At 39.1% G+C, this 144,179-nt stretch overlaps 2 protein-coding genes across 4 annotated transcripts; one reads left to right on the top strand and one right to left on the bottom strand.

The window, feature by feature from the left end:
• Positions 1–10,722: 10,722 nt before the first annotated feature.
• Positions 10,723–87,285, bottom strand: ZNF292 (zinc finger protein 292). 3 transcript variants are annotated; one of them, XM_079779986.1, is made up of 8 exons: positions 86,245–87,285; positions 52,309–52,463; positions 52,053–52,131; positions 49,641–49,776; positions 35,943–36,145; positions 28,237–28,373; positions 23,911–24,052; positions 10,723–20,607 (listed from the first exon to the last, which is right to left on the bottom strand). In XM_079779986.1, exons 1-8 carry the CDS (start codon positions 86,410–86,412, stop codon positions 13,468–13,470), a joined length of 8,160 nt encoding a protein of 2,719 aa, XP_079636112.1. In that variant the 5' UTR covers positions 86,413–87,285; the 3' UTR covers positions 10,723–13,467. The 3 variants fall into 3 exon arrangements, with proteins under 3 accessions (XP_079636112.1, XP_079636113.1, XP_079636114.1); XM_079779987.1 differs by lacking the exons at positions 49,641–49,776; positions 52,309–52,463; positions 86,245–87,285 and having other exon boundaries at positions 52,053–52,122; XM_079779988.1 differs by lacking the exons at positions 35,943–36,145; positions 49,641–49,776; positions 52,053–52,131; positions 52,309–52,463; positions 86,245–87,285 and adding an exon at positions 28,851–35,920.
• A 42,550-nt stretch (positions 87,286–129,835) lies between these two features.
• CGA (glycoprotein hormones, alpha polypeptide) lies at positions 129,836–140,049 on the top strand. The gene is made up of 4 exons (XM_079779677.1): positions 129,836–129,938; positions 138,024–138,130; positions 139,147–139,331; positions 139,813–140,049. Exons 2-4 carry the CDS (start codon positions 138,031–138,033, stop codon positions 139,888–139,890), a joined length of 363 nt encoding a protein of 120 aa, XP_079635803.1. The 5' UTR covers positions 129,836–129,938; positions 138,024–138,030; the 3' UTR covers positions 139,891–140,049.
• The last annotated feature ends 4,130 nt before the right edge of the window (positions 140,050–144,179 follow it).

Here is a 144,179-nt window from a genome sequence, read left to right on the forward strand (position 1 = left end):
TGGCACATAAAGGTTATTTAAAATGTCAGATATTATAATTCACAATATATGGCTTCATCATATCACTTGCCCCTATGTTACTGGCTTAAACACTTGTACCCCCCTCTAAATTATGAGCATCTTAGATGCAGGCAAGAGCCACGTCCTTCAGCATACCTTCAGAGTTCACCCACAATAAATGCACAGCAATAATTAACATCTTCATAAATCTTACAAGCAAAACCATGTTGTACAAACTAAAAAGTCATAGCATTCTGAAATTGGAAGAAAAATTTAAAATACTTACAAATCAGAAGACTACAACTTAAAATGATACAGCAACTTGCCTAATGTTACATAAAGTAACAGCAATAATTCATTTTTTTAAAAATATATATTTTATTGATTTTTTACAGAGAGGAAGGGAGAGGGGTAGAGAGTTAGAAACATCGATGAGAGAGAAACATCGATCAGCTGCCTCCTGCACACTCCCAACTGGGTATGTGCCTGCAACCAAGGTACATGCCCTTGACTGGAATCAAACCTGTGACCCTAGCCCGCAGGCCGAAGCTCTATCCACTGAGCCAAACTGGCTAGGGCAATAATTCATTTTTTTTAAACTCCAAATCAAATCTTCTAGAGATAGCCTGTACAAAATTGTTTCAAAGATATTTGAAATACTGGTACCCCATGAAATGATCAACTGTGTCACACCCATTTTTTAAAAACCATATTAGACAACTAGGTACTAACTGATCTTGTTGGAGGTGGCAATATGCCCAACTGAACAAAGGCACATTTCCAAGTCTCCTTTGCATGTAGAGGTAGTAGAGTGACTACCTTCTAGTCAAAACAAAACAAGACTTTTGACTGGTGTCCTGGAAAAAGTTAAAAATATCTATAATCCATACAAAGTGGCTCTAGCCTGTATCCATTATAAACAGCCGTCTAGTCATCTTCCGATTTTTAAAACTATACTTCAGTAACTGTTTAGCTAGCTTATTGTAAGTATTCAAAAATACAGATGACTACCACATTATTAACCCACATCTCTATAGAATAGAAATTAAAAAATGGAAAGGTAATTTTTCTTTCAATGTCCAGAACTTAGTTATACACATATTTCCAGTGTTAGCTTGCCATCTTGTGGCCTCTTATTCCTGTGCAGCTCAGTATCTAAGCACCACCTATGGTAAGGCCTATGAAATTGATGAGCTTTATACACACATCCACTTTTATTTTTATTTATTTATTAAATATATTTTTACTAGAGGCCCAATGCATGAAATTTGTGCAAGGGCCTTGGCCCCAGCCCCAGCCCTCCGCCCGCCACGGCCAGGGGCTTCTGCCGCCTCTCCCTCGGCCCCGCCCACTGTGGCTTTGTCTGGAAGGCTTTTATTATTATAGATTGATTTCAGAGAGGAAGGGAGAGGGAGAGAGAGAAACATCAATGATGAGAGAGAATCATTGATCGGCTGCCTCCTGTACCCCCCACACTGGGGATGGAGATTGCAACCCGGGTATGTGCCCTGGACTGGAATCAAACCCGGAACCCTTCAGTCCACAGGCCAATGCTCTATCCACTGAGACAAACTGGCTAGGGCCACACTTTTAAACTTACTTTATATGCAGCATGTAAGTTAATCACACCTGCAATGTCAATCAAGACCAACTTTCTTCCAGCAAAGGCTGACAAGCCTTAAGTCAGAAAGCAGCACAATTACCTTATCAAAATGGCTAGCTACATGTGAATTACCTAATTTTAAACATATGCTCAGTGAGACAAGTGCTCAAAAAACATCTGAATACTTATTAAATAGAACATTCATATGTCTCCTGAAAAGGAGTGCACTTAACTTTTTTGTTGAAGCCAATGTGATCAGAAAGCAAGGTAATAACAGGATTTGCATGTATTTTACCAAGTCTAAATAATGACATGGTCTTTCTTTCACTCTGACAACATTATGAAATCTAGAACAATGTCTGCTTTCTCTGTTGAAGATACACATGCCCACGCGCACACGCACACAAGGTATTATGACCACTATATAAAATTTCCTTCAAGCAGTATTCTAAGGATTGCTAGCTTAAGAACACATGGATTTCTTAGATGAGCCAGGCACATAAATAAAAACTGACAATAAACTCTCATGCCAGCTACTTCCCTTCTGTGGTTGATTGAATGAGTTGACATGTAAGAGCTCAAAGCAGTGTCTGACACATGGTTATTTATTATTATACTAGAGGCCCAGTGCACGAAAATTCATGCACTGGTGTGTGTGTGGGGGGGTTCCTCAGCCCAGCCTGCCCCCTCTCACAGTCTGGGAGCCCTCAGGGGATGTCCTACTGACGGCTTAGGCCTGCTCCCCATGGGCCTCAGTCTGGCCTCCCTCTGCGGGAGGCGACCAACCGGGCTGATCAGGGGAAGGCAACACCCTCATCACCCTGCTGCTGCTGCCACTGCTGGCTGCCAAGGTGTTTTCATCAACACAGAGTCCAGTCCCTTCACCACAAAATAATGACAAACTTTCTTTAGGCATTTTCAAGATGTTTCTTTCATAGGATATGACATTTCTTTCTTTCTTTATCCTCACCTGAGGATATTTTTCCATTGATTTTTAGAGAGCGTGGAAAATAGAGGGAAAGACAGAGAGAAATTCAATGTGAGAGGGACACTTCTATTGGTTTCCTCCTGCATGAGCCCTGACCTGGGCCCCGGCCAGGGAGGAGCCTGCAACCTAGGTACATGCCCTTGGCCAGAATCAAACCCCGACCCTGCAGTCTGCAGGCCAAAGCTCTATCCACTGAGCCAAACTGGCTAGGGCAGTACCTTCAGCAGCGGACCTTCGTTTTTTCCTCCAGGAGTGAGGTGGAAAAACCCTAGATCACCTTCTTGGATTCTTATTACCCAAGTTACCAAGAACACTGCAAGTGGCGTACCGGGAGCTTAGCCAATGAGCGGTCAGAAAAGGTGTTTCCTCTGCAGCTCACGTGCAGAGGCGGGACTGCTGGTGCGCCGCGGCTGGCAGGCCGTTCTCTCTGGGCCCGCGCCATCTGTGGCTTGTCTCACCGTGCACGGAGTCCCCTCCCGCCCACCTGCGTGCGCAGCCTCCTCCTGGTCATGACGTTATGACATCCGGACAGCCAGAATTCAGTATTGAGCTTCCTATGACCTGTCCCAGGATCTTGGAGTTCAGCACTTTGTAACCACTGCTCCACTAAGCACACAATTCAATGTACATACCAGGCTTGAAGGCTCTGCAGGATCATGTCTGCCCTTCACTTCAATGTGCACTTCTGAGAAAAGCTGCCTGAGATACTATAGCTTAGTCAGTGAAAGCAAAACAGAAAAACAAACAAAAAAACATAGCCAGGCCACTCGGAATGCTGGGTTCCAGCCATAGATTTAAAATAAAAATTTAGATTTTTTTCTCATTGTCAGGTTCATACACAGGAGTCATACAGTTAAAAGGTAAATGATTACACACAACCATAACTTTGTGTTGGAAAGACCCAGACCATTATCAGATAGAATATTCTGAATATTTCACTCCTGGCTAAGCAGCTGTTTTTTGCCTTTCATACATCTAACTCATCTACTTTGGCTGGAAGCTGGTGTGGGATCAACTAGAATTATTGAACAAACTAGAATTGTTTCATTGAGTTTCTCATTTTATACTGATAGACTACATTTAAAAAACTAAAGTGTAAGACATCTGTGTATGCTTGAGATGCGACAGAACTTACAATTTTAACTTACTGAAATAACTATATTGCAATGCTTCTCATACTTGCAATGAATATTTCCCCATATAATCCTGACACTCCCCACCTTCATCCTTCTTTGAAATGGTAATACCTTCAACAAGCTGGACAGCAGAGAAAGCATTTTGAACCAGGGACCAGAACTGCTTTGTTAATTTCCCCATGTCAGTATTCATCTATAAAATGGGGTTCCTAATTCTCCTGTTCTCATGGGGCAGGGCTTGAGAATTATATTTTACACTACAGCAATAACACCCAACTTCTATCATGGGATTCAAAATTTCCTTTGAGGGCATATATACTTCAGTGAAAACTTCGTAATGCTCCAGTTTTAAGTAGCCATAAGTAGATTTACTAAAAGCATTAAGCCGATTTTGAAGTTTTCAAGTAAATGTGATAAGTTTATCTAAGTAGGTTTTAAAGAATGACCAAAATGACCTACTTATTTGAACATTTGGACTGTATTGACTTCAAGTTTACCAGAAATAGGTAAGAAATTGATTCTTGGTATATTCCACCCGACCCCCCTTACCATCCTGTGTCTAGGTGTTGATTATCATCTTGAAGCCTCCATATAAAAGGGGCTACTTTGGCTTGGCAAAGTGGGGTGGGGGGCACTCCTCTTATGACTCCTAGGTGCCTGTTTCCAATTAAGAGTTTCCTGGTATGATCTGCTCCTGAATAGTTTAAACCCACCAATACCCTGTTCTCCAACTAGCCTGCAGTGGGGAGGGAAAGTGGGGGTATTTAAAGGATCCAGGTGTTGTAACGCTGAAGCCTGTGTAAGTGCAGCTTCACAGTGAATTCTTTTGCCATGCCTGCAGCTATTTGGGGGAACACAGGAACCTGGTAGCTAAGTTGGCAGTAAACAACCCTCTGATTACAAGTTTCAATTATAGTGCTCCCAACACACAATTGACTAGAGTGCCTAGAGTGCTGGTCAGAACCCATGCAATCTTTCCACAAGTGTGTCTCACTCCCTTTTTTCTTAGCGTCTGTGGTTTAAGAGTACACAACTCTAGTGAAGATCTCTAGAGTTAAGCCCTTTGTTATTGCGTGTTCTCTACCTTCATCAATAGTCACCTCTTTCACGGCTCCAGGTCATTTTTTTCCTTTTGTAAACAATATTAATTAAACGGAAAACAAAAAATATAAGTGGGTCTTAAAAGTCATCTACAGCCCTGGTTGGTTTTGCTCAGTGGTTAGAGTGTCAGCCTGCTGACGAAGGGTCTTGGGTTAGATTCCCGATCAAGGACATGTACCTCATTTGCAGGCTCAATCACTAACCCAGGTCAGGGTACTTGTGGGAGGTAACCAATCGATGTGTCTCTCTCACATCGATGTTTCTGTCTCCCTCCCTTCCACTCTCTCTAAAAATCCTCGGGTGAGGATTAACAACAACAAAGTCACTTACAGAATATCTCCTAATATTGTTTTCTAATCAGCTGGGGAGAATTTTCTTCAGCTACCAGAACAATTTTTACAGCATCATTCCAGCTAAAGACACTTGAGCCATCCGTTATCTCATTTGGCTGCCGGTGCTCTCCAAATCAAGGCATGCACAAGCTCTGATAGGTTTATCTGGTTTCAACTCTCAGCTCTGTCACATAATAGCTGTGTAAATCCCTTAGGGACGACACCTAGCCTTTCCTCATCTTCCTCAATTTCATCTTAAAATGAGGTAAGAGCACCTAACTCTTAGGGTTAGTCTAAGAATAAATAGAAATACAAGGAAAGTTCTTATCACAGTGCCCAGCACATAGTAGCAGCCAGTAACTGTAAAGTGTTCCTATCATTAGCAGATTGAAGCATGGGACCTAGGCCAGGAAAAGCTAGATGCAGATTTGTTAGCTTTCAAAGCTTACCTTTCCTCTTGGCCACTAAAGATGGCCTTCTACTACCTATACTTACATTTTTACTATTCTAATTCCTCTCCCTTTCTCCATGTAAGCTTTCCAATCCTGTTCATTATGCTCTTTAAAAGGGGTCCTTCTAGAACTGTTCTTTGCTGCTTCACAAATTTATATTCTGCAACTTTAACTTGTATCTCCCAAGACTTTTGGGACAAGTGGAATACTCTGAAAATTTCCCAAACTCCTCACATGTGCCACATAGCCTAGAGGGACTCTCTTAAAGAATCGATCTTCATAAACCAATTTTTACTGAACACATCTTCTGTGTACAGTCCACTATATTAGACTAAAAGTTCTCTAAATTTATCTCCTTCTTTGGCCATTTCCAGACACTGCAAGCTGCATTACTCCTAAAATCTTAAATTTCAATGCCCTACCAGACTTTCATACCTATTTCTTGGCCTTATTCTCACTAAACCCTCCCTTTAATAGCGCAAGACCTCCAGTCCCTTCACCACTCCCTTTTCTCCTTGGCTGTTTCCTAAACCCAGTCAATTCATGATGCATTATCCATACCAGGACTATGCAACCTTTTCCCTCTTCCTCCTCCATTCAAACCAAGGAAAACTCCTGGATATATTATCTAATCACACAGTGCCATAAGATTATGCTCTCATAGCTCAGCTGAGGCTTAAATACTGATCAGTAATTCCTGTGTATCTCCTACGTAGCTCCTTCTCCCATTCTCATCTCATGCCTTCACTGTTTATACTTTGATTTCCTACTCTTCCAAGGCTTGCTGTCAGGCAGGAATGTGCCCCACCTCCCCTTCACAAGGAGCTTAACATTTCTACTTAACAGACTCAGTGTAAGAGATATCCTTCCTATTTTGTAATGCTAATACTTCCACCTAACTACGTTCTTAGGGCCAGGTTCTATCTACTACTCTTAACTAATGGGTACCTATTTAGAATCCACCAATATCCAAGATTAATCTTAAAAGCCTTCAAATAAGGTCAGGTACTAACCATGTTCCTTTTCTTTAGAGCAAGACACTTAATAATCTATTGCCTTCACTTCTTTAATTACCTCATTCACCATACAACTGCACATAATTGGGAAATAAACATTATTTAGCATCCACTAAAACTTCTCTAAAGGTCAGTGGCCACCAATGGTTAATTCTAGTAGCCTCTTTATTCTCACTCTTATTTGCTCTCCCAGTGGCATTTGGTATGACTACCCTTCATCATTCTCTCTGGCTTCCATAATGCTCTATTCCCTTATTTCCTGGTTCTCACCTATCTCTTCCTTCCCAAGTTGTCTTTGCTAATTTTTTTTTCTGCCCACTAAGTGTTGGTGTTCTTCAGGGTTCTCTCCTTGAGATCTGTCTTTTCCTACACGCTTGGTGCTTCTTTCAATTTCCAGCAAAATGTATTAAGAGCTTACTGTATCTCAGGAGATATGAGAAAAAGAATGCTTGTCCTCAAAGGGTTTAAATTCCAGAACTATGGTTTCAGACCCCTATAAAGAATTGATCACTATACCTCTGAGCCTTGATGACCTACAAGAACCTCAAACTCAACATTAACCATCCCGTCAATCCTATTCTTTCTGTACTACCTTGGTAAACAGCATCACCATTTACAATTATCCAAGCCAGAAACTTAAGTTTCTATAAAATGTTATTTCTCTCATCTTAACCCCTTTACCAAGTCCTTCTCATTGACACTGGAGTTATGTTCTATTGTCTATATTTTAAGAAATGGTTATGATACCCTCCAGAATCTACTCTCCTTCACAACCAAATATTCCAAAAACAGGTTTTTACACTTGGGCTCCACACTCCCCAAACTGGCTTCCATTCAAACTAAGTAACTGCAAGGGTCACTGATCACTTTCTTACCACTAAATCCAACAGGTATTTTACAATCCTTATCTCACCTTAGAATGTGACAGAATTGAACACACCTCCTTAAAATCCTTCCATCAAGCTAGTCTCATAATGTTTTCCTATTTCTTTTTACCTACTTTTAAATAATGAGTTACTCAGGAGTTAAGCGCTAGGCCTTTTCTATACTCTATCCCTAGGTAACCATCCCTGTACAATACTGCTCCTCTAAAGAGCTGGGCTGGTTTGAGAGAGTCAAAAGAAACCAACATTGCTAGAACACAATGAACAAAGGAGAGTTAACACAAAGTGCTGAGAGAGAGAGAGAGAGAGAGAGAGAGAGAGAGGCGCACAGAAGTCACAGTAAAAACAAACAAACCATATTTTATTCAAAGGGCAGTGTGAAGGCAATGAATGAGTTCCCCGAACCTGCACCCTCACCCAAAAATACTTCTTAAAAAGAAACCACCTATCTGCCTGGTGGGGAATATTCTGGAATAAAGCCTATAAGGAGAACATTATAGTGGTCTAGGCAAGAAATAATGGTGGCTTGGGTGAGACAAGAAGAGAAGCAAGTGGGTTCTTCACTTAGTAAGTAGAAATAACTGCAATTGTGACCAAACATAGGGAAAGCACATGAATTGGTTACTATGACAACATTAAAGAACCTAGCTTGAGAAACTCAGTGACTTCACTTATCCAGATAAAGAATACTGAGAAACAGAATGATTTGGATGTGGTTTGCTTAACTATGAGATGGATGAGTACAAGCCTGACCTAAGAAAAGTTTGGTCTTAGAAGTACAAATCTGGGCAGCAGATATATTATAACACTCAACTCCATAGAACTGACTAAATCATCTAGAGGGAGAGTACAGAGACACACACAATGAGCCAAAGGTCAGGTACTGGTAGAGGAACTAGGGTTGGAGTCAGTGATGGGGCAGCCAGAAAGGGTAGGAAGAAAAACCAAGAGAAAAATGTCAAGAAAACTAAGGGAATATTTCAAAGGGGAAGTCATCAAAACTACTGAATGCTCCTCAGGCAGTGATTGAGAGCCAGAAAAAGAAGCCCAATAGATATGGCACCATGGAAGAGACTGGTGACCCTGACGAGAGCAACTTCAGAACTGTAGGGGCATATAACGTGGGAGTAAATCCGAAGAGAAGAAATGGGTGTCTGAGTAGGCAACTTAGCTATGGCAGGAACCGAATAAATGACAGCCCCTTCTTCGAAGAAGAGTAGCTACTATGGTATATTTATAATCTGTTATAAATGATTTAATCAAGGAAGGTTGATGAGTAATTAAAAGTTTAGGAAGTGAGGGGGGATGAAATCCAGACTACATGGGGGGTTGGTTTTTAGTAAGTATAAGACAGTGCAGATATAGATGGGTTTGTTAATTTGGTGGCAAAAATGGTGGTTAAAAGATATTCAGATGAAGGGAGTGGGAATATTGAGTGAAAGCATATATAAATCATTGAAGTTTGTGGTAGTTAGTTACAATAAAACCGTAAAAAATCCTGTCAGGCAGATTTTAGATAAACCTTCCTGGTATAATTATTTTCTCCCATTCAACTGCTCAGAAGTAGACAGAAGGTTCTGAGACTTTTCTAGATCATGACAGAGAGCGGCATGGTCCCAGGATATTTACAAGGGAGTGTGTTTAACAGTGGGATCTAGTCTCTAAGATGAATAAGCCAATGACACAAGTGAACTGACCAACAGTAAGAAAGTAGTGGTGGTAGAATTAGTTATGATATGGTAGAATTTTTTAGTGGAGGTAATTTGAGGTGAACTGGAAAAAAAATTGTGGTTGGAGAAAGGGAATGCTGAATCCAAGACGTGGAAGTAAGAGGTTTTGAATATAACATCTAGGCAAGAAATAATGGTGGCTTTGGTATAGAGCTCCCATTTATAGGAAGCTGATTATTGAAACGAGAGCACCTTGAGTAAGACCATTGGAAAAATAAATGATTTGTGAGGCACAGTAAATATAAAAATTAAAAACAGAGAATGGGCATGTGACACTTTATTATTATTAATTCTCTGATGAGAATTCATGGATGAGTCAGCCATACAAATATAGGAATAAGCATTCCAGACAGATGAGACGATATGAGTAAAGGCCTTGAGATGGGGGAAGACGCTTAGGGTGTGTTCAGAGAGATGGAAACATCAGGAAAATGATAGGTAGCTAAGTATTTGGAGAAATTGTCAGCGACTTTGAGTAATAAGATTAGATTTTAATAAAAGTGCATTTAGTTGGCATTCAATACATACTTAAATGCAGGATGATATTCAAAACATTAATACATTCAATCAACTAGAATGGATAAATTGACCAGTCAGAATAACAACCATTAGTAAACAGCTAATCAAGCCACCTTGGTGCTCACCTGCTGATGATCAGTCCTGGCTAAATAAATGCCATTTTAGATCATTTCCCCAAAGTGTGTTCCTTACTACACTAATTTAGTGATATATACCTCAATATTAAAAAATATTGAATAGACCTAACCTTCGAACCCTCTGGTATCTCACTACAATAAACATTTTGAAAAAGGCTACTTTACTGCTCTACATTTTAACACCTCTCATCCACTAGTTTCTCACCTCCATTAACATTCTTTTAGCTGGCTCCCATCATTTTTTGCCTGGAATATTTCAAGCCTCCCTGCTTTTTTATTTTGTTTTGTTGTTGTTAATCCCGACTTGAGGATATTTTTTCCATTGATTTTTATTATATTTTTTAAAATATATTTTTTATTGACTTCAGGGAGGAAGGAATGGGAAGGACAGATAGGAACACCAATGATGAGAATCATTGCTTGGCTGCCTCCTGCACGCCCCCTACTGGGGATTGAGCCCACAACCTGGGCATGTGCCCTTGACTAGAATCAAACCCAAGACCCTTCAGTCCACAGGCTGATGCTCTATCCACTGAGCCAAACCAGCTTTTAATCTCCAACTTACCCAATGTATTCTCTCTATATGCCAATTATTTAAAATTGGTACCTGATCAAATTGTTCAATTTAAATGCATTAAGTAACCACTTAAACAATCAAGCAAAAAACAAGATAAAGATCAATATGGCATACAAGAACCTTCATGATCTCACCCATCTGCCTCTTTAGTTTCTCCAACTTCCTTTTCGCACGGACCACTTACAATACTGCAAATGCACTATGCCCCTTTATACCTCCATGCCTAGAATTCCTTTCCCCGCCCCCTCTTACCATCTGATGTCTACTCATTCATCTTTCAAGACTCATCTTTTCTGTAAGACTTTTATAATTGCCAACCTTCTTTCCCCTTACAAAATAAGAGCATTCTTCCTTTGATGTCTCTAGCTGTAGTATTTACATACTTTTATTTTAATAGCTATAGCAACTGTATTTGCTAGCTTAATAATCAAAATTTATCTTGTTAAAACTCTACCTCTGTCTAGCCCTTTCAAATAATTTAACATTGCTGAAAATTTCCCAAACTGTTACATTTCACTTAACACAACAATGTATTTTTAATAAATAACATGTTCTGATCTGTAAGATTCAAATTCTTTGGGCTTAGAAGAGAAAAAAAAAACCCAAAATAATTTTATAATGATGAAATCTTAGGCAAATTGAGGCTGCAGGAAAAATATATCTCAAGACAAATGACTGAGGAAAAGTATACCATGAAAAATATATTCTTTATGATTCTTTTTTTAATACTTAGGCATTACATTCCATATCAAATTTTACCAACATGCTATTCTATAAATTCATATTTATTTTATACCATAATTTGATTATTTCTGTTCCATGCTAAAAAGCCCACTCTTCCATTTAACTTTGAGCATACAGAACCTGGAATATAAAAAATTTAACTCAATGTTGTCAAACTCTTCTAACATATACGAGAACCATTACAGAAATGTCTAGTGGTCAATGTTCTTAAGTTAATGAGCAAAAGAAAAGCCCCAATACATTCACATTTTCACTTAACAGTGGCTCATCACTAAATTCATCAGAAATAAACCTACTTGCCTCTGCACAATATAGGGAAATTTTGCCAAATGCCTACTTAAGAGCTAGATCAACTTTGAAGAAAATTGTACGAAAACGTAAGTTGTTAACAAAAATTTAATATTAAAATTACTCAGTTATTGTTAATATAGGAAAGAAAACATGTCTTAAAACACCCACAAGAACTTTTATTTTAATAAATAACAGTGGACTTACCAAAGGGTAGGGATTTTAATGTGTCAAGTTTTATGGATATTGGTAATAAACCTTAAGGAGGTGAAACCAACTATTCAATATAACCCATTAGGCCCTAAAAATAAAACTATAATACTTGTTCATTTATTCAGAGTACCAGCAATTTCAGTTCATGTTAAGTGCTTCATTTTCCTGCAAATCTGATGTTGCACAGGGAATATACACATTTTCATCATCACAATCTTATTAATATCGCAGGCTAATAATATTGTGAATGCAACTGGTTTATAACAAACACAAAGTCAAAAATCAATGCTACTATTTATGGCAAACAGAAACAAAAGTCAATTTGAAAGAATGTTTTTCTTTTGTTTCCCGTGCTGACTTTAGTTGGACTTCAACTAAACTCTCCTGAAATTAACTTCTATCTCTAGCTGTAAATCCACAGTATAAATATGGTAAATAAAGCCAAACTATAAGAGCTAACTATATACTGAATAACCAAAATAATCAATAATAATAACTAATACTGCTCTGGAGGACCAATCTAATGAAAAAAGTATCATTAGATATGGTGGGAAATACAGACAAATCTGTACAATCTAACACCTATAAACAGTAAAACCGAAACATCCAACTTCCTTATAGAAAGTGTTTCAAAGGACTCTTGCATTTTTTAAACACAAGATGGGCTCACTTTGATGATACCAATTTTAAGATTTATAAAAATGTTTAAAAAAATTTTCCACAAAAGTTTATACAGTTTAAAGCTATACACCAATCTATAAATCTCAGAAAATGGGGGAAAAAAAAAAACCCTTTATAAGATCACATGTATAAAACAAGAAATGAAATGTGATTTTATTTAAGGCAATACTGGGCTACTTCACAAATCACCACCTCAAATATTTACACTGCTCCACACTACTAGTTTCTATCACATTCACAAAGGATTTTTTTTATAATACCAAATGTTTAAAATCTTTGATGTAAATTCTTTATTCACATTTCCATTATATATCATGGAATCATATTATCTATATCCAATTAGAAGCACAGGGAGTGGGGGGGACTGTAGCTATAGGAAACTGCTAAAGAATCTGCTTTAATTTCACATAAATACCACCCCAAAATCCTAGGTGGCAAATTTACAAAGCAGAGCAAGGTGTTGATATAATGTGCCTGCTTTGTGAAAAGTGATTTTGAGATCACCTTGTAAATAAATGCTTCATGTAAAAATTAATGAACTATGGCAGTTTCTAGTTTTAGTTTAAAAAATTCTTAATTTAAAACAATAAGTTTTAAAAACTTGCTTAGTTAAAAATTAAAATTCCAAATATAAATGTGTCATTTAATAGTTTAGACTTACATACTGCTGGTGGCAGCAAATGATTTACAATAATAAATATATACAAAAAAGATATCTACAAACAAAGAGTACTGTTATACATGAGCAGTGATTGGTGAAACAAATCAATCTCACAGATAATTCATTTTAGTTCATGAAAAGGACAATTGGTTGATAGAAATTTGAGTTTTAGCTCAATATTTACAATAACTTAAGTTTTGATTCTGTTCTTCAAGTCCCATAGGGATAAAGAAAGTTTTACATGACAAATGTCATGTGTGTTTTTTTGTTTTTCCCCTCCATTTTTTGGCCAGGTTAATTCATGTCAATAACAACAAAAAATAATGAAAAAGTTTTACAATTCTAGCATGCTTGCTGGCTATTTAAAATAAAATTCTAAGTGACATATTTATAGCACATTAGTTATCAGTACTGTCCTCTCCCTGTGGCTTTGCCCATACCGATTTCTTTCATAACAGACACAGATCGATCATTTGAATGTACTTCAAGTTTTTTCAGACTGACAGTAGGTTTCATTTCCTGAAGTTGCTTTAAGACAAGCTCGGTGCAGTCTTTCAGAGTCTTGTCTAAAACAATTTTTACATTATCACTGCACTGAAGCTGTGATGGATTGGCAAACTGTACAAAGGTTTCACTTTCTTTATGAGAACATATATGATTTCCACTATTCACAGCAGTCTTGTCAATATTTTTTCTTGAATTTGAATGGGATCCTTTTTTATTTCCACTATTTGAATGCTCTTTGTCAGTATTTTTCTTCTGCTTCACTGCAGACTCCTCAAGAAACTTCAGAAATGATACTTCAAATCCCATCGGTTTAAATGAGCTCCAGTCAAAAGATGCAGGATGCTCCTCAGTGGTTTGAATTGCAACAGCAGTTTCTTCTTCTTTATGCGTATTACTTAACTCAACGGCTGGTGCTGGTTCAGCCTTTTCAACTTTCCTCTTTTTATTTTGGGAGACATTTTTTTCTTTATTACCTCTCTTCAAATTACTTCCTTTTTGTTTTTCTTGTTGGCAGGGTTTATTTTCCTGAAAATCATTATTTACGTTTGAAGAGGTATGAGCTTGGGTCTCCACACTTGTGTTATCTTCATTTATTAATTTTGTAATAAATAATTCTGTTAGTTCATCCATTTCATCTTTTTCATTTTTTTCAACTTCCTTCTGTGGAACTGTAGTTGTTCTTACGTTATCACTGCTCTCTGATACACACGTATCAGATTCTTTCACATCATTCTTATCAACTTCTTGCTGAGAAGTTTCCTTTAATTGTGAATTGCAACACTGTTTGAAGACAATAAGAAGATTGCGGTGCTGTGATGTAAATGCTTTAGATAATTTATGACATTTATAATGTCGAATTATATTGCTTTCACTTGTAACAACTGATGTACACCCCTTTATCATACATGGATATTGGGTTACAAATTTACTTGTACATTCAGATAAGGCATCATTTCTTGCCTTTATAGAATATACATGCTTTCCACGTTTCAGAGAATAAGGCTTATTTTCTTCAATCTGTACAATCTTTGTATTCTTGTTTTCTAAATTATTTTTTTTCCTTCGTTTGATCTTAGGCATTTTGGTTCCTTCCTTTCCAGATCTGTGTTTTGTTCCCCGATATTTAGACTTTGTCTTGTCTTGGTTTGCTTTGCTTGATATATTTTCCTGACCAGATGTTAACCTTCTTGGCCGAATCAAATGAGCTTTATGTTTATCATTATGCTTATTAAAAATGTGTCGAAGGAGATTAGACCGAGTTGCATATATACGGTCACAGCCCTCACAATCACACTTGTATATGCCATCTTCTTCAGTTTTACTCCCCCTTATTCCAATTCCATGGTCTGCCTCAAGATGAACAACATAGTTCAAATATGTGGTAAAGGAAGATTTACACTCTAACTGGTCACACGGAAATTTCCCAACATCCACGGAAGCAGTCATACTTTCAATTTCCTCAGGAGTCATTTCGTGAAGTTTCATATAGTGTTGTATTAAGCCAGTAATAGCTTGGAAAATTCTAGAACAGTCACTCACCTGACATCGAAATTCTTTCACCGTTTGTTTAGTTTCAATTTCTTCACTTTCTTTACCAGTTTCGCTTTCCTCTTCAACCTCTGCAGAAAATGCAGGTAGATCTGATTTGTGTACAGCCTGGTAATGCAGAATTAAGTTTTGCTGTATTGTAAAGGCAGCAAAGCAACCCTGATGAACACATCGGTAAGGTCTGTAAGGACTGTATCTTGTTGGAAACTCAAGGGATTGGGAAACAGGCTTCTTGCGTTTTTTCTCCTCCTTTTCTTTTTTATGTCTCCTGATTTTCCGTCCTTTGGTTTGTATGTTTGTGAGGGAATTTGTATTACACTGTTCTGAAATAACTGTGCTCACTTGTGGAGAACTCTCTGTTTTTTCAGAACTTTTTTTTTCTAGTTGATTTTCTGGAATCACTGCTATATTACTGAAGGCATTTTCCTTCATTGCTCCCAATTCCATAGCAGATTGAAATTCCCTTTTATTTTCCTCTATCATAGCTAGCTGTCTTTTTACTTGTGTTATTCGTGAGACTGACAAACTTTCATTCTGAGATTTTCTCCCATAAGGTCTTTTTATTTTTAACTTTACCATTTCCTCTGTTGTAAAATGATGTACCAACTGACAGTGCGCCCGGAGGTTAGAATTTCTTGTAAATGTTTTTGTGCAGGTAGGTACTACACATTTAAATGGAGCAAATTTCAACTGATTCTTCTTAATTTCAAGTATCATCTCTGGAGTGTACTGATGAATTTTACCATAGTGCTTAAATAGTGCATCCTTTGTCATAGCACTGTAATTACAGCCTTGGTTTTGACACACAAAGGGTTTATTAACTTTGTCAATAAACTGAATATTTATCATTTCAGAAACTGGCTGAACAACTGTAACATTTGGAATTGCTTTAACAGGAACAGGAGTCAGTGTCACTGATGTATTTGTTAGTACACATTGGGATGCTGGAGTGGATAGGTCATTTTCTAATTTTAATTTCTGTAAGCCTTCTAAAATTTCCTGTATTTGATCCTCCTTATGGAATACTTCAGACTGAGGAATGTTACTTTTTGTCGGCACACCACCTACGAAGGAGGAAAACTGAGAAGAGTCAGGTAATTTGTTATTTTGTACAGTGTTTACTGAAGGAAGTTGAATGTTATAATTTATTTGAGCATTCTGTGATGTTTCACCAACACCCTGAGATCCACTTTTTACCTCAAGTATTTGAGAATTCATAGCACTTTTAATAATTTCAAGAGTCTTTTCAAAGTTTTGTATAACATTGTCTTCAGTAATCTGCAAATCAGAACTTATTGAAGTTGTGCATGAATTCAAAGCCATCATTTGGGAATCACCATTTTCAGTTTTTAATGGTAAAGGGGCTAACACTGTATGAGACTCAAGATTGGTTTTAAAGTTTTCTTTCACATCAGTCAGAAATAACTGATTGTCCACATTACTTAATTTCTGTGTTAGATTTTCCACCAAAGCCTGAGGTTCACAATTTGGAATTACATTTGAATGAAGGTTAGCTGGTATCTCAATACTCTTTGCTATAAGTCCCATTGCTGTTAAGTCACTAGTTACCAAGTTTTGGGAAGCATTAGGTGCAATTAGTGGAGGAGTAACTTTCTTTCTTCTCTTAGAAGCACTGTTTCCCTTTTTATTTAAATGACTGGACCTTGTGTTCTGAGGACCACTTATAACTGAAACACGTGAACTGTTACTGGTAAAATTTTGAGATGGCCCACTAGAATTAGGGAATGTACTAGAGCACAAACCATTTTCAACAGTCTTCAGTAGTAAGTCATTTGTTGGAAAAATGGGCAAACTGCTGCATTCCTCAATGGAGGGAGTTTTGGAGTTTGGTGTCCTATTCTGGCTTGTCAGCAGGGAGTTTGGGTGGCACACAGTCTGCAACAGGGTTGGCGGCACTGCTGGATTTGGTATCACTGTAGCATTTACTTGTGCTGCATCTGAGACACAACCTGCTGGAGCTTGAGAAAGCATTTCAGCACCCTCAAATGTACTGGGAATCCCAGCAGTTTCCAAAGCCTGTTTAATAATTTCACTTCCTTCTTGGCTAACACTTGTATTAAAGTTAGTCACACCAGTCCTAGGAAATGTATTTGGTAAAAATGTTGAAGAGCGATTTTCAGCAGCAAGAAGTTGCAGGAATGATGGATCTTTAAAACATGTTTCTGGATTGAAGGTAGACTGTTGTGGCTGCTGCAAATTTATTGCATTTGTGGAGAGAATCATGCTGGCAAGAAGAGAAGGCTGTCCATTACTCTGCAGAAGTTCTTGAGCAATTTCTGCTCCATCCAGAGGTTTACAATAAGATCGCTTAGACAAGTGTCCACCCAGCGATCTGGGATTGGTAAAAGCCCTGTAACACCTGCTACAGATAAATTTCCCATCTCTGATAATTGCAGGCCACTTAGCCCTTTTGTTGTGCTTGGGTTTTCTTTCCTTCCCATTTGGGCCTCGCCCACGGTCTTTTTTAACTTTCTCAGGAGCAGACTGTTGCGTACTGGTGCTGCTGAAGTCATTTCCAACATTTACTTGTGAGGGGAAAACTGCATTTTCAACATTACCTCCTTTTAGAAAGGAGGAATTAGTGTTTCCTTCAATCTGTGAGGAAAAATGACTTGTATTGTTTTCCAGTTGGGAAAAAACGGAATTAGTTCCACTATCTGCTGGTGAAGGGAAGAGAGACATTGAACTACTTTCTGCAGGTAAAGGAAGGAAAGGATCTGAGCCACTGTCAATATTCAAAGGCAAAACTGTTTTGGTTAGATCTTCCATTTGTGCTGGTAAGGTAGTATTAGACAAATTTTCCATCTGGGAACATAACATACTACCACCCTGTTCATTTTTATCCTGAGAAGGTAAATTTGGATTTATGACACTTTCTACTGAGGGTAACAATGGAGTTGATACACTGGCCAACTGAGCTGGAAAAATGGAAGATGAGACGTGCTGCAACTGATCTGAACAAGTAGAATTTCCATTGGCTTTGGTTTGTGGTGTAAAAAATGCATTGTTAGAGCTGCTCACCTGTGATGGCAAAAAATAAACAAACTTTCCATTATTTGGTACATTTAAGTTGTTAGATTTCTGGCCTTTTTTACTTTTGCATTGCATTTTAAATGCAGCATACTGGTCAGGGTGTGCTGTCTTCATGTGCTTCCCAATACTCTGTGAAGAATTATAGGTTCGAGTACATCCCTCAACCTGGCAACTGAACTTCTGAACTGGCGCTTTTGGAGGCACTGATGGAGTTCCTAAAGAACTACTTAGATTGGGCTGTGGTGGAACAAATGTGATACTTTCTAATGTCTTAAGGGGTAAATTATAAAGATTGGCTGATGTTTTAACATTACCTCCACATTCAAACTTGGATGTTGGCAAACTGTTTTGAAATCCTGTCTGATTTTGTACAGAAAAGGTCATCAAGTTGTTCACTTGTCTTTCTAAGTTTTGTGGGGTAAGGTCACCTATTTTGAGGGTTTCTGAGTTTACTAAAGAATTCTGAGTAATCTGGGCTTCATTAAAGCAATCCTGCTCTTTTCTCTCCTGGAAACTTGGATGACACAAATCATTACAAGTATCTTCAACTACTGTGTGTATGTTTGTGACCAGTGATTCTCCAGTATCTTCCACAGTTGAGTTTTCTTGCTTTCCAAAGTTATCCTCAATTCCCTGATTGAGGGATACCTTAATGGACACAGCCACTTCACTGGCCTGTAGCAGAGGAGTAGCAGCAGGATTTTCCAAACCATTTGACAATGGTTCATCAGCTTGCCTGAGCTCAGAAGCAGAAATATGGTCTTGTTTGGCCACAGCTGATTCTGCATTGCTTTTATCCCAAGCATCACTTCTATCTGTTGATAACGTACTTTCAACGTTATCTTGTGAAGAAAGCATAGAGCTTTCTTTCTCAGTGGTCCCTTCTGAGTTCTGATTCATTTTGGAAAGCTGAACAGAAGCTCCAGAAGAATTAAGTTGGTCTTCTGGAGGCAGTGCTTTTTCAGGAGTGCTATGATCATCCAGATGCTTTTCTAGCTCACTCTGAGAACGATATACTTTACCACAACCTGTGAACTTACAAGTATAGGTATTATAATGCTGTGCTTCATGATCATATAGTAAATAAGCTTCTGAGAAAATTCTGCCACATTTAGGAAACATACACTTCGCTCTAAAAACTTGATGTTCCTTTCGGTGGGTTAAGAGCTCTGCATAACTATTAAAACCAGCCTTACATTTCATCTGTATACAGATATATGGTTTACTGCCACAGTGCATTTGTAAGTGATCATTGAGATGAGTAACACTTACAAAATGACGTCTACAGTACTGGCAAATAACTTTTTTGCTTTGCATTTCGAGAAAGCGCTTGGCATCTTCATTATCCTTATGCCCCTTTACATGAGCAATTAGATTTTTAAAGTACTTAAAGCCCTTTTTACAAAAAGTTACAGGGCAATTAAATTCATTGACAGGTACTGGTTTCTGGACTGGGATGACTTCTGGCTCATAAGACTTGTCTTTGTCATCATTTTCATCATCTGATCCATCATTGTCATTAAATACTATAAAGTCTGTTGAATAAAGACTATTCTTTTTTATAGGCCGCTGTTCCTGCTTGGTCACAGCATTAATCTTCTGATTATCATTGGTAGTTGTGATCTTAGGCGGCCTTCCCAATCTTCTTAATGGTTTCATAGCTGCTAGTCTCTCTTTACTAGATTGTTTAACATGCAATGTGACATGAGGGACAAAAGTTTCTTTAGAATTAAAGTTCTTTGCACATATAGGACAACTGTAAATCCCATCTTTGTAATGTTTTTGAGCATGTCGTACTATTCTATGACCAAGAAATTCTTTGTCACATAGCACACAATACTGCATGTAGGCTTGCCAATTCCGAAACCGAGCAGATATAAATCCTCTCTCTCTTAATTGCTTTATCTCTCTCTTCTTCTGCTTTTCATCACAAAGAAGGCCAGAATTAGCACCAACTCCACCAGAAAGTCCATTCACAGAAGTTTCTTTTGCCTCTTCCTGGTAGTCTACTACTTTCTCATAAACTTCACTGTCATTTAGTTCATCAATTGAAGACACAATGGATGCTTCTTCCCCCATTAATGCAAGACATTGTCGTTTTAAGGTTTTCCAGTCCCAGAATTCTGGATCAAAGGGCCACTGAGTTTTTAACACAAGTAAGAGCTCACAGCGTAGAGAATTTGGTATTGGAAGATTCTCTTCATCATATTTCTGGTCTGGCTGGTTATATAACATTTCCACAGCATAATATGCATCTACTGTAGGCTCAATAAGAAATTCGCTCAGTTGACAAGCACGTTTAACTTCCAGATCATCAGGCAACAAACAAGAAATGGTCTTGCAAATAGATATTTTCACTTCAGTATTTTCTGTAGATTCCAAGCGAAGAGCTTTTACACATAGTTCTATACAGGTAGCAAGTCCAGCACCTTCAGTCTGTGAAAAAACAAATAGGAAATATTAACTTAATCTACACTAATCAACACAGATTTGTGAATTTAGTAATTTAAAATCGAGGTTTGCTTTTCTCAAATTTTGCAATAGCCAATGCAGGAAAAGATGCTCCTTATAAAGCACTGCACCATAGCCTGGATTGGTGATGGTGTGTGTGTGTAAAATGAACTGCACAAAATAGCAGAAAAAGCATAAGCATTGACAGCCTAGATTATCTAATAGCTAGGCAAACTGGAAAGTTATTTAACTTCTCAATTTAACTTCTCTGACCTTTCATATCCCACTTATAAAATAGAGATAAAAAAAGCAGAAACTTTGTAAAATTGCTGTGAGCATTAATGGATATTATGTATCTAAAGCAGTTGATATAGTTTGGTATAATGCCTGGCACATAGTGATTAATAACTGCCATTAATTTTATCAAAAATCTCATTTCCTAACTTTGCATTTGCAACCCTTCTGAAACAAAACCCTCTTAAGTCAATTACAAAATGATAATGTCCTCATATTTCCTGAGTAATAAAACAAGGTTTTCACTTTTAACAGAATAAAGTTATCTGATCCTTAATAGTGGAGATTCTAGTTCTATCACAAAATTGAATGTCAAATTACCTACCTCATGGCCAGATCAGCTTAAGAATTAGGAGTACAAGGAGACATAACAAACTTTTCCCCTTTTAAATTAGCATCTTGCACTATTATAAGACTAGGACTAGAGGCCTGGTGCATGGATTCATGCACAGGTGGGGTCCCTCGGCCTGGCTTGTGGGGATTGGGCCAAAATTGGCTCTCTGACATCCCCTGAGGGGTCCCGGATTGCGAAGGGCAGTTCTTGGGTGATACACCCTGGAATTGGGCTCCCTCCTCTCTGGTTCCAGGGTGCATCACCCAAGAACCGCAGCTGCCAAGTCACCGCAGCTCTGCAGCTCCTGCATTGAGTGTCTGCTCCCTGGTGGTCAATGTGCGTCATAGCTATCGGTCGGAATGTCTGCCCCCTGGTGGTCACTGCGTGTCAAAGCTACCATTCGGATGTTCAGACAGTTGCTTAGGCTTTTATATATATAGATAGCAGTAATGAATGTAAGAGTCATTTGAAAGATACATGAAGATAAAATGGGTTTAAAAGGTAATATATATATGAAAAACAAGCCAGCCAAAATATGTGGCCACATTTATGAGAATGAAATATGTGTTGTATCAGATGAAAAGGCAAGAAAGAAAATAAGTCAAAATAGCTGACAGGGTCTGTATTTTCACAGATTAAGAAGAAAATTAAGTATTTTAATAAACAGAAGCTTAGATTTGTGAGACAAAAATAAGAGTGAGGGAAGGAGGCTGGTATACTGAACTGGACTTAATTTCAAGAAAAGGAAGGGCACAAAGACAAAGAAGAAAACCAAGGAAAAAAAACGGACAATACAAGAACATAAAACCCATTTTTATAAGTGACAGTGAAGAAAGGACAATTGGGAAAGAGGTGGAACCATATGACTGTCTCTGGCTTTCACATAAAATTGAATCATTATTTTATAATATTTTGAGATAGATTTGAGCCAGAAAATTTTTGCATAATTGTTACCTTAGGGGCTACTCATAATAGTAGACAATTAGGCCACTCCTATGTTATTATATAGGGTGGGTGGGGGGAGATGAGGTCAGTTTGCCTGGAATTGTAGGCTCTTTGGGTAGAGGGAAAGGTAAAAAGATGAAGCTAGATGAGATGACACATAGGTTAGATTGTGAAAGCCCTTTTGTATTCCATGCTTAATTATTTTTAATTTTAAAATGCATAGGTAACCATTTAAGAATTTTGAAGCAGGATAAGACATAATGCGGCGGAAGGCTAGGGAAGGATTACAGGGATGTACGTGGGGAACTGATATCAGCATGTAAGCCTTGGGTAGCTTTGAGTCAAGGAGACTAGCCAGCAAGAGGAAAGGAACAGAAAAGAGTGGGAGTACAAATATAAAACCTTGTATTTTGTTTTAGAAGCTTGCCTGCTGCTATACCAGTGCCAGGAAGAGCCATTTGTCTCTATTCCTCCTTTGAATTGGTATCACTTAGCTTTCTGTTCTATAAGTCATAATTAAGCTGGTGCTATCATTACTTTTATCAAATGAGGTTATTAAGTACATTTTTATGGATGAATTATTTAATTACAGGTACTTATGGGAAACTGTGATTTCAAACTCAACTTTAAAAATACTTCTTATATAATCAGTTTATGATATGAATATTACTTATAAACTTAATTTTTAATTACACACAGAAAGTTGAATATGCAGAAGAATAAAAATTTTGGTAGTTTATTGTTTTGTTGGTGTTAAGATTTCAATTTTATAACGAAGTTGTTTTGTGTGTATATGTGTTGTTTTTTTGTTAATCTTCACCCGAGGGTATTTTTCCCATTGATTTTTAAAAAATATGTATTTTTTATTCTTGGACCCCAAATCTGTGTGGGGGCAGACTAATGGTTATAACTTCTTAGAGGAAACATTTTGTCCTCTGCCTCACAGCACAGTTGGACATGCATAAGGTTCCCTATCATCCATCTGTGTTAGTAATATTTTTCTAATTTACTTTTCAATTAATTTTTAGTACTTCACAGGTTGGCAGAGGAGGAGAGGGAGACATAGAGCTTAGCTCTAACTCTCCAACGTGACAAAGCCAAGATCTTATCTCCTATCCCCATATTGCTCTTCTGTCCCCATGTAAATATTAAAACTCAAACCCCTTATCTCAATATCCACCAGGAAGGAGAGATCCACCATCAGCTCAAGCTCTCTGCTCCACTTTACAGGTTCCTCTTCATTTTGAGCCTGGGGAATCTCCCTAATCCTTGCAATCTCAGCTATTATACATTAAAAAAAAAAAAATTGTTTTACTTTAGCAAGTATTTCTGGGTGTTCTGTAGAAGTATTTTTTGTAGAAGATCGTGTGATCTGCCAGATGGCTGGCAAAGCCAACCGTATATTTCTCTTTATATTATCTACATTTCTATAGTGGTAAATTATCAAAATAGAATGATACCTACGAGTGAAAATTATAGAATGGTAAACTACAAATATTAAGTATATTACTTTTATACAGGCTAAGAGCAAACTCCTGGCTCTCGCTTGCATTTTTAAGTTTCTCTGCATCAAATGTTTTAAAGGACTATAAAAAAATCAATGTTCAAAAGCATTAAATTAAATAAAAATCAGTGGAAAATGTGCCAAACTAAGACTCTTATTAAAGACAATTTATGTATTTTGAATTAAGAAAAGATACCTTGATTATTCTTACCTCTGAATTAATAACTTTAATCAGGAAGAAAATGTGATATACTGTCTTGGTTAACAAAGAAAGTTGACGACATCTTTCCAGGTACACGTGTACAGATGGTTCTACTCTCTGCTGTAATTTACTCCAAAAGAGAGTGAGTTCCCTAAAAATGTATAAAAATAAGTTGGAGCAGTAAGGTAATAAACATGGACTATGACAGTGCAGTCATTACATTTGAAATTAAAACTGATTTTATATTTGAATTCTACAGGTATAATTAAGCTTAAAAGCAACAACAACAAAAAAATCCTCAGTTTTCTAAGACTAAATAAAATTAGGATATAATTTACCATTTTATTACTATTTTTCAATCTCAGAGAGAAAAGCACTGCCTTTTACTAGGAAAGTACCTGACATTTAAATAATTTAAATAAATGGTAACTTTGAGGTACATCTGAATTTTAATAAGAAACACAAAATGTGTGTGTACATATCCATCCATCCATCCATCCATCCATCCATCCATCCATCCATCCATCCATCCATGTACACACACATTTTGTGTGTGCACCCTAATAGGGAAATAATCCTATCTAATAAGAATAATATGCAAATTAACCATCACTCTGCTATACCCACAAGCCACGCCCACCAGCCAATCAGGAGCAGGTATTCAAATTAACCCAACCAAGATGGCTGCGGCCACGGAGTGAGCAGGAGGCTTGGGTTTCCCCAGCAATGGAGGAAGCCAAGCTTTCCGCACACCCTGGCCTGCCTTGGCCTCCGCTGAAGGCTACAAAGTTTCAATTATAGAAGATAAATAAATCCCAACAAAAATGGCTGCGGCCATGGAGCAAGCAGGAGGCTTGGCTCCACTCAAGGCTACAAAGTTTCAATTACAGAAGATAAATAAATCCCAGATACCAGGGCTTCCACTTGGGTCCCCGGGGGGGGGGGGGGGGGGCGGGCATGGCCAGCCTGCAAACCACCACAGGCCCCTCGCTCAGGCCACCCCACACCCCAAGGGAACCCCCAACCTGATCTCGAGCATCCTTCAGGGTAAACCAGCTGGCCCCCACCCATACACCAGGCCTCTATCCTATCTAATAAAAGAGTAATGTGCAAATTAACCATCACTCTAACACACAAGATGACTGCCCCCATGTGGTCAAAGATGGTTGCCCCCATGTGGTCAAAAATGGCTGCCCCCATGTGGACACAAGATGGCCACCACAAGATGGCCAGCAGGGAGGGCAATTGTGAGGGACCAGGCCTGCAAGGGAGGGCAGTTGTGGGCGATCAGGCCAGCAGGGGAGGGCAGTTAGGGGTGACCAGGCCAGCAGAGGAGGGAAGTTGGGGGTGACCCGCCCTGCAGGGAAGGGCAGTTGGGGGGACCAAGCCTGCAGGGGAGGGCAGTTAGGGGTGACCAGGCCTGCAGGGGAGGGCAGTTAGGCGCAAACAGGCTGGCAGGGGAGCAGTTAGGCATCAATCAGGCTGGCAGGGGAATGGTTAGGGCGTAATCAGGCTGGTAGGCAGAAGCGGTTAGGGGCAATCAGGAAGGCAGGCAGGTGAGCAGTTGGGAGCCAGCAGTCCTGGATCGTGAGAGGGATGTCCGACTGCCCGTTTAGGCCCGATCCCGGTACGATCGGGCCTAAACGGGCAGTCGGACATCCCTTGAGGGGTCCCAGATTGGAGAGGGTGCAGGCTGGGCTGAGGGACACCCCGCCCCTTGCACGAATTTCGTGCACCGGGCCTCTAGTATATAATAAAACCCTAATATGCAAATCGACTGAAGGGCAGAACAACTGGTCGCTATGACACGCAATGACCACCAGGGGGCAGACGCTCAATGCAGGAGCTTCCCCCTGGTGGTCAGTGTGCTCCCACAGGGAGAGCGCCACTCAGCCAGAAGCCGGGCTCATAGCTGGAGAGCGCAGCCTAAGCCGTCAGTTGGACATCCCCCAAGGGCTCCCAGACTGCGAGAGGGCACAGGCCAGGCTGAGAGACTCCCACCCCCGAGTGCATGATTTTCATGCACTGGGCCTCTAGTGTGTGTGTGTGTGTGTGTGTGTGTGTGTGTATGTGTGTGTGTGTAAGGCACCGATGGTATAATGGTTTTTAAAAGGCATTTAATTTTTATCTTTTACCTTAAATTTAAAATTGACCCATTTAATAGGTCAATTAAATTTCAAATTTCAAATAAATTATCATTAGATAAATGTTAAGAATCTAGCCATGACTGGTTTGGCTCAGTGGATAGAGCATCGGCCTGCGGACTGATAGGTCCCAGGTTCGATTCTAGTCAAGGGCATGTACCTTGGTTGCGGGCACATCCCCAGTAGGGGGTATGCAGGAGGCAGCTGATCTATGTTTCTCTCTCATCGATGTTTCTGACTCTCTATCCCTCTCCCTTCCTCTCTGTAAAAAAATCAATAAAAATATATATTTAAAAAAAAAAAAAAGAATCTATGACACAGAACCTGGAAGCAATTAACTACCCTGTGTCACAGCAGTGAAAAAATAATAGAAATTTTAAAAAATGAACTTTGAAATATATTCAAATGCAGTAACAATGTATTTTTCATACAAAATAATCTTACTGAAGTTGTGAATTTTTCTCCCTTTTACCTATCATCCTATTTCTCTTCTCTTCTCCATGGTTAACTTCCACAAAAATCTTCTTTCACCAAGTATTTGCCTCAATACAGGCCTTCCTATTAGCATTTCCTCAGTTTCCACTCCTAGGAACTATGATCTTTTACCACCCACTTGAATAACTTGCTCATTTCTGGATTTTAAACTATATATTGAGGACTTCAAAATCTGTCTCTCCAGTCTTTAACACTTTCACCTATTTCTTTATAAGACTTCTCCACTTTGATCTCTTCTGAAACCTGAAACTTAATATATGAAAAAGATGATTAACATTCTTTACAGTTCACCATCTTTCTAACTTAATGCATCATTATCACTGACCCTATCAGCCTCTGCTTTTTACTATCCCCAAGACTGTTACCTTATGTTTCTTTCACTATATCCTACATCTATAAGGAAGCCTTCATAGCCTCCCAGCTGGACTATTATGCTGCTATTCATTCTCCCCAACTCTGCCCTCACTGTTCAGCTTCCAAGCCGCTCTCAACTGCTTGTCTTAAAAAGTGTTTCTAAACAAAAACTTCTGTATTGTCCTACTTCTACATTAGGTCTTATAATAAGACTGCTTTCGCTTTTCATATATAACCTTAGACAATTTAGAAAACCAATATAATACATTAATTTATTAGTCATCACTGATACTTGTTATATAGAAAATCTACTTGTCTTCAATAAATACGTTATTTATTCTCTTCAGAATCTTTCTACCTGACTTTTAATTTTCTCTATATTGCATATATAATTTTCCCTTCATAACAAAGCTCAACTGCTCAGAAAACCTTTATAATTATGCATTATGAATCTTTGATTACACAACCATTTATTTTTAGCTTGCCTGCTCTATACTTATTTGTATGCCATGTGTCGCTTGGTACACATTCGTAAATGTCAGAATTCTATAAAATTAAATTTTATTTTTTATTCCCGTAATACCAAAACAATAATAAAGATTATCAATGCTGTTAACTGACCAGATAAATGGTCAATTTTAGCACTATTTTATGATAGCTGATCATAAAAGTTTTTTTGAGTTAACTGAAGTTAAACTTTCTGTTAGCTATTATCTTTCCCTCCCCCACTCCCAAGGACTAAATATAACAGCCTTTGCCCACTTGAAAATGTACCATATATAAAGAAATGTGCATTGAAGAAGTCAGTGATGTAAAAGGATCTCTCATAGGAAAAAAAAAAGAACTGTTAGTCATTTATGTATTCCATACATAAATGATTAGTCATTTATGTATTAGTCATTTATGTATTCCGTATGTATTATTCCATACATAAATGACTAACAGTTTCAAAGAGTTAAAAGTGTGCAATATGCAGAAGAAAAAATAGACACATTCAATCATAGGTTGTATAAATATGTGAGGAATTATTGTGACATTAGACAAAATAAACCTTTCTTTCATTTTTCAACATTAAAAATTTTCTCATCAATATGAATCATTATGTGATCATTACTGGCATATTAAGGAGTTGTGAGGTCCTTAATACAAAAAGTTTTTGAAGTTATAGTATGAACTACTTGATAATCAGTTTAAACAGCATATAATATCTGAAAATACGCTTTTTGTCTTGATAAGACTTAAAAAGATTTAAAAAAATATGCTCGTAAGTTATCTGAATTTTCACAACCTATCTTATATTCTTACTTAACAAACTTTTCTTTACAAAAGAAAAGCAACTCACCAAGCACAATACATTTCTCCTTGTTGGAGCTGACGTGACAAAAATGCAGTACATAAAACAAGAGCATTTTTTTCATCACCCTCAGATTCTAAGTTACAGATCATTTCTAGTGCATCTTTGCAATCAACTTCTGAAATCTATAGAAAAAGGATATAGAAATATGCCATAAGATGGTATTATATTAAGATATATAGTAATATACTTGCAAATTTTCATTAAATATTTACAGATCATTTTCATCAGTAAAACCACATTAACTCAACCAGTATCAATTCATAATTTGTCATAATTAGGCTAGAGTTTACAGAAATAATCTTTCTTCAAGCCAGAAAACCAACTATTTTCAAGAACTTTACAAGCATGCATTTATATATAAATAACTAATGCTAATTATAAGCACCCTCTCTACCCATTAAATCACATTTATGATACTGAAAAAGCTGCAGTATTTGTATTTTCCCCCTTTTATCCAATAATTTAAAAAGCATTAGAATTAGCAAAAATATTCAGAAAAGTCTACTGGATATAGACTAATAAAAAAAAGTGTCTATTCACCTGAGGGAATAAAGTATAAAACATTTTATATAGATGTAACAATTTTAAATTAAGCTCACCTCAGTTTTCTATAAATCTCCAGTATTTTTCTTTTCATATACAATTGTTCCATCTCAAAGCTTGCCAACAGTCATGCATGCAAAGGTATAATACCTAGATGATGGCAACTTGCTTCATTTAATTATGCACTTACATCTATTGCTTCTTAAAAAATTAAAATTTACTACCTCATTATAATGATTTACTACATAAAACAAACAAAATTTACCTATAATTTCCACAAGCATTTGCTCTAAGACAAGGATGTAACAAATAGCAAACAATGACAAATCACTGGTGGTCCACAGAAGAGAAAGACTAATTCCAACATGCACAACTTAACTGAAGATAAATACAGACCATTAGCACCTATGTACCACAGAGGTAACCATGTCCCTCCTTAGTAGATCTTCTCTCTCTCCCATTCAACTTTTAAATATACACGTGTGTGTGTGTGTGTGTGTGTGTGTGTGTGTGTGTGTGTGTAAGTGTAAAATGTAATGCATTTAGGATTGAAAAAGTGTCTAATTGGAGATGAGGGTATCTTGAAGTTGACCTTTGATAATGAGGATAAAGGTTACCTGGAGATAGATTCAGAGGTTCCACTTTATATATTAAATTGGGCTAGAAAACACTAAGACAAGAAAAAACCCAGTTCCTTGTCTGTGTTTAACAATAATTTCTTAAAGTAAGTATGAAGTTAATGGCAGAGTTAAGACTGAAGCCTAAGTGTTGGAACTCCTAGATGCAGTGTTCTTTCCATTGCTCCTCTGTCTGCCTCTTTCTTACAAAGTTACCCCACTTAAACAAACAAACAAAAAGGGCTGAACAATATATACATATACATATACATATACACACATGTATATATTTATACAATGAATATTTTCAAATACCTACAATATTAAATGCATTGTCAGATATTATATACATTACTTTTAATCACAACTTTCCCACTAGGTTGATATTAACATTTTATGTATAATGAATGTGAGGTTCAAATAAATTATGTAATTTACCCAAGTTACCACAGTTAGTTAAGTGGTAAAAGCACAAATCAAATTATGTATGTCTTACTGACATCAAAGATCTACTCTCTTTTTATCTATCACAGTATGTCTGACTGACATCAAAGATCTACTCTCTTTTTATCTATCACAGTATCTTTTTATTAAAAGCTGTATTAACTTTAAACAATTACCCTGGCAAACACATGCAGACAAATAGGAAATCAACCCATGAGCTGTTGTGTGTGTGTGTGTGTGTTTACTTTTTTCATAAGATGGTAATAACAACAATAACAGACACTATTCATTTATTAATGCCAGCTTCTTAAACAGCATTGCTAGTCAGCACAGTAGTTTGCCTGACAGATACTACAACTTCATTTTAGAGATAAGGTTCAGAGAGGTAAAGTTACTTGCTCAAAGGTACATGCTTAATTAGTGGCAGAATCAAGATTTCAACCCAGGTCTAGTTTCAAAGTCTCTGCACTTGCCAGAATTCCACAGGCACAAGCAAACTGAGGCTCTTTATTGTTAAACTAGAAGCCTGATGCACGAAGATTCATGCAACAATGGGCATTTCTTCCCCTGGCTGCCGGCACCGCCTTTGCTCCGGCCTGGAGCCACCTTTCCACCTTCCCATGCTGCCCAGAGGCCTGGAGCGGCACGGAACACCTGCGTATGCAAACTAACCCGCCATCTTTGTTGGATTAATTTGCATACTCACTCCTGATTGGCTGGTGGGCATCATGAAGATACAGTCAATTTGCATCTTACTCTTTTATTAGTGTAGATATTGATTTTTTACATTTTCAGGTTTAACAACAATTCTTTTATCTTAAAACTCTGATTTACTTTAATTCTGATTATTTCTTTTTAATCTTCTAAAACCTAAGACATTTTTTTTTTAATATATATTTTATTGATTTTTTACAGAGAGGAAGAGAGAGGGATAGAGAGTTAGAAACATCGGTGAGAGAGAAACATCGATCAGCTGCCTCTTGCACACCCCCCACTGGGGATGTGCCTGCAACCAAGGTACATGCCCTTGACCGGAATCGAACCTGGAACCCTTGAGTCTGCAGGCCGATGCTCTATCCACTGAGCCAAACCGGTTTCGACACCTAAGCCATTCTTGCTAAATGTTCAAATGATGTAAAATGTGTACATTATATATAAAAAAATAAATTTATTTTCCTAATGATATTACCTGCATTAGCTTACACTTAATAATTTAAAAAATATATTTGTATATATTTAAGATAGCCTCTACATATTTATTCTCATATATACAATATACCAACTGAAACATTTGCTATCCCATCTAAAAAAAAAAAAGAAAAAAAGTAATATGCAAATTGACCATCACTCCAACACACAAGATGGCCACCACAAGATGGCCGGCAGGGGAGGGCAGTTAGGGGTGACCAGGCTGGCAAGGAAGGGAAGTTAGGGGTGACTGTGCCAGCAGGGGAGGACAGTTGGGGGTGACCAGGCCTGCAGGGGAGGGCAGTTAGGGGTAACCAGGCCTGCAGGGGAGGGCAGTTAGGGGTGACCACGCCTGCAGGGGAGGGCAGTTAGGGGTGACCAGGCCTGCAGGGGAGGGCAGTTAGGGGCAAACAGGCCGGCAGGGGAGCAGTTAGGCATCAATCAGGCTGGCAGGGGAGTTATTAGGGGGTGATCAGGCTGGCAGGCAGAAGCAGTTAGGGGCAATCAGGCAGCAGGCAGGCGAGCAGTTGAGAGCCAGCAGTCCTGGATTGTGAGAGGGAAGTCAGACATCCCTTGAGGGGTCCCAGATTGGAGAGGGTGCAGGCTGGGCTGAGGGAACACCCCCGAGCCTCTACTAGAGGCCCCGAATTTCATGCACCGGGTCTCTAGTATTCAATAATATAGAAAAACATCACTTTTTATAGGTATACTAAGAAAACAATTGGTACTGTGCACTTGATAGCCTTTATTAAATCCCTGATTTGCCACTACATAGCCCTATTTTAAAAATGTGACACTAAAGAGAATGGCAGGGGAAATGAAACCATATTTAAATTAATGAATGGTTGAGTTAAAATTGTGAAAGTGAAATACATGTCAAATATAGCCATCAATGTCTAAGAATTATTTTTTAAATCCAAGGTAGAGATTACCAACTCTTCTATACTGCTTTAAAAAATGAGCAAAGATTTGCTGGCCAGGTGTGGCTCAGTGATTGAGCATTAACCCAGGAACCAAGAGGTCACTGGTTCAATTCCTGGTAAGGGCATATGCCCAGGTTGCAGGTCTGATCCCCAGTAGGGGGCATGCAGGAGGCAGCCAATCAATGATTCTCCCTCATCTCTGATGTTTCTCACTCTCTCTCCCTCTTTCTTCCTCTCTGAAATCAGTAAAAATATATTTTTTAAAGTGAGCAAAAATTTAAATACCAGGAAATTTAGAACTCTGAATAAAATACTTCAAGCCAATTAGATTGAAGTTTGTTAAAGACATACTATGCTAAATCTGTTTATATAGCAAAAAAAAAAAAAATCATTTAAAAATGTGAACAATTTTTATGTTTTAATATGGCTCTTTATGCCAGGTATTCAAAAAATACAGAACACTTCATCAATACTTTATTATCTACTTTTACCAAGTGTACTTCTAAAATGTATTTGCTCTAATTACATTTCAAAAATAGTCTTTTGCTTATCAAAATAAAATTGTTTTCTATCCATAAAGGAAGTTAAACGGTAAACCTGTCATATATAAAATCAAATAATGAGCTCCTATTTTTTTAAACTCTCAGGCTAGCAAAGATTTAAAAGATGGATAACCTTCTAGTATTAGAAAAGAAGAAATTTCATATATTACTTATGGGAGAATAAAGTGGCATAATTTTTTTTGGATGACAGTATGGCTGTGTATTAATTTAAAATGTGTAGATGCTTTGATCCAGCAATTTATCACTTCTAGAAATTTACCCTACCATTACACCCCCGACAAGAATGAAAGGTTGTATGTACAAGTCAACAATTTAAATGTTCCCTAGTGGCTTAAAGATATTACAAATCCATAATATGAAATTATGCAGCCATGAGAAAAAATTAGATGAATCTATATGGAATAACATGGAAAAATGTCCATAATAAGAGGTGAAAAGTGACTAGCATCCAGGGTGTGTATATGTATGTTTTAATATATAAAGTATATAATATGTATACATATACACAAAGAAAAATGTCACAAAGTTTATATATCAAATTTCAAACTTAGTGATTACTTTGGGGAGTATTAACTGAGGAAATGTTGGCTAGAAAGACACAGATAGAGGATTTTACTATTCAAATTTCTATGTTAATTTTAACAAGAAAAAATAATAAAATACTGGATTTAAAATGAACACTGCTAACTTTGTTTTTATACCTAAACCAAGAATCCAGGCCAAAACTCATTCCTTCCAGAGATGCCAGATAGACACTAATTTCCCTCAGCAGCAACTCCTCTGCCAGGGCTAGCTGCTATTTTTATCACATTGAAAGGGTCTGGAAAATAGCCAATCCCTTGCCTACTGGCTCACTTCGATAAGGATTTCTTCAAAAGGATCACAGATCCAAGGTATAGTTGACTCTTTCCAATATCTATTTCCACCATACTCTAAGGAATGGGTAAAAAACTCAAATGCTTACAAAAACCAGACAGGTAAAGTAAATGAATGAAGTAGGTCATGTGAGAGAGCAAGCATACCTATTCTGATGGGAACAACTGTTCCAAAGTGATTACCTTTACTTGGGGCAGAAATAATAAGAAAATTTACTTCATAAAACAATGAAGAAAAAGTTTCTATGTTTGTAACAGAAATATAAAAGAATAATCAAACAATCTCTAAGCAAAAAGGGACTTTTAACAAGAAAATGTGTAGACTTACACATAAATTCTGTCCTGTATTAGGTGATCTAGTTTTGTTTCTGGGGTAGGGTACAGAAACTTTAGTGAATTCTGTTCAAGAACATGGAATGGCCCGGCCGGCGTGGCTCAGTGGTTGAGCGTCGACCTATGAACCAGGAGGTCATGGTTCGACTCCCAGTCAGGGCACGTGCATGGGCTGTGGGCTCGAGCCCCAGTGTGGGGTGTGCAGGAGGCAGCCGATCAATGATTCTCTCTCATCATTGATGTTTCTATTTCTCTCTCCCTCTCCCCCCCTCTATGAAATCAATAAAAAAATATATTTTTAAAAAAGAATATGGAATGTCTTAATTCTTCCTGCTTAACAGGAGAAGGAAAAATAAAATCATTTCATATGACATCAGAACGAGAGTCCACACAGAGAATTTTCTTTAGGGTCTCCTAGAGTAGGTTGAGCTGCTGCTACTCAACTCAGGATAATTAAACCAAAAGGGAATTTAATTTAGGTTCAGTATTGCATACTTTTTTTTTAATTTAAAACAGCTAAAAATACAAAAATTTTTCCTGGAGATTACAAATTCATAGTCTTCAACTTCAAATAGGACTTCAAAGCTAACCCAACAGCCCTATGTTTAGATAGCTTTCTACTAGAAGGGATGGGATGCTCTTTAGGGCAGAGCCTATGCCTTACTCACCTTTAACTCTCCCCTCCCCGTTTCCCCTCACCCCCGTGCTTAGCACACATCATTCACTAAATAAAAATTGCTACAGGAAAGAAGGACCAATAGACAGACTGACTTAGGGCAGGGACTGAACAGATGAAGGCTTTATGTAGCAGCATAAGAACTAATTTAAGAATTAAAAAAAAAAGTTACACACATATCAAAGACTTTCTCAAGAAACTTTATACATCAGCCTATTAACTTGTCTACACAGTTATTCTGAACCAATAAGAAAACTTCAATCTTCTATTTTGCTCTGCTATACAGTGATTAAAAAGCCAATTACCTGAGATAAAAATAGCAAAGAAAAAAATCTATAGATGAGCCAATGTTCAAATTAATGATATAATTTCCTAAGCTAGAACCCTTTGCTCTACTCCATCCAGCTTAGAAATTGCCTGATATCACTCTTCTCAGTATCCTCATTATCCTTGCTATACACAACAGGCTTATATCTAATCTTGGTCCATTACAAATACAACCTCTAACTGCATATGGGCATTCAGCTTTCTGTCTGAGGCTATTCTCTTTCTGGACTCTGATTACAATCTCTGTCTACTCAGCTGATCATGCATACTCTGTTAAATGTCCTCTCTGTCTTGAATCTCAACTTTTCCATTTATAGATCTTTAAGTTTGTCCCACAATCCCTTTGTTCTCCTCTCTTTTGTTCTGGAGCTAAAGGATACTTATATTAGAGATACAAGATACTTGTACACATTATATTCTCACACAATACTGTCTAACATATTAGTTTTCATTATCTAAATACATATCCTTTTAATACATATCCCCTATTTCTTGAACAACATTTAGTTCTCCTACAACTGCCTTCAACTTCACTTTGGAATTATGAGTCACCCAAAATGCAAAATTTCCATTTGGACCATGATTCTACTCTCAGAATTCTGTAATATAAAACATAAAAATACATGAATACTATGCTTTACGTGAAACGGGGGGGAGGGGGAGTCATGTGTCACAAAGAAAATAGTTTTACATTAATATGCAAATATAAAATTTATCTTTACATATAATTAGGAAGAGATATAGACATCTAGCTCTCATGAGAGATACGATATTAAATGAAATGTTTTTTATACACATTAAAAACAGAGAAAGAACTTCTGGAGGAAGTCATATAAATTCTATAAAGTTATTTAAATTAGTCAATTAAAAAAATCTGCAAATATCTGGAAGTCAGGTAAAACTAAGTTAAGGCCCAAATGCTAACAAATAATAAACATTCTACTAAACTGTTAAGTCACCACTACCTTTCCCATAATTCAGCCAAAGCAGTTATAAGATTCAAATTATTTAAAACAGAAGCTAGATAAAATTATTTTACTTTATAATTCTTAAAGTTGTTTAGAATCACTATCCAAGAGCATACCAAAAATAAGATTAACAATGGTCTCTCACTAAGAGAAAGAGAAGTCAAAGCATTCTAATCTAACTTAAAAGTTTCTTCAGTTTAAAAAAGAATTACTAACAAAAGAAAACATACTCACCTCTTCGATTAACTTTTCATTTGGTGATGATGTGCAAAGACAGACAAGGTAAGTTTGCTTAAAACTACCTTTTGTACCAATCTCTGGATGGTCAGAACACAGCTTTGCTAGAGCAGTTGCTTGACTTAACTGATTTGTTTTGATTAGATGTTTAATTCTCATATCCAACAAGATGGGACCCTCAAAAGCTAAAAATTCATTCACTTTAAAAAACAAGACATAATATATTATTAGTATTTAGTAATAATTCATTTGCGATAAAATACTTATAAGGAGTATTTTTTTAAAAGCATAGGACTACCCATTAACATTTGGTAATAATTCATTTGCAATATAATACTTAAGAGGAGTATTTTTTTAAAGCACAGGAACTACCCCAACCCTTCTTTGCAATTAACTATTACTGTTACACGGTTATCACAAAATACTTGACCTTATAAGTAAAATGATATTATATAGCTAACATTTAAAAATTGCATTAAATACCTTTTGCCCCTGAGAGTACCATTTAGAATGAGGTGAATTAACTTCTTGATAAAATAATTTCACATTAAATTCTAATAGTCAATGTTATTAAAATTATACTAATCCCCCCCCTCCCCCCCGCATTTATTCTTAAATACCAGGGGTTAGCATCATTAGAAATCTGCAGTACTAGGGCATCACATACTTATATAGACAACCACAAAAGGATGTTTGGATATTCTAGAAAATAAGATTCAACTAAAATTGTGTTTCAGTACTAATGATTAAAGTCTATCTTGCTTTAACAAGTGTTTTAGAACAAATTAAGACATAAAAAATAAATTAAAAGGTGGGGGAGTCTGCTAGAACTTCTGTGAACTTGTGCTGGTTTTTTTTAAAACATCAATCAATAAACCTCAACATTTGCTTAAGTACTACTTAAGCATCATACATTTTATTCTTTTCAAATCTTTTAATTTCCTAGTGCTCATTTGATCCACTTAAAATTAGAATTTCATTTTTTTCCTATTTGTGAAGAATTTAAGTTTTAACAAATGCAAGTTTAAATTTTTCCCTAAAGTTTTCTTTACCAGGATGAAAATCACATTGAAAAATTTATTTGGTGATGGCCAACTTGAAACATTTGGAAAGCTTTTAGTAATAAAACTTTAAATGCCCTTTAAATAAAACACACAATTTCACTACCTATGAACATCCTGGAAGATATGTCTAGTATGTAATGTGCACATTAGAAGATGAAAAATGAGAGATGCTCTTCCCTTCTTTAAATATTCTTTGCTACCCTCCAGTGTCTATAAGACAGAATGATCAATGCTCCTCAGTATTAAACCATGACCATATAAGCTACTGAACACAGGATGCCAAATTTCATCTGTTTCTTGATAACTAGACCTTTGTACCGGCTACTCTATAATCTTCACATTAAACTAAACCAAAAAGTATAAAGACTGAAGACAAAGTTTATAAACGCCTCTCTGGTACCTCTGACTATATATCTTACATATATATGGCATTACTTTTCTTTCTTTAATATCACATGATCCTATTAGGTCAATTGTATCTTATCATAGCTCAGTTCACTATATCAAAGCAAAATGTGTAAAGGTTTTAAATAAAAACTTTAAGTAAAGTTAAAATAAAGCTATGCTAGCTATAAATAAATCACAGACTTGAAAAAACAGCTTTAGTTTCCTAATACAATAGTTCTCTCAAAAGGAAACTCTGATACAAAGTCTGGGAATTATTTCAAATACTCCCACAAAAGTTCATAATCAATGAACTCTGAAGATCATGCAAAAAATTATTTACAGGTGCCAAGTATTAAAAAAAAAACTGATGACAATCTTAACAGAAGAACTGCAAACAGTCCCTAAAATCTCAAATAGCAGCAAGTTAGAATGACAGATTATGCAAAAATAATTTCTGTGCTAACTTGATATTTAGGAGAATATACGTTAATATAAATTTCAAAAGCATAGTTGTGTTTGTTTTTTAACATGGGAAACCACTACCATACTTAGGGCAAAACTGATTTAAAAGAAATACAGAATATTTCCATATAGGTCATTTTGTCCAGCTCCAAGATTTGGCAGATGAGTAAACTGAGGCTCACAGAAGGCAAGTGACTTCCTAGGTTCATAAAGCCAGTTAACAACAGAACCAGGACCAGAATAATGGGATCTTCTGATTTCCAGCTTTATATAGTGGTGAGAGAAGAAAAAACAAAATCTCATTTGACTACTATATCTAATTAGAACAAGTTTATAGCAGTGAAGAACTGTAAAGAAGTATTAGCTTTAAAAGGAAAAAAATATGTATTCTGAAGCTCATGATTCAAATAGATCCCAAGTAGATTACATTCTAATACTCAATTGAGAACCTACTGAAAACTCACTTCCCCTCCCATCCCTTGTCCATTTCTTATCAACTGCTTTCTTTCTCCTCCCCTTTCTTCCATATCTTTCTCTACTTCGCTCCAATCCAGAACATGTTTTTCTTTATAGACTTATACCACATCAAAGACTATCTCTTTCAGAGCTTGCCAGATTTATTTTAAAAGTTTTTTGATTTTTATCCTTCAGTAGCTAGTCAATAAACAATCTGAAAAGAAAATTAAGAAAAAAATTTCATTTACAATAACAGCAGAGAATAAAATACTTAGGAATAAACTTTAACCAAGAAGATGAAAAATTTATACACTGGATCCTATAAAATACTGTTAAAAGAATTAAAGACACAATACATAGAAAGATCCCAAGCTCATGGATTAGAAGACTTAATCATGTTAAGATTTACAACTACCAAAAGCAAACTACAGATTCAATATAATCCCTATAAAAGTCACAATGGCATTTTTTGCAGAGAGAGAAAAACTCATCCCACAATTATAATCTCAAAGGACCTCAAATAGCCAAAACAATTTCAAAAAAGAACAAAGTTGGAGGTCTCACACTTAAAGTAATCAAAACAGTATGGTACTGGCATAAAGATAGACATATAGGTAATGCAACAGAATAGAAAGCTCAGAAATAAACCCTCACATGTATGGTCAAATGATGTTCAACAAGGGTGCCAAGACCACACAATAGAAAAAGAACAGTCTTTATAACAAATGGTGCTGGGAAAACGATATCCGCATGCAAAAGAATAGAGTTGCACTCTTATCTTACCTACACCATATAAAACATTCCAAATGGATTAAAGACCTAAATGTAAGACCTAAAAATATAAACTCCTAGAAGAAAACAAAGGGGAAAAGTTTCAAGACACTGGATTTGGCAATGATTCATTGGATATAACATCAAAGTATAAGCAACAAAAACAGACAAATGGGATTACATCAAACTTAACTTTGTTGTATCAAAACAGAAGTGAGACAGAATCAACAGAGTGAAAAGGCAATGTACAGAATAGGAGAAAATATTTACAAATTATACATCTGGTAAGGGGTTAATATCCAGAATATATAGGGACTCCTACAACTGAACAAAAATAAAATAAAATACTATTAAAAAGTGGGCAAAAGACTTGAATAGATATTTTTCCAATGATACACAAATGACTAATAAGCATATAAAAAGATGCTCAACACCACGAACCATCAGAGAAATGTAAATCAAAACAATAAGATATTAGCTCACACCCATCATCATGGCTACTAGAAAAAAAACAAAAGTGTCTTTGAGGATGTGACAAAATTGGAACATTTCTGCACTATTGATGGGACTATAAAATGCTGCAACCTCTATGGAAGAACCTGGAAGTTCCTCAAAAAATTAAAAAAGAAGTACCAAATGATCTAACTATCCCACTTCTGGGAATTGAAAGGAGGCAATTGAAGAGATATTTGCATGCCCATGTTTACAGCAGCACTACTCACAACAGCCAAGAGGTGGAAGCAATTCAAATGTCCATCAACACATGGATGAATAAACAAAATGTGCTACACACACACACACACACACACACTAAACTATTATTTACCCCAAAGAAAGGAAGGAAATCCTGTCATATTCTACAATATGGAGGACATTTGGCTAAGTTAAATAAGCCAGCCACACAAAAAAGTAAATATGGTATGATTCCACTTATATGAGGTATAAAGTAGACAAAGTCATAAAAACAAAAAATAGAATGCTGGTTATCTAGGGTCTGGAAGTGGAGGGTGGGGGAAAAGAGGAGTTGTTTTGTTATACAGTTTTACTTTTGCAATATAAAAAAGTTCTGGAGATCTGTGTACTTCACATCAATATGAACAGACTTAACACTATTAAACTGTACATTTAAAATGATTAAACTATACACTTGATGTTATGGGCTTTTTATGCATTAAAAAAAATCAATTCAGCAATGTTAGTCAAAAAAATCCAGCCCTGGCCAGTGTGGCTCAGTTTGTTGGAGCTTTATCCCATATACTAAAGGTCATAGGTTCAATTGCTGGACAGAGCACATAACTGGGTTGCAGGTTCAATCCCTGGTCAGGGTACATATGGGAGGCAACCAATTGATGTTTCTCTCTCTCTCTCTCTCTCTCTCTCTCTCTCTCTCTCTCTCTCTCTCTCCTCAATGGACATGTCCTTTGGTGAGGATTATCAAAAAAATTCTAAATTTGGAAATTTAACAAAAGGACCCTCCCACCAGTGCACACCGGGGAAGGGGTAGGGGAAGCGGAAGGAAAGGAAATTATAGGGCTTTTAGATTCAAGAAAAGACTGGAAAGTGATAAAAATACCATTTTTGCAATTGCAAATTATCCTATCTAATAAAAGAATATGCAAATTGACCGTCACTCCAAGATATAAGATGTTCGCTCCCAGGTGGTCAAAGATGGCTGCCCCCATGTAGACACAAGATGGCCGCCACAAGATGGCCTGCAGGGGAGGGCAGTTGTGGGCAGTTAGGGGTGACCAGGCCAGCAGAGGAGGGCAGTTGGGGGAGACCAGGTCAGCAGGGGAGGGCAGTTGGGGGGGACCATGCCTGCAGGGGAGGGCAGTTGGGGGCGGGGGGGCAATTCTGCAGGGGAGAGCAGTTGGGGGGGACCAGGACAGGAGGGGAGGGCAGTTGGGGGGGGGGACCATGCCTGCAGGGGAGGGCAGTTGGGGGCGATCAGGCCAGCAGGGAGGCCAGTTAGGGGTGACCAGACTGGCAGGGGAGGGCAGTTAGGGGTGACCAGGCCAGCAGGGAGGGCAGTTAGGGGCAATCGAGCCAGCCAGGGAGCAGTTAGGCGTCGATCAGGCTGGCAGGGGAGTGGTTAGGGGGTGATCAGGCTGGCAGGCAGAAGCGGTTAGGGGCAATCAGGCAGAGTCAGGCAAGCGGTTGGGAGCCAGCAGTCCTGGATTTTGAGAGGGATGTCTGACCTCCCATTTAGGCTCGATCCCAGTGGGACATCCCTCAAGGGGTCCCAGACTGGAGACGGTGCAGGCTGGGCTGAGGGACAGCCCCCCCCCCACCACCCCGTGCACGAATTTTGTGCACGGGACCTCTAGTCCCAATATATAAGTAGAAAGGGCTGAAGGGATTCAGTGTGACTGTAATAGAGAGCTCTCTCAGAATTTAGATTTTCAAATGATGACATATAGAAGGAAAAGCAGGCTCAGGACCAAGGATACACTGTTGAGTATGCAAAACATTATTAAAGCTAAGAGCCAAGATGAATCAAAAATGTTGAGAAAAATCAAATTGGTGGCGGTAACTTTTTTTCTTCTTTTTATATATATATATATATTTTATTGATTTTTCACAGAGAGGAAGTGAGAGGGATAGAGAGTTAGAAACATGGATGAGAGAGAAACATCCATCAGCTGCCTCTTGCACACCCCCTACTGGGGATGTGCCCGCAACCAAGGTACATGCCCTTGACCGGAATCGAACCTGGGACCTTTCAGTCCGCAGGCCGACGCTCTATCCACTGAGCCAAACCGGTTTCGGCCGGTGAGTAACTTTTGAGGAAAAAAAGTCCTGCTGCCTGGGTCTGATGATCTATTACCTATGATGACAGAGAAAAGAAAAAATTCTCTATTTTTATGGTGGTTCTGATAATAAGCTTTATACTAAGAAGGGTAGAACAATGGAGCAAATGAAAACAGATGGTAAAATACAATTTTCAAAATGCGGCTAAAGGTACATTTTGCAAAACTGTAGACTAGAGGAATAGATATAATTCTAAGAGTCTCCAAATTAATTATACTAAAAACGTGGCTTGTGATTGTTCAGAAAAAGAAGTGTGACTGTGAAGAGCCAAGCAGAGTCACTAAACATAAATTAAGTCACACTTCACAAAAGTTATCTCAAAATGTATCACAGACCCAAATGTAAAATGCAAAAGTATAAAACTTACAGGAGAAAAATATATGACCTTAAGTTTAGTGATAACTTTTTAAATAAAATACCAAAAACATGGAAAACATTGGTAAATTGGACTCCATTAAAATTTAAAACTTCTGCTCTGTTACACACATTATTTAAAAAAAGGATAAGCCACAGAGTAAAAGAACATATTTGCAAAGCTTGTATCTGATAAAGTACTTGCATCCAAAATATACAAAGGACTGTTAAAAATCAACAAGAAAATGAACAAACCAATTAAAAAATAGGCAAAAAAACCCCGCAAACATATGCCTCATGAAAAGATATACAGATGGCAAAAATGCATGTTAAAAGATGTTCAATATAATTTGTCATTATAGAAATACAAATTAAAACAAAAATGTGATATTAGTACACACCTATTAGAATGGCTAAAATTCTAAAAACAGACAATACCAATTGTCGGTGAGGATCTACAGTAACAGTAACTCATTTCATTGCTGGTGAGAATACACAATGGTAAACCACTTTTTTTGTGTGTTTTTTTTACATTTTTATTGATTTCAGAGAGAGAGAAGGGAAAGGGAGAGAGAGATAGAAACATCAATGAGAATAATGTAGGGAGAGGTTATAGGGTTAAGCCTTGGACTGACCTGCTGGCAAAGTCGCAAACAAGTCCCAGCTTGGAGGGCACAGCCCTCTAAGCATAATTAAGCTTGATCTTGTGACTGTTCCCTAGATCTTTCCTGGGTAGCTAGTGGGCTGTGGGAGGTGCAGCAAGTGCTGCCAAAACAAGTGAAACTTATAAAAACATTGTAAATTACCTTGTTTACCTCTGACTATAAAATAAACCATCAGCTTGCAGTCTGGATCTGTTCTGTGGCCTCAGCCAGGCGCAGAAGATCCACCTAGACCCCGCTTATTCTCTTTGTCTATCTTTTCTTCATCCTTCACCGGCCCTCCCTCAGGCTTGCTTGAACCCTTGGCTGTGCTGGCGTGGCACAGAATAACACATCGATTGGCTGCCTCTTGCATGCCTCCTGACAGGAACTGAACCAGGGACCTCTCAGTTTAAGGGTCAATGCTCAACCACTGACCCACACCAACTGGGCAGGTACAGCCACTTTTCAAGAGAGTTTACTAAGTTTCTTAAAAAACAAAACATAGTCTTAACCATATGATCTAGCAATTGTACTCCTAGGTATTTACCCAACTGATGTGAAAACTTATGTCCATACAAAAATATGTATGCAACTGTTTACAGCTTTATTCAACCACCAAAAACTGGTAGTAAACAAGATGTCCTTTCCTAGGTGAACTGATAAACTGTGATACTTTCATACAATGGAATATTATTCAGCAATAAAAAGGAATGAGCTGTTAAGCCAAAGACATAGATGAATGTTAAATACATATTGCTAAGTGAAAGAAACTAGACCAAAAACGTTTTAATTATGACAATCTCAAAAGAAAAGATGGTGATCAGGTCAGGAACTGTCAGGTGCTCAGGAGAAAGCTAAGTAAATAAAGCAATTGATTTTCTTAGAGCAGTGAAACTACCCTGTATGATACTGTAATGGTGGATACATGACACCACGTGTTTGTCAAAACCCATAGAACTTCATAGCATAGAGGGAATCCTAAGGTATGGAAATTAAAAAAAAATTATTTAGGAGGTTTGGGGAGCCCAGGATAGAATGCAAAATATGGCAAAAGAATCTAATTGTATTAGAAATGTTATGAAAGAATTTCACTGAAAGAAGTGGGGGAAAAAGGTTCTTAACTAACTTTGGATAAGTGAACTCTATAAAACGTAAAAGAAAGTGTATATAGCACTGTATTCTAATTGATAAATATTTTTCCACAGGGATACAGGTTCTCAATTCTGAAACCATTATACATGTATACTAAAACTGATTAAGTATATGGATGGTCAATGGTAGAAAACGACAATCTGAAAAGACCACATACTGTATGATTCTAATTACATAACACTTTGTTGAAGTGAAGGTTATAGGTAAGTAAGAGGAGGATGCTAGAATGATCAATGCAGTATGGATTAGAGTTAGAGACATCAGTATATAGATATGGCTAGTTACACACAGAAATTTATAGATACGTGTACATACACAGATTAGTATACCAACATATGTTTTCTTGTCTTGTCTACTGAGAGGTCCTAGAAACAATGTCATCCCAGTATTAATGAAAACACCCAGCTACCAGGTTTTGGTATCTAATACTATTCTCAATAAAATAAACCAGGGTTCCTTGGAGAAACTGTTGATTTTAGAACTGGGGCAGGAAATATGTAAGATAAGCCTGAAGCATCTTATAGTGCCAGAAAGCAAGGATGTATGCAAACAAAAAATATAACTCATAATGATGGGGCTATGTCAAAGGGGCACAGAAGTTAACTCCACGTTCCCAATGGTCAAAGCTGGAATAATTGGCGCAACAAAATAAATAAAGTAGTACTGGATTATGACCAAGTATAAAATAAGTATCCAATGAGTCCTCATGAATATAAATGACTAAGTAAATAAATGGAGTCAAAAAGACAAATCTCCTGTGTAGAATTCCAAATAATCTCTGTAGATACTGCCCCCCCTCTCAAGGCAATGGAACTTAACTCTCTGCCTTTTAAGTGTGGGCTGCATATAGTAACCTCCTTTCAAAGAGTACAGCATAGAAAGGGGGGGGGGGGGGGGAAATAGTAATTTTATAGTGGAAAACCTGACAAACATACTATCTAAGCCAGGTGATCAAGTTTAACATCAACAGTCAAAAGTAATATGGACAGTACGCATCCTTGATATAATGTAGTGACAATGGCACTTTACCTCTGTGATCTTCCTCCCCCAAACCCACAAGCCCAGTTCTAACCACGAGAGCAACATCAGACAAATCCCAATTGAGGGACATTCTACAAAATACCTGACCAGTATTCCTCAAAACTGTCAAGGTCATCAAAAACAAGGAAAGTCTGAAAAACTGTCACAGCCAAGAGCAGCCTAAGGAGACATGATGACTAAATGTAATGTGGAATCCTGGATGGGATCCTAGAACAGAAAAGGGACAATAGGTAAAAACTAAGGAAATCTGAATGAAGTATGGACTTTTAATTAATAATAAAGTATCAATATCAATTTATTTATTGTGACAAATATATCATAATAATATAAGATATTAATAGGAAAACTGGTTGTGGGAACTCTTCATATTTCTATAAATCTAAAATAAATAAAAAGTTCATTTAAAAACAATAAATTAGGTCAGACTAACCTCAATATTAAACAGTCTAACTTGACAGAACTCTAGCCAAATAGTATTCATCAAATCCTTATAGACAAAAATGAGAAGCATGGGCCAGACATAAGGAAAAATAGTTGTGCTTGATGAAGCAATAATAAAAAAAATATATTGATTAAAGGACTGAAGGCAAGTAGAATGATTTCTGTAAGTATCACAGGGACTAGGTATTCTGGACATGATCTTTTCATGATTATTATCAAGGACTTGGATGCTAATATACACTAATAAGTCTGCTAATTAGAGGAAACTGGAAAGGATTCTAAATAACAAAATCAAGATTTAAAAGAATTTTGACAAGTTACAGAGACAGAATAAACCTTATTAAAGAGTGAAATTAAAGAGAGAAAAAAGTAATACCCTATGTGCCAAAAGACAAAGTATAAAAATGTAAAGAATTTAATAGTAGCACTTACTTCAAGTGTGTGTGTGTGTGTATATATGTATATTGGTGGTTTTAGTGACCTCGTTGAGTTTTGAGAAAGATATGGCTACCCCAAAAGACAATGTCATACTAAGTATAAATTGTTAGGATGAAGGGGAGAGAGCACCAATGGCAGCTCATATTTAGGGTACATGTAAAGTTCTGAGAATTACACATTAATGAGAACACCAACAAAATGCACTCAAAATTAGGTATCATGATTGTAGATTTAAAAGCATGACACACCAGGAAGGATTTTAGTCTACAAAAGAAAAGATGACTAAGTGTTGACATGATGGCAATCTTTAAATATCTCAATTGATATGGCCCAAAAAGAGGGACTTATACTTTTGTTCAGTATGGCTTTAGAGGTAACACTAGATCCAAAAGATGTAAACTCTAAGAATATAGTTTTCATAATGACTATTTTCTAATAGAGGGCTAAGAATGGACTGAACTACACAGTTACCATTCTCTAGAAATATTCAAGCAAAGACCAATGTATTTATCAGTGATGTTTTAGAAGGGAGCAAAAATTGAGTTAAAAAAAAAAAAAAAAAGAGTATTCAGTTGGTCTTTCCAATCCCAAGATTATGATTAAAGAAAAGTACAAGTAATATGTAAGCCTAAAGTTCCTGTGATATTCAAAGGCCATCTACTTGAATTATGTTGGTTTAGTAATTAGAGTTACCGTATTCTAGGAGGCTAACATCTTAAAATGAAACCAGCATTTTAAATTTTGAGTCATGCCCACACCCAATCCCAAAAAGATTTCTTGGTTTAGTTGGGTTTTAGTAGGTCCAATCAGTAAAAAAATAAATTAAAAAAAAAATATATATATATATTTTGCCCATCTGAAAAAAAAATCGGTATAATTTTTATTAATTCACACCTGATGGCTATTGTTGTGTTGGCTGTTGTCATTTTTTTATTTGACCATCTAAGGGAAAAGTCAGTGCCCCTGACTAAATAATCAGGTATTGCATGTTTTAAAAGTTCTTGCAGCACACTGGCATGCCTCTTGTGGCATACCAGTGTGCCACAGCACACCAGTTGAAAATCACTGAAATACTACATCAAAACTCAAAAGACTTCACTATAAACTAATGAGCAAAGCCTACTGACATGTACTTATTGATCTCTGAGCTCTAGCTCCTCTCTTCAAAGCTGCTATAGGTTAGATTAAGTTAAACCAAGGGGCTGAATATCTATAATAATAAAAGTGTAATATGCTAATTAGACCAGAAGCCAGGGCTGTGAGGGAAGCCCAGGTCCTGGGTGCCGGAGAGAAGCCAGTGTTGGCAGCCGGGGGAAAGAAGGACTACTCTTGCACAAATTTCGTGCATTGGGCCACTAGTATAATATAAAAAGTTAAAAGTTCCCCATCCTTTTGAACTATCAAACTTGAAAATGTAAATAAATTAGCATGTGTGTGTAAAATGTTAGTTCCTTCAACTTTTTCAAAGGAGGAAATGAATAGTTTGTGTGATTATACATAAAATAACTCCCATCAAAGAAGCATTCTAAATAACAGAGAACAAAGTAAAGATTATGGCTGCAAAATTCCTTGATCATATAATATTTCTCTGGTTGCTTCATGAGTTGTATGAAAGTCTGGCTACCTACAATCCATCTGCTATTGTAGAAACTCCTCTTGGTTGCACAATCCAAATTATCCCAGTGGCTATGTCAGGTGAAGACCAAGAAATAAAGCAGCACAGAGATGGGCAGACATTTGTTAACAGGAACAATGTTAGGTATATTTAAACAAGGAAATGGAGCGCACTTTCTTTTAAAATAAATTTTAAATCTCTGCTAAGGTGAAAGTTTCATTTTCCTACTTTAGCAAAAATGCTCTTCAGAAAAAAGGAGTTAATTCCTTTTTTATTAATCCTCACCTGAGGATATGATTTTATTGATATTTTAGAAAGGGAGGGAGAAAAGGAAGGAGGGCAAGGGAAGGAGGTAGGGAGAGAAAGAGAGAGAAGAACATTGATTGTTTGCCTCCCATATGTGCCCCAACCAGGAATTGAACCCGTAACCTTTTGGTGCATGGGACAACGCTCCAACCAACTGAGCCAACTGGCCAGGGCAAGGAGTTAATTCTTTATTTAACCTAGATGCAATTTTATTTTATTAGGTTAGATGCAACAGGGCATATTATAAAAAGGAGAGAAGTTAACAATCTCATTTCAATTCCTGCCTCTGCCTCACATCACTGGCAATGTGATACAGAAAAGACAAGTAATCTTTCTGAGCCTCTACTTTCTGATCCGTAAAACAGAACAATGAAGAGCCTACCTTTTTCATAGGATCATTGTGAAGGTTAAATGAAACCACACATATTAAAAGACATTTAAAACTGTTAAAATCTATACAATGTAATTTGATATTATTATTAATATATTACATCCAATATTTTTAAAAGATGAGAACATTAGAAAATACAATTTCATTATAGCAAAAAACAAAAACAAAAACCCAACAACAACATAGTGGTATTAATATAATGGAAAAAAAAACTAATATGCCAAAGGCAAAAAAACACACACTAAGATTCTCAACTTCTAAATGTTTTTCTTCTTGTTGTTTTAAATAATGAGTGTCTATTCTCCATTTCTCTGAGGTATGGAGAACACTGCAGCTAATCTGTGGATATCCACAAAGGAAGGGATGCTAAAAATAAACTTCTTGTGAAAATTTAAAAAACAGATAACAATGCTATAAACTATCAGAAAAGCAATGGAGAAATGGTAAGAAGGGAGGCCATGTAGGAACAACCAGCCTGGAGAGAAGTTTGGAGATTAGCAGGGAAGCCTTTCAGTAAATATCAAAGTACCAGAAGTGTTCACAAGCAATGGGCTATTTATTCTCCCTTCTTAGAGCCTTCATAATTTGCTATCATATTGCAAAATTCTTAGACTCTGCAATCAGCCAACAGGAAAAGTTGCAACAAACAATGGAAGCAGCTTATTTAATTCTCTAACTAAATACCTTAGGAAAGGTTAGAGTGAAAGCTGGGCACTTTCCAAAATAATCTCAAGTACTAAAGACAACAACTGTGCCCTTCTTTGTGATATATACAATTTTTGGACTCTGAACACTGGTATGCACATTAGTGATTTAGCCATCTACTTCCAACAGGATACCAGCCAGTCTGAGTTTAACTGGGGTCTTTATTGCCGAACTCATACAATAACAACAAAGTTGGATAAAATAAGACTGAGCAATAAGCTGCTTGAGAAACAATACTAATCTTAAGAGACAGAGGACTTGAGAGGTCTAGCACTAATTTTGTATTCTATTTTTAAGAAAATCATTTAACTACCCTATTTCTGCATCTCCATCTGTCAAGTAAGTTAGATATTAAATAGAAGCCAGATTGCCACCTGTCAGGATGATGTAAAAGAAATACCTCTGTTAAAGAGATGTTGGGAAAAAAAATTAGTTTCTCTGTAATATGATTCTAAAGTCCTATAAATACATCTTTCCCCCAAATACAATAAAAATGAAGGGCCTCAACCATCTCAGATAAAATGTAATTAAATGATCCTTGTTTGGGATATCTTGAGATGAATTATATCAAAACAATTTAAGTACTTAATTTTTTCTGGTCTAATGATTCTTTTTTTCTCTTTTCTCGCTCTCGCTCTCTCTCTCTAGAAAATTTACCTTTATCCTTATCCAATGGTTCCTGGGAAAGAATAGTGCACAGTACCGGGTTTTTCCACACCCCAGTCTCTTGAGCTAGAGTAGCTAAAAAATGCAATTCACAGCTGCCATTCTCCATCAGCTTTTCATGAGCTACCTATAAATATTAAATAAACATCCAAAGAATTACAACAGATTTTTAAAAGCAAGCTTATTAGGCTTTAAATATAATACTAAACTTTTGAAAAATAAGACTTTTATCTTCAAATTTTCATGCCACATTACAAAGTGCTAAATTCCTTTACTTCTGACTTTTGAAGTCAAATCTCAAGGATAAGCTTATATTATTAAAAATTTTAAATAAAAACAATGTATTTTTATAAATAAGTCCATATTAATTTTTCTCCAAAATCTAAACCAAGAGCAAGGTTATTTCTCAAGGAAGTTATCAAAATATCCATAGCATAAAAGACCTTACACATTTACATCCCGTGTTAGTAAAATAATTTTCAAAAACTTCTACCATTAATAAATGACAGACCTGCATCAAGGCCTAAGTGACAACTTACACATATTCCAAAAAGAGACTTATGAAAGCAAACCAACTAAATGCATGATTTTTCATTTATTCACTACATAGCTTTGGCAAAATCCTATTAAAGCTGACACGAACCTTACTTATTCGTTTTTCCAAACATTCATGCAATTGGCATATTCCATAGACCACCAAAGATCAATAATTTTTATTCAATTCAAAAATGTTTACTGAGAATTTCTATGGACCAAATACTAGGGAAGAGAACAACTAGTCCCTGTGTTTATGGGGCTTATCCTCTAGTGGAGTAAAAAATATTTAAACAGTTAACACACAGGTAAAATGAAACAAATGCTGTTAAGCAGATATAAAATAACCCCGAGGAAGCTCTAAAATAGGAGAAAAGTGTCATGGAAACTCTTAAAACTGCATGCTATGTTTATACAAAACAGCTATTCCTCAACACCATAAAACTTTCCCACTGCAACAATTTCAAGTGCTTTAAAAAATTTTCTTTGAGCAATTGCTGAAAATATTATAGAGGGATTTAAAGAGTTATTTTCTTCGCATTAACTCACATAAAAAAGTATCAATTAGTGATATTGTTTTAAAAAGGAAAGTTTAGAAGTTTATCTTATGCTGACAAAAAAATTAAGTAGCATGAGGGATTCAGTAGTATATTTGTATATAAACAACTTATTTAATTCAGTGTAGAGTGTATCTGAATGCCAAACAATGAAAAGTTCTGAATTATTTACCTAAAAATAAACACACTAGGAAAAAAACCTAAGACACAAGGAATGATATGCTGAAGCAGAAATTGCATGATCAAAAGTTAGTTGCAATGTGACAAACGGGACAAGACACTTTCATTTCAACAAACACTTTTTAAGTATCTATTATGTATAAGACATAATAGAATCCAAAGGTATTAAGATATGAATCCTACCTTCAAGAATTCTGCACTTGATAGAGTTTAATGTTTAATATTAAATAGGAAAATTGATTTCTCTAACTATATTTCACATGCTTCTAAAATTTGAGATTAATCCTCTTTAATACATCTCCTACAGAAAAACATAAGGCCAAAGGATATTTTAAGAACTCTGGCTAGAGAAAAAGACAACTATATTTTTTTAAAAACTAGCTAGCAGGAACATCTCTTTTAACCAATTGATCAAAATTTACTTGAAGCTATAATATATCCAGCACAATCTAGTGCCTGAAACAAAGTTTAATGTTCTTGAAAATGCTCAAAAATAACTAAGTGCAAAATTGTGTAGTACTCATCTAAGTAGAATAAAAACCACTAAATAAAAGAAATAAAAAGCATGTGTTTTCAGCTCTAGGAAAAAAAAAAAAAAGCATGTGCTTTGGAATGAAAAACCTGGGTTCAAATAACTACTCCGTGGTATTAGCTGCATAAGTACAGGAAAATAAATATTTTAGATTATGAGCCTCAGTTTCCTCACCTTTAAAATGGGAAAAAACATACCTACCCCCACAAAGTTTTCTTAAGAATTAAGTGAAACAAAAAAAAACACAAGAAGTGAGATATGTTAAATTCTTATTAAGTATATTGCAGATTTTCAATATTATTTAAATGTTCCTTAATACAAACGTGGATATTTTCTTTTGTGTTACCTTATTGCTCTGACAAAGTCCTTTAGTTACCTGATCTTCAAGAACAGTGTATTATTCAACCAAACTACCTAAATGTGTATTCACTTAGGAAACATTTATTGAGCATCTACTATATGCAAGATACTAGTGTTAATAACAATAGCAATTAAAATTTGTCGTTAGGTGTTTTAAAGTTTAACCCAATAATTTATTAAGAATAAAGAAAACTAACTTAAAATGTACCTATATTAAACCTAACAGGTAAATATTCTCACCTGCACCAGTGTCTGAAATTGTTCCCACTGTTTATCTGATAACTCAACAGGCAGACACAGTAGAAGTTCAACACAGCTTCTAAAAAAAAGGTAAAGATATATATAATTATTAAAATTCGAAGTAAAATAAAATGAATTGTAACATTATCAGCAGACGTCCCATAACTAATCTATTTAAATTATCATAAGAGCTAAGATATAAAATTAAAACAAAAAAAGCTAAACCTAATTTTTATTTACTCAAGGGTCTACTCACAATGCCAAGCGTTCCAGAACCAATGCTACATTTTCACATTCAGAGGTAAGATAAGGTCGGGCTTTAACATAACTTTGGATGGCCACTGTGTATACCTCCAACAAAGGTAAGGGATCTTCTGAAGTTTTCCATTTCTCTGCATATTCAAGGAGTGTCTGTTTTGGAACGAATAATAAAAAGTATTCAATGTAAATCAAAATACACACTGAGTAATCAACTGTTTTTCTTTCCTCCCTGAGAAATTTTTAAAATAATTTTTATTTATAAAAACAAAAATTAGTTTATACTGGTTAAAATATTCAAAGTTATAAAACCATAGTCTTATTTCCAGTTCTCTTTAGGGGAAAAAAAAAAAGAGTGTTAATTCATCCAACAATAGCATCATTTCATAAAGGCTGGTGTTAAATGGTGTAAGCATTATCTCCTTTCTACCCTAGTCAAAATGCCAGCTTTCACTCAAAATTTCTAAGATTTAAGTTATTTTAAATAAAAGACATCTGGGCAAGTAATACTAGACCAGAAATGCAATAAAGAATTTAAGAGTATTTGTTTTCTATTTTTTTTGTGTGTAAGGAGTATAAAATTCAACACGTAACAATAAATGAATCACATATAGTCACAAAAAACATGTAATTTCTCAGTTAATAAAAAATTATAGCACATAACATTACTGTCTTTTATGACAAGTTTAACATTTAAAAAATCATCTAAAGACCTTCAACAAATGTAATCAATATTAAAGACTGATTACAAGGTCAAGTGATTTTTGTAATAAAGTGTTTATTTATTAAATTAAAAACACCCCTCATTCCTTAATGAAGTACGTATTTCAAATTCACCTTATCACAGAATTATCAAAAAAATAACCAGCACTTTCATGCTGTTTATCCTACAGAATAAAGAGATGGAAGAAACTGCTACAGTAGTTAAACACCCACATGTTAAGATAACTACTAAAATCACGAATTACATAAAAACTATATAAAAGATTCTAGAATTATGCTAAATCAAGTAGGGCTCTAATTAAATGTATTTTTTTTAATATAAGACTGACACAATTGGTCCTCTTCACACTTCAAGGTTTAAATTCATCTCATCACATGTGAAAATTCAGATGTCATTTCCCAGAAAGGATGTGATCTTGAAGGAAACTCCACAAGGGCTTGTGTCCTCTGGCATTCAGAAGCAACTTAACCCCCAAAAAACAACTGTAGGTAGTAGCTAGGAAGGAAGAAGAGACAGCAGGAAGAAAGGAAAGAGGAAATGAACGTTCAAAAGAAAACACATACTGCCTTATCCTGTCTCCATTAACCTCTAAATAGCAGAAGTAGTAAGTGATCACAGAGAATAAGGAAGAAAGAAAGGAAGAACAAAAAAAGGTAATCTGGCAAATGAAAGGACAACACAATAGCCCTAGCCGGCTTGGCTCAGTGGATAGTGTCAGCCTGCAGACCAAAGGGTCCTGGGTTCAATTCCGGTCAAGGCAAGTACCTTGGTTGCAGGCTCCTCTCTGGCCCAGGCCCTGGTCTGACCTCATGCAGGAGGCAACAAATCAATGTGTTTCTCACACATTGATATTTTTCTCTGTTTTTCCCTCTCTCTTCCACTCTCTAAAAATCAATAGAAAAATATCCTTGAGTGAGAATTCAAAAAAATAATAAAATAATAAATTTTAAAAAGGGGGGCAATATAATAAAAACTCACTTTCTGAGTAATCATATATTCATGGACCCCGATCCCTCTAAGTTGGACAAAAGTGCAGGTAATCTGAAGACCCAGTACTTACAACTGGCATCTGACGTTAGGGCCACCTTGTGGGACTAAGCCCTTTAACCTGTGGAGTCTGACACTAACTCCAGCTAGTGTCAGAATTGTATTGAATTGTAGGACACCTACTATTTGGTGTCAGAAGTCAAAACAATCTCTCAACAGGACTTACAAAATCTAAACAAAACTTGCCAAATGAATGGAAAAATCTGCATTCTGGGATTCTTCTGTGATTGTCCCTCTACTTCTAGGAATAAAACTGAGTATGATGTTCTCTATCTAAAAAATGTTACATGAGCCCTAGCCGGTTTGGCTCAGTGGTTAGAGTGTCAGCTATGGACCAAAGGGTCTCGGGTTCAATTTCCAGTCAAGGGCAAGCACCTCAGTTGCAGGTTTGATCCCAGGTCTGGGTTGGAGCATGCAGGAGGTAATGAATTGATTGATGTGTATCTCTCACATCGATGTTTCTCTCTCTGTTTGATCCCAGGTCTGGGTTGGAGCATGCAGGAGGCAATGAATTGATGTGTCTCTCTCACATGATGTTTCTCTCTCTCTCTGTTTCTCCCCCTCCCTTCCACTCTCTCTCTCTCTAAAAAAGTAAAAAATAAATGGAAAAGTATCTCTGGGTTAGGATTAACAACAACAAAAAAGCAAATTATCTGCATAACTGCATAAAGCTATGAGAGTTGATATTCATAAGCAGCAAGTATAGTATACTGATGGTAGAGCTTACCTAGTTTCTCAAGACACCAAGATCAGTAGAACCACTGTGAAAATGGAAGCACCCCAAACATAATTGATTAATAAATTATGCTTTCCTCAATTAAAAGTTACTTGTTGCCCTAGCCAGTGTAGTTCAGTTGGTTGGACTGTCGTCCTGTACACCAAAGGGGGGCAGGTTCAATCCCCAGTTGGGGTGCATGTAAGAGGCGACCAATCAAGTGTTTCTCTCTCACATGGATGTTTCAAAACAATAAAAGTTACTTATTTGTATCTACTGCCTTAATCTATACAAGGGCTTTCAGGTGGGAATCCCACGATGCTCAGGCTCATTCCTTTCACAGAATTATAAAGATCATTTAATTCTGTTTTAGAGAGGAGTAATTAAAAGGTCCAGTGAACTGCACAATATTAATACAATTGGTAATTAGCAAAGCCAGGCAGTCTCACTCTCTGTGAAACAATCTGTCCACTACCAACAGATACCAACTGTGGTAATGTAACCGAACTATAAATCTGCAGAATTACTTTACAATTACAACGTGCCTTTTACCTATATTATTTTAATTATTCCTCATAACTCCATGAAGTTAAATACCTTTTATCCAATTTGCCAGCCATAATAGAATAACTTGACTTCTTTATCTATTATGATTATTTTAGCTAAAAGAAAATCCAACTCAAATCATCGTAACAATAAGAAAGGTTTATCATATAATAGGAAATTAGGAGGAAAGGCCAGTTCCAGGATTGGTTAGTTCAGTAGCTCAACAATGTGTTCAAGGACAAACTATGTCTTCAATCTTCCATTGTCAGATGATGCCCCCACCTAACACCCAGGTGTCAAGAGAGTGAAACAAGCTTCTTACCCAGGGTCAGCAATAAGGAACAAGGAAACCTTTTCCAGAATACCCCCAACCCAATTCCCATTCGTAGATTTCTCATCAGGTCTCAATGGTCAAAAGTCACACAGCCATACTGGAATCCCATGGCTGACTTTTCTTTTTTAAATCCTCATCCGAGGATATGTTTTTATTGCTTTAAAAAAATTCTTTTTAATTAATTTTTTTGGGGTGACATTGGTCAACATGAATATACAGGTTTCAGGTGTGGGTTTCTATGTTACAAGATCTGTACATTGCACCATGTGCCCATGACCCAAAGTCAAAACTTTTCCTGTCACCATATATTAGGACCCTCTTCCCAACTTTTTTTTTTTTTTTAAAGACAGAGAGCGAGCGAGACACATCGAGGTGAGAAAGAAACATCGATCAGTTGCCTCCCGTACTTGCCTGACCAGGGGACTGAATCTGTACCCTAGGTATGTGCCCTGACTGGGTATCGAACCTGCAACCTTTTGGTATACTAGACGACACTCTAACCAAGAGAGCCACCCAATCAGGGCAGTAATATGCTTCTTTTAAAAATGGACACACTGGAGCATAAACAGGTTAAAGTAGTAAGCCCCAAGATCACAGAGCTATTTAAGAGGCAGAGAGAAGATTCAAACCCTACATTTCTGGACAAATGGAAATTTGATTCATAGCCAAAATCACAAATCTGAAAACTTGTCACATAAGGTAAGAGGCTTATTCTGTGTGGTCTCACAGGGCAAACCAGGAGCTCTAGGTTAAAGTGTGAAGGAGATACATTTCTGCTTTCCATGAGGCAGAAACATCAAACAATTAGAGTTAACCAAAAATAGAACAGGTTAGCCTCCTGGGATAGGAGGACCCAGAACTGAGCAAGATGACTCTGAGTTCAGAAAACTGTATAGGAGTCATATTTTGGCGCCACATTCCTTCATACCAGAAGAAACTACACCAGTGTGTAATGTGAAGAGGGCGGCTAGCTCATATAGGTTTTGATTGATGTATACATTGCTTAAAAATGCTTTTAATTAGTTTCATAATATTTAAAAATAATAAATTTCACATAAACCTTAAATTTCTAACTTTTCTTTCTTTAAAATTTTGGAAAATTAGGCAACTCATATTCCGGCATGGCAACTAAAGGCTGGAGCTGAGTCATAGATGAGCCAAGCTCCCTGACTGAAACCAGGCAGGGACTCTCTGGCTGCTAAAAGCCTCAACAAGCTGCCTCTCTCTTTAAAGAAGCTATTGGACCCCTAACAAGATATTTGTGGTTACACCCTCTATTCTATAGTGTGTATTATGGACAGGCCTGAGATAGGAGAAATACAAACCAAAAAAAGGTTAAAGGATCATGCTCTAAGGAGATCTCCAACACAGTGTTTCTCAGCCTCTTCTATCATCCGTTCCCAAGGAGTCTTTTAACTTTTTCCTTAACTGTCCCCCATCCCCATTGACATGTAATACTACAGATATATTATAGTGTATCTGTTTATAGGAAATATATATATATTCTATATAATAAAAGCCCAGCAACCATAATGACCAGAACGACTGCTCGACCAGTTGCTATGAGGTGCACTAACTACCTCTCCGTCCCCCACCCCCACTTCCAGCCCGCAGGCTCCAATTGCAGCATGGCGAACAGGGAACCGGGTGGGTGGCAGCGGGGCAAGACTGGGGACTGGCGAGCGGTGGAACAGCCGACCTTTTGGTCCCCGCCGCCACCCCCCCCGCCGCCCCGTAGGCTCTGATCGATCGGTGGTGGTGGCAGGATGTGACTGGTGAATGGGCAGAAGATGACCCTGATCATGTATCAAGCATCTTCTCAGATCACAGTGGCATAAAACAAGAAATCAACCAAAATAAAAACAATTAAAAAAATTAAACACCTGGAGGCTAAATAGCATGCTATTAAACAACAACTGGGTTACCAAAGAGATCAAAGAAAAAATAAAAAGCATCATGGCAACAAACAACAATGAAAACACAACAATCCAAAATCTATGGGTCCCAGTGAAAGCAGTCTTGAGAGGGAAGTTCAAAGCTCTACAGGCCTACCTCAAAAAACAAGAAACAATGGTAATAAATTATCTAACCCTACAACTCAAAGAGTTAGAAAGAGAGCAACAAAAAAAGCCCAGTGTAAGCAGAAAGAAGGAAATAATAAAGATTAGAGCGGAAATAAACGACATAGAGAAAAAAAAAACAAAACACCAATACAAAAGATCAACAAAACCAAGAGCTGGTTCTTTGAAAGGATAAACAAGACTGATGAACCTCTAGCCAGGATCACCAAGAAGCAAAGAGAGAGGACCCAAATAAACAAAATCAGAAATGAAAGAAGTGAAGTAACAACCAATTCCACAGAAATACAAACGATTAAGAAAAAATATTATGAACAACTCTATTCCAACAAAATGGACAACCTAGATGAAATGGACACCTTCTTAGAAAAATACAAGCTCCCAAAACTCAACCAAGAAGAATAAAAAAACCTGATAGGCCGATAACTACCGAAGAAATTGAAACAGTGATGATCCCACTTCTAGGAATATATCCCAAGAAACTAGAAATACCAATTAGAAAGGATATATGCACCCCTATGGTCATAGCAGCACAGTTCACCATAGCTAAGATTTGGAAACAGCCTAAGTGCCCATCAGTAGATGAGTGGATTAAAAAACTGTGGTACATCTACACAATGGAATACTATGCTGCGGTAAAAAACAAGGAGTGCTTACCATTTGCAAAAGCATGTATGGAACTAGAGAGCATTATGCTAAGTGAAATAAGCCAGTCAGAGAAAGATAAATATCACATGATCTCATTCATTTATGGAATATAATGAACAACATAAACTGATGAACAAAAAAAGATCCAGAGACAGAGAAACATCGATCAGACCATCAAACCTCAGAGGGAAGGTAGGGGAGGGTGGGGGTAAGGGGGAGAGATCAACCAAAGGACTTGTATGCATGCATATAAGCCTAACCAATGGACGCAGACAACAGGGGGTGAGGGCATGGGGGGGGGAGGATGGGGGGTAATGGGAGAATAAGGACACATATGTAACACCTTAATCAATAAAGAAACTAAAAAAAGAAAAGAAAAAAAATATCTACCAGCAAACAAAGGTCCTGGTCCGGACGGCTTTACAGGGGAGTTATACCAAGCATTCAAAGAAAACTAAAACCTATCCTCTTCAGACTATTACAAAAAATTCAATAGGAAGGCACACTTCCAAGCTCTTTCTATGAAGCCAGCATTACCCTAATACCAAAACCAGATAAAGACACTACAAAAAAAAGAGAACTATAGGCCAATATCCTTGATGAACATAGATGCTAAAATCCTCAACACAATTGTAGCAAATCGGATTCAACAATACATTAGAAAGATCATACACCATGACCAAGTGAGATTTATTCCAGGGATGCAAGGATCGTACCATATCCGCAAATCAATAAATGTGATACATCACATAAACAAACTGAGAGACAAAAATCACATAATCGTATCAATTGATGCAGAAAAGGCATTTGACAAAATCCAACACCCTTTCTTGATAAAAATTCTCAGTAAAGTGGGAATAGAAGGATCATACCTCAACATAATAAAAGTCCTATGTTACAAACCTACAGCCAACATCATACTCAATGGGCAAAAACTAAACCCATTCCCCCTAAGAACAGGAACAAGAAAAGGATGCCCACTTTCACCACTCCTGTTCGACATAGTACTAGGAAGTACTAGCCATAGCGATCAGACAAGAAGAAATAAAAGGCATCCAAATTGGAAAAGAAGAAGTAAAACTGTCCTTATTCGCAGATGACATGATACTATACATAGAAAACCCCAAAGACTCCATAAAAAAACTACTAGACCTAATAAATGAATTTGGCAATGTAGCAGGATACAAAATTAACACCCAGAAATCTATGGCCTTTTTACATACCAATAATGAACTCACAGAAAAAGAAATGAAAAAAACAATCCCCATTTACCATTGCACCAAAAAAATTAAGATACCTAGGAAAAAACTTAACTAAGGACATAAAAGACCTGTACTCGGAAAACTACAGGACATTGAAAAGAGATAGAGGAAGACATAAACAAATGGAAGAACGTATCATGTTCATGGATTGGCAAAATCAACATCATTAAAATGTCCATACTACCTAAAGCAATCTATAGATTCAATGCAATACCCATTAAAATACCAATGATAGAACAAACTCTCCAAAAATTCACCTGGAATAAAAAAAAGACCCTGAATAGCTACAGCTATTCTGAGAAAGAAGAACAAAGTTGGAGGGATCATAATACCAGACATCAAGCTATATTACAGCTACAGTTCTGAAAACTGCCTGGTACTGGCACAAGAACAGACATATAGAGCAATGGAACCGAATAGAGAACCCAGAAATTGACCCAAGCGATTATACTCAATATTTGACAAAGGAGGCAAGAGCATATAATGGAGTCAAAACAGTCTTGTGCTAGATATTAAAAAAAAAAGAAAAGCCCTAACCAGTTTGGCTCAGTGGATAGAGCGTCGTCAGCCTGCAGACTGAAGGGTCCCAGGTTAGATTCCGGTCAAGGGCATGTACCTTGGTTGCGGGCACATACCCAGTAGGGAGTGTGCAGGAAGAAGCTGATCGATGTTTCTAACTCTCTATCCCTCTCCCTTACTCGCTGTAAATATCAATAAAATATATTTTTTAAAAATAAATAAATTAAATAAATAAATAAAAATAAATGGTGCTAGAAAATTTGGTCAGATACACGCAAAAAAAAAAAAAATGACACTAGATCATCAACTTACACCATACACAAAAACAAACTCAAAATGGCTAAAGGACTTGAATGTAAGATGGGAAACCATAAAAATCCTACAAGACTCCATAGGCAGCAAAATTGCAGACATATGTCATAGCAATATCTTTATAGACATAGATCCTAGAGGAAAAGAGACCAAGGAGAAAATAAACAAATGGGACTACATCAAAATAAAAGGCTTCTGCACAGCAAAAGAAACCATCAACAAAACAACAAGAAAGCCCACTGCATGGGAGAACATATGTGCAATGTTACTCTGATAAGGGTTTAATATCCAACATTTACAGAGAACTTATACAACTTAACAAAAGGAAGATAATCAATCCAATCAAAAAATGGGCAAAGGACCTAAATAGACACTTTTCAAAAGAGGACATTCAGAAAGCCAAGAGACATATGAAAACATGCTCAAAGTCACTAATCATCTGAGAGATGTAAATCAAAACAACAATGAGGTTTCACCTCACACCTGTCAGAATGGCTATCATCAACAAATCAACAAATGACAAGTGCTGGCGAGGATGCGGAGAAAAAAGGAACCCTCCTTCACTGCTAGTGGAAATGCAGACTGGTGCAGCCACTGTGGAAAACAGTATGACATTTCCTCAAACAATTAAAAATGAAACTTGCATTTGACCCAGTGATCCCACTTCTAGGAATATATCCCAAGAAAACAGAAACACCAATCAGAAAGGATATATGCACCCCTATGTTCATAGCAGCACAATTCATCATAGCTAAGATTTGGAAACAGCCTAAGTGCCCATCAGCAGATGAGTGGATTAGAAAACTGTAGTACATCTACACAATGGAATACTATGCGACTATAAAAAAGAAGGAATTCTTACCATTTGCAGCAGCATGGATGGAACTGGAGAGCATTATGCTAAGTGAAATAAGCCAATCAGTGAAAGAAAAATACCACATGATCTCACTCATTTATGGATAATAAAGAACATAACCTGATGGAACAAAAGATAGATAACAGAGGGGACTGTCAAATTGCAGCAGGAAGGCTAGGAAGGGTTGGGGGCGGGGGGAGAGGTAAGAGATTAACCTTAGGACTTGTATGCATGCATAAAAGCATAACCAATGGACACAAGACACTGAGGGGGGTGGGATAAGGGCATGTGCTGGGGGGTAGGTGAGGCCGGGAGGTCAATGGGGAAAAAAAGGAGACATATGTACTACTATTTGTAACTAGTGACCCAGTGCACAAAATTCGTGCACATTAAAAGGGATTAATTAGAGGAAATAATTTAATATTGCTATTTGCCCTTTCTCTATAATAGAAGTGTCAGAGATGAAAGAAAATTAGTAAAATGTATATGAAAACCTTCCTCCTGTCAAGAGTCTGGGGCTCACCAGGGGACCCAGAGTCAAGTCCCCGCCCACCCACATGCACCTCAAAATCACGTGAGACCCAGACCCGGCCACCCTCCCCCCCCCCCCCAAATTGGGCTAGATCCAGACCTGGCCAGTCCCACCCTTGTCAAGCCCTGCCAGGCAGGGGGCATAGCCTCAGGTCCCCTGGCCCCAGGGCCAGGATGGGGGGCGTGGCCTTAGGTCCCCCAGACCGGGGTGGGGGGCGTGCCTTGAGGTCCTCTGTCAAGCCCCGCCAGGTGGGGGACACGGCCTGAGACCCCCTGTCAAGCCCCACTGGGTTGGGGGCATGGCCTGAGGTCCCCTGTCAAAGGCTGCCAGGCGGGGGGGGGGGGGGGGGCGCGAGCCTCAGGTCCCTCGGCCCAGCACCAGGAGGGGGGCACAGCCTCAGGTCAAGGTCCCCCAGCCTGGTACCAGGGTGGGGGGGCACGGCCTGAAGTTCCCTTTCAAGCCCCACCTGGTGGGGGGCGCGGGGAGTAGCCTGAGATCCTCTAGCCCAGCAGCAGGATGGGAAGTGCACCTTGAGATCCCCCGTCAAGCCCCGCCAGGTGGGGGGAGAGGCCTGAGGTCCCCTGTCAAGCCCCATGGGGGGAGGGGAGGGTGTAGCCTCAGGTCCCTGCTGATTGCTTATTAAGGCTCCTTAAGGGAACTTGGCCTCAGCTGTGGGTGCAGCCATCTTTGTGATGGAATGATGGTCAATTAGCATATTCCCTCTTTATCAGATAGGATTCTTTCAACAATAAAAAAAATTGTGTACAAATTGAAATGTCTGTGTACTTATCCTCAGAACAACCAATAAAATCTCAATTATGAAATAATTTTTGAAACACACACACACACACACAATCTGTCAGATCTCAGGATAAATTAAAGCATAGCATTCTATAGAGAAATAGAAGACCAGGAAAATAATAAGAGATTCTACCCATTTGACAATGAATATCTTTACTTAAAGAGCTCTTTAAAGAAGGTATCAAAACAAGCTGAGTGGTTTTCCTCCCCTTACCATATTGGCCACTTGTACGCACACCCCTTTCCAGATGCATTCAGATGATGACATATCCAGGGATGCAAATGAAGGAGGGAAGCACACAGACTGTGATGTTATCATAAAAAAACAAAACTCATTCTAGGGGACAAGTTGTTTTTCATGTACTGTTTCTGGCAAACTATAGACTGACTACTCAAAATATCCAGAAATAAATTCCCCAGACATGTTTTATTTGGCTCATACAGTACATTATTTTCCCGCTAGATATTTTTAATTAGTTGCCAATATTTCAAAATTGGGACATTACTCATAAGAATCTGGATTTCTAGTTATTTCTTTAAAAAATCAGAATCTAGCAACACTGGGCCAGTTAAATCCCATCCCATGTAGCAGTAACGAGCAGGTAGGTAGCACTTGGGTAAATCCATAGGAGCTTTCTAGTTCCTCACTGCTCTTTTCCTATCCAAGTTTTTTTGTTACTTTACATTCCTGGGGTTTACAGCACTTAACATTGTCACTGCTGGCATAGGCAATTAAGTAGTGAAAGCAGTTTTTAATCCAAGAGAACCAAACTACACTAAGTTATTAGTAAATTAGGTTCATCTAATAGCTCTTCAGCTAAAGATCTGGCTCTGGATATTTATTTTTAAGTGGCCAGGCCTTGGAATGCAGAGATTTAATCAAGTGAGATATTAGACAAGATGATTTTTAAAAGTTCATGAATATTTATCATGACTGATCTGGAACCATAATCAACAGTACTTTTGATGTATTTAAGACAGAGAAGACTGACAATTTTCTTAAGTAATTCCCCCCGCCCCCGCCCCGCTCAAATTTTGGATTATTTTTATTAGGATTAGAAATTCAACACAATGTTACTTAATAATAATAATAATAATAATAATAATAATAATAATTTTATTCGCTTACCTAATAACCAAGAAAGACCAGGGTGATGATGGCACAACTGGAATTCTGAATTTACAAAACTATACATACCAAAGACTCTAGTCTTACCCTAGTCATCCACCCCATGAACCCTTGCTGCTAATGTAATAGGAGTAGCTAAAAGAAAGTTTTGAGTTCAAGTTTTCAGAGAAACTATGAGTTCAGGAGTATAACTCTTTAAAAAGACTGAACTCAGCAGCAACAGGGTGGCTTGTCTTTTCAAACACCTTTCTATTCCAAATCATCCTTCTTCAAATTACCTCAGTTTTCCCATTTATATATTTCAGAGAGGAAGGGAGAAAGAGGGAGGGAGGGAGGGAGGGAGGGAGGGAGGGAGGGAGAAACATCAATGATGAGAGAGAATCATTAATTGGCTGCCTCCTGCACACCCCACACCAGGGATGGAGCCTGCACCCCAGGCATGTGCCCCGACCGGGAATGAAACCATTGACCCCCTGGTTCATAGGTTGAAGCTCAACCACTGAGCCACATCAGCCAGGCTCTATTTACCCATTTTTATTGTCAACTTGAAATCTTATCTACTTATGACACATCACACATTATCATAAATTAGTCTAGATATTCCTTAACAGCTAGCTGAATTCTCCTACACTCACAGAATCAGGTTTGAATGAGGATGCAAAGTGGGGCTCACAGAAATATGAGAATAGTGGCTACCTAGGGAAAGAAGGCAGGGGAAGGGAGAAGAAATAAAAATGAAGTGACAAGAAATGCCCCCCGCAAAAGAATACAATTATTGTTTCTAAATTGGACAGCAAGCTTGCCTAATACTGGGAAATGGTGGAAAACCTTTTCTGCATGGCATCCTGTTCCTAGAATACAAAATAATATTACAGTATACATTGTGAATAAAAAAAGACTTTTGTGATTAGCCTGGAAATTGTACGTCCATTAATAACATAAAAAAAGTATGCTTGAAGTTCTAAAAGAATATAAATAGAACAACAAAATAAAAATTATTTTCACTGTCATACTATGTCAACTAAAGGGGCCTTAAAAGCAAAACACTAACTTTTTAATAAGATACAATATACAGAGTATTCTTAAATTTCATATTATATTTTCTTGCACAGGCAGCCTACAAGAAAAAATGTATTTGATAGCAAAATATATTATAAATATTTTTCTCCCTTTTTTTAAATACCAAAGTTAGTTTCCATGGACTAGCAGATGACCCAAATATACCATGTGTATAAGGGAGAAAGTATTGGTACAAATCTACAGCTTTTATGCATAAGTATAGTACATATGTATAGTATGTAATTTACCTTGTTTTAGCTCCACAGCATCAGATAGGGTCCAACCAAGAAATAGGAACACACAGTAATTTAATCAGGGAAAGTTTCACATAAAGAGTAATTACAATGAGGCAGCAATTTTCAACCAGTGTGCTGCAAGAATTTTTAAAACATTCAATACCTGACTATTTAGTCAGGGGCACTGACCTCTTTTCCCTTAGATCAGGGGTGGAAAACATCCAGCCAATGGGCCATATAAGGCCTGCGAAATCACTTAGTCTGGCCCTGCTAAGGCATTAGGGTGAGTTAATTAAATCTTTAGCCAAATACAGCAGGTGAATTTTTAAGTTGATAATTCTGTATGGCCCATGAATGATGTTATAAATATCCAAATGGCCTTCGGCAGAAGGTTCCCCATCCCTGCCTTAGATTATAAAAATTTAAAAAAGGGTAACAGCCAACAAAACAGCTATCTGGTGTGAATGAATTAAAACTGTACCTTTTTTTTTTTTTGTCAGATTGGCAAAATATATTTTTGGTGTGCTACAGAATTTTAGTAATTAGTTTGTGTATACCATGAGATGAAAAAAGTTGAAAACCATTGCAATAGAGGGTAACTCATATAAACATGTAAAGAGAACTCTAAATAATACCTGAGGGCTGTTACAGTACACAAGGAACATACAAACTTGGAAGAGCGCCCTTCCCCAAAGCTAGGGTTTGGACCTTGTTGGAGAAGATATGGTTGCAATCTACTGGAGTGCAAAGTTGTTCTCCAGGTTGGGTTGGGCCAAAGAGGATGGTGGGTGAGTGCACAATGGGAGTTAGGACACTGAGAACCTGACTGCCAGCAGCATCCGCATAGGAAGGGCCAGGGGAAACAATCATCTGTGACACCACAGACATGCATGAGGAGTTGGGATGTTGACTGGTGGCTTTCCATCAGAAGACATGAGGTTTGGGGTATGCAATGCCCACATCAGGAAAACTGATGAGGTGGTCACTAAGCTGGGGCTGTGAGCTCACAAAATCTGTCCACTCGGCATCCACCTGAATGGCCACATATCCGTGCCACTTGCAGCCCTGCAGTAGGAACAAGAAACAAAAACAGAAGCCCCTAACTTGCGTAAAGTTCCTTAGGCATCCTCTATTGACAAAGCTTAACTTCACGCAACATAGATGCCTAAAGGGTCAAGCCAATATTGCAGAGCAAGTAATAGAGAGTTGATTTAGAGCTAGAAGGGAATCTGATAACTGCCACATTCAATACTCAGGTATCTACATGAAGGATAAAGCATGACAGAAGCAATGAACTATAAGTATATATTACATTAAATTTGACTAAAAGTTTCAAAAAAATCTGATTGGCTCACTGCTATCACTTCTCCATTACACTCTGAAAATGGGGAAAATAGCTCAGGCAGTTATTTAACAACATATTTCAGAAACTTCAGCTACTTACAGCACTATAAACTGTGGTTTCCAAAGAGAGTATACAATGAAGTACAGGGGCGGGGGTATATAGTTTTCTATTAAACTTATCTAAAACAAACTTTTTATTAAATTTATTGGGGTGACACTAGTTATTAAAATTACATAGGATTCAGGTGTACAATTCTACAACACATCATCTATTGCAGGGGTCCTCACACTTTTTAAATAGGGGGCCAGTTCACTGTCCCTCAGACCGTTGGAGGGCCGGACTATAGTTTAAAAAAAACTATGAACAAATTCCTATGCACACTGCACATATCTTATTTTGAAGTAAAAAAACAAAACGGCAAAAACACCCGCATGTGGCCCTCGGGCCGTAGTTTGAGGACGCCTGGTCTATTGTATTGTGTGTTTACCACCCCAAGCCAAGTCTCCTTCCATTACCATTTATCTCTTCTATCTCCCCCACCCTCTTCCCTTAAAAAACAAACTTTATTATTTAATAAACAGATTCTAACTATATAAACTGAAACTACATATCTATGCATATGTGTGTATATATGATTTATAATTAAACATTCCCATATTGAAGTTTCATATTCAAACTAGGGGCCCAGTGCATGAATTCGTGCACCTACAAAGGAACTGTGGGCTGTGAGGCTGTGGTAGGCACAGGGGCGAGTCTCGGCCCATCCTCTGCGCCCCCGCTCAGTCCCTCCTGCTGCGGCCCCCGATCCCGTCTGCTGGCAGCCCCGCTGCCGCTCCCACGCGCGGCCGGCACTGGCCCTGTTCACACACGCTGACGGCGCGGAGCGATTGGGGTCAGCGCCAGCAGCGGGTGCAAGCGGGGCTGGCGCCATCAGTGGGTGTAAGTGGCGGCTGCTGCCCCGATAGCCCCTCAGGAGCAGGGGGAGGTGCAGAAGCCCTCAGGGGCGATCAGGGCCGGCAACCGCCACTCACATCCACTGATGGCATTGAGTGATCGGGACTGGCGCCAGGCACCCGCAGAAGGCGCGAGTGCCACGCAGGACCGCGGCGTGCAGGAGCAAAGAATTTTCAGTAACCACCAGAGGCTTGCCCTGATGACAGCAACCGGCGCCCTGCCTTGGTCTGACAACCCTGCTCACCTACTTCACCATCCCGCTGCGGCCGACGCCCACCATGTTCTGCACACGCCCCCTGGTGGTCAGTGCACATCATTGCAACCGGTTGTTCGGTTGTTCCGCCGTTCGGTCTATTTGCATATTAGCCTTTTATTATATAGGATTATTACATAGAATGTTTACTAGTATAATACTCAATTAAAAGCAGTTTAAAGACTACTGATGTAGACAATGACCCTACCTTTCCCCATGGATTTTAAATACATCTTTGCACCATACAAAGAGGCCAAATACTTAAGAAATGCAGATTTTTAAAAATTAGCGCAATAAAATAAAAAATTTTACTTGGGAGATTAGAAACAGATTTCTTCAAGTTGCTCTCATTGTAGTTCATAAATATGTATTGATTACCTTTAAAAGACCCACATATTACCCAAAAAATCTCAAACTAATTCCCACTACTGCTAAACAAAGAGCACTAACACATTTTTTTTAGTAAGGCTATCATTGTTGTTCTTTCTGAAGTTTAGTTTCAAGTGATTAATATTGTAAATACCCTTTAAAACCAATTTCCATAATCAGCAACCTATGAAAAACAATGTTTTACTTAGTTTGGGTTTTGCTTTTGCTTGTTTTTTGAAAATTAAATCCTAGTTACTTGATTTGGGCAAGTTATTATACGTATCAGTGTTTCAGCAGTTTCTCTATATAAACAGGGTTAGTAACTACCTACTGAAGATTAAATTAGTTTCTCTCTCTCCTTCCTCTCATACACTCACGTTTGCTTTATAAGAACTATATATATTTGATCAAACTGAATCCTTGTCTGCTCTGAACATATAGGTACCCAATGTCAGAATTGAGATGAAACAAGAGTGGTCATAAGAAACCTAATTTCAGTAAGTAATAAACTCTTATGACCAAAAAAATTCACTCCTCCCTCCAAACAATTAAAAACCACCTATTCAAGGGGAAAAAAAAGGAGACAACCATTCAACAAAATTTAATTACTTGCCATTCAGTAAAATAAGGTCTGGCTCCTTCTTTTAAAGAGCTCCAAATTGGAGTAAAGGGATACAATCATAGTACAGAGAAGCTATGATAAAAGCCAGAAAAATACACACCGTCCAATAAAAAAGGATGAAGCATACGTCATTAAATCCATTCAGGATTACTATAGGAACGCCTCTCGAAAAATGTAACAATATACAATAATTTTATCATAGAGGGAAAGAAATGAGCAGAAATGGGATTGCTAAAAGAAGTTACACTAAAGGAGAGAGCTAAAGCCAAAGCAGAGGTGTGGAAGGATGTGTAAACTATAGTCTGTGTAAAAACAGACTATAAAGGCCCAATGCTACAAAGAAAGTAAGATATGGCTGCCAATCAGCCATGCTGGCACACTGGGAGTCCTTAAATATAAATAAGGCTACTAGTTAGCTTAAATTTTATTTTTCACAGAACAGCATTTATGTGGTGCTTACTTATGTAATGGGCACCATGCTGATGTCTCATTTAATCCCCACAACCCTATGAAGTAGGTATTATCATCATTTAACCCTTTGCACTCGCTTGCTTTTTTCTCGATTCCTTTATTCTACTCGGGATTTAATTTTTTAAATACCCAGATTTTACAAAGCGCGGCAGTAGAATAAAAAACTGGACTTTCTTTTCATACAAACTTATTTATTTGGATGTTTTTATATTTCAAATTATTGATACATTCAAAGAGTAATTTTAATCTCGACATCCGAGTGCAAAAAGTTAATAGGTTAAGAAACTGACCCCCATAGTTGAAACTGAGCAATGTGATTTCAGCTCATGGTGTCCAACCCAGAATCTGAACTCTTCAACATTGTGCTGCCTTTTAAAGTCTTTAAGGGCAGAATCTGATACCTGTTTTTTGAAAAGATAACTGATAATCTTAGTAACAATACGGAAGAAGATAGGCTAGAGAAGACAAAAAAGTACCTTCATTAAAAAAGTTTTTGTTGAATACAGTAAACAGTGCATGAGTGAATTTGGCGATTGGACTGTGGAGGTGAAAGAAGGGGGAGCTAAAAATGATTTAAGATTTCAAAACCTAAATTTGGGGGAGGTCGGACTGTCACCAATACCAACAGGCTTTCTTTTTGGTGGAGGGTGGGGGAGTGGATGAGTTCAATTTCAGACATGAATATCTGAGCGGAAGAGTTTCACAAGTGGTTGCAAGTAGGAACCAAAAGCTAAGAAAAGTGATAATGTCTAAAACAATGGACACATGGAAATCCTATCCAGAGTGAGATACAGGGGATGCTGTCAGAGTGGATGACTACTTAAGATATGTATGTAAAGCATGGATTATCAACCAGGACAATATGAGCCACTTGAGGGAGTCCTGTGGTCAGATGCCAAAATGGGTTAGGGAAAACTGTTAAGTTTCACTAATGAAGAGTGAAAAGAAGAAAAGCAAATTGAGGAAAATCACACATACACACACAAATTTTGAATTTAGTTCTTTTAAAATATATTTATACTAGAGGCCCGTGGGGTCCCTCGGCCTGGCCTGTGCCCTCTTGCAATACGGGACCCTTCGGGGGATGTCAGAAGCCCGGTGCATAGATTTGGCCCAATCCCCACAGGCCAAGGGACCCCACTGGTGCACGAATCCATGCACCGGGCCAGTTTTGGCCCAATCCCCGCAGGCCAGGCCGAGGGACCCCACTGGTGCACAAATCCGTGCACCGGGCCTCTAGTATGTATATAAGATCTCTGGTTAATCTCTTCCTGCTCTCCCCCTCCCCCCTCCCCTCTGAGATTCATCAGTCTGTTCCATGTCTCCATGCCTATGTGTTAAGCGTCTCCCCCCTGGTGGTCAGTGTGCGTCATAGCTATTGATCGAACAGTCGCTTAGGCTTTTATATATATACTAGAGGCCTGTTGCATGAAGATTCGTGCAATAGGCCTTCCTTCACCTGGCTGCTGGCACAGGTTTTCCTCCGGCAACTGGGACCCAGGCCTTGGCTCTGGTCGCCACCTTCCACCTTCGCGCCGGCTGGAGTGTTCACTCTGGCCGAAGTCTGCAGGCTTCTTGCTGACTCTGGCCGAAGTCTGCAGGCTTCTCACCCGGAGTCTTCACTTCACTCCAGGCGGAGTCTTCTCTTCGCTTCGCTCCGGCTGGAGTCTTTGCTTCGCTCCGGCCAGAGCGCCGCTCCTGTAGCTCCCTCCGCCCCCCGCCCTCCCCCTCATAGCAGGTGTCCTGCCCCGCCTGGCCGCCGCCATCTTTGTCCTGCTAATTTGCATATTCCCTCCTGATTGGCTGGTGGGCGTCAGAGGTACAGTCAATTTACATATTTCTCTTTTATTACTGTACATAGACTAGCTAATAATTACTGTGTGCTGCCAGCAGGCGAAAGGAAGAGTTAGTGAAGACATGAGACAATAGAAAATATATATATATTGGTCTCTGCCCCTGGTTCCCGGCACAGAGTTCCTAAAACCTTTGTAATTTCCTAAGTGATAACACAAGCAGCATGTCTTGTTCTAATATTTTCTTTGACCCCTTTCCTAACATAGGCCTCCTAAAGTCCTGTAAACTCCTAAGTGATAAGAGATAAAAGCATTTTTGTTTGTTGTGGGCCAGCATCTTGAAGAGGGAGTATTAATCACCAGACATCCAAGTCAGTATTAAAAGCTTAGGAGTTTCAGTCCATTCCCAATCCTCTAGAGAGGGGAGAAGGGCTAGAAATGGAGTTAATAATTAATTATGCCTATATGAGGAAGCCAACAGTGTAGGGTTCACAGAGCTTCCAGGTGGGTGAATACACCTCAAGGAGAGGGTGATGCACCTCAACTCTACAGGGACAGAGAAGCTGCTGTCCTTGGGACTCTCCCAAACCTCACCTTGCCCTATATATCTCTTTATCTAGTTGTTCATTTGTATTCTTATTTTTAAATTTATTGGTATTTAGAGACAGAGGGAGGGGGGAAGAGAGAAACATCAATGTGAGAGTGCAACATCAAACGGCTGTATCCTGCACGCCCCTACGGGGGGGAACAATTCCACATCCCAGGCATGCGCCCTTGACCCATGCCCGGGAATTGAACCTTTAACCTTTTGGTGCACTGGACAATACCCAATCAACTGCACCACACTGGCCAGCACCATTCTTTATCACATCCTTCTTATTTTAATTACTCACCTGAGGATGTTTTTATTGATTTGAGAGAGGGAGAGAGGGAGAGAAAGTGAGAGAGAGAAACATCGATGTGAGAGTGCAGTATCAATTGGCTGCCTCCTGCATGCCCCCTACCAGGAATCAAACTTGCAACCTAGGTTATGTGCCCTGACTGGGAAGCAAACCCACAACTTTTTGGTGTACGGGACAATGCTCCAATCGAGTCACACCGGCCAGGGCTCTTTAATGCGTCCTTTAATAAAGTAATAAACATAAGCACAGTAAATCTTTCCCCAAGTTCTGTGAGCCACTTTAGCAAATTAATCAAACTGAGGAGGAGGTTGTGGGAACCTCAGATTTATAGCTAATCTAGTCAGAAGCACTGTTGATAATCTGGGCTTGTGACTGGCCTCTGAAGTGGGGTTGGGGTGAGGCAATCATATGGGACTGAGCTCAACCTGTGAAATCTGTCTGACACTTCAGGTGACAGTGTGAGAATTGAATTAAATTGTAGAGCACCCAGCTGGTGTCAGAGACTTCTTGTTGTTACAGGAAAAAGTCCTCATATATCTGGTGACCAGAAGTGTTTTGTGAGTAGTAAAGGAGACTCACAGGGAAGAAACAGTAGGAAAGAATTGGGGTTTTCCCTACATAGAAAAGAAAAAAGGTTTTCCTTTACAGATGACAACTATGGAGCAGTCACACAGGTAATAGAATCAGGAGAGCAGTGTAAATAAATTGAAGGGAGACAAACTTAATCCTCACCATTGATTTTTAGAGACAGTGGAAGGGAGGGAGAAAGACATCGATGTGAGACACACACATTGATTGGTTGCCTCCACACATGCCCAAACCAGGGCCAGGGATGGAGCCTGCAACCAAGGTACAAGCCCTTTACCAGAATCAAACCCAGGACCCTTCAATCCCAGGGCCGATGCTCTACCACTGAGCCAAACTAACTAGGGCAAGGTCACAAACATTTTAAAATGCCAACAGGGAGGGTTTAACCATTTGCACTCGCTTGCTTTTTTCTCGATTCCTTTATTCTAATGCTAACCGTGTCGAGTCACACTCGACATCCGAGTGCAAAAGGTTAAGCTGGCAGGAACTTCAGCCTGTAACCATGAGTCCAATATTACCATTATCTTCTGATTTTCCAAAAGAGGCCAAACATCCTCATTTCAACATAAAAACATGACTTTTTAAATGCTGACAACTGAATTTTCTTTAACACATTATGTAGGCACATGAAGTAGTCAGAGCTGTTGGACTGCTACTCAGGCCTACAATTAATGAAGTATTTATTACAGATATGCCAAGCAAAGGACCTTTAAAAGAACATTTTAAGTGTTGTGAGAGATACAGTCCAAGCTGCAATGGAAGGTAAGAAATGAAGGCAATTAATATACCTTTCTAAAAAGTCTGGCAATAAAGATTAGGGAACAAGAGTTAAAGAAAGTATCTTTTAGGATAAGTCCCATATGTAGAGAGAAGGGGTTAGAGAAAAGGAAGAAATCTGAACATAGATTATCAAATAGGAGGGAGGGAGGGAGGGAGAGGCGCACATATCTATAGATTAAAGGACAGGAATGATGGAAAGAAAACTGATGAAGACAAAGTGGAAAGGTTCTCTGAGGGAGGATCAAGTGCACAGAGAAAAAGATCCACTTTCCAGAGAATCGCCGCTTCTTTGGAAACTAAAGGAAGAAAATGAAAGATCCAGAGAAAATATAAGATGAAGATGATTTGGAGCAGTGGTTCTCAACCTTTCTAATGCCGCGACCCTTTAATACAGTTCCTCATGTTGTGGTGACCCCCAACCATAAAATTTATTTTCGTTGCTAGTTCATAACTGCAATTTTGCTACTGTTATGAATCATAATGTAAATATCTGCGTTTTCCGATGGTCTTAAGCGACCCTGCTAGCGGTTGACCCTAGAACCGCTGCTGTAGAGCCTAAGACCATCGGAAAACACTGATATTTACATTACGATTCATTAACAGTAGCAAAATTACAGTTATGAAGTAGCAACAAAAATAATTTTATGGTTGGGGGTCACCACAACATGAGGAACTGTATTAAAGGGTCGCGGCATTAGAAAGGTTGAGAACCACTGATTTGGAGGAATGCAAATGCCTAGATCTTCTTAATAAATTTTCAGAAAGAATAAACATTAGCTGGGTATATCCGTGGAACTGTGTGCATAAATTTTAGTACTTAATATTTATTGTTCCTCTCATAAGGTACAATTTCTCTATTCATACTATATGCACGTCAAGGGCCATGCTTCCAGAGAAATAAAATTATTTTAAATCTCAGGTATAAGAAAATAAGTTTATTTAATGTGTCTTAGTATGTAAGACAAGAGTAAGCAGCACAATTAAAAGTTTTACAAAATAAAATAAAATATATGAAAATCTTCAGTAATGGCTTTATTACAACTCTATAACAAAAACATTCATTATCTTTGGGAAAGTACACAGAAGGAAACAGTAGAATGAGGAAAAATAAGAAAAACTCCAGTTTAAGAAGAAAATGTCAGAAGTATGCTTGAACTCCCTTATATCCTCTAGCAGTGATGCTGTTATATTCTAGATTAGGACTTGTCAAACTGTTCTGCAGAGGTAACTTTTCTGCTGTATACATTAAGCTACCAGGTAAGATTTTGGGGGGAAGGGAGTCCCCCTAATTTTATTTAAGTTTGAAAACTACTACCTAGACGACAAGAAACTGAAGAGTATTTTACTAACACTAAGATTAATATTCTTTTATGAGGGAAAATTTCAGACCTAGTCCTCTTAAATGCATTAATAGCTAACATTTATTGTATACTTCCAGCATCATAATATGCAAAGTGCTCAGCACTTTGTGTTGTTTGTGTTTGACTCCCCCTATCCTCAAAAATCTTTTATAGATCTCGTTTTACTTGATGGAAAAACCTACTCTCTAGATTCTTTCATATATACTTTGCTTGACAGCCCATTAGATACTGTGAATTAAAGGCTTGGGATTCTGACGCTGGTTTTAATTTTAACAAAATTGTCTACTGCAACCCACGGCATGCTCCTTATAACTTTGTTGCTTTATCCTTCAAATGGAGATGATATAAACCTTTGTTGTTGTTATAAGAACTGATCAAAAACATAGTTATTTAAAATTGTTGTAGTATAAGGTGACATTTTCATTTACACTTAAGAGACTACTTTAGAAACACGTTTGATGATAATACCCTAGAATAATTTTAAAGCATTAATAATCCTGTAATTTTCAAGTCATCTATTGTCATTACTTTGAAAATAACATTACCATAGCCGGTTTTCCCAGTGGTTAGAGCGTCGCCCTGTACCTCAGTTGCTGGCTCAATCCCGGCCCAGTCAGGGCACATGCAGGTGGCAACCAATCAATGTGTCTCTCTCACATCAATGTTTCTCTCTGTGTGTCTCTCCCTCTCCCTTCCACTCTCTTTAAAAAAAAATCAATGGTCCCTAAAGAATCACATCTCCCTGTACACACAAAGAGGCTGGGTTTGACCACTTGATGTAGCCCAGTGGTCGGCAAACTCATTAGTCAACAGAGCCAAATATCAACAGTACAACGATTGAAATTTCTTTTGAGAGCCAAATTTTTTAAACTTAAACCTCTTCTAATGCCACTTCTTCAAAATAGACTCGCCCCGGCCATGGTATTTTGTGGAAGAGCCACACTCAAGGGGCCAAAGAGCCGCAGTTTGCCGACCACAGATGTAGCCAATGGCACAATGGCAAAGAGGACACAAGCAGAGCCTGGAAAAGCAGCTGTGCCCTATAACTTGCTTTCTTGCTGTATGGAAAGAAATCCAGGCTATCTTACTAGATGATAAGAGAGGAGCAGAGATAAGCCAACCTAACTGAGGCCCCTCTACCAACCCACTGGACAACCATAAGACATATGAGCTAGACCAGCAGTCACCCACTGGTGGTCCGCGGACCACTGGTGGTTCGTGAGGTCCGAAAGGTTGGTGACTGCGGGGCTAGACCATCTGGGACCACTGAGCCCCACCCAAAAACCTACCAGCTAACTGCAGAACCATCTAATAGAGCCAAAGACTTGAGAATAGTAATAAAAACATTCATTCTTTTAAAGCCATTAAGTTTTGGGATAATGTGTTACATGGCAATACGAATACAAGCTACTTCAAAACAAACAAAGCAAAGCTTCTAACATTCTGAACTTAATTTTATTTCAATACTAGAGGCCCAGTGCACAAATCCGGGGTCCTTCGGTGTGGCCTGCGGCAATCGGGCCAAAACCGGCAGTTCAACATTACCCAAGGGATGTAGTGAGTGAAGGGGCAGGTGGCTGGGGAGGAGCCCAAGCCAGGCCGGATGCCATGCCACCGCCGCTCAGTAGGCTTGCTGCTGCTCCACTGTGGTCTCTGTGCGTCCATCCTAGGGTGATACCAGCATGCCCATGACCAAGAAACAACCGTGGGCTCACGCCCAGTCAGTCCCGATCCCAGTCTGGATGGGGGAGGGACATGCAGGGTAGTGTCTGTGAGAGAGGCTCACGCCCCTGCAGCTGCGTTTGCCAGCCGTGAGCCTGGCATCTAGTGCCCATCGGTCAGCTGAGCGGTGCTCCCACTGTGGGAGTGAACTGACCACCAGGGAGCAGCTCCTGCATTGAGCATCTGCCCCCTGGTGGTCAGTGTGCGTCATAGTGACTGGTGGTACGGTTTAATGGTCGCTTAGGCTTATATATATATAGACTAGAGGCCCAGTGCATGATTGAATCATGCACGTGTAGGGTCCCTTACACGCTTTTGCTTTTCGCGGTGGAGCTGGGTGCCTGTCCGCTGGTGCCGGAGCAGACAGGCACCCAGCTCCCCCACTTTTGATGGTCCGCGGCCGCTGAGGGGGGCTACCCTGCCGTTGAGAGGCGCAGGGGGCGGTAGTCCTGCCCCCTGCGCCTCTCAATGGCCGCTGAGGGGGGCTGCCGCGGACACCTGGCTACCCTGCCATTGAGAGGCGCAGCTGGGTGTCCGCGGCAGGCCCCTGCGCCTCTCAACAGCAGGGTAGCCCCCCTCAGTGGCAGCGGATCCGTGCCTCTCAATGGCCGGATAGGCCACCCCGAGTCCCGCCCCCCAGCCTCCCGTCGCCCAATCGTGGGCGTAGCGGAGTGATGGTAATTTACATGTTACTCTATTATTAGATAGGATTAGAGGCCCGGTGCACAAAATTCATGCACTGGAGGGAGGGGGTATATGTCCCTCAGCCCAGCCTGTGCCCTCTCACAGTCCGGGACCGTTTGGGGGATGTAGCTGTGCACCAAGCAGCAGGTGGCCAGAGAAGAGCCCAAATTAGGGCCAGGCACCTCGCCACTCACGCTCATCCCAGCCCGCTGACGCAGAGTCAGAAAAGGCTCCGTGTGGCAGCTGCGCTCGCCAGCCATGAGCCCAGCTTCTGACCATCTGTGGGAGCGCACTGACCACTAGGGGGCAGCTCTGGTTAAAGTAAACAAACCAACAAACAAACAAATAAATGTAATTGATTGAATTTTAACAAATCTTGTTGGCCAAACAGTGTATGTACATAAGGACCATTAAAATTTTGCCATGTGAAGTTAAGGGTGAAGGTATCTTTTTTTTTTTTTTTACCAATTGGTCATTCTGGTTGTTCTGCTGTAATGGTCACTTAGGCTTTTATTATATAGATCCCAAATTTGTAAGGGTGAGTCTTTAGGCAATGTAACCACATATTATTTACACTTACAAGATTAATTAAAAGTCCTTGGTTTGGATCCTAAACCCTTTGTCTGATTTTTCTATGTAATTTTTCATCCTGAGCCCTGACATTTTTTCTGTAAGATGCCAGTTTGAATAGTAGTTTCATTTCTTTCTTTCTTTTCTTTTTTTTTGTTAATCCTCACTCGAGTATATTTTTCCATTGATTTTTAGGGAGGGTAGAAGAGAGAGAAACATCGATGTGAGAGAAACATAGATTGGCTGTCTCCTGCATGTGCCCTGACCAGAGCCCAGGTGGGGGAGGAGCCTGCAACCAAGGTATGTGCCCTTGACCAGAATTGAACCCGGGACCCTTTGGTCTGCAGGACAATGCACCAACTGGCTAGGGCTACAGTTGTTTCATTTTTCTGTTTATTCCCATCATTCCCACTTTTTGGTTATACAAATTCATTCAAGACCCAATGTAAAGTGTTTCACTTTCCTGCTCAATTTTTAGCTAAATTAAGTAATTTCAAAATGTTATAGTTCTCTTACATTACACTCTTATTATATTTATTACTAGATACTTTACTACCTAATACCGTTGCTTAACTATTAATATGTGCACCAGATTTTGTAAACTCTTTGAAGGAAGGGACCACTCCTTAATTCTCTACAACTCCCTTAGTACTCTTACATAAGAGGAATTTAAATATCTGGTTAAAACCATTCTTTTCTTGGGGTTGCACTACTATCCAATCAACGTCTAATGAGGGGAGTACTGCTAACGCCTAAACAACACATTTGCATCAGGTGGAGCTCTACTTTACCTTGGTGTAATTTTTGGAAAAATAAAAATAAATCTGGTTAAAATAAATAGACAGATAGATACATAAATAAATAATAAATGTAATTGACTGAATTTTAACAAATCTTCTTGGCCAAACAGTGTATGTACATAAGGACCATTAAAATTTTGTCATGTGAAGGGCGAAGATTTTTTTTTTCCCCCCACTGAAATGTACTTTGCAACTTTCAAACCCAAAAGAGAAACAATAAATCAAGTGGCTCTTGGAAAACAATACATAGTTAAAAGTTAAATGGGGTGTGTGACAAACATTAATGAAAAGCAAACTTTGAGGCTACTCACATACTGATTGGTTCATTTTAAGAACTAGATTTATGTGTGGGAATTGGGGAAAATATGGTTAATTTTTCAACCTTGACAGAATTTCAAGGAAAATCAGTACAGCAGCAGTTTCATAGAGTATTAATAACATGTATTAAAAAAAAAATCCATGGCTTTGCAGGTCAGTAACATAAAATATTATGAAGAGAAATTGCAGAATACATCTTCTCTTCCCCCATTTTAATTTAGACCCAAAAAAGTGTCAAGGAGGAGAGGCAAGCAAAATTTGGCAAAAAATTTTCCTTTGCTAAAATTGGTAGAATGTGAATTTTACTATCTCCAGCATGCAGTCATAGTAATTATGAACACTTAGAAAATTATTTCCCCTGAGCATTACCTAAACTTTTCAAATTTAAATGACTTATTATTCCCTTAATACCTAAAGTAATTATCACTAATTAACAAGCAAGCCATCTTTTTCTTGTGATTTGAAGTGTCCTATAAATTAACTTAAGATATCCTCCAATATGCAAAAGACAAACGTCTAGTTTTTTAGGGAAAATGTTCAAGCATTTTCAAAATCCTTACCACTATAAGTAAAGCTAAGCAAAACATGCAAATAAAGGAATCAACATGTATCAAATAGATGAAACAAAAATATACACAGAAATATTTTAACTACATAATTTAAATACTCTGTGGCTCCCTAATAGTTTTAATTTGATTTTTGTTTCTTATACTAATAAGGCACTAAGAATAGTTAATATGGTACTAAGGTCTAGCAAAAATCATACTTCCTCAGTAAAGCGTTCTGATACCCCAACCTGAAGTGCTTACTACCTACCTTGGACTGTTTATTGAAATTACTATACATAAAGTTAAATTATTCCTCTAAATCAGGGGTGGGGAACCTTTTTTCTGCCAAGGGCCATTTGGATATTTATATCATCATTCATGGATCAGACAAAACTATCAACTTAAAAATTAGCCTGCTATATTTGGTCAAACATTTAATTAACTCACCCCTAATGCCTTGGCAGGGCCAGACCAAATGATTTCAAGTGCCTTATAGGGCCACACTTTCCCCACCCCTGCTCTAAATATTCACCAATAATTAACTAATTAATTAGACACAAGCATAGACTGGAATTACACATTGTAAAACAGAAAGCCATAGATTTTACATGGGTGGCTATGGAATCACCTCAAAGACACTATTTTGGGGTGAAAAACAAAATACAGTGTATAGTACGTCCTCATCTTTAACTTTTTAAAATATATTTTTATTGATTTCAGAGAGGAAGGGAGTAAGCGAAAGAGAGAGAAACATCTATGATGAGAGAGAATGATTGATCGTCTGCCTCCTGCACAATCAGGGATAGAGCTCGCAACCTGGGCATATGCCCTGACCAAGAATCAAACTGTGACCTCCTGGTTTGTAGGTCGACGCTCAACCACTGAGCTATCACAGCTGGGCTTTAAATTTTTTAAAAAAACAGCAAACTATTTCTGGAAATATGCATACAAAACTATTAGGTAATTATCTCTGTGGAAGGTGACTGGAAGTCTAGTGTGGGAAGGTGATGAAGTTTTTGTTGTATATCCTTTCTTGGTGTTTGAATTTTTAAAAGCCATTTCAATGTACTACATTTTAAATTTTAAAAATAGAGAAAAGAAAATAAAGCAAATTTATTAATGATACACAACCTTTTGGCATCTCTTCAACTATCATCCTGAAGTGATATTTAAATCTTTCCTCATTATTTTATATCCCACTAGCTTCTCCTGTACCTTATATCCCCTGCTAACATCTAAACTTAGTCCTTGCATTAAATGCTTTTTAAAAGTACAGAATTAAATTATATCAAAAGGTCAAATCTCTGTATCAATCAGGACAATAATATGCTACCCTCTTTAACCTAGTAAAAGTGAAATGTTTTAGTAATTGCTTGTAATTCCTGCTAAGGAAGTAGAAATTTTCTTGACCTTGCAAGCTTAGTGAATTTAAATATGGTTGAAGAGCGTTGACCTGGACCTGTTCCAGATTAACTACATTTCTTAATATAACTATATTACCTTAAGATGAAAAGAGCATAGTGATTAAAAAAAAACACACCTTAATATATTTTTTCAATCTGTTCAGTGTTTCTCAAAAGGGCACTGTGGGTACTTAGGGAGAAGGATAAATTTCAGTGGAGTGGAACTGTCCTGTTCACTTCAGAAAATTTAGCATCCATGACCTCCCAGTCATTGCAATGACCAAACAACTGACCTCACATATTTGCAAATGCCCTCAAAGAAAGAAATACAGGGAAAAAAGTACTATGCCCAGTTGTGAAGCACTGCTAATACAAACTAAACTATAAAAAGTTTAGGGACACACACACACACACACACACACACTTCCACAACTGCAATTCAACCTTTTATTTTATTTATTTATTTATTTTTATTTTTTATTATTTTTTAAAATATATTTTATTGATTTTTTTACAGAGAGGGAGAGGGATAGAGAGTTAGAAACATCGATGAGAGAGAAACATCGATCAGCTGCCTCTTGCACACCCCCTACTGGGGATGTGCCCGCAACCAAGGTACCTGCCCTTGACCAGAATCGAACCTGGGACCCTTGAGTCCGCAGGCCGACGCTCTATCCACTGAGCCAAACCGGTTTCGGCAACAATTCAACCTTTTAAAACAATGATCAGCCACCAGAAGATAAACGACCAGTAAAAGTCGTAACTCATGTATTAATCAACCAGTCACCAAGCCCAGTATATAATACTATCAACAAACATCATACCTCTCCAAAACATCCTTCTTCAACTAATACAATGGCTGAACTTTTTAAATGAATATTTATTTTAAAATCATTTAAAAACAATTCTTCTGTTGGGATGCTGTTTAAATTTCCCCCCAAAATAACCTTCCATCCACTGTACTGCACTCATTTCAGAAATAGAAGACATTGCCCTAGCCCCGTGGTCGGCAAACTGCGGCTCACGAGCCACATGTGGCTCTTTAGCCCCTTGAGTGTGGCTCTTCCACAAAATACCACGGCCGGGGCGAGTCTATTTTGAAGAAGTGACATTAGAAGAAGTTTAAGTTTAAAAAATTTGGCTCTCAAAATAAATTTCAATCGTTGTACTGTTGATATTTGGCTCTGTTGACTAATGAGTTTGCCGACCACTGCCCTAGCCGGTTTGGCTCAGCATCCGCCTTCAGACTAAAGGATCCCAGGTTGGATTCTGGCCAAGGGCACATGCCCTGGTTGTGGGCTAGATCCCCCCCAGTAGGGGGAGTGCAGGAGGCAGCCCATCAATGATTCTCTCTCATCATTGATGTTTCTATCTATCTCCCTTCCTCTCTGAAATCAATAAAAAAAAAAGTATTAAAAAAAGAAATAAAAGACATAAATCAGTTTACTATCATTTGTCTACCTTCCTCCAGAGAGCATAGGCTCCTTAAAGCCAGGGACACCATGAGCATGCTTGCCTGGCCCATAGGGTAGGCACTCAATAACAATACTGAGTGAGTAAGTGAAAACTGGCCCAGTCCAATACAATAAGTAGTCCAATAAGTTTAAACTACAATCTATTTTTAAATACAGTAATGATCCTGAAACAAGTTAATAAATTACTTTAAGAAAACTAATAGGTCAATTACATTATCCAGATTAAAGCTAGCTTGTAAAGATATAAGGAATTTAAGGTTTTTTGATTGCCACTTCAAACATGCCCATCCTCTACCACCTTCCCCTCCTCCCAATTAAGCTTTAAGCAAACCTATAATAATAAAAGCGTAATATGCTAATTAGACCAGACAGGCGAACAACCTTCCGGACATCCTTCCAGTTGAAGCCAAGGCAAACGGCTGCAGCTGCGAGGGCCAAGCCCCTTGCACAAATTTTGTGCATCGGGCCTCTAGTGTTGATATAAATAAGTGGGACATGCTTCCAGGAAGCAACCCAATATAAAGATCAAAACAATAATGATAACAGTAAGGAAAATTTAATGTCTTTCATTGTTTTATTTTTTTAAAATTCAAGAAATGTTATCCTGCCTCATTCAAAAAGAAAGAAAATTGCCCTAGCCGGTGCAGCTCAGTGGATAGAGCACCAACCCTCGGACTGAAGGGTCCTGGATTCGATTCTGATCAAGGGCACATACGTGTTTCTCTGTCTTCCCAGTCCCTTCTACTCTCTCTAAAATTAATAAAAAATATCCTCAGGTGAGGATTAAACAAAAAAGAAAAGAAAAAAAATCCAATACATTAAAAAGTGTAAGCAAGTCCTATTTTTGTAGGTTTCACTACATTCGCCAGAAATTCACCTTTTACTGAGGTAAAAATTGAGAATGTAAACTAATTCATTTCCAAATAAATGCAACAAATGAGGATTACACAAGCACTAAGCATCAACACTTATAGTCTATTAACTTTAAAGCCCACTAATTCTGATTCATTTATCTTTGCCTTCTTGAAGTATTGTGAATATCTCATAGTTTTACAGGAAAATATTAGATAGAAAAACATTAAATGATAATCTTAAGGTTAGGAACAAAGACAATTTCTAGCTCCTAGTATTTCTAGCACTGCTTTTAGATTGCTTCAATAAATTCTATAATTGTTAACCACTGCTTTGCTCAACTCATATCAAAAGGTTAGCCCTAGCCCATTTGGCTCAGTGAATAGAGCATCAGCCTGCGGACTGAGGGTCCGGGTTTGATTGTGGTCAAGGGTACATGTCTGGGTTTCCGGCTCAGTCTCCAGTAAGGGATGTGCAGGAAGCAGCTGATCAATGATTCTCTCTCATCATTGATGTTTCTCTCTCTCTCTCTCCCTTTCCTTTCCTCTCTGAAACCAATAAAAATATATTTAAATAATAATGGCCAGGATCCAATTTTAAAGAAGAGAAACTTCAAGTTACTTCTACTTGACAAGATCACTAACAAATAGGTTACTTAAAAAAAATTACAGAAAATGTTCTAGAGGGGATCAAACATCAGATACACTCTGTACCTATTCAAATAATGGAGATCACTTTCAAATACATTTAAATTATTGTTGGATTTTAGTGCATAAAATCTTTCATTATTTTTGAAATCCACAAACACAGCATTTGTTTTATTACTGTTTCATATAGCACTGGACAATAAAAACAATTTATGTGTTGTAAGACTAATAACTTAAAACTAATACAGGAAGTTACTTTCTTACTGATAAAAAATGTTTTATCCATTTAAAATGTTTTGGAAGTGATAACTTTATGATATAGCACACCCTCAAAAAAGTTCAACTTGCATGAAATTCCATTTTCCCAGAATTATCAACCCTACTTATAAATATTGCTGGCCAAGAGCATTTACAATAATTATGACCGGCCAGTGTGATTCAGTGGTGGAAGTTACAGTTCGATTCCCAGCTGGGGCACATGCCTGGGTTGCAGGTGCGATCCCCAGGAGGCAGCCGATCAATGGTTCTCTCTCATCATTGATGTTTGTGTGTCTCTCTTTCCCCCCTCCTCTCTGAGATCAATAAAAAAAATTTTTTTTTTTAAAGAGTATTTGCAATTAGCCTTAAACCCAACAGGACACTGTCACCTGAAAAAAAATGTTTCAGCAAAGTGAGACTTGAATACTTTTCACTGATTAAAAAGCTGACCTAACTTATAAATGAAAGACTTCCTTTTTTGGGCATCTTACTGAAGTATATTTTTATATCTAAAGTAAGTCTTTATATCTGAAAGACCAATTAAGAATGAGTAGGTACTACCAGGTTAGTGAAATTTGCAAATTCCAACAATTCTTTCAAACTAGGAATCAAAAGAATGACAGAATCTCTAATTTTGCCATAGATATTCACCAGACCTATGTTATCTTAGGGAGCTTTCACATGGCCTATACATCCTTTTAGAAAATCACCTCTTGATCTCACAATTTTTAAAAAATATATATTTTTATTTATTTTTATTAATTTCAGATAGAGAGAGAGAGAGAGAGAGAGAGAGAGAGAGAGAGAGAGAGAGATATCAATGATGAGAATCACTGATTGGCTGCCTCTTGCATGCTCCTCACTAGGGTTCAAGCCCGCAACTTGGGCATGTGCCCTTGACCGGAATCGAACCTGAGACCCTTTAGTCCGCAGGTCGACGCTCTATCCACTGAGTCAAACCGGCTAGGGCTGATCTCACAAATTTTAAGATAATTAACCACCAAATAATTAGTGACAATAATGTACATACAAAAATGGAGAATTTTTTTTTTGCATGGTATCAAGTATCCCTGATCATATAAATGATAAAGAAAAGATTTCAGAAATTAGAGGCTAGGAATTGAGTGAAAATGTAATCTATTCTGAAATGGAAAAAGGGTCATTGTTCCACCGTGAATTCAGTATCGTTCCAAAACAACTTCTCCATGATACATTCACAAACCAACTCTAATTCAGTATCGTTCCAAAACAACTTCTCCATGATACATTCACAAACCAACTCTAAAAATCGTCTTTTTCCTCCTCAAGAAGAAAATCTAACGAAAATCTTCACCACAGCCAGCAGTAGCTCCTTGAAATTTCAGACGTAACTGGAGGTTTTGTAATCAAGTCCAAATGTAGACCCCCAAACCTCCGATTTCTCTCCAAGTGTTATTAACATTCTAAATCCTGGCTAGAACGCAATTACTGGAAAGCAGTGTCCTTATGCAAGAGAAGGGAAGGTCTGAAACTGACAAGAGCACAGGTCCACAGAACCTCAATGCTCTCGGTTTCACCAGGAGGCCAAAGAGGGAAGGCTCCAAGTAATGGGGAGATGGGGGGGGGGGGGGCGGGAAGAGCGAGATGGGGGGCGGACAGAGGCAACTGCACTCCTAGAAGGGTGAAAGCAAAAGAGAAGCGACTCTAGAAAAGCGGCCCCACGGGGACATTGGAGCTTAGGATACACAGACAGAGTCAGCTCCTCTCGACCGACAAAAAGCAACCTTTACTATGGAAGCGGTGCACCCAGCAAGCAAAGGCAGGAAGGGACAAGCTGCGCGCCCCCCACCCCGACCTCCGGCCCAGCTTCTCCGACCATCAACAAAGGCCCCTTCAGTCCCAAGGCGAAACTCGAACAACAAAGGCCCGCAGACGGCGAGGACGGGGCCGGGGGCGGGACGGAGGAAAGCAGGGGAGCAAAGGCATCAAACCCGAGGGGGCGGAGGCCCGTCGGAGTGGAGCAGAGACGCGCAGCGGCGGGGGGCGCGGTAATCCCAGGGCACAATAAGAGGAGGTGGGAGCCGGGGGCCGGGCCTCCGATCGCCCCTTCCCCTCTCTCCCTGCGGCCGAGAGGGCTCCCTTTCTCGCCGTCGGCATCTCCGCGGCCTCGGGGACCGCGCAGCCCGAGTTCGGGAAAGGGGAGGGGAGGGGGGATTTTCCGCCCAGACCACAACTCCCTTCCCCCAGCCGGGAGCCGCCGACAGCAGCCGCCACAACGGCAGCCACACAAAGGCTCCTTCCCTCGTACTCCCAGCTCCCGCCGGGCGGCGGCTCCGGCGCCGCCAGGGCAGGGACGACCACCGCTCGGCCACTAGGCGCTCGCTCGCCCGCCCTCTTCCCCTTCTCGCTGGGGAAAGGGGGAGGGGACCCCGGCGCTCTCACCTGGCACAGCTGCTGACAGTACTCCGTGGCCGCCTCCACGGCCGGCGCCCGGCTCTCCCTCAGCTCTCGCTCCAGCTCCTGGAGCCGCTCGCCCAGGCGCTGCAGCTCCGCGACGCAGCCGCCTCCGCCGCGACTCAGCCTCTCCTGCTCGGCCTCCTCGTCCGCCATCTTCACACCCCGCTCCGTCGCGTACGCACCTGGGTCACGTGATAACACAATGCCACGTTCGGAGGGGTCACGTGCCGGGCGCGCTCGCACGCCGCCGAGCACGTACAAAGGGCCCGGTGGGGAGGACGGCGGGGCGGAGAGAAGGGTGCGAGGGGGTCGCGGGGGTGAAGGGAAGGGGAGAGGAGGCGGGCGAGGTGGGGGGCGGTGCGGAAAAACCGCGGTTTACTTTCCCCCCGCGGCGGGAAGTGGGCAGCCGCGGCCGAAAGGGGCGGGCCGGTGCTGGCGCGTTCTCGGTCACGTGGGCGACTGGACCGAGGGAAAACCCTGGGGAGGGGCTGCCCTGGGGCGTCCAGATCCCGGCTCGGCTCTCCCAGGCCCCGGAGTCCTCTACGGACGTGGGCCCCAGGTCCCCGCGAGCACGGGTGTGGGAGAGCTCTGAGTGGGCTGGGGCAAGGGCAGCATTTGCGGCGGGCGGGGGGCCTGCAGGCAGGCCAGAGGCAGGGAGGAGAGAGAAGGTAAAACCTGCCCGTGGACCACAGGCGTGAGAGCCCAAGCGAGACTGGGAACTGTCAAAATGGACTTCTCACCAGGTTGGGGAGGAGGGATCGAGTGCCGGAGGCACCAGCTCTCTCTCTCTCTCTCTCCGCTCTCCTCTTCTGCCCCTGGAACGCCTCTCCCCAGGAAAAACAATCTCTGGGAGGCGGAGGCAACAGAGAAAAATAACCATTGGACCAGAACGGAATGGAGTTCAAACCCTCACCGGGAGAACGGGGCAAATTCATGAAAAGCATAGCTTGAAAGATTTCAGACGATGAAAGTGGGGGCACTGTAACAAGATGATTTTTTAAACCACCAAAGTATTTCTAGAATAAGCGATCGCTAACTGATGTGTTTCACTGTGATTTAAGAATCTTTTCTTCTACACACTACAGAAATCACCATCACTGAAAACACGCTGTATATGCAAGTACCTAAAAAGAAAGTAGGTCAAGGGGGGGGGGGGGCAATAAGGACTCCATTAAAAATAGCAACAAGGAGGATAAATTGATGCTAAAATAAAAGACCGTGGTTATCGAGAATTATAAATTCAACAGCAGTTTTTTTTCTGGTGCTACAAACAGATAGCATTCGGAATCATATTCTACTTACAGGCTGGAAAGAATGAATACTTGGCACTTGAACAAACAGTAGAAGAGGTACTACCAAAATTCAAGTGGTTAACCCTAAAGTTCAGCATAAAACAAATACTTTGTTAGTAGCAGAAAATAAGACAAGAGGCTTACCTTTCTTACAACTGGTCTACAGAAATTCAGAAACAATGGTATTGATGAGGCAACTAGCATTTTCACTATCATATTCCAAGTGAAGTATATATTTCTAGTACAAGCATTTAAAATAAAAAGAATTCCTATTGTGTGCAGCATCCTCCTCCAAGAGATTTCTATCATTATTAGAAAGTGTTCTAATAGTATGTTGTCCAGAATGAATGTTTTGTAACGCATCAGTGGTGGTGATGTTTTTGAAGTGCCTTTATGTAAGGTGAGTGGGCACAACTGAACCCTTTTGAAAGACAGTATCAGCTAAAATATTAGTATAGCATGTGTGCTGATACATAATAACAAGACAGGTTCTTCACATGTTTACTCAGGGAAGAAGCTGGGGAGTACATTCAAAGACTAAGGTACAAGGATATAAAGTATCACTGAGAACTGAAAAAGCAACAATTAAGGTAGCTAATGGATTTTAATATTTGCAGCTCACTTTCCCAAGGTAAGTATTTTAGATATCCAAATCAGGTTTCTCCAATTTATGTTATGATGCCATTGAAAATATAAAAAGTGAGAATATGGGGTTAGCCAAATGTACCAGTAAATCCGAGGACAGATAAGGCATCAAAGGTAGGCAAAGTACATTTTCGCTTCAAGCATTATGGCGTACACACCTAGTTCATAGAAAGAAAGAAAGAAAGAAAGAAAGAAAAGAAAGAAAGAAAGAAAGAAAGAAAGAAAGAAAGAAAGAAAGAAAGAGAGAAAGAAATATCCAAATATTAATTTTTTAAAAATTGCCTGAATATGTAGGTCACTCCCACCTCCTGCTCATGATAGTCCTAAAACCAAGGAGGTTTGATTAGCAAATTGTTTCTGAGCACCATTACTGTCTTGCAAATGCCACTCAGCATGGATTACCAAGTCCTTCACTTGTATTTGGTCTCTTTAAGGCCTATCTTCCCATTCCTTCATTCCTCTGTTTCAGAGTGTAGAAATTTAATAACTAAGAGTGAGTTGTGTAATTAATAATTATTGAGTACTTACGTGTAGGCATTACTTGATGGGAAAATCAAAGGTGAGGAAAAACTATCCCTTCCTTAAGGAAATGTACAGTTTTGTGGAAGAGTGACCTGCAATGGTAATATATGCAATATAAGTGTTGTATTATGAAAATGCATGTAGATTCAACGCAGAACATCAAAGTAGTCTAAGGTGCTAACTAGAATGTCCACCAAATCTCTATAGAAGTGCAGGTTTTTAGTTAAATGATAAAGATTGGATATACTATCTCTTGTCAGATCGAGTTTGCCTCAAAAATATCATTCTCATTCATAGAAAAGGTGTATCAACAAGTACACATGACTTATTGTACCTAAGTCCCAAGCTGTCACTTACGGGGAATCATTATATATGTACTTACTGAGACGTTCTGGGGATTTCGGAGGCCCATTCCACCGAGGAAACAAGAATAAACTCCGGGGCCAAGAGACTCCGCGTCTCGGAGAAACTCTGTGCGGCTAGTGCTGGTGCCCATTTCGGACACATTGCGATTGCTACAGGCGAGATGTAACCATATGGACCTTCGCTCTAAAGAGAGTTGATTTCAGAGTAACTCTGGGAGAGAGAAACAAACCTTCCCTCCACCCCCCGCGATCAGTAAAGCCGGGAAGACCCAGAGGGGACGAATGTGTCTGCGTGCAGGCCGCGCGCGCCTCTTTGCTTCACGAGTTCCCTGCGCTGCACGGACCCGTACCGCATCGTTGCACATTTTTTCCCTTGAATTCTTGAAATAGCAGGGCCCAGGGGCAGGAACGTAGCTGATTTGTGCCTGCTAACAGAGCCTGGGATGCAACCCGAGCTGCGTTTGCAGATGACGGATCGCTCAGGACTAAGGCCCAGCAGGTCCCTCCGAGCCCCGGTCCAGAGAAACCCCGCAGCCCGGCCCGGGCCCTGCGCGCGGGGAGACAGCGCCAGGCCAGGAGGTGGCGGGGAGCGCGCAGCGCCCTCGATCTGCTGTTTATTCTCCCCCTGCTCTCCCCCTGGGTGGGCCCTGGCGACCGAGAAGGTCCGCAGGACTGGAACCAGGCTAAAAGCTGGCCCCGCTCCGCTCCGCTGACCCTGTCTGCGGATCCCCACTTGCCCGAGGCCAGACCGGGGTCCCCGGGCCGCGGCTCGGCGCGCGCTCGCCCAGCAGCCGCACGGGAGCTCAGAGTCGTTGGTCCCGGGCCGCCGGCGCTCAGCAGCCTCAACCTCCGCATTTGCAGCCGCGGCTTTTCCACCCAGAGCTGCAAGTCAAGCCCGCAGAACTGCTGTGATTCCTGGCCCCGGAGCAGCGGTGGCCCGGGGCCTCCAGGCCGAAAGGTGCTGGAACCTCTCCAGGTCGCGGTGGGGCGCGGGGCCTCCGAAACCAACCCCGCGGGCATGCTGGGGTCTGTCCCGCGGAGGCCGGGGCGCGGGCACTGCTGCGGGGCTCGCAGACTCAATCTGCTCACTTCCAAAGGGCCGGGCGTCCGGCCCCACACTGGCTGCCTCCTAGATCCCAGAAGCGAGGGCTGGAGTCTGTCCGGGGCTTGGTCCAGTAGAAAGTCCTCCTCAGAGTCTGGAAAGCAGAGCTATGCTCACTGACAGAAATAGGGAACACGGGTTAAAGATCTAGTGGAATCGGCTTAAGATGCCACACATATCCAAGGAACACATTTTCCTTGAGAGGAACAGCGAAGCGGAAACAAGAGGTTGAAAACATGAGACAGGTGCTATACCACAGAACTGAAATTATTCCAAAAGCACCGGAAACATTGGAGCCACATTTAAGAGGATTAATTTCAGTCCTTAAGTTCTTCCCAGAAAGATGATAGCACATACAGTTAATTAAATGAGGAGGGATATTTGTATTGCCTATTCGGATATTCTGTTTTCTTACCACCTGAGGAAAAGCCAGTGCGAATGAGAAAGTAATAACCTTTGATTATCATTTTTAATCCACATTAGAGGATATGTTGAGAGAGAGGGAGGGAGGGAGGGAGGGAGGGAGGGGGAGAGAGAGAGAGAGAGAGAGAGAGAGAGAGAGAGAGAGAGAGAGAGATGCCTCCTGACCTCGCCCCAACCGGGCATCAAACCTGCAACATAGGTATGTGCTCTGACCAGAATAGAATCCCCAACCTTTGGGTGTACCAGACCAGGGACCCAACCAACTGAGCCACCTGGCCAGGGCAAGAATAATAACATTTTTAAAATGCTTTTAATAGAGCCCCAGTTACTCAAACGTTTAAATTAACCAAGGTGAAAATACTTGAGAAATGAAGCAAAATAAAACCTTGTAACAAAATATTTGAGTTGGTCCACAGCATCTCTCCAAAGAAGCAAAGAAAGAAATATAAAAAGTGCCTTTCTTTATATTTCTAAGTTTTAATCACTGCATCTCATTGGAAATCCATCAGAAAATAGCACTTTTGTGGCGGAGAGTGTGCCGCGCCCTGGATCTGCTGTTTATCTTCTTCACACTTTAAGACATCAACTTCTTAGGAGTTTTGCTGATTTCAGTGATCCCTACAGACATATAGCAATAATAATGATAACAACTTAATTATATCATTTTGAGTATTTAGTATTATATTCATATACTGGAGCAGGATCAGTCCCACCAAGAACTTACCCTCTATCATACCTTTACAAAAATGTTCTTACTAACAGACTGTCCAACCTATGAGGGAAGGCGGGGAGAGGGGGTGAGGGGGTAAGAGATCAACCAAAAGACTTGTATGCATGCATATGAGCATAACCAATGGACACAGACAGTAGGGGGGTGAGGGCATGTGCTAGGGGGTGGGGGCGGCCGGGGAGAAGTCAATGGGGGGGGGCGGAAAGGAGACTTATGTAATACTTTAAACAATAAAGAATTTTTTAAAAATGTTCTTACTCACTATTCCTGTCCCCACAGCCTCGTCCTCTCAAGTTCCTCTCTAACCAGAGCTCCTCTGTGAAGACTTCCTTTGCTTGGGTGGAGTGAAATCAGGATACAACATCTGTCAGCAGAGTAAATGTGACTGACTTGTTTTGCTTTCCCTTAGAAACCTTCCCCATACAGAAATAACCACTCTTTAAAACTCTGGTATGTTTGATTTACTACTTACTGTATTTTGATTTGGAATCTGTCCTCATGCCTTTTATCATAGTCTATAGATAAGCCTCACTCACAAACTTGTAAGCCCTTTGAGGGTAGAGACTGCCTCCCTTCTCTAATACCCTTTGGCACACTGCAAGGTAATAAGTAGTCAGTAAATGCCCGTTGAACTAAACTCAATTTCATTTATCTTTGGCAATCATAGATATGTATTTATACCTATCCTCATTATCTAAAATATCCCAGACTTACCCAGGGAGATCAGATGCTCTCCAAACTGCAGGAGCTTATTTATAACTATCTTTTAAATATTTCAAGGATCTATGTTTTATTAATACAATTTTCTATTATAAGAAGTTATAATAGTACTAGAGGCCCGGTGCACGAATTCATGCACGGGTGGGGTCCCTCAGCCTGGCTGGCGATGGGGGGCTGATCAGTGCCATCTCATCCAGTCCTGATCAGGGCCACTCAGGGCCGGCCAGCCAGGGGGAAGGACCGCAGGAGGTTGGCTGGCCCCAGGAGGTTGGCTGTGAGAGTGCACTGAGCACCAGCGGACAGCTCCTGCGTTGAGCGTCTGCCCCCAGGTGGTCAGTGTGCATTATAGCAACCGGTGGTTCAGTCATTCGGTGGTTCGGTCACTTAGGCTTTTATATATAGATAGATGATTAAAAAGGAGACAAGAGATATGCTCAGTTGTTTCACTGTAACAGATGAACTGCAAAAATGTGAACTCTAGCTTTCTTTTTCACAAACTTAACCTGTGCTTTAGGCCCAATTTAACTTTGTCTTTGCTCTTATGTTGTGTGACAATATTGATTTTTAAAATCATCTTCTCAAGAGATTCTAAATCTCCAAGCCAATTGTTTTCTTAACATGACTGAATCGTTTCTCAATTTCTTCACCATGAGTTTACCCACTAACATTTAGTGCACTGCTTCATATGGTCCTACTACCTTCCTAGAAATCTAAGGAGAAAATAAATATAAGATTATTTCTGACTCCAGGTAGGACTTATTCTTCAGGATCTGAGTTATCTTAGAGAAGAACCTCTCAAACCTTAGCTCACTTAGACAATCTGACTGAAAAGCCCAATCTCAGACCACACTTCTAGAAAGTCTGATTCAGTAGACTGGGCCCCAGAAATCTGCATTTCTAACCATCCCTTCAGGGTGCTTCAGATCATAGTGCTCTGAACCTGTAGTTGTCTAATTCTGCCTTCCCTCCCCTTCCTTCAACTCAGGGCCCTTGCACCATTTTTGTAACAAATTCTTGAACTCCCTCCTTCTTACTTCACCCACCAGTGGGCACAGGCCACTTTTTAAAAAAGTTATAGCCAGCTCTTCATAATTTGTTTGAATCACCTTAATTATCCAAAGCTATTGTTTTGTGAATCATTTGGATCTTAAACCCCTAGTTCAATGTTCTGCACATAGTAGGCGATTTCTCAGTAGATGTGCATTTTCAACTCCTTATTCATGCCTTCTCTAGTGATGCTCCTTGTTAAGCAGAACTTGATTACTTCTTAACAGCCCTATCAGGAAGTGTGTGCAGGAACAAGTGGGAGATACTTCAAAACCTTTCCTGCATTTATCTGCCTTATTAAAATGCATTTTTATATGCATAAGGGTAAGTGGAGCAGAAAGAAACACTTCACTTAAAATTCGATTTGTGAATTCCATGATTCCAACAGTTCCTGTCATTGTTAATGGGTATCATTAATTTTTAAATTATAAATATAATTCATGTTTGGGGAAATTTTTCAAGAAGTAAGGAAAGACATGAAATAAAAAATAAAAATCCTTTATTCCTAACCTCTAGTCCCACCTGTCACTAGACTCAGTAACAGTTTATTTATTCTTAAGAAATTTTTCTTATGTATATATAGGCATCTGTAAGTCACCACTCCACTTTCTTAAACAAATTGATTCATACCACTCATCTGGGTGGTGTTCCACTTTGCTTTTTTCCCTTAATAATTTTTAGAAATTTGCCATATCAGCATTATATCTAATAGCCACATGGTATTGCACAGTATAAATGCAACAAATTAATTAATTACTCAACAGATATACAATTGGGTTATTTCCTTTTTCCCCCACTATAAAAATACTGCAGTGCCCAGCTGGTGTGGTTTAGTGGTTGAGCATCGAACCAAGAGGTCACAGTTTGATTCCTGGTCAGGAATATTAAGATGGAGCTAATGGCCCTGACTGGTGTGGTTCAGTTGGACTGAAAGGTTGCCGGTTCAATTCCCGGTCAGGACACATGACACATGCTCAGGGAGGGGGCAGGCAGGAGGCAGCTGATCTCTCTCTCTCTCTCTTTCTTCCTTCCTCTTCATATATATATATATATATATATATATATATATAGAGAGAGAGAGAGAGAGAGAGAGAGAGAGCGCTAATGTTTATTTCTTATTTAATATTTCTGCCAATATAATACCTTTCTGGTGTGTTATTCCCATTTTGGATTAGTGATGAAAGGTAAATGTTCCAAGAAGTTACCTATTTGGGGCATGAAATATTCAGTGAAGCAAGGAGGCAACTTCCTTTACCTTTGTTTCAGGATACCAAGACTCACTCTGGCATTTCAATGCCACTGTAGGGCTTCCTTCTTTGGTGCTCTGCCCTATTTCAAGTGTAGAAAGTAACAAAACACTTACAAACACTCAACGGTCTGCTGCTTTGCTGCATCATTTAGAAACAAAGACTCATTTCTCACCACACACTCTCTGGCACAACACAGCAGGGGAGTAAAGCTGAAAGACGAAACTATGAGAAATGTATGTTTTCTTTCTGCTTGAGTTTCCTGTCAAATGCATAAGACCAGGACTTCAAAACGAACCAAATATGCTTCAAATGAACTTGCAAGATTAAAGTCAAAACATTATTTTTTAACTTCCAAAGGATCAGCATGTGTTGCTCCTCACAGAATTATTAGAAGTTGCTCTGTACATATTTGTTTGCGATCATAAGGCTGTAACTATGAAAACTACTTTTATGACAAATTCAATCTTTTGGAGTATTTTGCATTTTTCATATACTTGAGCTCTTTATATGGGAAGAAAAGGCTTAATTACTTCCCTGTATAAATTTTTTGCATGAAGAATCTTCACAGTTACTCCAGATACTTTTCCCTCAAAGCATAGTGAAAGTAAAGCACCTTAGCGGGCCAGTGTGGCTCAGAGGTTGTGTGTTGACCTATGAACCAAGAGATCATGGTTTGATTCCCAGTCAGGGCGCGTGCCCCGGTTGTAGGCTCAAACCCAGTAGGGGGCATGCAGGAGGCAGAAGCGATCAATGATTCTCTCTCATTATGGATGATTCTATCTCTCCCTCTCCCTTCCTCTCTCTGAAATCAATAAAAACATACGGAAAAGAAAGTAAAGCACCTTGTTCCGAGAAAGAGGCCAGCAGGACATGTGCCTTGCAGTGTGTAGTGCAGAATGCCCAGAAAATCTGCAGTGACGACCTTTATGAATGGAAGCCCAAGGTCCTCACCTTTGATCTCAAAAAGCCATTTTCTGTACAATTATTTTGGAAAAGGACTTCCTTGTGACACCTTTCCACTGTTTAGTTTCTATTTGGGAGGCATATCTTCTAAGATTCTTAAGACCTGTCTTAGTTGCTCAAGATGTTCAGTGATTAATTATATTCTTTGTTTTTGCCTCCAGTGATAGAACATGATTCTATTACACTGGATCTTTGATCTCACTAAAAACTCCTTCAGGCTGCTAATTTTTTTTTAAAGTTTCTGCCATCAACCTTCTAATTATATCCTCTCCTTTGGCAATCTCCTCCATTTTATGGCTTTAATTTTTATGAACATGACTCTCAAATCAATATCTGCAATCTGAACTTTTCTCTGAGCTTCAGCTTCACACATCCACCTGCATGCTGGACAGCTCCACTGGATGTTTTGCTAGCATCTCAATCCCAAATAAATTCATCGAACTCCCTTCCCACCCATGCTCTCATCCGGGGTTAAGCTTCCTCTTGCTTTCCTATTTCTGTACAGGGCATTGCTGTCCTTCCAAGTTTCAGATTCCAAACATGGAGTTCAGCTTTGAGTCTTGCTTTCCGTTTCCTTTGTTTTTGCCTCCAGTGATATAATGTGGTTACATCAGCTAAGGCAGACTTACCAAAGAAGTCTTTGTATCACGTTTCCATTCCCAATGCTGTCCCCAGTGGCTCTCATAAATCTCTCTTCCTCTCTCTCTTTTTAAAATATATTTGTTAGGTTGCCGAAGGAGGAACGCACAAGGCCAGAGTAGTGAGGGATTACGAATTTATTCGATCATCTGCACACCAGGTGGCTGAGCCTGGATGGCTCCAGCCCCCAGTGACAGGAGTCAGCGGCTTTTAAAGGACTTTCGGCGGGATTTTTCTGGGCGGAGACTTCTTTATGCATACCCGGAGGGGAGAGAATGGAATGTGGTCACCACAAGTGAATGTGGTCTTCAGCAAAGGGAATGTCCATAGTGAAATGACCAGAAAAGCCAGTTCCTGGGGGAAGGGTATCAACTCAATTGCTCCATCAAACCTAACAATATTTTTTATTGATTTCAGAGTGGAAGGGAGAGGAAGAGAGAGATAGAAACATCAATGATGAGACTCATTGATCGGTTGCCTCCTGCACGCCCCATACTGTGGATTGAGCCTATAACCTGGGCATGTTCCCTGATGGGAAATCAAACCTGTGACCTCCTGGTTCATAGGTTGACGCTCAACCACTGAGCCACGCCAGCCAGGTTTCTTAACTTGTCTCCTTTCCTTCTGCCTCTTCTATTTTGTGCTAAGGATTTCCAGCTAGAATGTCCTTCTCAAGGACAACTCTGACTTTAAGGCAACTCAGTCTGGAAGAGTTGAACCCCTCAAATCTCAAGTGAGCTGTGTAGAGGATTGGTTAATCCATTTTATTTTTTACTTTCTATTTTCTTATCTGTATTGTGGATAATAATTCCTATACTGTTACTGTTGCAATTGAATGAAAATCTTAACAATAAAAGGCTAACATGCAAATGGTCATTATGCACGATTAGCAGGAGGCTTCATCTGCTGCCCAGCAGGGCTTAATGGGGGATGTGAGGCTGCGTCCTGCGTCCCCTGGGCTTGAAAAGGGTGGGACTGGCGGGTCTGGGTCTTGCCCAATAGGGGTGGGGCTGGCCGGGGCTGGGTCTCATGCAATTTCGAGGCACGTGTGGGTGGGCGGGGACTTGACTCTGGGTCCCACGGCGTGCCCGAGACTCTGACAGGAGGGAGATTTTCATATACATTTTACTAATTTTCTTTCATCTCTGAGACTTCTATTATAGAGAACAGGCAAATAGCAATAATAAAATATTTCCTCTAATTAATTCCCCTTTAGTGTGCATGAATTTCGTGCACTGGGCCACTAGTATGCATATAAAATGCTTATCCCTGTCACTTAATTAGCACTCAATAGATGTTAACAGTTATTATTGTCATGTGAATTTACCTTTCAAAACTGTCAGTGGTGCCATAATGCCCAACCAATGGTACAGCTTGAACCTACCTCTCTAGAGTTCCACTTACTGACTTTGACAAACTTTTTTTTGCAGTCATGCACACCAAACTGTTCTCTATACACAGTTTATTTATCATATGGCATTTTCCTCTTCTTTTAAGACCAGTCATATTGGTTTAGGGCCCACCCTTTACCTTAACTCAATTACATATGCAAAGACCCTATTTCTAAATAATGTCATACGCACAGGTACCAGGGTTAGAACTTCAACATTTTTTTAAGGGACAACCATGACAGTTTATGACCTATAACGATCTTTTAAAGTTCAAATATACTTTAGCACAAAAATGAATCTGTGAGGATATAATCAATCAATTTCAATATTAGAGTGCTGTGCTAGTCAGGATAATGTCCCACGTTCCCTGTAGATATCTATGTCCTCATCCCCAGAACCTGTGAATATGTTAGGTTATCTGGCAAGGGAGAATTAGGGTTGCAGACAGAATTACAGTCGCTAATCTGACTTTAACATAAGGTGATCACTCTCTGAGTAGGCCCTACGTCATCACAATGTCCTTTAAATGTGGAAGATGGATGCAGAAGAGGAGGTCGGAATGATCTGATGTGAGAAAGACTTGAGCAGCCATTGCTGGCTTTGCAGATGAAAGCAGGCTACCAGCTAAGAATGCAGCAACCTCTAGAAACTGGAAAAGGCAAGAAAACAGATTCTCTCCTGAGTCCCCAGAAGGAAGGCAGCGCTGTCAAAACCTTGATTTTAGCACAGTAAGACCCACTTAGGACTTCTGACCTCCAGGACTGTAAGTTAACACATTTGCATTGTTCTAAGTCACAAAGTTTGTGATCATGTATAATAGCAGTCATAAGAACCTAATGCAAATGTGAATGTTATAAAAAAAGAAGAAAAAAAAGAAAAGGAAGATAGTCGGTAAACCGGTTAATTTTAGTATAATTGGGAATGACAACTTAAAACTTTAAAATAGACATATTTAAGGTAGGAATTTGAGGAAAACAACAGTAATCTGGCTCATATACGAATTTATCAAAATAAATTTCTAATGTGTTACTACTGGAGGTAAAGGATGCTACATTAAATGGACAAGATTCTTGATGCAGAGCATGTTTCCACATTTGTTCAGTAGCATATACTTAGAAGCTAAGAAAGACTTTCAATCACACTGTTTGTGTTTTGTTTCCTTTTACCAAAATAAAACTTACGAAAATGATGTGTGTGCCCATTAGAGTGTGTTGCATTCAATCAACATAGCTGGATTTAGGATTTCAATTTCACTAGCAGTATCGGGAAGTTCACCTGCAAGCAGCTCCCTCTGGCAAGATTGCTTTCCTGTGTAATCTAATTTCCATAGTTACATAGAAGGAGAACCTGGCCCCTTGAAAACAAGGTATTGATCTAAGAATCTACCTTATTCTTATTCATAAAAGCTGCTTTTGGTTGCAAGGATTTAAGATTCTGAAAAATCATCCTATTCTAAAGGGATACTGACTAAAGCTTGGAGTGATGCTTGCTACTCTCATTTTGCTTCTAATATTTTACAGATTCCTGTAGATTCAAGTTGTAGAGTATTCTCCAAAATAAGACTATCCATAGAGAAGTCAAGAAGTCTCTGGCTCAGACTAGAAACCCTGACTTTTCATAAACTGCAAATTTTAAATGGGCTGTATCCCCTTTTGATTTGTTGGTCCTTTTCAATAAAACATCTCTGATTCTAATTTATAAACCAAACGCAGGAGAAGGGGGAAAGGCTAGCTCTCTGAGAGCTTCTATGGAGAGGTCAGAATGACTACAGAAGGATTTATGAATCCAGAGATGTTATGGTTGGTATTATAAAATTCCCAATTTCTTGCAGAGATTTATTTCCAATTGTTAAACTTTATTCTGTGCAAAGTGTTTACTTCCTTAGTTTCTTTTCCTTTATTATCAAAACATTCCCTGAGAAGTTTCCTCTATATCCTTATATACATGCATATACTTGCAGCATTGCCATTTCAGACAATACCAAGTTCAACTTAGTAAGGGTAATGTGCAAAAATAATTGCTGCAAGTTCCTTTAAGTCTAGGAAGAGTGCTTCTAGAATTGTTAATGCTGGCCATCCTATATAATAAAAGGTTAATATGCAAATCGATCGAATGACGGAACGACCGGTTGCTATGATGCGCACTGACCGCCAGGGGGCAGACACTCAATGCAGGAGCTGCCCCCTGGTGTTCAGTGTGCTCCTGCAGGGGGAGCACTGCTCAGCCAGAAGCCCTGAGCCAGGCTCATATGAGGCTGGCGAGTGCAGCGGCGGTGGCAGGAGCCTCTCCCATTTCTGTGGCAGTGCTAAGGATATCCAACTGCCAGCTTAGGCCTGCTCCATGCGGACATCCCCTGAGGGTTCCTGGACAGTGAGAGGGTGCAGGTCGGGCTGAGGGGCCTCCCCCCCTGAGTGCATGAATTCTGTGCACCAGGCCTCTAGTGTTAGTATAAGAGAGAATTATCTATAATAATAGAAGCATAATATGCTAATTAGACCGGATGTCCTTCTGTACAACCTTCCGGATAAAGCCGCAGCGGCGGGGGCCAAGGCAGAGGTGGCAGAGGCCTCCAGCTGCCGCAGTGGGCAGGGGCTGAGGCAGAGGCAGCTGCCGCCATGGCGGGGGCTGAGTCCCTTGCAAGAATTTCATGCATCGGGCCTCTAGTTCTTTAATAAACACTCAACCATAAAATTCCTCCTGGTAGGTGGGAGAAACATGCAGCTGGCTTCCAGAACCTAAGGAAGTAGTATAGGTTGGACTATGATGGGCTGTGATAAAGGAAGTGGTACCCATATTAAGGTGCATTAGACAAAGAAACTGATGTATGAAAAGTGTGAGGTCCTGGCATAGCAGCTCATTTTTATCATCTCTGTATATTCTATACCTGGAGTTGCCTGGTTTTCATTACCAGGAGCTCTGATTGCTGGCTAGATTCTTTTGATCTGTGGGCTCATCTATGGGCATATTTTAAACTTTCCTTATTTTTAACGACATAGTTTTCCTCCTAGTCCCTATTTTAATTAGTGTCATATTCTAATTTAGGTACTACAATCACTTTCATGATTTGACCTTTAAATTTGTAGCTTGTCTCATTTCAGTTTCTTGACTTGGGGCCAGGTAGTATAATCAGATAACCAAAGGAAAGTTCATGTTTCAAGGAGCTTTTCCTAAAGATATTAGTTTGGTTTTGCCTTCCTGGAAAGCAAACATTCTATCTCCAACCCTTTTTCTAAGTCAAGGTTTTCCATGTAAAAACTACACAGAATCAAAGTAGTCTAAAAATATTCTGCTGTTCTGTATTGCCAGAGGCAGAGCAAGTACGGAAAAAAGGGGGTTCCACATTTTCACATCCCAGCTATACGCAGGAAATATTTATTTTTGAATTATATTTCCTTAAATCTTCTGTCAATCAGTATTGAGAATTGCCTTATTTTCTCAGTAAAACAAACCAGAGCCTCTAAAAGAGGCTGCATAAAATATAACAGCAAAGATGAATTCAAACGCAGCTTTAGTAAGTGCTGTGTTAGGTCCTTCGGGTTTTTGATTGATGATAAACCTATGTATATGACTTGTTAGATGTCTATTGATTTCAGCCTCATGGTAAAAATCATTGCTTAGTGGAAAAACAATAGCTGTGAAATGATAAAATGAAAAGCAATATAATATTCATTTTAAAAAAAGATTAATGGGAATATAATGAATGTAATAAATTCCTTTTGTAACATAGTTGGTTAAATAACAAGAATGTAGAAAATACTGAGAGAAGAATGTAATGTAAATACTTCTTAATAAAAAGCCTTATACATGTCTTCACAGCTATATATATATCTTCCTACAGCTCTTTGTTCATAAATAATTTTCACTCACACAAACATTTGCACTATTTACAATTAATTCATAATATTATGGTAAGTGAAAATTGGGCAAGAAAATATGAACTTCCTCCTTGATAACTCCCCTGAGATCAATGACTTAACAAATACATTATTTTTTAGGGATGTATAGCCTCCATTTTTTTTTAACACCAAGATAACAGCTCTTTATACAGCTATTCTCTTAATTGATTAGGGACAAAATGTCTTTTTTGCCAAAAGCAAATCACTAATTTTCACACCAATCAAATGATCAAAATTTCATTTTACAGATAAAAATTGTTAATGAATTTTCATAGAAAAAAAAGTTGTTGCTGGAGATAAGAATTGGGGAAATCTTGCAGGGGTCCTCAAACTTTTTAAACAGGGGGCCAGTTCACTGTCCCTCAGACCATTGGAGGGCCGGACTATAGTTTTAAAAAAAACTATGAACAAATTCCTATGCACACTGCACATATGTTATTTTGAAGTAAAAAAACAAAGCGGCAAAAACACCCGCATGTGGCCTGCGGGCCGTAGTTTGAGGACGTCTGCCTTAAGGAATCTGAGACAAACTTAATTTTATGATTCATTTAAAAATAATTATTTAAATTTATTACTAAATCCTATTTTTTTTGTAATATAGCTAATGTTTATTAGGCCCATGCCAGGTATCACTTTTTAAAAAATATTGTTGACAGTATTACAGATGTCCCCCAGCCCCCACCCCACCCCAGGCCTTCACCACATTATTGTCTGTGTCCATGAGTCATGTATATATGCACATATGTTCTTTGGTTAATCTCTTCCTGTCACCCATCCCACGTCCCCCTGCCATCTGTCAGTCTGTTCCATATATCCATGCCTCTGGACCTATTTTGTTCATCAGTTTATTTTGTTTATTAGTTTCTACATATAAGTGAGATCATGTGATATGTGTCTTTCCCTGACTGGCTTAATTTGCTGAGTATAATAATCTCCAGGTCCATCCATGTTGTCACAAAGGTTAAGAGATCCTTCTTTTTTACAGCTGCATAGTATTCCACTGTATAAATATACCACATCTTTTTTATCCACTCATCTACTGATGGGCACTTGAGCTGTTTTCAGATCTTAGCTATGGTAAGTAATGCTGCCATGAACACTGGGGTGCATATATTCTTTTTGATTGGTGTTTTGGGATTTTAGGATATATACTCAGAAGTGGGATCTCTGGGTCAAAAGGCAGTTCCATTTTTAGTTTTTTTGAGGAAACTCCATACTGTTTTCTGTAGTGGTTGCACCAATCTGCATTCCCACCAGCAGTATACTAGGATTCCCTAAATCCTGTTTCTTAAAAATATTATTTTAATAACTCCTCCAGTAATTATTAGACTACCTTTGATATTGAACCTAATCACCATAGTCTGCAACTGGATGATGTTTCAAAATATGAATGGATGTGTTCCCCTCCATTTTCCTTCATTCCCCACCCTTTCCTCAATAGTGCAACTGGTGTCAGGCCACCGTTATCCCAAGGACAGCAGAGCCAGAGAACCAAGGCAGCAGCTTCCTGGTTTTGTTTCTTTGTTTGCTTGCTTTTTAAGTTCAAATCTTTAGTACCAAGTATAAGGCAGAAAAATTAGAAAGAATACTTAATAAGTCAGTTCCACTTTGCCCATACCTCCCTTTACTCCCACCTGGGAGCAAACTAACAAAACAACACACACACACACACACACACACACACACACACACACACACACACCCTCACTGGGAGAGAAAGAGAACATTGGAAAAAAATAATAGTTAGATATTAGTGAGTGGTCCCTTAAAAGGAGGTCTGTACCGCTCCAAAAGAAACTCTGGATTGGGAGAGGTGATGGTGACAGACTCTCCAGATAAATTTGGGCATCCAAGAGTGGTTGTGTCTGGTGTCCTGCTTCCTGCCCAGTGGCGATATGGATCGGATGATATGCGTTGGGAAGCATGAGCAATAAAGAGGCTTCCAGGAAGAAGTCCAATTGCATACAACTTGCTCTCTTTTCTGCTCCCTCTCTCTCTTTTTAAAAACTGTACATACAGATGCATAATTAATGGACAACAGCTATTTATAAAGCATGTCAATTAATCAATCAAATATGAATTGACTGCTGTGTGTGACCACCTTAGAGAATTCTTGAGAAATTTATTATACAGCCCAAACAATGCACGATTTAAGAGCCAGAGAAAGGAAAAATCAGATTCATGGAGCAGACAGGCCTTGGTGGGAGGTGTAGACATACTGGTTATTAGTAAAAATAAAACAAACCAAAAAACACAAAACCAGGCTTGGAAGGACTAGGTCCTCAAATGGATAATTTTTTATTCCTGGAATTCCCTCTAGACAAAAACCAGTCACAACTCCCTTAGCCCGCTTTGTGAAGGCTCAGTGTGGATGGAGACAGCTGAGGTGACTTCCCTTCAGCAGGCTTACGGGCGGGGGGAACTGCTGCTCCTTATTTTTGCTTCTCCTGCTGGTCTTCAGGTGGAACTGTCAAACAACAAAACAAACCCACCCCAAGTGATTCTGCAGTGTAAATTTCCTTCCGAGGATCCACGGACTGGAAAGTGCATTGTTTAAGTCTGGTGGGAAAATAATCCAGTACCCCTAATTACTGTCACATACATAGAGCTCAAGAGTTTTTGCATAATGGGTATGTCTAGTTGAATAAGTATAAATGTAAAAAAAGCAGTCTACTGCTTATGATGTGAACCACCTACCACAGCAAATGCGAGACTCTGTAGTAATGCCTTCTTGGATGGAAAGGGTGGTGTTACGAACCTGCGGGATGATCAGACTGAATGAATAAACTAATTCCAGATTGGTTAAAGCCTTGAACTCAGTGTGAGGACATGTGCAGGAGAGAAACTGCTTGAGTTATTCAAGCCAAGGACATGAAGTATCAGTCTCACCTTTTGGGGAAAGTAGCATTACCCCATAAATTATGGTGACTGTGTTGCATATACACAATCTGGGCTGTCTGCATTAAACTAGTGACTAGACATTATATTTAAAGGCTTGTAGGGTCAGCAATTCTTCCTTAAGTGCAAATCCCCTTTGTATGAAATTCTAGTATACTTAATTTTTATATTTTGTATGCATTTTAGTAAGTATGGAAATTTATTTCCAAAATAGGTGAATGATTATTTTGGGGGCAATTAAGGAAAGAGAGAGAATTGGAAACAGCAAAGAGGAAAATGACAAAAATATTGATGGCAGATTAGGAGAAAAGGATTTTAGAAATCTTGAGCTATAGAAACAAATATGAAAAAGAAAATTCAAATGTCAGAACCACCCTTCTTTGTCCCTTAGAACAAAGGATACTGGGATGCCTCTAAAGGTCAGGTGAATCAGGGACCCCTTCAGGTCTACAGTGGGATTCTGGGGGCAACAGTAAAAGTCCACACCTTTTATATATATATATATATATATATATATATATATATATATATATATATACACACACATATATATGCATACATATATATACATATACATACATATATATACATATATATGTGTATATATATATATATTTAGAAACATCAATGATGAGAGAGAATCATTGATCAGCTGCCTCCTGCACATCCGCTACTGGGGATTGAGCCTGCAATCCAGGCATGTGCCCTTGGCCAGAATTGAACCTGGGACCCTTCAGTCTGCAGGCCGACACTCTATCCACTGAGCCATACTGGCTAGGGCTAGAAGTCCACACTTTATACAAGAAGAGACTAAGGCAAAGAGAAGAAAGGCTTTAACATTTGGGTGAAGAAGCAGACCACAAAAAGGATAATTTTCAGGATGTATATTATCTCTAGAGAAGCCAATTGCACCACTGGAGAGCGCCTCCTCTCAGCCCTCCTGGTTCCTGTCTATGTTAAGGTCTTTATCATAAATTTTTACATAATCATAATAGTTTATGTGTATTGCCATTCATTTTGTGCCTCTCATTGTCTAAGTCCTTTTTGTGTAAATTTACTTTTCAAGGCAATCTTGTAATGTGGTGACTCTCACCTTTTACATGTATCTATGGGTAACTATCACTTATCATTACTTATGACTAGAAGATGAGATTTTTCAGCCTCAATTCTATTCTATTTTTTTATTTTAATGATGTGAGCTCTGAGAAATCTTTATTTCCATTAGTAATTGGAAAGGGATAAGTTTTATTGTGGCAATATTACTCAATTTTTAAAACTTCTTTCAAGGTATGTGCTAAAAATATTGCAACTGACAACTTGATTAGGTGCTTCTTCAATTCTGTTGAAAGCGCAGAACTAGAAACCACCTAACTTGCGTAGTATTTGTTACTCAGTTATTAGAGTCCTTCATTTTGGGGAAATCTCCCAAAGAGGTTTTACTAAGAGTTATCAAATAAGTGTTAGTTACTCTTACTCGTTCACTTAGAGGCACCTTGATATATGCAGAAAGGGTTGGGGAAAATTGGAAAACTTTCCCCAATTGTTAATTTCAATTCACCTTTGTGAATATAATATTTTATCTTTTGTGATTTGCTTTTAAAAATAATTAAATTTTTTTTTCAATTACAGTTGATGTACAATATTATATTAGTTTCAGGTATACAACCCAGTGATTAGACACTTTCAAAGTGATCACCCCAATAAATCTAGTACCCATCTGACACCTTAAGTAGCTATTACAATATTATTGAATATATGCCCTATACTACACTTTACATCTCCATGATTATTCTGAAACTACTAATTTGTACTTCATTTTTTTTAATCCTCACTGGAGAATGTGTTTATTGATTTTTAGAGAGAAACAAAGGGAGGGAGTCTCAGACAGACATATATATATATATATATATATATATATATATATATATATATATATTATATATTAGACACCCAATGCACGAAATTCGTGCAAAGAGCTCGGCCCTCTCAGCCCCAGCTGGCTCTTGCAGCCTCGGCTTCGTCCAGAGGGTCATCCAGATGGTCATTCAAATGACCATCTGGACAGTTGTTCTGCTGTTCGGTCTAATTAGCATATTAGCTCTTTATTATATAGGATATATATATATATATATATATATATATATATATATATATATAGAGAGAGAGAGAGAGAGAGAGAGAGGGAGAGAGAGTTTGAGAGAGAGAGGAGAGAGAGAAAGATCTATAGGTTGCCTGTCGTATGTGACCCGACTGGGGATTGAACCTGCAACTTTTTGGTGTATGGGGCAATGCTCTAACCAACTGAGCCACCCAGCCAGGTGTACTTTCCAATTTGTACTTTCTAATCACCTCATCCTCTTCACCCATCCCTCAACCTCCTTCTTATCAGGCAACTATCAAAATGTTCTCTGTATCTGAGTCTGTTTCTATCCTACTTGTTCATTTATTTTGTTTATTAGATTCCATATATACGTGAAATCATATGGCATTTGTCTTTATCTGATTTATTTTACTCAGCACAATATCCTCTAGGTCCATCTATGTTGTTGCAGATGGCAAAATTTCATTCTTTTGTATGGCTGAGTCATGTTCCATTGTATATATGCACCACTTCTTCTTTACCCATTAACCTATTGACACTTAAGTTGTTCCCATATTTTGACTATTGTAAATAATGCTGAAATGAACATGTCTTTTCAATTTTATTGTCATGGGTTTCTTTGGATAAATGCCCAGAAATAGAATTGCTGGGTCCTTCTTTGATTCTTAGTATAGCCTTTGCTTTAAAGTCTATTTTGTCTGGTGTAAGTATTGCTAGTTCAGCTTTTGCTTGGTTTCCACTTTCATAAAATATATTTTTCTAATCCTTTACTTTAAGTATGTCTGTGTCTTTCTACCTGAAGTTGGTCTCTTGTAGACAGCGTATGTAAGGGTCCTGATTTCTTATTGGTTCAGCCACCCTTTGTCTTTTGATGGAAGCATTTAATCCATTTGCATTTAAAGTAATTATTGATAGACATGTATTTATTGTCATTTATTATTCATATTTTTTATCATTTTCTTTCCTTTTATAAAGAAGACCCTCTAATATTTCATGTAATGCTGATATGGTGGTGATGAACTCCTTTAGCTTTTTCTTGTCTGGGAAGCTCTTACCTGTCCTTCAATTCTAAATAATAGCTTTGCTGAGTAGAGTAATCTTTATTATAGGTCCTTGCTTTTGTCACTTTGAATATTTTGTGCCAATCCCTTCTGTACTGCAAAGTTTCTGTTGAGAAATCAGCTGACAGACTTTGGGAGCTCCCATATAGGTAACTATCTTTCTCTTGCTGCTTTTAAGATTCCCTCTTTACTTTTATCCCTTTGGCATTTAAATTATGATGTGTTTTGGCGTGGGCCTCTTTGATTTCATCTTGTTTGGAATTCTCTGTGCTCCCTGGACTTGTGTGTCTTTTTTCCTTCACTAGGTTCAGGAAGTTTTCAGTCATTATTTCTTCAAATAGGTTCTTAATCCCTGGCTGTTTCCTCTTTGCTTTCTGACACCCTTATGAAGCAGATGTTGTTATGCTTGATGTTGTCCCAAAGGTCTCTTAAACTATCCTCATATTTTAAAATTATTTTTCTTCTTGCCATCTTGATTGAGTGCTTTCTGCTTCCTTATCTTTCAAGACTAGGAATGTGCTTTAGAATAGTGCTTCTTAAATTTTACTGCACATATGAATCTTGATAAAATGAAGATTCTGATTTACTAGGTCTGAGGTAGGGCCTCAGTTTCTGTAGCTCCAAGAAGCTCGCAGGTGATGCAGATGTTTCTCGTCTATGGATTTGATTCATGAGAGAAGGGATAGTCTACACATTCTCTGGGAAATACTTTATATGTTTTTCTTTCTGGAGTTTTGATAGGAATGCATCAAGGTTAAGTGTGAGGTTATACTCCCTGACATGTGTCTGGAAAGCAGCAGTTATTCAATGTGTAGTGTCACAGGCCTTGGCTTTTAACAGTAAACTGGCTGCGATGGAAGGTTAGGGGTCCAATAAGGCAGCCACCTAACCTCTGCACAGAGATGGCTGTGGCAGCATGTGTAGGCATGGCACAGTTCTTCTCAAAAAGTAACATTTGGTGATCTCTAAAACACAGACCAAAGAGCTTCCAGAAAGTCAGAATTCTTCACCCTGATCACGTACACAATTATTTTATCCCGGAAGAACTTTAGAGCAGCTATAACTATAAATAGTTTTAACCATAAAACTACTTCAGTAAGGATTCAGAGGATATATACCTTAAAGAAATATAACTTCCTGGTGAACATATTCAATTGAACTAATTATAAACTATAATTAAATAGATTCATAGAGTTTTAAATTATGAACTCATCTAATGTTGGGTAATACTAAACGAAAATAAGGACTAATTCTAGGATACTTGGTCTCTAGCCTTTTGGAGGGAAGTAATGTGATAGGAAGATGATTTCCCTGTCAAGGACAACCTTGGAGTGTTTGAGTAGAGACACGCCATCTCTACATAAGAGAGTGCTTATCTTTCTGTTCTTTATAGTGGCATCATGCATTCAGATCAAGGAAAAGTGGCATCAAATCACAAAGGTAAAAATATGAGAGGAGAAGGGGGCGTTGCAGATTCCTATTTTGCCTCAATGAACATTACTAGCTGACACAACAAGAAACCAGTCTCCCCCCACCCACCTGCCCCAGAATCATTCTTAAGCTAGTTCAATATATATAGATTTTAAATAAGCACTTAAAACAAAACAAAGTTTTAAAATGTTTCTATTTGAGTAAATGCAGCTTGACAATTTATTTTGTTTTCAAAGGGAAAGAAAGATGGATAAAAGACAAGAAAAGTATGATATTACTGTGGCTGAGACAGTAATACATACCAAATGTTCCATTTGATTTCCTACATTTTTTATCCTCTTTGTACTTTGCAGTTTGTGAGCCCATGTGACTAGTTTTGACCAATGATGGCAGCAAAACTGATATTCAGACTGAGGCAGTAAAAAACCTATGCCTTACTTTCTAGCCTCTCTCTCTCTCTCTCTCTCTCTCTCTCTCTCTCTCTCTCTCTCTCTCTCTCTCTTCTTATCGAGGAAGCTATGTGCTCCATATGGAGTATCTACAAGTTGGTCAGCCTGAGCTCCCGTGTGGAGCAGAGACCTGGCTGACCTGTGATGGACATGTGGTCTGAGCAAGAAATAAATCTCCATTATGTTAAACCACCAAGAATTCAGGATTAATGTTACCAGAGTATAACCCAGTATATCTCAACTAATATGTTTTTGTAATAGATTTTTTTCTACAAGTTATTGAAGAGTTAAATAATTTTAATAGGGAAATGGCTTTCTTGAAAGGATCCCTGCTCTTCACAATGAACGTTGGTTTGAGAAAGCCAACATTAGTTTAAAAGACATGGAACTGGCATACCCATTGGATGGAAGATGTAGTAAATTTGTAGGTTAAAGAATTGTCCTTAGAAAAATGAAATTAAAGTATTGTTAGAATTGGGATCTATATGTGTAGAGTTAATGAAGGTAAACAAATAAGCATACATTCAAAACAGTACTTAAGGCTTAACAATTCTAGTCAGAATCTTGTACTGTTTTTTATTCATTTAGGTTGAACTTTTAAAGTCAATATATAACAGATGAAAACAATACTAATACATAGAGAGCATCTTGGAATGTGGAAAGTTAAGGTTTGGGCTTAAATGTTGGCTCTACTGCTTCTTAATTTTCTAAGTGCCTTTTCCCTCATTTGTAAAATGGAGATAAAAGTTCCTGGGATTGACCTAACCGGTTTGGCTCAGTGGATAGAGCGTCATCCTTGGACTTAAAGGTCCCAGGTTCGATTACGGTCAAGGGCATGTACCTGGGTTGCAGGCACATCCCCAGTAGGAGGTGTGCAGAAGGCAGCTGATCGATGATTCTTTCTCATCGATGTTTCTAAATCCCTATCCCCCTCCCTTCCTCTCTGTAAAAAATCAATAAAATAATATATTTTAAAAAAGTTCCTGTGATTGTCTTTCAGGGTTATTATGAGAAATAATTATGATAATATAATGTATATCCACTGCTTAGTCTGGGATCTGGCCTTTAGAAATCACTTATAATTGTAAAGATAATAATGATGGTTTTATCAACCAAGATCTGAGATTTCACAACTTAAATCAGAAATTATTTCTTGAGAAATCATCAACAAAACAACAAGAAAGCCCACTGCATGGGATGACATATTTGCCAATGCTATTTCAGATAAGGATTTAATCTCCAAAATTTGCAGGAAACTCATACAATTTAACAAAAGGAAGATAAACAATCCAATAAAAAAAATGGAAAAGGACCTAAATAGACACTTTTTGAAAGAGGACATACAGAAGGCTGAGAGACATATGAAAACATGCTCAAAGTCACTAATCATCTGAGAGATGCAAATCAAAACAACAATGAGGTACCATCTCACACCTGTCAGAATGGCTATCATCAACAAATCAACAAATCACAAGTGCTGGCGAGGATGTGGAGAAAAAGGAACCCGAACCCTCATGCACTTCTGGTGGGAATGCAGACTGGTGCAGCCACTGTGGAGAACAGTATGGAGTTTCCTCAAAAGGTTAAAAATGGAACTCCCATTTGACCCAGTAATCCCACTTTTAGAAATATATCCCAAGAAATCAGAAATGGCAATTAGAAAGGATATATGCACCCCTGTGTTTATAGCAGCACAATTTACAATAGCTAAGATTTGGAAACAGTCTAAGTGCCCATCAGCAGATGAGTGGATTAGAAAACTGTGGTACATCTACACAATGGAATACTATTCTGCTATAAAAAGAAGGAACTCTTACCATTTGCAACAGCATGAATGGAACTAGAGAGCATTATGCTAAGCGAAATAAGCCAGTCAGAGAGAGATAAATATCACATGATCTCACTCATATGTGGGATATAATGATCAATATAAACTGATGAACAAAAATAGATCCAGAGACAAGACAGCACTGAATAGACCGTCCAACCTCAGAAAGAAGGCTTGAGAGTCGGGGGGTGGGGGGGGTGGGGAGGGAGAGGAGGGGCACGGGAATGGTTAGAGATCAACCAAAGGACTTGTATGCATGCATATAAGCATAACCAACGGAACAGATACTAGGGTGATGGGGGCTTGCCCTCGGCAGTGGGAGTGGCTGGGGACGGATCAATCGTGAAAAAAGGAGACGTGTAATACTTTAAACAATAAAAAGAAAAGAAATTATATCTTGAAAAACTTGGCTCTAGAACTTGCCCTCATTATAAGATCTAATCTGATAAATAAACTCAGATCCTGTTATAATCCAAGATATGGGGTGTGTGTGTGTGAGAGATTGTGATTTCTTCCTTCCTTTTCAAAAAAGAGAATAAAGGAGATTAAACCATTTGTAGGGAATAAGAAGTCAATAGCATCTTCTAATTTGTTTCAGATGTCTTATTATGAATTGTGTGGGTTTTTTTTTTGACCCCTGCAATCTTTATCAAATGGCTTGCTGGGAGCATCATCAGTTTGCTGAGAGAGAACAGCATACTTGTGATCAGCAATCCACTGACAGAAGGTGAGAGGAGTAGCCTCACCTTTGAAGTAGCAGTGTTGAATTTGAGAAGTCATTGTATAGCAAGAAGCCACCCACAAAGTCCGGAAGATTCCTGATGCCTTTACCCTTTCCAGAGCCTTAATTTTTACCACTCAATCCCAAGCAGAAATGACTTCTGGGTAAACTATGTAAAAGAATAAAAAAGGGAGGAGGGATTACCTTATTCTAGTCCAAATATTCAATTTGCGAGAAAGCAGGGAGGAAATAAGATATCTACACTAATAGAAGAGAAAGATGCAAATTGACCGTACCTCTGCAACACCTGCCAGCCAATCAGGAGTGAGTATGCAAATAAACCCAACAAAGATGGCGAGTTAATTTGCATATGCAGGCACAGAGCGAAGACTGAAGGCTCCGCCTGAGCGAAGACTGAAGACTGAAGGCTCTGCTGCGGCCGGAGCCAATCCTGAAGGCTAAAGGTTTGGCTCTGCTGTGGCCCGGGTCCTGGGTGCCGGAAGAAAACCAGTGCCGGCAGCCAGGGGAAGAAAGGCCTATTGCACGAATCTTTGTGCAATGGGCCTCTAGTTTTCTATAACTATATCTAATGTAGAAATACAGCCAAAGCTTTTTCTAGATTAATATTTTTTACTATTTTTCAGAACACCCAGATTCTGTGCTAAAATACACTTAGGAAGAATTTTCCTTTTAGATAAATATGTGTTATCTTAAAGTCTGGCTCAGTAGTAAACTTATGATAGTGCTCCACAGGAAGTCACTATCAATCCTTCCTGGCTTATTTAGTATAAATAAAAGATAGAAGGACATAAAAGAGAAGCTACATATCCACAATTCAGACTGGGTCATTATTAGAGAAATGTAGGCATTAAATTAATTAAGGATAAAAGTAGTAAGCATGGCTAATTCATCTCTATTTTCAATCAATTCCTCCCTCCCCCCCTTTTAAAACTGAAGATAAAAACTTTAAACCTTCTCTATTTATTCTGTTTCCCAGTTCAATTTTGTTCTAAGTTTTGTTTCATATTTTTTCTCCTCTTTTCCATCAGGACATTATTACAATTTATAGTTATGTATTTACTAGAGGCCTAATGCATGAAATTCATGCAAGAGTAGGCCTTCCTCCGGCACTCGAGACCTGGGCTTCCTTCCGGCCGCAGGCAGGCACCTGGACCTAGGCTTCCCTCGCAGCCCGGGCTTCATCCAGAAGGTCGTCTGGAAGGACGTCCAGTCTAATTAGCATATTATGCTTTTATTATTATAGATTAGGGTTTGTTTATTATTTGTGTACTACTTGACCATAAGCCCTGTGAAGGTAGGGAGCTTATACATTTTGTTCACATATAAATTTTTGTTTATCCATCAGCAGTGTATGGGTGAACAGTGTCTGGTACATGGAGACATTCAGCCGAAGTAATTGAATAGAATATTACACCATATAATGTTATCCTCTATAATAAAGAGGTAATATGCAAATTGACTGTCACACCCTTGCACAAGATGGCCGCCCTCATGTGGTCAAAGATGGCTGCCACAAGATGGCCAGCAGGGGAGGGAAGTTGGGGGCGACCGGGCTGGCAGGGGAGGGCAGTTGGGGGTGACCGGGTCTGCAGGGGAGGGCAGTTGGGGGTGATTGGACCACCAAGGGAGGGCTATCGGGCTGGCAGGGGAGGGCAGTTGGGGGCGATTGGGCTGGAAGGGGAGCAATTAGGTGTTGATCAGTCTGGCAGGGGAGTGGCTAGGGGGTGATCAGGCTGGCAGGCAGAAGCAGTTAGGGGCAATTAGGCAAGCAGGCAAGCAAGCGGTTGGGAGCCAGCAGTCCCGGTTTGGAGAGGGTGCAGGCTGGGCTGAGGGACACCCCCCTAGTGCACGAATTTCATGCACCATGCCTCTAGTATCCTATATAATAAGAGAGGAATATGCTAATTATCTGTTATGCCGTGAGGCGTAACAACTGACCGTGTAACGACCGGATCACGGATCTGCAGGAGGGTGGGGTAGCGAACTATAAGCAGGCAGCGGAGAGCTATAGGAGGGAGCACGGCAGCAAGCTATGAGGAGGGTTGAGGGGGAAGGGGGGGCGGGGGGAGCTACAGGAGGGCGGCAGTGAGCTACTGTCTACAAGCAGGCAGCAGAGAGTTACAGGAGGGGGCTGGGAAGCAAGCTATGGGGGGGGCAGGGGGAGCTACAGGAGGGTGGGGCAATGGGTGGAGAACTACAGGAGGCAGCAGAGAGCTACTGGCACACGGATTCGTGTGCAGGGCTACTAGTTATTATATAATATGTTATAATATTTAGTTCTTTATAAAGAATATATATTAAAACTAGAGGCCTGGTGCATGAAGTTTGTGCACTTGGGAGGAGGGGGGTTCCTCAGCCTAGCTGTGCCCTCTTACAATCCAGGAACCCCCAGGGGATATCTGACTGATGGCTTAGGCCTGCTCCCATGTGGAGCGGGACTAAGCTGGCAGTTGGACAGCCTTAGAGCTGCCGTGGAGGTCGGAGAGGCCTCTGTGCTTGCCAGCCGTGAGCCTGGCTCAGGGCTTCTGGCTGAGCGGAGTTCCCCCTGTGGGAGTGCACCAACCACCAGGAGGCAGCTCCTGCATAGTGACCGGTTGTTCTGCTTTTCGGTCAATTTGCATATTAGCCTTTTATTATATAGGATTATCCATAAAGTCAACATATTAGAATCCTTACCTTTAATTTACCAACTGGTCATATTACAGTAAGAAATGTTAGATTTTGAGGATACTCAAGGTAGTTTCATAGTTTAAACAAGTAAAAATAACTCCACAACTGTTGATCCTCTATTAGCCTGGAACATAGACACTCTCTATGGTGGTATTGGTCATAGGAAATCAATCTAAGGCAGAATCTGACTCAAGCTGGATAAATCTTAGCTAGTTCCCTGATCATATTTGATTGGTGTATTAATTTCCTATTGTTGCTGAAACATAGTGCCACAACACAAATTTATTATCTTACAGTTCTGTAGGTCTGAGCCTAAATCAGTTTCACTGGGATAAAATTGGCAAAGGGAGGCTTCCTTCTGGAAGCTGTAGGGGGAAATGCATTTCCTTGCCTTTTCTAGCTTCTAGAGCAGTGGTTCTCAACCTTTTTAATGCCGCGACCCTTTAATACAGTTCCTCATATTGTGGTGACCCCCAACCATAAAATTATTTTTGTTGCTACTTCATAACTGTAATTTTGCTACTGTTATGAATCATAATGTAAATATCTGTGTTTTCCGATGGTCTTAGGCAGCATGCCCCCTACTGGGGATCGAGCCACAACTGGACATGTGCCCTTGACCAAAATCAAACCTGGGACCCTTCAGTTCACAGGCTGACGCTCTATCCACTGAGCCAAAACAGCTAGGGCAGCAGTCATATTTCTTGAGGTGTGGAAAAAGCTGGTATAAAAGAAAAAGAAGGGAGTGCCCTGGAAGAGAGACCAAAAGGGGAAATGCAGGGGCTAAGGCACAGGTGTACTTTTACCTCATGAGTCACCACAGTCTCCCAAAACTTCCACCTTTTGCCTAAACAATTTGAGAAAGCTTTTTAACACTGACAACTAATTCAGTTAAGTTTGGAATTACAGCTGGGATAACTCACTCTGGTTATTCCAAGCCAAGGTCATGAAAACCAAATTTGCCCATATCTGACTAGTCGATAGACAAGACAGACCTCCTGAGTCATATTCCTGGGCCTGGTGTAGTCAGTGATTCAGATAAACCAGGAGGATACTCAAGATCAAGGCCTGGGGAGTGAAGTGACTGAGCGCAGGTCTCTCAGCCAGGAAAGCCTAGAAAAGATCTGAAGTTTCTGCCAGTCAGGTTATACAATAATGGGGTAGACCTCTTCCCCTTAAGAGGTCCTGGACAAATCCTTATCTCTTCTCTTTGGCAAACTCTAACTCAATTCTCAATACCTAACTCAAGACCCTTCTCCCCTTGCTGGTTTGGCTCAGTGGATAGAGCGTAGGCCCAGGGTCTGAAGTACCTCTGTTGCAGGTTCATCCCCCTCCCCCACCCCACCCCCTAGTGGGGGTGCATTCGGGAGGCAACCAATCGATGTGTCTCTCTCACATCAATGTTTCTCACTCCCTGTCTCTCCCCTTCCCTTCCACTCTCTCTGAAAATCAATAGAAAAATACCCTTGGGTGAGGATTAACAACAACAAAAGTCTCTTCTCCAGTGAAACCTTCTTTGGATGTCTCCTTCACCCCCTTTCTTCTTCTCTACCACCTCCCACTCTTCCAGAACTAATTGTCCCATCCTGCCATCCTGTGTGTCCCCATGGTAGTTTAAGCATTCTTCTGCTGGTGTCTTTAAAACATGATATATTTCATTTGATTGTCCACCCTCATCCCCCCTCCCCCCCCCCCCCCCCCCCGTATCCCTAACTACTTGCCTTGAAGATGAGTTCCTTGAGAACACGGCATGCTAGGACTATGCTATAAAAAAAAATGCTATAAAAGACAGTCTTCACCCTCAAGAGCTAACAGTCTAATGAGAGGCAGTCAGTAAAATCCTCAATGTGTGTGATGAGTTCTGTGGCAGGGGCACTGACAATATCATGGGAGCACTCTTAGGGACACTACTCAGGAGTGTGGGGGCTAGGGATGATTACTAGAAAGATGCTGCTGAATATTAGAGGATAGTAGGAGTTTGGGGACAGTCCAGGGAAAGAACATTCCAGGCAAAGTCACAGAGGCATGAAAGAACATAGTAGATTCAGTGCGTGTGATACTATAAGAACAAAACGTTTGTGTAGAAGAGTGATGAGAAATGAGGTTAGGGAGCTGAAAAGGGCAAAATTGAAAATGTCTCAAGGGTCATGCTAGGGAGTTAAGATTCTATTTCCAAAAGCTATTGCAGTGTCTGGCATAGAATATTGACCATCACATCGCTGGTGGTTCTAACGCAGGGATTGCTCACAATAGATACAGAAATCAAAAAACATGGTCACATAACTGTTGTTTGGCATTGCAACTATTGCACTGACATCTTTGCTTTGGGAGAGAAAAATCAATGTTAAAGAACTAGATTTTTCTGCATTTTTAAAATCCAATGATCAAAGACATAAATATGTCTGGGTAACTGTACATGAAGGGGATGATAAGTAAAATTGGAAAGCTTGGAAATAATATACACTTAATACGCAGGGCTCCTCTACATTCTTCATATACTAATTACTATTAGCAGGGATTTTAGCCTGGGGTCTGTTGATGAGCCTCTTGGGGTTCTGAAAACATCTTGAAATTTTTGGCAAAATTTTGAGCATATGTGCATTTGTTTATTTTCCTAGCAATGTGGGTTATGAATTTTTATCAGATTTGAAGAAGTTTAAGACCCACTGGCTTCTAGCATAGATAACTAGAACAAAAGGACAATCTGAACAAAACAACTTTGTTTAGATATCGCATGTGAGATTATAGTTGCAAAAAATTATTTTGGGTGGAGTGTAGAGTTAGTAGGTAGGCCAATACCCAATGGTCTAATAAACAATACCGTAAACCCAGTGCCTTATTATAATAACACTTTATATCTTGCTCACCTTGAAGATCCATCGAGTTAGTGAGGGAGGGTCTTCTATACACAGTTCTTTAACAAGCAGTTTCCTTCCATGCTGTGGCTTTGCCATCTTCAACATGTCACTTCAAGGGTACTCTGGCATCATCAAGGTAGCACTCAGGAGAAAAAGAGAGAACACACGGGGAAGGTACACGCCTCTTAATTGCCTTGATTGGGCATTGAAACGTCTCTTCTCACATTTCATTCACCAGAACTGATCATGTGGTTCCATTTCTAAGTGAAAGGCAGTTGGGAAATATCTGGGTACACAGAAAGAGAAAATGTATTTGGTGAATATCTAGCTAATCTTGAAACTGTTTGGATTCTTATTTGCTGGTCATGGTTTTGGTCTAGTTCTAAATGAAAAAGATGGAATGAGACAGGTATCCTTTCTCAAAGACCTTCCTGTGTGTGTATGTTTTTAAAAATGTGTCCTTTCAACCTCAAAAATTCTCTGATTTATCCTCAGAGGTAGTCACCAACCCAATAACACAGATGGGATGTAAGATAGAGATCTAAGACTTCTCTTTGAAGAAAAAGATTTCTCCCTATACTCCGTTCTGTATTGAAAAGAGCTAACACTTTCAAGGCCTAGTATATTTTATTATCGAATAAGATTCTCTTTCTGCTTTCATTCTGATAAGCTCCTTTCTAAAGCATTAGTCCAGGAGCTCCTTAACTCAAACTGCAGAATGAGTCAATTCCAGAGGGGAACACAAAGATAAAGTGATGTAGATCCTCTAAGAACCGGAGCATATTAAAATGCTTCACTTTGAAAGTCATGTTCAAGTGACTACTTTAATCATATAGAAATTTTGCTAATTAAACAGCCAATTTAAATGCCAACTCTACTAACTGGATTTTCAGTTGCATTTAATTTTAATTCTTTCTGTTCTCTAAAAATATACATCAGAGCTTTTTCATTTAATTCCACATTTAATGCAGCAGTTAACTCTCCCACGCAGTCAGCTCCTGCAGTTGCAAAAGCAAAAATAAGTGCTTGCTGAAGGTACATTTTCCCAGTTTTTTAAAACTCCACCTGTTGAACTGTTTAGATTGAATTCTGCCCAACACAGTATCTTACCAGACTCACAAAAATCAAGCAGACAGTGCGGTTTGTAAAAATGTCATCGTGGTTCAATTCTGACTTTACATAGTCTATTTCTGACTTTATTTTATTTATTTATGTTTCTTTATTGATTAAGGTATTATACATGTGTTATTTATGACTTTAAATAACTTTTTCTCCATTAAAAATAGTCCTACCTCTTCTTCTTGACTGAAAACCAATATTCTGGCTCTGTCTTTATTTACTTAAAAAAATGTAGAGTATAAAAAATCTTCTACTTAGCTGTGTGACCTTAGATAAATCACTGTGCGTTATGGAGCCACGCTTTTTATCTTTAAAATAGGAATAGTCTCATAGATTTGTTGAAAAGACTTCAAGCCAGATGATGAACAGGAAAATTCTTTGAAATCTTTAAAGAGCTGTAGAATTATAAGCTACCATTATTAATATAACCACTAAAACCCAAAATGGGTGAAACAATAAGTGTTGCAGAGCTCAGAGGAGAAAGAAAGTGTAACTTGAAGAATCTTACTGAGAGTAAGGTGAGAATGGGGAGGTCGGACTTGTGCTGAGTCATGATGGAAGAGGAGGATTTAAAATGTGGAGAGGAAACTGGGGGTGATGGTAAGGGGGGCACTTCCAACAGAATTGTAAGATGTCTTGAGGAAAATGCAAACAGGTGGGAATGGACAACTCAAGCTGGCTGTCTGAAGCAGACTGTTGTCCTGGGTGAATTAAGGAATAAAAAGTAGACTAGGCCCTAGCCAGTGTGGCTCAGTGGATAGAGTGGCTGCCCGCAGACTGAAGGGTCCTGGGTTCAATTCCGGTCAATCAAGGGCATATACCTTGTTTGCAGGCTCTATCCCCAGCCCTAGTCAGGGTGTGCAAAGGGCAACCAATCAATGTGTCTCTCTCACATCAATGTTTCTCTCTCCCTGTCTTTCCCCTTCCTTTCATTCTCTTAAAAAAAAAAAATCAATGGAAAAATAATCCTTGGGTGAGGATTAACAACAACAACAAAAAGTAGATTAGCATCAGGTGGAGAGAGTCTTTTCATTGACAAGGACTTTGAATCCATTTTTGGTTAGAAAGTGGTGAGATTAGGTTGGTATTTTCAGAAGACTTATCTGGAAAGAAAAGAGAGTGACCAGATACATTAAGACCAGTTAGAGGGCTGCATGCCAGTCCCAGAGAGAAGAAATAAAAGCCTGAACTATATGAAAGCACTGGGATAAGAAAGAATAGTATGTGAGAGAAATCGAAAACCTTTCGGCGTCAGTGTACCACCACTGCCACCACCAAAACCCACAAAAACTAAGGCACTGCAAGAGAGTTGCAAGGATTTGGTAGGACAGATAAGGGAAGCAGTCAAGAATGAATCTAGCTTTACAGTTCGGTGACTAGGAAAATGACATCATCAACAGGCAGGATGGTACTTTTCCAGGAGAGAGGGATGCAGCTGATAGTGTAGGATATATTGAGTTTGAGGTGAAAGCTGGAGATGCAGGTGAAAAGCTCAGGGTTCCATTGCTTGCCACTCATTGCTTTGAATGTTATGTACCTGTAATGTTGAACAGTCGTAGTCTCTTTTTTTGCATGCACCACCACACTGTCATGCTTCCATGCCTTTTCTCTTGCTTTTATCTCTGATTGGAATGCCCTTCCCACCTTTTAAAATTACTTTTTAATCTGATCTCTGTCCTGATAGTTTTGCCTTTTCCTTAATTTCATATATACAGAATCATACTGTGTATAGCATTTTATGTCAGGTTTCCTTACTTAGCATAATGATTTTGAGATTCAGTCATGTGTTGCATGTATGAGTAGTTCGTTTCTTTTTATTGCTGAATAGCATTCCTCTGTATGGATGTGCTATACTTTGTATTGTTAAGGAACAAAATTCAACTGAGTAAATTTGAAGATTTAATTGGCTTTATTGAGGGATTCATGAATTGTGCAGTAACCCATCTAGCAGCTAGAAGGGAGTGCTGAGGGGTTGTACAAAATAGAAGGTTTTATAGGAAGAAGGATGGGGCAAGGGAGCTGTTCATAAAAAAGAACAAAAAGAATTATTTTTAGACCAGGACATCTTCTTTTGGGGGGAAGGGTTTTTATCAGACAGATTGCCTATTCTTTTAATTGGCAACAGGGAGATGGAGAGATACGACAGACTATCTCATTGGTGTTGACCAGAACATTCCAGACTGGTTGATTAAGATTATGTTTTGGGGAGAGTCTGAAACAGCAATTAGGTCAGGTATTAAATCTACTAGTATACATTCACCAGTTGAAGAACAATTGAATTATTTTTAGTTTTTGGCTATGATGCTTAAAGCTAGTATGAAATTTCATGTACAGTTGCATGAACATACGTTTTAATTTCTCTTGGATAAATACCTAGGAGAGAGGTTTCTGGATCCTAATGTAAATATATATATTTAATGTTACAAGACATTGCCAAACTGTTTACTCAAATAATGATATTATTTATATTCCCACCAATAATGTATGAGAGCTCCAGTTACTCTGTATCCTCCTGAGCAGTGGCTGTTTTGGGTGCCTTCTCTCTCTCTGGGGGAAGCCAGAAGTCCTGTGGAGAGGCCCACGTGGTAACCAGCCTGTCTCAGCTTAACAGCCAGTGAGGAACTAAGGTTTGCCAGTCACCTTGTGAATGAGTTCAGAACTGGGTTCTCTGCCTAACTGAGCCGTAAGATGACAGCAGCCCCATCTGATGATAGCTCGGCTGCAATCTCATGAGAGATCTTAATTCAGAACCACTGAGCTAAGATACTTCCAAATTTCTGCTCTCAGCAACTATGTGAGATAATGTTTGTTGTTTCAAGCTGCTAAGTTTGGGGTAACTGGTTACACAGCAATAGATAGCACACTGAACTAAAACACTAGCATGAAGCTCAAGGGAGCTGCCAGGTCTGGAATAGATTTCACATGAAACTGTGAGAGAGGATGAGTTTTGCATACTTTGTGCTTGAGGCCAGAGCTTCCAACCCTATTTTTGGGACCAGATCCAGAATACCTCTATCTCAGAGAGTATAAATGACGAAACAAAATTAATTTAAAAGACACAGTATTTGAGGCATAGGGAGAGAAGGCCACACACTCAATTAATGATTATGTTATCTCAATTCTCTGAACTTTAGGAGTCAACTTCCACACGGGTTTCTCTCTGTCTTTTTTATCAACAACTCCTATGCTATATTTATGGTGTTCTATTCCTTTGGCAATTTTCAGGTATATGCAAATTCTCTTCCTTTTCTCCCCCTCATCTCTTCTTCCTGGAACCCAGTTTAAATGTTTCACGGAGTGGCCCAAGTTAAAGCAACTCCATGGAATCTGATGAGGCATTGAGGTAACTGAAGTGGGAGAAACCTTTACTTGCTATTCCCATTTGCCCCCCGCCCCCACTCCAAATCTCAGTTTACCCTGGAGATGTGAGTGTGGGGAATGTATGGGTCTAGAGAAAGCTTGGTGGGTAATGGCTGATTTATACTGCCTTGTACATGCTGGAGAAATGTGGAGGCACCTATGTGAACAGCTGAATATCCCACTGTCTGAACAATGACTGGAACTTGATCTGTTCAAATGAGGCTTGGGCAGCATTTAGAGGCTGAGATTAGACAGAATATTTCCACCCTCCAGTTCAGCTAGAGTTCAGGGGGTGGGGTGGTTGAGTACATGGGGAGAGGGTGTTGGGATAATGTTTCTGACAATGTCTTCTTTTTTTCTTATACATATTTTTCAGTGACTAGAAGCCAAGATTTTAGGCTGGACAACTGGCACTGCTGGCTCCTTCTTCTTGTAGGAACTATGGTATTCCTGTGACCTACACCAAAAGCATCATCCAAAGGAAAGCTTCTTTACTTGATAAAACTGGGTCTGATTCCCTCCTTCCAAGTTCTTCACTGTCTCTAAAGTGACACATGGTTATTCATACAAATGAGAGGGAAACTACGCAGAGCTTTCTGAATGCAGCACCCTTACCTCTCCTGGCAAAATAGCTATGTTCTTTAGGCAAACCCATATGCTATCTAAATCTCCTACGACTTCCCCTGCAAAGTCAGGGCAGAAAGGTCTCTCTGGCTTCATCTCTATCCCCCTCCCATACTGCACTGTAAGTGTAACTGAACCACTCTATCAATACAGTTGCTTCTTTTTGGATTCTTGAACAAAGCCCACTTCTCTGAAGTCTTTCATTGGTAGCCCATTACTGAAAGCTTTCTGAGTGGAAGTGTGAGGATATATGTGCAAAGCAAAAATAAATGGGAAAAATGTTAAACAAATTACCTTCACCTGTGAGATTTTCCTCCCATTCTTCCCAGCATTATTTGCCTAATCCATTGACATTTCAGACTAGAGGAAGATTATGCATAATTGTACCAGCCGTTTCTTTCTCTCTCTGAGGGTTCAAGTGACAGAGGTTGTTAGTCCGAGGAACAGGATGTTTGCATTATTGATTAGGTCACACTCTTTGGGCTGAAATAGCAGTGAATATTCTTGGCTGATTTGCATGTGTCAAGTTGGCCTGCTTCTTGTCCATCAATTCTGGGGAGATTTTGTTGCTGCTGTATGTGTTAGACATCACGTCTCAGGATGTTCTTTCAGACTGTCAGTCACCTTACCTGCTGCTGCTGATTACAAACCTTATCTCAACCAGCAAACTGTCTGCCGCTTGTTTTTGTGTCTGTGACCACGGATAGTTGTTCGGTGCTTTGGGCAATGCTTATCATAGGTTCCCATTGCTGGGAGTTTCAGCTGTTTGTGCGGAGTGGAGGCTCACAGAGCTGAACAAATGGCTTTACCATTTTCAATTTAGTTGTGCTACAGGGCAGCCGAAGATGAAAACACACCACATTGCCCCTTAACTACATTTCTGGCTTACTAAACAATGCTGTAGCAGTCATGCTTCTCAAGCTTTGGTATATAAAATGCAAATTTCTCAGCTGAACTGACAGCGATTTTGATCCAGTAGGTCCCAGAAGGGACCCTGGATATCTGTATTTTAAACAAATAGTCTGGTAATTCTGATTTAGATGAAACATGGGATATAATCCAAGAAACATAGCTATATAGCATTAAAGAGTCTAGTGGAGGTTAAAAAATCAGGTTCTGTCTTAGCCTCGTGATAAGTCAAAGATAATATTGAGGGAAAAATCTCAATACTTCTCTCATTTATAGCAACCAGATTGTTAGCAACTTAAAGATTTGATTTATGTCTAATTTTTCTTTGGTAATGCACTTTGGTTGATACACTTGGTAGATGGGCACTAAATAATTAAATCTAATAATGATCTTAATTAATGTAAAATGTTTATTATCATTTATTGAACATTTTTATTAATATAAATCATAATAGAGAACCCAAAACTAGACCCCCCCCCCAAATATTTGGGAATTTAGTAGCATTTCAAATAAAGTCAAGAAAAAAGTCTTCAATATTCTCTACGTGGTGTTATAACAACTGGCTTGCCATTTAGATTTCAAAAGAAGCTGGATTTCTACTTCACTCCTCAACCCCAAATAAATTATACATGAATTAAAGATCTAAAATGAAAAAAAAAATAAAGCTGGATACATGGTAGAATAAAGTACAGATACTTCTTTTTAGTATCTTGGCATTGCATAAAACCAAGTCTGAAAGTTAAAGAAAGACATATTTGACTATATGAAAACTATTATATGGCAAAAATGTCATAAAAGAGTAAATAATCAAGCTTAAAATTAAAGATAAAATTAACAACAAGAAAAAGATTTTTGAACAGAAAAATAACCCATAAATGGCCTATAATTTATGAAATAAAGTTCAACCCTGCTCAGAATTATGCAAATGAAAATAAGATACTATTTTTCATCTATTTTAACATATTTCATGGATCAGCTTTGAGGAAGGATGGAGAAGAGCACTTGAGCAGTCTCTATACAATTTTAAAATACATTCTTTGACCCAGCAATTCCACTTCTAAAGATGTATCCTTGAAGTATAATTGTACATGTAATCAGAACAAGGATGATAAGTATAGTATTTTTTGTAATAGTAAAAAAATGGAAATAATGCTAATAATCACTGATAGAGGCTGGATAAAAATTAATAATCCATAATACTTTGTAATATTTAAAAAGTCTAGTTATTAGATTTGAATATTTGATATGGAAAAGCCACCAAGATTCATTGTTAGTTTAAAAAAAAGAAAGAAAAAAGACAGAACACTAATGTGTAAATTGTTTCTATTTGTAAACAGCAAAACCTCAAAAAGTGTGTGCACACACATAAGAAAATTTCTGGCAACATTAAGAAATTGTTAAAAATGGGTACCTTTGGGAATGGGAGTAAAGATTTTGGGGTAGGAGGAAGACTTGTTTTTCATGGTATATACTCATATTGCTTGAAAATTTTAAATAATGTAATGTATCATTGAAATTACTGAATAAAAAGCTACTTGAACAAGCAAGGATTTTATATATTTTAGCTGTTCTTCTGGTTAAGCATAATGTTTGTGATAATCATACTTCACTATGAAAAAGATCAAATTATACTTAATAAAACAAGTCAAGTAAGCATGTGTAACATTTACAAGGTGGTTCTTTTTTTTAAAGTGGCAGAGTACATTTCTTTTTTATTTTATTTATTTTTATTATGATGATGATGAAAAACATATAACTTACAATTTTCCATTTTCCCCATTATAGTTCATATTCAATATTATTCTGTATTAGTTTCAGGTGCACAATATAATGGTTAGACAATCATATACTTTACAGAGTGGTCCCCCTAATATTTCAAGTACCGCCCCCCAGCCCGTACATAGCTATTACAATATTATTTTTTTCCCTCCATTGTCCTCTCTCCGGCCACTCCCACCCCCCAGCAAATGCCCTCACCCCCTAGTGACTGTGTCCATTGGTAATGCTTATATGCATGCATACAAGTCCTTTGGTTGATCTCTTATGCTCCCCCACCCCCGCCTTCCCTCTGAGGTTTGACAGTCAGTTTGATGCTTCTCTGTCTCTGGATCTATTTTTGTGCATCAGTTTATGTTGTTCACTGTATTCCACAAATGAGTGAGATCATGTGATATTTATCTTTCTCCAATTGGCTTATTTCGCTTAGTATAATGCTCTCCAGTTCCATTCATACTGTTGCAAATGGTAAGAGTTCCTTCTTTTTTCATAGCGGCATAGTATTTCATTGTGTAGATGTACCACAATTTTTAATCTACTCATCTGCTGATGGGCACTTAGGCTGTTTCCAAATCTTAGCTATTATAAATTGTGCTGCTATGAACATAGGGGTGCATATGTCCTTTCTGATAGGTGTTTCTGATTTCTTGGGATATATTCCTAGAAGTGGAATACTGGGTCAAATTTTTTGAGGAAAGTCCATACTGTTTTTCACAGTGGCTGCACCAGTCTGCATTCCCACCAGCAGTGCACGAGGGTTCCTTTTTCTCCGCATCCTCGCCAGCATTTGTTGTTTGTTGATTTATTGATGATAACATTCTGACAGGTGTGAGATGCTACCTCATTGGGCTTTCTTGTTGTTTTGCTGATGGTTTCTTTTGCTGTGCAGAAGCTTTTTATTATTAATTTTTAAACTTTATGTTCCTTGATTGGAGCAAGATTTCTGACTAGTATATAGTGATGTACTCACTAAACAGAGACCTGTGCAGAAATTACATACTATCCATCTAGATAGGTTTTATTACACTTTGCCTATTGATGGAATAGTTCCACTTATAAAGTTTTATACATCAAATAGCTTTGAATTTGACCAGGCTGTCCATTAATTCATCTCTGAAAAAATTAACTGGCATTTAATTTCAGCTACTGTATTTTACAGCACTAAAAAGCTTAGGCATTAGGTAGCTTCTCAAAATGTTGTTCTATGCACAATGGCATCTAGCAGACAGAGCAGAGTCCATCATATCGCCCAGATTCACACAGACGGGTCTCATTTGAGAAAGATAAGCTAAATAGCTGGTACTTAAGAGACAAAAGTACTCTTAACCTGAGTTTCTTAACCACCAATACAGACTTCTTACTCTGCAAGCCTGTCTTCTGGGCCACCTTTACAGTGCCAATGAAGACATGCCAGCAATAGCACCGTGTGAAACTCGGCATTAGAGCACCAGGTCTGTCTGGTGGTGGTGGCAGGCACTGTTATTATATCCAGGTAAATATAGACCCATTTTTAAAATGCCAATTTGATATACAAAATTAAAGGTACAACATACTCAGAGCTAAGTTTGAGCAATCTGGTATTCCAAATGATTTGAAAACTTTCAGAAACTGATAGCAGATTGTACTCATCATGTTTCCCAGCCATGGAGACATTAATACACTGGAGTCTTTAGGGTTTTCTAAGTACAATATCATGTCATCTGCAAATAATGACAGTTTTACTTCTTCTTTTCCAATTTGGATGCCCTTTATTTCTTCTTCTTGTCTAATTGCTATGGCTAGCACTTCCAGTACTATGTTGAACAAGAGTGGTGAGAGTGGGCAGCCTTGTCTTGTTCCTGTTCTTAGGGGAAAAGGGGTGGTTCTTTTTCAAAATTCAGTGTATAAATGACAAAAATTCATTAGGAAAAATTCATGCAGTTGGCACAGCCTGTATATATCCCACTTTGTGGGATACGAAAAGATGTTCCTGATACATCCTCTGTAGCATAACATGCTTTTAGGACTCTGTCTAGTAAAGGCAACTATTTGCCATGTCATGCCAGTGTCTTCAGCCAGTTTACCCTCTTGGTAATTGACACTCCAGATCTTAGCATCTGGGAGGTAACTGTAAATGAATGAGGAGTGATTTGCATCTTACCCACCAGCTCTACCAGTTATTCAAGATGGAGAAAACAGAACTGCTAGGAATGGGATAAAACTGTCAAAAATACATGAAAGCAGCTACATAAAATATTTAAACTTAAAAACATTTTTGGTAACTGTACTTTACCCAATTATAATTAAAAATCATATTTTTCCAATTAACTAAAAATAATATCCCCAATTATAATTAAAAGTAATATGTACCATTTTAGAGAACACAGAGAAGTATAACTTATACTATATTAACAGAGAGAAATTTCTCCATAGTATAAACACAAATGCAGAGTTTCTTCAATTTTTGTATTCTGTTCATCATTTTAAGGAGAATTTGAATGGGGATGGGGAGTTATGTATAATTTATTTATGTATGCATAGATTATGTGCAGAAACATATATGAGGAACAGAAGACATAATTTCTGAAGTAGGGGAAGCGAAAGGTCATGTTTGGAAGGGACAATTCTTTTGTATAACTTATTTTGCTACAACATGTTTTAAAAATATATAAAAGCACTGCAAACATTAAAAATGCTCTAAAGTATTTATATGAATTCCCTGATATTCTTATAAACATTCTTAAATTCCTATAAAATATATGAAATAAAAATAAAGGCCATTATTAACTAAATCATAAATAATATGAAAATGGTTAATAAGAGCACACAAGAAACAACATTTCTTCTTAATCATCCAAATAAAAAAGAAAAAAGGATTGAAAGAAGGGCAAATGGAGGGGAGAGAATAGAATAAAGGAGAGTGAAGTGCCTTAATGGGAGGAGGGAAGAGAGAAGGCTAACCCCTATTTTGTAAAACTACTGTTTGAAATTCTCTGCTATTTAGATAGTCCCTTATTCTGTAAAGTCAGCTCTGCTGTTTTTAGACAGCCCCTCATTCTGCAAAAATAACTTTGCTTTCTAGCCTGCTTGAATAATAAGAAAAATTAACTTAGCTGTCTGACCTTGTAGGCCAGAGACTAGATACTCCTGTGCTCTCATGCCATGCCAGATGTATTTTTTAACTGAATAGAAATGTGTTGTTTTCAAGGTCACAAGCTTCCAGTGAGATAACTACTAAGCACACATAGGGCTGGCTCTTTAATAAAAAGGAAACTTCTGCTTGTTGCTTTGCCCAGAATTTGAAAGACATTTTTCTCTGGGACCGCACTCCAATCTCTCTAAGCGTTGCTTGGTTTTCTCTGGTCTTCTGCAATAGAAGGAGAAGGAATTTTTTCATGACTTGAAAGGTGTCCTTCCCCTGAAACTATGAAGGCTCCAGATTTCCAAAATAAGTCTGCTACTTTGAAAATACGCTGCCAATCCTTTGAGATTTATTAAATCCTCACCCGAGGATATTTTGTTGGAGAGAGAGAGAAAGAGGAGAGAGAGAGAGAGAGAGAGAGAGAGAGAGAGAGAGAGAGAGAGAGAGAGAGAAACATGGATAGGTTGCCTCCCATAAGCGCCCAAACCCGGATCCAACCTGAATCCAACCCGCAACCTTTTTGGTGTTGGGACCATGCTCCAAGCAATCCACCCACCCAGCTGAGGCATTTGAGGTTTAAATGACAGAAATTCATGAATAACGATGACATCAATAGTTACCAAGGAAAAGGTGAATGGATAGTGTAGACACTGGGAGGAACCATCGGGAGGAGATGATGGAAATTTGAAAAAGGTTTAAGAACAGAAACAAATCAATTTATCACAGGTTTTAAATTTCAAAACAACTTTCTCTAGCCAATTTCTTTGTGTTAAACAAGAGTTGATTTTCTATCACAAGAATCTTCCAAGCTCTCCCTTGGGACAGTTGCTGGTAACATGAATCTAAACCAGTCCCTACAGGAATGGCCCTGAGCCCAGGAGATGGAGACAGGAACCTTTTTAGGATCCTAATCTCGGTGGGGATAAAAGCAGCACAGCCGAAGCCTGAGGAGCTGGGTAGGTTTTAGAGAGACTCTGTACTGGGAATCTTGGAGTTAAATGCCCCACAGCTAACAAACCTCAGCACGTTTATCTTCTGCTTAGGAAGAAGCTGAGCTTTACAAAAGTGAAGTAAGACCGGGGGAACAAGGCACAAACGTTGAGCCACCACCAGTCCCTCTCAGAACTGCCTCAGACCTTCTCCCTGCATCCTTATTAAATCCAGATGTACCTTCGATTTTTGAAAAGTCTAAACAGGCATGTGTTTTATTTTTCTGTTTCCTACCGGAATAGTGTTGCACGCCTGGCAATGCTTTGTATCTGCGATCTGAAATTTACAGCTCTTCTCCTGCTTACTTTAAGTAAACATCAGGTACTTAGCTAATTAAATGTCAGACCCATAGGGTCTTGTTTATAGGAAAGTGTCAGCTTTCAGGATGTTGTGTGTAAGTCTCGATAAAATTACGTAGAAAATGACTGCGTGCTCTCTTTTCATAGGCTGACCTTGAGGCCATCACCGCCTGAAAATGGCTTAAAACTAAAAAATGATCTGAGGGTTGAAACAAGATAAGATCAAATTGATGTCATGGTAATTACACGGAGTACCATTCAGTCATTAGGTAGATTTTGCCGCTGATCCCTGGGCTTAGATGCCGGTGGGAACATGCAGTTTTTATTTCTCTGCAGGTATAAAAGCAGGTGAGGACTTTGTTTAGCTGCAGTTACTGAGAAACCACAAAACGAAGCTAAAATTCTTCAGACCCACAATCAACTACCCCGAACACATCCTGCAAAACGTCCGGAGGAAGGTAAAGTAAAATGAAAAAAAATCGGGGGCTTTTAATTGAGTGAGGATTAAAATATTTGAGAATATAGGGGAGCTGTGCATAAACCTTAGTAAAAAGAGGGAGCGGCGTTTACACAGTCTCTTTCCAGCACTCATGACTGAATTGGGAGGAAGTCTGTAATATTGTGGTCTATGATCACAGCCTAAGATGTTATCTAACAGAAGCCAGAAACCAAATGTCTCCTGCTGAGATGTGTGAGTGCCTGTCAGTATCTAAAAAATTTCCTCAAGAAATACTGGAGTCATTTGAAAGGCATTCTTTTGAGTGGCTTCCAAGGGGTCAGGCAGAGGGCGAGTAGCCATTACGTATGTTGCTGATATTGTCTTATCATCAGTTTTTAAATGACGCATAACTGAGAAAGCCGCCCACTGAGAAGGCAGCTCACCTGTTCAGCTAAAATGACATAGCTCCTGATATGTTATGAAAAGATGTTCTTGTCTAGATTAGAATAGTAATACTGAAATCTCTTGAACAACATCATTTCCATTTTTTTTCATAAAATGCTACAAAAATAAGAGTCAGTAGTATTTCTCAACTATTACTGATGACCTTGCCATTCTAAATCACTTGCCCAAGTCTGATTGGTTTGTTCCAAAAAGAGTTTCTTGGTGATCTTTCTTAATCCTTCCACTGCTGCCCTTCCTATCTCAGCCTTGTCGTGATTTCCTGCTGCAGTCCCCATTTGAATTGATAACTGAACCAAGGCAAACAAAATCTTTATCAATTTCAATGCCCTTATTGTCTATGTTAAAGTTGTGTATTTCTTCTGTGGTCATGATATTTGTCTTCTTGATGTTCAAATGCAGTCCTGCTTTGGTACTTTCTTCTTTAACTTTCATCAGAAGTCATTTCAAATGATTGTTACTTTCTGCCAGTAAAATGGTGTCATCTGCATATATTGTTACTGATAGTTCTTCCACCAATTTTCAAGGTATAAGTTATTATTATTACCAAATTCAGTATTGCAGATACTGTGTAAAATGCTAAGTCTAATTTTTTTCCACATTTTGTTACATTTCCCCTAATAGATTAGTTGAATAGGTGTTATATAAATAACACTTCACAGGGAGAAAGTATCAGGAGAAAGGAGAGAGGTAAGACTGGGATCCCGTATCTCAGATCCTGGAGGAGAAATTTTTGTTATAAGAGAGAACAGTTGTTCTTGTTATGTAACAAACTACCCAGAAACTTAGTGGGTAAAACAAGTTATTGCTTGTTATCTCTCAAGGTTCTATAGGTGGACTAGACTCATCTGGGCAGCTCTTAACATGAGTTTCCAGATAGTGGCTAGGGCTGGAGTCATCCGAAGGCTCAACTGGACTGGTCATCCTGGATGATTTCTTCACTCATTGCTTCTTGGCTTCTTTCTTGCTTCCCATGTAGCATCTCATTCTTCAGGGCTCTCCATGTGGCTTAGCCTTTTTATCCTCTGATGGTCTCAGAGTAGTAACACTTCTTACATGGTAACTGGCTTCTGAGAGATGGGAGAAGAAACTTCCAGGTCAATGCAGGAATACTGACCCAGTGTTGCTCCTGCCATATTCTATTGGCCCAGTGTTGCTCCTTCCAAATTCTATTGGCCCAGTGTTTCCCTTCTCATATCTTATTGGCCTAAATAGTCATAGGGCCCACCTGTGCCAAGTGGGGATGCAAATTTAGACATTCCACTTTTTGATATGGAAGTGGCATGGTCATATTGCAGAGGAAATAAAGACTAAGAAATAGTTTTGTGGCCACTTTTGGAAAGTACAAAGCATTGAAAACTTAGGGGCAATGAACAACAAGGAGGCTTCCCTTTGCAGCTCCTCTGCTTTGTTTTTATTACACAATTAAAATCCTTGTAAGGTAACATTCCAGGATTGAGAAATCTATAATCCCGGTTTGTCTATTCTATTATTGAAAGACTTCAAGGGAAATTAAATATGTTTGTATGTATTAGTGCTTTTAACTAGAATGATACTTGGTGTATCAAAAGATTGCCTGAAAATAGCTCAAATAAACACAACAAAATATGGTGCACAAATTTAAAAAGTTACAAGAAAGAGTCTTATATTACCATAATAATCCTCCACATAAAACTTTATTGGCCTTTGGATGTTTTATTTTTTCTGAGTGACAAATTGACACTATCTAATATTTTATTCCTGATAAGCATATGTTACCGAAATAATGTTAATTTAAAAAATTGAGTATTTAAAAACAACAAACCTTTTAATTTCTCATTTAAAATGATATTTCATGTTGCATAGAGTTTGGTCTATCAAAAATTTTTATTGAATTAGTGTGAAGACAATTTTGAAAAATGCTGATGTGCTAGGAAAACCAGAAGGGTGATAGAAAAACCAAGACTTGCATTACAAAATTATGTTAACATTGTAAAGTGCCTCTAAATAACAATTAAGATAGAGAGTGTACATCTTATTATAAGTCCCTTATATTTAGTTAATTTAAAAAAGAAACTTCTCAAAATGTGATTATTATAAGAATGGTCATAAAGAAATTGAAGTCATTTTTATAATTCTATAAACCTTTGAGTTTTCTTCTAGATACTTCCTGCTGTTTTAATTTACTTTTTAAAATAAATATTTTAAGGTCACCTTTTGTTCTGTTTTTCTTTATGGAAAACCCGTTTGTGAATGCATAGCTATGCTGTATAAGCTATGCTATGTATTTCCCTTGTCATGGGACTTCTTTTTCACTTCTTTTCTCTCTATTTCATCTGGAAAACAAGTTGGCGCCCTTTAAAAATTTTGTGAAGGTACAAAACAGTCTTAAGTGATGGATAAACAGAAATCCCAATCCAAATACTGCTGTTGAACTTGTGTGATTTCACTTGGCCTTATTTTCCTCTGGATACCGGGGCACTCTGGGGACAAACTATTTGTCCTCTACTTTCTGGGGAAATTATGAGGGCTACTGAATATATGAAGGTCCTGCACAAATGTCAAAACAATAAAATACATGTTCTTTATTCTCACTAGTTTTTCATCTCTCCATTTTCAAGTACCCAGACTACCAAGGCTCTCAATGTCTACAGGTGCATTTATTACAGCATTCATCACTTTAACTTATAGTTGTTTGCTTTTGTATCTGGGTCAGATAGCAGGAAACATTCATATTTGTACTACTTATACTTTGGCACAGTGCCTGACATGTAGCAGGTAGTTATTCAAAGTTTCTAAATCTTCCAAGTGTTCAATTTAAATCTTAAATTTGGCACTTAACATTGAACGCTTGTCAAATTACCTCAAACTCATCTTTTTATTTATTTATTTTTAAAAATATATTTTATTGATTTTTTACAGAGAGGAAGGGAGAGGGATAGAGAGTTAGAAACATCGATGAGAGAGAAACATTGATCAGCTGCCTCCTGCACACCCCCTACTGGGGATGTGCCCGCAACCAAGGTACATGCCCTTGACTGGAATTGAACCTGGGACCCTTGAGTCTGCAGGCCAACGCTCTATCCACTGAGCCAAACCGGTTAGGGCCAAACTCATCTTTTTATAAGAAAGAATACACTAATTATCCATATCAAAGAATGGATGAGGGGATTTGAGATGGATCTTGGGAGTGTTAATGAGGCTCTCCTAATCCATCTTCCCAATCTCTCAGATATTCCCTGGCTACCTTGGAGAAAACTATCAGTGAAGGTGTTAATGGGTCTCAAGGTCACTCTAGTGCCTGGGAACAATGTTTGAATGTCTACTTGGAAAAACTAGGAACCTGGAGGAGGATTATTGAAGTTGGGGGCTGGAGCATGGGATTATGGAGACACTGCCTGCTAGGCTGGTGGTTCAAAACATGCCACAGAAAAAGGTAAAAACCCACTTACTGCAACTAGAGCGCATGAGTAAAGAAAACTAGTAGACATGGCCACTCCAAGCTGAATTTCCTGACCACTGACCCCAAACTCTTTAAATTCATGCACCCAGAGACAGAGGTGATCACTTGGTGGGAAGCAGAGGTGAGCCTGCTCAGGGGTCTGCTCTGTGGCCGGTGGTGGAATGGAGGATCCCAAACATTCTGCTCTCCCTTGTGACTTTCCATCTTCTAACCTTTCATCAGTTTCATCTTTCCTGGTCCAGTGAAGAACTATTGCTGTCTTCACTGGACCAGGAAAGATGCTAAAACTTACAGGCCTATTTTCTGTTTAACAATTATTGAATACTTATCTCATGCCAGACAGTATGCTGGGGATTAAAGGCTGAACTTTCAAGGTTCCCTTTCATTAATTGCTGTTCTCTGAAGGGGCCTACTTTCCCCCTCTTTGGTAGCTAGCTGGGTTAGATGAGGTAATGAGGTGAACTATTAGGTTAACCCTCTAGAAGTCAGTTAGATTTCATCTGTTTTGTTAAAGAATTATGCCTGTTATCCTAGCAGTCATCTAAAAAAAAAGTGCTATGAGTAAGCTGGGCTTCCTGGTATGGAGAGGAGAGATGAGTCACCCCATCTATCACACCATCAGAAAAACGGAAAACCTCACTCTCTGGCCGTGGGGAGCAATGGCAGCATCTTTGTAAGTGAAGGGCAGGATGTCACATGGCACCAAAATACTTAGTCTTCTTGGAACAATCTTTTATATATATGCATATGTACATACATACACACATACCCACCTATGTTTCTATCTAATATAAAAAAACACACGTTAAATTTGCCTTGAGGTCTTTCAATAATGAGATAGACAGGCCAAGATTATAGATTTCTCAATCCTGGCACTTTTTAAGGATTTTTGTGTGTGATAAAAGCAGAGCAAAGGAGCTTCAGAGAGAAGCCCCCTCACTGTTCATTGCCCATGAGGTTTTACTGCTATGGCAGGTTGTACTTTCCAAAGATGGCCACAAAAATATCTCTCAGCCTACGTTCCCTCTGCAAAGATAGACACTCCCACATCAAAAAGTGGTGTGTCTGTCTTTGTACCCCATATGTATATGTGTGTGTGTATATATATATTATAAGTCCCTTATATTTATATATATATATATATATATAAATATATATATAGGCAGCTCCTTAAAGGACTCTGAGGTAGATGGGTTGAGAGGGAAGAAAGGCGGTACAGGACAGGTTGAGAAAACACACAGTTTCTTGGATTCAGATCATCCTGAGGTGGCAGGTGGCAGGAGCTAAGGGCATGTTCAGTGGATGTTAGAAATGGACTGTGGGGTTGAATGTAGAGAGTCTGTGGTGTCTACTCGGAATACTAAGAAGCTGTGGTTAGCAAATCTGATTTAGAGCGTTCCTATTTTTCAAAATAGCATAAATCTCAGCTGAACATTATTTTTCCTGCCCTGGTTTATAATTTTTTTCTTTCAGATTCCAAAACAAAAAGACATAAAGGTGATTAGCATGATAAAAACATTTATTAAAATGTTTTCAAAAACACCTGGAATGTAAGGGTTAGTCCTTTTCTGCTTGGTTAATCTTATTATTATTTTTAAAAATTAAGACAAAGCTGTTTCTGTTGTTCAGCAATGCGGACTTGGGTTCTGTTCTTTTCAATTTTCTCTTTCCTTTGTCATAAAGCAAATTCTAAAATGTGGATTGACTTTATGCTCTCACATTCAGCAATCTTGTTATAAATGTTTTTTCCTGAATTAATTCTGATATATGTTCACTGCATAATGCCGAATTTTCATAATATATGAGCTGCAATATCAAAGCACAAAAGTGGTGCTAGTTTAAAAAGAAAACCACTTTTAATTCTGAAATTTTTCTGTGGCTTTGTACATCACTTAAGCAGTGGCTCTCAAACTTTTTGGTCTCAAGACCTGTTTATGCTCTTAAAAATTATTGAAGAGCCCAAATATCTTTTAAAAATCAAGTTATATTCATCAATATTTACTGACTTAGAAATTATGTCAGTAAAAGTTTCAAAATACTTATTCTTTTAAGAGCAAGAACATCAAACCCATCACATGTTAACGAAAATAGCATATCTACACTAATAAAAGAGAAACATGCAAATTAACCATCACTCCGCTATACCCACAAGCCACACCCATCAGCCAATCAGGAGCAAGTATGCAAATTAACCCAACCAAGATGGCGGCCAGCCACAGAGCTGGAGCAAGCAGGAGGCTTGGGTTGCCCTGGCAATGGAGGAAGCCAAGCTTCCCGCCCGCCCTGGCCGGCCCTGGCCTCCGCTCAAGACTACAAAGTTTCAATTATAGAAGATAAATAAATCCTAGATACTTGCTTCCAGCTGGCCCTGGCCTCTGCTCAAGGAGGTGCTGAAAAAAAAATAAAAGAAAAAGAAAAAAAGGAGGGGCTGGAACCTTGGGTCACCAGGGGGTGATCAGGCCAGGATGGGATGGCAGGGGCCGTTGGGGGTAAGCAGACCAGCAGGGGGGGGGCAGTTTGGAGTGAGCAGGCCAGCAGGGGGGCAGTAGGGGGTGAGCAGGCCAGTGGGGAGGGAAGGTGGGGGCGAGCAGGCCAGCAGGGGGGGCAGTTGGGGGTGATCAGGCTGGCAGGGGGGGCATTTGGGGGCGAGCAGGCCAGCAGCGGGGGACAGTTGGGGGCGAGCAGGCCGGCATACAGAGTGGTTAGGGGCAATCAGGCAGGCAGGCAAGCAGGTGAGTGGCTGGAGCCAGCAGTCCCGGATTGTGAGAGGGATGTCTGACTGCCGGTTTAGGCCCGATCCCTATAAACTGGCAGTAGGACATCCTTTGAGGGGTCCCAGATTGGAGAGGGTGCAGGCCGGGCTTAGGAATACCCCCCCCCCACCCGTGCATGAATTTCGTGCACCGGGCCACTAGTATTTATAATAAAAATGACACTTTCCAAAACAAACAAAAAACAATGAGAAGAGTGGCATTGTTTTAGCTTTTTTGCAAAAATTTAAAAAGACTGGCCTAATAGAACATAGCTACATTTGTATGTGTTTCTTTGTTTAGTCTGTTGCAATATCACATGTCATGTAAGCTCTAGAAAATTTCTTTGAACACTTATCTGAGGATCAGAGTGAAAAAGGCAAATAGCATCTTAGTATTATTATGAAAATCATTTTAACCTCTCAGACCCACTGAAAGTGTTTAGGGCCCCCAAATCACACTTTGAGAACCACTGACTTAGAATATTTATTTAGTTAATTATGGCTGAAGATAAAACTGATAGTTACTTGTGTAAGGTACATATATCAGATAGAAATGATGTGCATATGTTTTAGCCTTAACTGTACTCATACAGCCTATTTTTCTGTATTATAAACTGTTAGTTTTACTGTTTGACAAATCATTCTTATGAGATATAAACATCTAGCAAAACCATGGTCTTATATGTCAGTCTACATAAAAAATAACTATAAGTTTTGACTCACATGCAATTTTAAATTTCATTCTGAAATGTCTTTTTTTAAAAAAACTTTTTGTTTTGAATAAGTATAGATTTAGAAGAAGTTGCAAAAAATGTACAGGGAAGTCCTGGCTTCCCTTTAGCCAGTTCCCTCAATGATAATATCTTGCTTAATTACATAGTACAATGAGAAAACCAGGAAATTGACATTGGTACAACCCAGGAAGCTTATTCACTAGCATTGTGTGTGTGCGCGCGCGCGCAGGTGTGTGCATGTGTGTGCATGTGTCGTGTGTGTGTGTGTGTGTGTGTGTGTGTGTGTGTAGTTCTATTGTACATGGGAAATTTTACCCATGTACAGATTAGTGTGACAACTACCACTTCAAGATACAGAGCTGTTCCATCACCACAAGGCTCCCTTGTGCTATACCCCTCATCTCCCTCCCCAACACTAACTACACACAAGGACAGTGAGGCTTCTTTACAGGATATTTAAGAAGGAAAATTTATTGTTGCTGTCATTAAGCCCGATTCTACTGGTTGATGTGAGAAATGAGAAGATGCAAATTCCCACCTCTTTCCAAAAGACAAATTGTTGTTTTATACATGGCTTTCGAGTATGTTGGGGGCTGTAAGCAGAGGGATCAAGGCACTGATGACTGTTCTTAGTAGCACTGTTAAAACTACTGACTGTTGTTATGACTGGTAAGCCAATTTTAGAGTTAACTTTTCCCCCATCCTGTTTTGCAGAAGAGCCATGGATTACTACAGAAAGCATGCAGCTGTCATTCTGGCCACATTGTCTGTGTTTCTGCACATTCTCCATTCCTTTCCTGATGGAGAGTTTACAATGCAGGGTGTGTGACCCCACTTGCATTTGCAGTAATAAGAAAACCAGATGTACACCAATAACTCCACTAATTATATATCCACCTCCTTTTCAAATGTGGTAAATCCTGGCTGCTGGATACATATCTAGGAACTTGCAGATTGTGAACATAAATTATGTTCCAATGAAAACGATATCTTACATATCTATTTAAATAGCAGCCTATATATTTTCATCTGAAATACATTCCTGATTATTCTTTATCTGAGTTTTATAAGCAGAAAATGTTTCTTATTCAATTTAGCTCAGTTTTGGTGGGCTTTTTTTTTTTTTTTTTTACATTTCTCCTGGAAGACTTGAGAAAGATGAAGTTTCACAGCAGTTAATGAGTGAGAAAGACAAAATCATTTTTATGCAGTAAATTTGTTTTGCTGTATTGTTTGAAACATTGTATAGAGTAGCTGATATAATTCCATCTGCTGTGAAATTGTGAGCTCCTATTGGTTCGAGTTTTTCTCTAGACAAGTGGTAATATTTTAATCCCAGATCCCGCATGCAGATGTCCCCTCTAATATCAGGCTCTCTGCTCTCACCAAGCTTGCTTAAATCTGACATTGTTTTCTCTATCAATATTTGGAGTTTCTTTGGGAAAGAACAATAGTAGATTCTAAAGGGGAAAATAGTTTGCCTTTGGGCAAAATTCTCCTTTCAGATGAGCATGATGTTTTCATCTATCAAACTGTGTTTCCTTATAGGCATACTATTAGTACTGGGATAGAGAAGTCATGCTGGGAGAGAGAATGCTGCTATTGAGATTTTCCATGAATACCTGTCAAAATTGTTTTCCCACAAAAATAACTCTAATTCATATAATTAGTTATTATGTATGAAGATTACATATACAGTATTCAAAATGTATTTATTTATTCTAGACCCAATGGAAAAAAGACTATCTACCACCCCATAATAAGGAAAAATTTATAGTTTCTTTTTGAATTGTGTTCGGATTATTTTATTCTTTGCCTTTTCTTTTTTTGGCAATAGTTTGCCCAGAATGCAAGCTAAAGGAGAACAAATACTTCTCCAAGTTGGGTGCCCCAATTTACCAATGCATGGGCTGCTGCTTCTCCAGAGCGTACCCCACTCCAGCAAGGTCCAAGAAGACGATGTTGGTCCCTAAGAACATCACCTCAGAAGCCACATGCTGTGTGGCCAAAGCATTTACCAAGGTGAGAACCTAAAGGGCTCCAGAAGCTTTCTAACAGTCTAACCGAAGAAATGTCCCCAGTGTATATTCATGGGGTTTAATGTCAGAGGCATCTAATGACACATCCTTGTTGGGTATTAACGCTGGGAGGGGTTGCATTTGTCCTTTTTAATCAAAGAGTCAGCAACCTTGTGGGTACAGGCTGGTTTTATTTAGAATGAAGGGAATAGGGGCAGAGGTAGTGAGGGGCAGATTGGGAGAGAGTATGATGCTTACACATGCACATTGTGTACACTCTCCTTTTAGAGTCAAAATATCAGAATGGGAGAAAATGCAAATCTAACAAGCATCTATTTAGCTCAGCTGGCTACAGATATTTTTATTTAACAGTTTTTAATTTTGCCTATTGTCTGTCTATCTACCTACCTACCTACCTACCTATCTACCTACCTACCTACCTACCTATCTATCTAATTATCTGTCTTTGTTTGGTTCCCCTTTAGGCCACAGTAATGGGAAATGTCAAAGTGGAGAATCACACGGAGTGCCACTGCAGTACTTGTTATTATCACAAATCTTAAATGTTTTGCAAAGTGCTGTGTTGATGACTGCTGATTTCCTGGAATGGAAAATTAATTTGTTCAGTGTTTCTGGCCTTGTGAGATAACACTCTCCTTTTCCTTACCACACCGCCTTTGACATGCTTCAAGGATATACTGCAGCTTTATTGCTTTTCTCTATCCTACAGAATAATCAGTAGTTAGTTCTTTTCATTTGGAATGAAATGCAGTATTTAGCATGACTATAAAAAGCTGGTTCTGCTGGAAATAAAGTCTTTTAAATCATCATTCTATCATTGAATTCTATTTTTTTTTTCTTCAAAGCTTAAAGCCTGTTGATTTTGATAGAATTCATTGAAGGAAGTGAGCCCAGGGGTGAGCGGGAGCCACATTCACTGAGTGACCTGACCCTGGAGAACCTTGTTCCCACCGAGCCTTCCAGAGCAAGGATCCCGTCAGCCAGTGGGCAAGTTATAAGTCATTGGGATGAGGGAAGAAAACATAACTTGCATTTTTATTCATTTTTATAGTATCCCTTGATGTTGACGAATTTTGTAAAAGTATAGATACATTAGTATGTAATTATGCATATTTGGGGATGTACCAACTTTTACTGGTAGAAGTTTTCAATCAGGAAAAAAAACACCACCACAAAACACTGCCCCATAGTTTGGAAGAGACAATATCCTTCCCAGCCTTTCTATCCACTTGCCTTATGTCTAGCAAAAAAGAAAAAAAAAAAAGTGCATCTTATTAGTCTCTCGCAGCCAGGTTGTAACCGAATGGGGTGGCTCAGGAAAAGATACCACTATCCTCAACTAAAAATGGGCATTGCTCTGAAATTCCAGCGGCATCAGCTTTTACATGCCACGTTTAGATCTGAGTGGGAATGAGTACACGGTAAGCAAAGTATTCACCGAGTGTCCACTGTGGGCTAGATGGAGTACCAAGCACTTTCACTTAGTCTATGCAAATGCTTAAGATATGACATGCTTCAAAGTCACATTTATTGAGCAGTTATACATAAAAACAGAGATTGTTCTTACTTTGAGGACCATGGTTATTACTCAAGGCCACCCAAAAGTTCTAGTTCTAAAGGAACCTAAAACTAGGGGGAAAATCATGCTAGTCAGATATAAAGTTTTCAGTCATCACCAATTTCTCAAGATTCCATTTCTGAGTGAAAAGTCCCTTCTTAAAAGTTTGGTAAATACACCACGTGTCAGGGTAAAAAATTAAAATGAGAGCATGTACTTTTTAAGAAGCACTGAATTCCACATGATCATATTACTTCACATATTTATTACCATTTATTTAATGTCTAGTAAGTGCTGGCAGATTGTTAGATCATGGGGATTCAGAGATATCAGGATTCTCTGGAAGATAAGATTGAGAAAAAATGCAGCTTAATTAGAAAGAATAATGGTGCTGATCATTCAAATATTTAACAGGTATTCATTGAGAGTCTTCTATGGGTCAGGTCTTGAGAGCTTGTTTGGATGAGTCAGCAGGAGAAGAAATCTACTGATACACCCTTGACTAGAGTGCCCTCTGGGATCATCCCATTTGACAGAGGGGATGGAAGAAGTAATGAGAGATGAAGAGGATATCCTCATGGTCAATCAGATCAGCCAAATCAACCCTGGTGAGCACTAGGGTGAATGTATTGGCCATATTTGCCTCCCATTTGGCCACGTGCCAGGCATAGTGCTGGTCCTGGGAAGGCCAACATGAGTAAGATACAGACCTGCCCTGAAGCAATTCACAGTCCAGTGGGGAAGAGAGACATAAACAAGGAGTTAGAATTAGTGAGATATCTACTATTGGAGAGGTGTGGACTTCGATGGCATAAAGGAAGGGATGGCTAACTCTGTCTGGTTCTTCACAGATAATTCATAGGGCAGGTGATTCTTGAGTTAGGTCTAGATAGATGGGGGAGGGGTTCATTCTAGTTTGAGGAAACAGCACAGGTACATGTCCTGAGATGAGAACCAGTACGATAGTCACAGAATCGTAGGAAGTCCAGTGTGAAGAGACTGTAGGTAGCTGGTTGGAAGGTTGGAGCTGCAGAGACAAATGGACACCTGTCAAGAAGGTCATGCAAAAAAAAAAAGTGCATTTTATCTAAGACCCTAGCTTCTCAAATTTAGGGCCTGAGGGTTTCTGAAAGCCACAGGATAAACATGTACCTTCTTGCAGGACCAATTTTGCTTGACAATTTTGGGGAAAGGTTATTTTGCTTTCAAAACAAAAACTGATCTTTATAAAACAGAATGCAAAATTGCAAAAATGGGGTTAAAAATTGTGACTTAAAAAGAAATTTCATGTTGTAAGTGAGGACTTCTGGATCCTGCTCTTCTGACCCTCCCAAACTTCCTGGGAGCTTATTCACTCTTCTTACACTAGGAGTACTTAAGTGGAGGAGTTTGAGAGGTTCTATTAAAGGAATAATATGCTCAGCTTTGCATAAGCCATTGTGGCAGCAGTAGAGGGTGATTTGAGAAAGTGGGAGACTGGATACAAGATCATGAATCTGGGCCTTTGAAATTATCTTGGCAAGAGAGGGTGATGGACTTTGGCAGTGAGGGTGAGGGTAAAAGGGAGGGATGGATTTGGGAGGAATTGGGAGAAAATCAGGAGATTACTGAGGGTGTGGCACCTCGTTTTGGGGTGGCTGGTGGATGACTGCGCCAATACTTGGGAAATGGAAAAGTGTGACATGGCAGCAGAAGGGAGATGACAAATTCAGTTGGGGACCTGCAGACTTGAGGCTCTAAGGAGCAGGTGAGCCTGTCCCACAGGCAGCGTGCTCAGTGATACAGAGCCCAGGAAAGGACTCCAGCCTGGAGGTATAGGCATGAGGAGCACCAGTGGCCAGTGGAATCAAAACCACAGGAGTGGCTAGGATTGCTCCGCAGTGTGTGATGGCGTGAGGAAGAGAAGATGCCGGACCACCAAGGATAGATTCTGGACCAGTCTGGCCGAGAAAATAGGTGCCATGTCTTTTGGGATAATTAGAAAGCTCTGACAGGAGCCCTCTCTAGAGAAGAAGATTATAATCTCAGAGATATAAGCTGTGAAGAGAGGCAGATATGGAGGCTGGGAATGTTGCTTCAAGCCTATCTGTGAAAAATGCCTGAATAATAGAGGTAGAGCCAGCACATGTTTGAGGGGTGCTTCTTTCAGAAAATGTTCCATCATTCACCTCAGCCGGAGGGCTGCATGAAATTCTCCTGTTTGAGATTCCTTCCTTATAGCTAAAACACGGTATTTCAGGCACCTTCCTTTAAAATAGCAACACATCTGACTGAGGCAACACACTTGGCCATTAATATCACAAGGTAAGTTAACAGACCACTAGTCTGTCTGCACTGGGGGTCCTGGATCCTGGTTACGAGAGAGAGAGAGAGAGAGAGAGAGAGACTGGCAGAATTGTAAAAGGATAGACCAGAAGCAAGACTTCTGCTATTTTGTAATTGTGTCAAGAATTGACCCTGAGGAGAAACTCCTAAGTGATCACAAGGATGTCACTGATGACAAGGGCTCAAGGAGGAGGTCAATAAAACAAACAGGGACAGCTCCTGTGCCTCAGCCTGTCTCCTGGGAGTGAGAGGAAAGGGCAGGAAAATGTGAGAGTGAGATAGAGGACAGGGAAGAGAAAGAAGAATGAAGAGGGTATACAATTTTCCTGGAGCAGAAGGAAAATGTGCAAGAGAGAAGATGGAGAGGCTAGAAGGGCTGTTGGAGGAGTCTGCAGCCTTAGAGGAGGCTGACCTGGACTGAAGCAGAGAGAGAAAGCCTTGACTCTCCTTGCTTCCACCTCCCCCACCCACTACTGTCAGAGTCTAAGTAATCACCCAGCCAGGACCTCTAGCCTATATGAAGCTTTTGTGCAAAAGGAAAAAGATGCCCTCTCTGGGCAATGCACCTGGAGTAAATGCTTCAAGATTAAATGGCACAGAAAAGTGGGTATCAATCAGTCCTTAACCCTTGGCTGGGCACCTTTGTATAATATGCAAACTGTGCAATCTTACATGACAGCCCTGCCCATAATCTCTTCATCCTAAGATGACCAATTTGGAGAGATCACATCTTAAATTGGCAAGAATCTTAGTTGACATTGAAGATTCCAAATACTGATATCTTCATTATTCATATCCTGCTGGGAGGCCGCTGGAGAAAATGTTGCCCACCAATAGTTCCGCGTTGCTTTTGCCATCTATGGGGAAACTAGATGAGCTGCCCATAATCTGATCCCAATAGGAAGATAAAACCAAAGAACCCACGTGTAAATGCCCATGAAGCTGACA

The sequence above is a fragment of the Cnephaeus nilssonii genome, assembly GCF_951640355.1.
Source record: "Cnephaeus nilssonii genome assembly, chromosome: 9".
Taxonomy (NCBI): domain Eukaryota; kingdom Metazoa; phylum Chordata; class Mammalia; order Chiroptera; family Vespertilionidae; genus Cnephaeus; species Cnephaeus nilssonii.

Bases quoted from the DNA above. Each gene is read 5' to 3' on its own strand.
- ZNF292 (XM_079779986.1), bottom strand. From the start codon at position 86,412: ATGGCGGACGAGGAGGCCGAGCAGGAGAGGCTGAGTCGCGGCGGAGGC. The intron at 36,146-49,640 runs GTAAATTTTCTA...TGTTTTTTAAAG, and splicing joins ACCATTGGATAAGGATAAAG to TGAATGAATTTTTAGCTTTT. The intron at 20,608-23,910 runs GTAAGAATAATC...GTTTTTTCACAG, and splicing joins TTAAAGTTATTAATTCAGAG to ACTGAAGGTGCTGGACTTGC.
- CGA (XM_079779677.1), top strand. From the start codon at position 138,031: ATGGATTACTACAGAAAGCATGCAGCTGTCATTCTGGCCACATTGTCT. The intron at 138,131-139,146 runs GTGTGTGACCCC...TTTTGGCAATAG, and splicing joins TGGAGAGTTTACAATGCAGG to TTTGCCCAGAATGCAAGCTA. The intron at 139,332-139,812 runs GTGAGAACCTAA...GTTCCCCTTTAG, and splicing joins TGGCCAAAGCATTTACCAAG to GCCACAGTAATGGGAAATGT.